This window comes from Lissotriton vulgaris, chromosome 1_1, assembly GCF_964263255.1.
Source record: "Lissotriton vulgaris chromosome 1_1, aLisVul1.2, whole genome shotgun sequence".
NCBI lineage: Eukaryota > Metazoa > Chordata > Amphibia > Caudata > Salamandridae > Lissotriton > Lissotriton vulgaris.
In genome coordinates, this window is record NC_141685.1 from 186,023,618 (window position 1) to 186,167,796 (window position 144,179).

At 46.6% G+C, this 144,179-nt stretch overlaps 2 protein-coding genes across 2 annotated transcripts; both read right to left on the minus strand.

The window, feature by feature from the left end:
- Positions 1 to 23,845: 23,845 nt before the first annotated feature.
- Positions 23,846 to 102,502, minus strand: LOC147738115 (uncharacterized). The gene is made up of 5 exons (XM_086952141.1): positions 102,317 to 102,502; positions 99,719 to 99,837; positions 82,588 to 82,657; positions 26,043 to 27,172; positions 23,846 to 25,991 (listed from the first exon to the last, which is right to left on the minus strand). The coding sequence occupies exon 5, from the start codon at positions 25,915 to 25,917 to the stop codon at positions 25,144 to 25,146; it is 774 nt and encodes a 257-aa protein (XP_086808267.1). The 5' UTR covers positions 25,918 to 25,991; positions 26,043 to 27,172; positions 82,588 to 82,657; positions 99,719 to 99,837; positions 102,317 to 102,502; the 3' UTR covers positions 23,846 to 25,143.
- A 36,907-nt stretch (positions 102,503 to 139,409) lies between these two features.
- Positions 139,410 to 142,181, minus strand: LOC147738116 (uncharacterized). The gene has a single exon (XM_086925031.1). The coding sequence runs from the start codon at positions 142,179 to 142,181 to the stop codon at positions 139,410 to 139,412; it is 2,772 nt and encodes a 923-aa protein (XP_086781157.1).
- Positions 142,182 to 144,179: the final 1,998 nt, after the last annotated feature.

Consider the following 144,179-nt stretch of genomic DNA (forward strand, 5'->3'; position numbering starts at 1 on the left):
GTTTGAGGAACAGATGGAAATCACAATGCCACCTGCCTTGGCTATGGATTGAGGGCGAGGAGACAGGGGTTCAGGGCCAGGGCCGTCCTCTGCCGTCCTTGAACGGCCTTAAACGGCCCGCTCTTTGCCCGGTCTTCGCCCCGGGCTCCGACCCGCGCACGTCCCGCGTCGCGGGTGAGTATGTGTTGTTTTTATGGGATAGTTCTAGGGGCGTGGTCTCCGGGGGAAGAGGCGCCAGCAGCAAGGTGGATTCTGGGCCTCGCAGTCCCCCGCTAGGCTGTTCAAGGAGACGCCCTTTTCAAGCACTACTACCTGGGCGCGGTCGCGCTGGGAGCAGATGGTCTACCCGCCGAATGCGGTAGCGCTCCCACCAGCCGACTCTGCCACAGGGAATGCGATGCGAGCAACAGTTCAGGAGCTATTTCCAAAGGTATGTCCAAATCCGGTTTGTGAGCGGCACCCGCGCAGCGGGTGTCGCGAAAGGTGATATATGGAGGCCAATTAGGTGGGCGTGGTCTCCGGGGGAAGAGGCGCCAGCAGCAAGGTGGATTCTGGGCCTCGCAGTCCCCTGCTAGGCTGTTCAAGGAGACGCCCTTTTCAAGCACTACTACCTGGGCGCAGTCGCGCTGGGAGCAGATGGTCTACCCGCCGAATGCGGTAGCGCTCCCACCAGCCGACTCTGCCACAGGGAATGCGATGCGAGCAACAGTTCAGGAGCTATTTCCAAAGGTATGTCCAAATCCGGTTTGTGAGCGGCACCCGCGCAGCGGGTGTCGCGAAAGGTGATATAGGGAGGCCAATTAGGTGGGCGTGGTCTCCGGGGGAAGAGGCGCCAGCAGCAAGGTGGATTCTGGGCCTCGCAGTCCCCCGCTAGGCTGTTCAAGGAGACGCCCTTTTCAAGCACTACTACTTGGGCGCGGGCGCGCTGGGAGCAGATGGTCTACCCGCCGAATGCGGTAGCGCTCCCACCAGCCGACTCTGCCACAGGGAATGCGATGCGAGCAACAGTTCAGGAGCTATTTCCAAAGGTATGTCCAAATCCGGTTTGTGAGCGGCACCCGCGCAGCGGGTGTCGCGAAAGATGATATAGGGAGGCCAATTAGGTGGGCGTGGTCTCCGGGGGAAGAGGCGCCAGCAGCAAGGTGGATTCTGGGCCTCGCAGTCCCCTGCTAGGCTGTTCAAGGAGACGCCCTTTTCAAGCACTACTACCTGGGCGCGGTCGCGCTGGGAGCAGATGGTCTACCCGCCGAATGCGGTAGCGCTCCCACCAGCCGACTCTGCCACAGGGAATGCGATGCGAGCAACAGTTCAGGAGCTATTTCCAAAGGTATGTCCAAATCCGGTTTGTGAGCGGCTCTAAACTGCTATTGTATTATTCCTTCTCAAAATCTTACTTGTGACGGTTAGTCACATGGCTCAGTTAGGCCCAGGGAGAAACGCTGCCATTTTAACATGGACACGTTCACCAAAGTTGCCTTTTCTTTCACATGATTACTTTTGACACATTTGCATCTGTGAAACTGAAGGATTAGTTTCCATGAAACTACTTTGCTTACGAATTCCACTTTGTAAGAACACTATCACTACACCTTGACCAACTAAGGTCTGAACATACATTGTACAGATGAGACGGTTTGTTATTCGTCCATGAGGCGAAGCAGCTATCAATAGATCATGAACAAGGGAGGCCTGACTAAGGTCTCGGCCTGGGAACAAGAATGCTTTTTGCTATCAATAAACAAGCATTTCTAGGTTGGGGTAGAGGAGCACTTGCTGTCATTGCAAGGTCACTTCCTGGTAAAACCTCAACTCAGCTGCTTGCCAATCACTCTACGAGGAGGGATGTCCAACCTGTGAGCAAGACGGGTGTCAGGAAGGCCCTGTAGTAGACGATGGGTTAGAGGATAAGGAGTGCCATGCCATCCGTTCATATATTTCTCCCCTCCTATATTCACAGTACCCTGTTACCAGTTGGCTGTTTTGCTGCCAGCATGAAGTGGAGAGAGGGTAATCGGCCGGAGGCCCCTTTAAGCCAGAGATGAGGACAGACTTCAGACGATTCACGATTCAAGAAGGCGTGGCGGAGAGCGTGTCAGGTTGGTCAGTAGTTGGTCCAGCTACACGCAGCAAGGGAGCGCAAGGTGGAGAAACCAGACAGAGAAGACCTAACAGCCTTCCGAGAGAGAGAACCGGAGCCTAGGGAAGGTTACAGCTTGTCTGCAAACAGAACACCCGAACCCAGCGGAGGAGGAAAAGCCGAAGAAGAAGGAGACCAGACATCAATGAAGGACGCATAGTCACTACGCCACGGCCCCGGAGTGACGTGGCTCTTCCAGGTGCGTGGGCATCTATGGGGCTTTTGGAAAGGGGCTGAGTCAGAGAGGGACAGGAGGAGAGGCGGAGGGGTGAAATGGACCCAGAGAAAAAGAAATAAGTGATACAGAAAAGAAAGACAAGAGCAGAAATCATTGGCTACTCTTTTTCTTTTTTGTTACTCCAACCTCTACCCCCTCCCTTCACATTTATGCATAGCTATTATTTATCCTTCACATCCTCCCTTGACTAAACCATAAAGCAAAAACACTTACCTGAGCCTTTTTCTTCTGTCCGAGGGACTACGGCGGCCGAGGCTCACCTAAGGGAATGAAGTGAAAGACCTTGTGGGAAAGAAGAATATAAAAGCGACAATCAATCATTGTGATTTCCTGTAATACTAATAAAAAGTGCATACCAAGAAATGATTCAATGCAGTGAGCTTCTTCTTGACCGACTCTTCTAAATACTTGTTGTAGAATGTGGGCATAATTCCATTAGTCCGAGATAATGGAAAGCCTAATACTACAACTAATTCGCGGTCAAGAAAAATTGTAATGGGCCAGAGAGACAGATGACGACGGCCAAGTGGACAGGAAAATGTTCAAGGCTTCACTCACCCAGCAGGATGAATGCATACATAAGGTTGCTGATGGTCAAACACCCTAAACCACAAGTCAACAGAGCCACCAATGGGTACATGCAGGGCACCCCAACATATCCCTCCAGAAATATCAACCGGGAGAGGACCCGGATGCCTTCCTTACGAATTTCAAAAGGGCTGCCCAAGCTGTGGATGTCCGGAGGGAAAGTGGCCTTGCTTTTTAGCACTGCTATTGACAGGGGAGGCCCAGGCTGGGTACCAGGTGGCTAACCCCACAGGAAACACTCCTTACAAGGACATTAAGGTTGTCATATTGGACCATTTGGGACAGGATCCCGAAGCATATCGGTCAAGATTCAGAAAGGAACGAGGTAAACCTGGAGGTACCCCAAAGACAATATTTTTAAAGTTAAAGGCGGCTGCGGATAAATGGGTAAGACCCCAAGAGAACAGCAAGGAACAAATATTGGTGGTCATTTATCTGGAGCAGTTTCTTGAGGCCTTACCAACACCCACCCAGAGGTGGCTATGTCAACAGCCACATCTCTCTGTAGATCAAGCTGTGGAGATGGCAACGTCCTTTGCTCGGGCCCAACCAAAGACACTAGCTTTTGAACCTGATAGGTCCTCACGGTATGCCACAGGATGCATACAAAATGAGAAGAAACCCATCAGGCCACCCCAGGAGCCTCTGAAAGGCAAGCCCTCTAGAGGGGATGACGCTCCGTTCCAGGGACCCAAATGCTACGAGTGTGAGGAGTGTGAGTATGTAGCCAGGACCTTTCCTCAAAAAAAGTCAACGGAAGAACTGATGGCTGTCAGTTGTATACCCAAAACCATCCTATATACAGAAGAAATGGGTTCTGGCTTCTACGTAAGTCTTACACTCAATGGAAAAAATGTGATAGTCTTACTGGATTCGGGTTATAGCAGTCCGTCGTACAGAGCACACTGGTGAAAGACTTTCAGATCTGCCCGGAGCGGAGCTTAATTTGTAAAATATTAGGTGCAGGTGCTCACATTTTTTTAGGAGGCCACACTCACCCCCCATCCCCGCCCTTTCCTCAGTGGCCCAACCCACTTCATTTATTAGCTCCACCCACACCCATAAGCCTCAACACATCAGAGCCGCCTCCTCACCTCTTGAGTTCCGCAAGAAGCTGAAACCCTGGCTCTTCACATAAGCACCTTGTGAGGCCTCACACCTACACACCGGACCAAGCGCCTGGATACCCTCTTGAGTGATTAATGCACTATGCAAATCAATAAAACATGGATACAAAACAACAGAGCAGAACAGGTCGAGAATGAGTGTGTAACTATGTATGCGACTGTGAAGCAAATGGATGCATGTGTGAATGAACGCTGTCGAAAGCTGAAAGCTAGAATGAATCCCATCAGACCACCCATGTGGTGGATTTCGCGTCATGTGGGAGTCTGCTGATCATTCTATCTCGCATCCGACCATGTCGTGTCGGTGCTAGGATGAATGTCAGTGCTCTCGCTATAATGATCAGCATAGAGTGTGCTAACTGTGACCCCCTTTCTCTTCCTTTGTGCTAACTGTGACCCCCTTGCACCATCAGGATTCAAGCAAACCGGGCCGAAGACGGCTGTAATGCCAGAAACCGGTCCCCGGGAGCTTGTTTCCTTCCCAGTGTAAGAATTGGCTTTTGTAGTTTGGTTTGCCCTGTTCCCATCATGCACTGGGACAGGAACAGACTAATTTGCATACAGCCAGGTTCTGAAACTGGGATGGTGCAGTGAGCTAAAAAACGGTGTTGGATCTAGCCCTGATCTCTTGACTGGGTGAGAGCTTTCTGCTTAATTCAGAGACTCTGTCCCTCACCACCCCTTGTTGTAAATATTTTTGTCCACCCTAAGCGTGGAAGGGTATTCTCAGATGTGAGACCCTTGTTCATTGCACCATCAGGATTCAAGCAAACCGGGCCGAAGACGGCTGTAATGCCAGAAACCGGTCCCCGGGAGCTTGTTTCCTTCCCAGTGTAAGAATTGGCTTTTGTAGTTTGGTTTGCCCTGTTCCCATCATGCACTGGGACAGGAACAGACTAATTTGCATACAGCCAGGTTCTGAAACTGGGATGGTGCAGTGAGCTAAAAAACGGTGTTGGATCTAGCCCTGATCTCTTGACTGGGTGAGAGCTTTCTGCTTAATTCAGAGACTCTGTCCCTCACCACCCCTTGTTGTAAATATATACCTCTGGGGGAAGAGAAGCGTATCTTCTTCCTATCAAGAAGCAGAAAATTACTTACAGCAACGTTGAATATCACACAAACAGCCACATGAAAACACTGAGACCAAACAGAGATACACACATGCATGAATGATTGACATTCTGCATTGTAAAAAAGCATAATAGCTTTATCACCTAGAGGCATTTCCTCTTAGCGATACTTACCCAGCTTTATGTGGGTAAAGACCTCACCTCACCCGGCAACCGCTCGGGAGTATGAGGCCCCGCTCTACAGTGTAGGAAGAGAAAGGGGGTCACAGTTAGCACAAAGGAAGAGAAAGGGGGTCACAGTTAGCACACTCTATGCTGATCATTATAGCGAGAGCACTGACATTCATCCTAGCACCGACACGACATGGTCGGATGCGAGATAGAATGATCAGCAGACTCCCACATGACGCGAAATCCACCACATGGGTGGTCTGATGGGATTCATTCTAGCTTTCAGCTTTCGACAGCGTTCATTCACACATGCATCCATTTGCTTCACAGTCGCATACATAGTTACACACTCATTCTCGACCTGTTCTGCTCTGTTGTTTTGTATCCAGTTATTAGGGGAGCGAGCAGTCAGGTCCTTAAATATTCCCCTTGACCCTCCACACACATATGTTATGTTAAATCAATAAAACATAACATAATATTATTATATGGGAACAAGGCTGCAGTGTGCCTGGTTCTGTGTATACCCGAAGGTTGAGTTGTGTGGGAAGATTGTTTGATGGGTAAGTGACCGCCAACCTACCGCCAAGGAGTCTTCAGCGGTGATGGAGGCTGGCGTGGCTGCCAGGATGTAAACACAAAACCTACTGTGTATCTTTCTTGAAACACGCCAACACTTAGCAAATATTAAAGCCAAGATATGGTACCAATGCTTTTATTGATGAAATATTAACTTCTATACTCAGTTTCTTAAAGATATATTTTTTTTAAGTGCTGAGTTGCGGTCTTAATGATTACAAAAAGCTAGTGATTATGATTTTGTGTGTCAAGCCAGGTGTGAAGTCACGCCTAAGTGTTTATTTATTGAAATGGCCAGAATGTCAACTTAGTTTTTGCCTAATACGCACAAACTGTACTCTGTCCTTTTCACTTTCTTTTGCCAATGCATTGTGTATTTTTTAAAGGAACATAGCTGGTAAGGTTTCAAAATAATCAACGTCTGTGAGATTAACTTTTTTTCTCTTGCCATGATTGGTCATTCTTCTGTTCTTGTGTCCAAATTACGCAGTTTGGTACTGATGCAATAGAGTTTTCCTCTACCATGTCTATACATTGCCCACAGTGTAATCAATATCTTTTGAACCTATTAACCATTGCAAACTTCAATTTTCACACATCATTGAGTAAATAGCTGATTTTGCATATCAGGCAGAAGTGCAAATGTCGGTGCAAAATGGTACAGCAGGAGAGCAAAGTGTATGAATCCTGACCATGGCAAACAGAAGTGGGACACAGAGGTTGAGTAGCTTGATCAGGGTACTATATTTTTGGAATGGGAAGCCAAGATGCTCCCACCAGACGCGGCCGCTCCTCACGCTGCTCCCCTGCTCTACCTGGTATCGTAGCGCTATACAGCCAAACTGCTGCCTGCCACCTCGCCTCACTACCACTATTGCTATCGCTAGATTGCCTGACTGTTTAAATTACCGCTAAGCATAATTATTTCATAGCGCGAGACTGTCAAAGTGCGCTGTAAGTTTGTTTTCAATAGTGCTGTGCTGCTTGAAGTTATCATTTTCGCCTGATTGTGCCGCTGCCACTGCCATTAGCATCGCGCTTATTGTGTTTGTGCCCCAATCCTGTATCAATTTTTACTTGATGCCATCTTGTATTTTGTTGTTGTTGTCGTGCCTCCCTGCCCGGATCTCCACCCCGCTCCCGCCTCCCAGCTGCTCCTCCCTCGCCCCTCCCCCCTCCACCATCCACATATGACAGATGCTTCTGCGCGCAGCGGTCGCGCCCCATGCGCGCCGAAGGTGCGCCAAAGGTAAGCCCGTCTACGCCCGTCCGCGCCTGGACCGCGCCCAGCGCCATACCCCCTGGTCCTCGCAAAACCCACCCCACCCGCATAACGTATGACGCCGCGAAGCAGTCCCCGGACACACCCACGGACCATTCGCCTGCCACTCCTGCTAGTTCACCTGCATCAGGAGCCACACCAAATCCACTTCCTCCAAACACAGCTCCGACTCTAGCCACCTGAAGTGCATCCTGCTGAACACCCGCGCGGTCCACAGACACGCCACTGAACTCTGGGACCTACTAGACACTACATCGCCGGACGTCGCCTTCCTTACAGAAACCTGGATAAACACCTCATCAACGCCCGACATCGCCATAGCCATCCCGAACGCTTACAAGATCATCCGAAAAGACCGTACCAACCAAACAGGAGGAGGCATCGCCATCGTCCATAAGAACACCATCCGAATCACGACCAGCTCCGACGATAACCTCGCGACCGCCGAACTCCTTCACTTCCAGATCCACACCGACCCCAGGACCACACTTAGAGGCACCCTCATCTACAGACCACCAGGAACCCGCACACAATTCAACGAAGACATCACAGACTTCATCAGCCCACATGCCCTCACATCCGAGAACTACATTCTACTGGGAGACCTCAACTTCCACCTGGAAAAGAAAAACGACAGCAACACCACCACCCTTCTGGACAGCCTGGCCAATCTCGGACTCAAAAAACTTGTTGACACCCCCACCCACTTAGCCGGACACACGCTGGACCCTATCTTCACCTCCAGCAAACACATCTTCTTTGATCACACCACAGCTCTCCATTGGACGGACCACAGCTGCGTTCACTTCAGCTACAAAAAGACCACGACCCACAACCCCCCACATCCTATTCCTCGAAGAAACTGGAACAAAATCACCACCGACTAACTCTTCACATCGCTTAACCAAAACCCTCCAACCATATCATCGGACCCAAACCAAGCTGCCACCAAACTTACACAATGGATCACCCACAGCGCTAACGAATTAGCACCCCTGAAAAACCACCAGATCAAACAAGGTAACAAAAAGGCCCCCTGGTTCAACGATGACCTTAAGAAATCCAAGAAGTTATGTCGTACCCTCGAGAAAACCTGGAGAAAAAACCCAACCACTGACAACCTGACCACCTTCAAGGACGCCACCCGCAAACACCACCAATTGATCCGATCCACCAAGAAATCAGAATTCAAGGATCAACTCGACAACAACGCCCACAACAGCAAGGAACTATTCAACATTGTCAAAGAATTTACCCACCCCACCGCCAGCACCAACGACATCACTCCCTCCCAAGACCTCTGCGACTATTTATCCTCTTTCTTCCACAACAAAATCGCCGACATACATAACAGCTTTGAAAACCAGGCCGAAGAACAGACCACTCCACCCACCTCCGAACCAAAACAGCACTCTCACAACCTTTACGCCTGGAACCCAATCACTACTAAAGACACCATCCGCCTGATGAACTCTATCCACTCAGGCTCACCAACCGACCCATGTCCCCACCACATCTTCAACAAAGCAGACTCCATCCTCGCACTCCATCTCCGCGATGTCATCAACTGTTCCTTCAATTCCGCCACCTTCCCGGAAAGCTGGAAACATGCCGAACTTAGCGCCCTTCTCAAGAAACCCACAGCAGACCCCTCTGAACTTAAGAACTACCGCACCATCTCACTCCTCCCATTCCCTGCCAAAGTCATTGAGAAAGCCATCAATAGTCAGCTCGCCGCCTTCCTTTAATCCAACAACTCCCTCGACCCCTCACAGTCCTGCTTCCGAGCCAAACAGCACCGAAACTGCCCTCATCGCTGCTACAGACGACATCCGAACGCTACTGGACAACGGAGAAACAGTTGCCCTCATCCTACTTGACCTCTCCGCCGCCTTTGACACAGTCTGTCAAGGCACCCTCATACAACGCCTCAGCAATGTCGGAATACAAGGAAAAGCTTTGGACTGGATCATCTCGTTCCTCGCCGGAAGAACCCAGAGAGTCCGCCTCCCCCCATTCAAATCAGAGGCCACCAAAGTCATCTGCGGCGTACCACAAGGATCATCACTCAGTCCCACCCTCTTCAACGTTTACATGAGCCCCCTCGCATCCATCGCGCGACAAGACAACCTCAACATCATCTCCTACGCAGACGACACCCAGCTGATCCTCTCCCTCACCAAAGACCCAAACACCACCAAAACCAATCTACACGAAGGAATGAAAGAAGTAGCCGAATGGATGAAGAACAGCCGTTTAAAACTAAATTCGGACAAAACGGAAGTCCTCATCCTAGGATCATCCCCCTCTGCCTGGGACGACAGCACCCATACCTACAGATCACGCACGTAACTTGGGCTTCATCCTAGACTCCTCCCTCTCGATGACCAGACAAGTCAACGCCGTCTCATCATCATGCTTCAACATCCTACGCATGCTCCAAAAAATCTTCCGTTGGATCCCCACCGAAACAAGAAAGACAGTCACCCACTCACTGGTCACAAGCCGACTGGACTAAGGAAACACCCTGTACGCCGGAACCACAGCCAAACTACAGAAAAAACTCCAACGCATCCAAAATGCCTCAGCCAGACTCATACTGGACATCCCCCGTCAAGCTCATATTTCCGGTCACCTGAAAGACCTCCACTGGCTCCCCGTCAACAAGAGAATAACGTTCCGTCTCCTCACCTACGCACACAAAGCCCTCTACGACCTAGGACCCGAATGCCTCAACACACGACTGTCCTTCTACACACCCACCCGCCAACTACGATCATCCAATCAAGCCCTCGCCGCAATTCTGCGCATCCATAGATCCACCATGGGAGGAAGATACTTCTCCTACTTAGCGGCCAAAACCTGGAATTCTCTCCCCACTCACCTCCGCCTTACACAGAACCACCTCTCCTTCAGAAAGCAGCTAAAAACCTGGCTTTTTGATAAGTAATGCACCCACCCTCCCTCAAGCCTTGAGACCCTCTGGGTGAGTAGCGCGCTATACAAATTCTTGAACTTGAACTTGTTTCAAAAGCGTAGCCAGTGTGTCATGGGCCCTAGTGCAAAGCAGAAAATGCCCCTACCCACACCCACTGCTAGCTGCTGTTTGGATTGTAAACAACAGCAGTAGGCCAACTGAATGGGCCTCAGTGCTACTGCACCTGCTGCATCAATGGAAACAACGTTCCTGGTTAATTCCAAACCAAGAAAAGTAGTCCTAAGATCAGCCCCTGCAAGTAAAACCCTAAATAAACGCTCTGTTAGGTCTTTTGATACAACTGAGACACATACATCCCTCCGTGTCACCACAACTGAATCATAACTCTGTACCAGCTCCTCGCTGAGGAGTCACTGGACCTAGGAGGTAAGAGTGTGATTGAGAGGGGTGGGCTGTGCCTGTGTGGAGCTTGTTCCAGAGTGTAACGCTGCTCTCTGTGGGATGCACATTCCTGTGGTGGCCATGGTGGTGTGTTAATAATGCTCGTCATTGCAGCATGAATGACTGGCCGTGCACTCATTGCACTGTCCTGTGAAGCCCGGGTCCTGCAGAGCCCCCGTGTGCACAGAGTATAAGCGATTGTGAAAGGCAGACTGGAGTCCTCGGCACACACGTTTGCCTCCGCCAGCGCCAAGCACCATCTCTGACAGAGGGCTCACCACATTGGGCCTGAGGGCAAACTGCCCCTTCGGAGAATGACTGGAATGACTAGCTGGCGGTGGCAGTTAGAAACGCTGGGCTTGGACTGGTCTGTGTGCGCCTTTTTCCTTTTATAAAATTCAGAAACTAATCTTTCGGGGGAACACCAGACTCTTGGAAGAAACTACTTCTTTATTAGTTAAGATCTGGCAAGAGGACTTTTTTTTATCCCTTTTGCTCAAGAAAACACACCCCCCTAGCTCCCCAGCACTCTTTCCATCCCTGCCTCTTTGCAACATTTTTTCCTAATGCGTACACAAAATATGGCATTTGACTTTCTGCTAATCACAGTTGTTTATATTCCTACCATAAATAAGCCCCAGCAGCAATCTGCACTTTTGTTAGCAAAGAAGTTTCAATGTGTCACCTTGGAAAAAACTGAAACTGTATTTAACATGGACCCTATTTTACAAGGAAGACTGATCATCAGATTTTTTTTGTTTTTAGGGTGTATCCATTTCTGGTACTAACATTACTTGACTTAAATCTCTCACCTCCAACTGATCTGACCTTTTACCCAGTGCTCTCTTGTCAGAAGTTTTTAGGGGATTCCCAACGGTTCCCTCTGCCACTTCCTCTGCTTGCTCCACGTCCTCTCATCGAACTCAACTATTCCTTCTCTTTTCCAGAGGATTCCCTCGTGTCCGGACCCGGGGGATTGGATGGGGAGAAGCAACCAGCTTTCACGCTGCCAGGAGTGCCCCGGAAGTCGATTTGTGCCTGTTCCATCTGCATTGAGGCCTGCCCTGTCCCTGAAGAGCCTTGAAGCTGCCGCCAACCACAGCCCGCCTCACCGCTTCATTACTTGCTCTGCAGCTGACCCACTCCGATCGAGCCTCAAACAATGAACGAAGCTTCACCATGAAAAAGTCATCACCTGCAACACTCCTCAGGCTTTGGAGCATACCCATGACTCTCAATTCTATAGACCCGGCCCTGAGAAATAGGTGCTTGTGCTTAGCACCTGAAAGCACCGGCACAAATTAAGCAATGGCACAGAGAAAAAGACACTCATCCGCTGCATTCATGGAGACATCAGAACCTATCCAATAACCGAAATCCCCATCAAGTTTCCCAATGACAGTACTCTACTAGTCAGGGTAGGAGTATCGGACAACCTACCCGAACAACTCAGTTTGGACACAGACTATTCAGAATTCATCTTGTTGCTCAAAAAAACACTGAGGGAGACTCCTACACCCCCTTGTACGCTGCTCACACATGCTCCTTGGCTTTCGGACCGGTCATTTCAGTATGCTCAATTCAAAGACCCCACCCGCCAGAATGCCTGGCAACAAGCGCAGAACCCAGTGATACCATCCTCAATCCCCTCATTCATCCTCAAAAACAATTTAATATACAGGATAGGAAAAGAAGACGATCCCCCACAGTTAGTGGTTCTCAAGAGATTTCGCTATCAAATATTATTTTTTGCCCAGTCACACATTCTAGTAGGTCACAGTGTACCTGAAACAACAACCCAGACTGTGTTGAGATATTTTTTATTGGCCAGGGATATTCGCCAATGTAGATAAATACTGCAGGGAGTGTGAAATATGTCAGAAGAAGGACCCCAAAAACCCCGACCAATCATCGATAACCCCTTTGAGAGGATAAGTATGGATTTACTGGGTCCTCTCCCAAAATCGAAAAAATTATATATCTATATACTGGTTATTGTGGATTACGCAACTCGATACCCAGAAGCATTTCCCCTACGAACACCAAGCACAAAAAAAACATCAGTGAAAAGTTACTAGAACTGTTTGAGGGTAGGATTTCCCACAGAGATTTTGACAGACCAGGGTACCCCCTTTGTTTATCGTTTAATGAAACAAGTCTATAAAACCTTGAAAATTACCCAAATAAGAACATCGGCTTATTACCCTCAGACAGAGGGTCTGTGCAAGCGATATAATGCCACCTTCAAGCTAACCATGAAGAAAATGCTAACCACCGAAGGGAAATAATGGGACATGTTGTTGCCACTCACCCTCTTTGTTATTTGAAGCCAGGTTTAGAGAAGCTTGGGTTGTTCTCCCTTTGTACTTCTTTATGGGAGACAGCCACAAACCTTGCTAGAAATGACAAGAAAAGACTGGGAACAAGAGAAACAAGAAGACACACAACAGCCTCTAGAATACACCCAAAGCCTAAGAAACCGCATACAGAAACGGCAAGATTTTGCTCACGACAACCTAGAAAAAGCTCAAAGAAGCTAGCAGATGTCTTGCAATAAAGGAAAGAGGTGACAGCAGTTACAAGTCCATGACTAGGTGTTCCTACTCCTACCTTCCTCTATACGCCAAAAAAGGGCAGAATTGAAGGGACCATATGTAGTTGTTGAAAGGATAAGCCTCACTACTTACCGGTTACGCCTTTCCTCAACCAAAACCCAGATATACCACATAAATCTACTAAAGAAATTGTTGGGACCCCTCCCCAAAGACACCCATTACGTTTTGTCTGACTAAAAACCCATTCCTTCAACATGGACTCAATTGCTCATAAACTAACATCTAACAGAAGAACAAAAAGTGTCTCTTCAGACTCTCTTAGAGTCCTTCTCCTCCATCTTTTCTGACCTCCCGGGAAAAACAACAATCGTCGAGCATACCATTGTTACCCCACCAAATGAAGTAATAAAACAACGCCCCTACAGAATACCATGCGCTAGGCGGGACGCGGTTCCTGCCGCAATAGAGAGCATGTTACAACTAGGAGTCATAAAACCTTCCAGCAGTAACTGGTCCTCCCCCATTGTCATAGTTCTGAAACCGGATGGTTCCATCAGTTTTTGTATAAACTTCTGATTAATCAATGCCAAGACCTACATTCCCTAGCACGGAAAGACATTTAGTTATTCTTGTTTATGTTGTTTGGAGCTCACCGGTGGGGGGAGTTCAGGGGAAGGGGGAGGGCAGGGCGGGAGCATGCGGGAGGCACTAGGTTGAGGAGTCGTTGCACCATGGGATGACATCAAATGCATATATTGAGGAAGTCCCTGATAAATAAGGTGAACAGGATGTAATATAAGGTGTCATACACTAAAGATATTGATGTAGTCTCCACTGTGGATACTGAATAATCATGCAATGTATTTTGATTTGTGCCTTCCATTGATGAACATGTGCCATGTAAAAGTGGGTGTGTATGTTGAAAATCAATAAAAATTGCTTCAAAAAAATTACTGAATCAGTGTCCTCAAAAAAGATTCAAATAAAAAAAACAGACACTGAAAAAGGAACCCTCGAAACATAAACCTGAATGAACTGACATCTATCAGCAATTACATACTACCCCCTCCCGAAGACGTCAGATGTCCAGGACCTTACTGATCATTACACTAATTCAATGACAAACATTCTATGCTCTATGGCACCCCTCCAGCTAAAAAGAGTATCCACCAAAGACTCCGAGCCTTGGTACAATGGTAGTCTAAACGCTGAAAGATGCAATCTAAGATTGAGTGAAGGGTCATGGAGATTCTCCTCCTTGCTCGAACACCTCCAGCACCTGAGATCTCTAAGAATAATTTAAAACAAACACATACATAGCTCAAAAGCAAACGTCTTCAGGAAACAGCTAAACAATGCCAGAACTCAACCTAAAAAACTGTTTGAGCTTGTTAAATTGCATACTAACAGGATACCCAACCTGCTTTCCGGGTCTAATCAGCAGCCTAACCGCTAAGAACTTGCCGCCTTCTTCATGTTCATTGTCCTTATATCGGTGACATACGGTTCCTATTTTTAGTGTGGATTTATGTATGTAGATTTACCCAAAGGGGGCTTTTTATGACTAAGATCTATGCTGGTACCCTTCTCCTTTGGTGTTTGGGTCCCTCTCTCCTTTCTTGAGAGTTCCTTAGTGTACAGCAGAGTGCAATCCTCTTGGTGCAGGCCAGGATTCCAGCAGGGCAGTCCTTCTTCTTGTACCCAACTTGTTCTGGCTATCAAAGGGGACGGAGATCTAGTGGCAGAAAAATTCAAGAAAGGACTTGTAGACATAGGAGAATGGATGAACACCAACTGCCTTAAATTAAACTCAGAAAAAACCGAGGTGCTCATTTTTGGACCCCTTCACCCAGCCTGGCCTTCAAGCTGGTGGCCAGAAGCCTTCGGCACCCCTCCCACCCCCACTGCCAAAGTCAGGAACCTCGGAATCATCTTCGATGAAGGTCTAAATTTCATGCATCATGCCAATAAAACAGTCTCCGCAGCACACCTAAAATTGAAGATGATAAGAAAAATACGTCCTTTCCTTCCGGAATCAGCCATTAAAACATTGGTCACTTCTCTTGTCCTCTCTGCTCTGGATTATTGTAACGGTCTCTTCCTTAATGCCCAATCCAGAGTAGTATCCAAACTACAGACAATCCAGAACGCAGCAGCTCGCCTGCTCTCTGGTAAAACAAAATACGAATCTATATCCAAAAGTATAAAGGAGTACCACTGGCTCACCATCCGAAACAGAATTCATTTCAAGTCCCACTGTATCGTATTCAAGGCGCTTAACAACCAAGGTCCCCACTTTCTGAAAGATCAGCTACAACGATACAGACCTAGCAGAGTTCTACGCTCAACTACCCTCAGTCAACTGGTTGTTCCTCGTACAAAAACAGTATCCTGGGGCGATCGTCGCTTTTTGGTGGCTGCCCCAAAGCTATGGAACACGCTACCCCTAAACATCAGGGAGAGTTCCTCCCTCCTCCAATTCCGCAAGCTTCTAAAAATGTGGCTCTTTAACCAATAACTGCTCCTTCCTCTTGCTAATTATCATAATTAACTGGTTTTATCAGCGCCAAGACGCCTGAGGGTATAAGTCGCGCTTTACAAATACCAAAAAATAAATAAATAAATGGGAAATACAAAAACATTGAAAGTGAAGTCTGGACAGATAACCGCCATTCTTAGAAAACCCACAGCAGAACACACTGATCTACATACCTTCCGCCCTGTCTCTAGCATCCCAACTCTTTCAAAGCTCCTCCCTCAACTCAGCTGCAAGGCTTATTACTGGATTCAAATGTAATAATCACATCACAGCTTATTAGAAATCACTAAACTGGCTCCCTTACGAGGCAAGAAAAACATTTTCAATTGCCTGCATGACACAAAAAGCCACACACTCCAACACCCGATGTACATTGCACAAACATGTTGTCTTTACTGTTGAAACCGCAGAAATTCAAGAAGAAAACGTAGCCTTCTCCGGCATTGCCCAGAGACTCTGGAATTCGCAACCATCTGAAATCCAAATTAACTCTGAACCTGCATCTTAAAAAAAAACAGAAAGTGCTACTGATGAACAAGTTCTTGCTTTAGCTCTCTTGACACTGTTGTTGCGATGGTCATTATTGTTTAATATTGCCTGTCTTACCTGTATCTCTGCGGGCAGCTCCTCCATTGGAGGGAAGGAGCGTCACCTCACTTAAATGCCCCCAGAAAAGACCCAGAGACTAAAAATACCATGATAATGAAGATAATTTCTGATAGCATATTTGAATGCATTTTACTATCCACCTGGCAATTCCAGCTTTGAAAATTGGGTTGCCTTTAAGAGGTGGTGAGAAAGCCACAAACAGTTGTTTTGTTTACCTAAAGGCTTTAGTCCTGTTTATGTAATAAAGTAAAGCTCTTTTGACATCAAGCGTGTGAAGACCTCTTTCCGCTACAGAATCAGAGTTTTGGAAAAATACTGGTAACTCTACTGATTGATTAAGATGGAATGGAGAAATCACCTTTGGAAGAAATGTTGGGTTTGTTCTAAGAACCACTTTGTTGCGTTGTATTTGTAAAAATGGTTCTCGTACAGTTAAAGCCGGAATCTCACTTACTCTCCTGAGAGAGGTGATTGCGACAAGGAAAGCTACTTTCCATGTAAGGAATTGTAATTCGTATTTGCGTAAAGGCTCAAATGTGGGACCCATGAGCCTAGTAAGAACAATGTTTAGGTTCCACACTGGAGATGGTGGCAGTCTGGTTGGAATTATTTTTTTAAGGCCTTCCATAAAGGCTTTGATAGCAGGTACCCTAAACAATGACAAATGTTGCCTGTTTTGTAAGTAATGATTCAGAAAAGGGGGTGGTGATGGACAGAGTATCTGAATTAAACAGAACACTCGTACCCAGTCAAAAGATCAGGGCTTGATCCATCACCGTTTTTTTAGCTCACTGCACCATCCCAGCTCAGAACCTGGCTACATGCAAATTAGTCTGTCCCTGGCCCAGTGCATCATGGGAACAGGGCAGACCAAACTACCAAGCCAATTCTTTTACTGGAAAGGAAACAAGCTTCCGGGGACCGGTTTCTGGCATTACAGCCGTCTTCGGCCCGGCTTGCTTGAATCCTGATGGTGCAGTGAGCAAGGGACTCACATCTGAGCATACCCTTCCACGCTTGTGGTGGACAAAACGATTCAGAAAAGGGGGTGGTGATGGACAGAGTATCTGAATTAAACAGAACACTCATACCCAGTCAAAAGATCAGGGCTTGATCCATCACCGTTTTTTAGCTCACTGCACCATCCCAGCTCAGAACCTGGCTACATGCAAATTAGTCTGTCCCTGGCCCAGTGCATCATGGGAACAGGGCAGACCAAACTACCAAGCCAATTCTTTTACTGGAAAGGAAACAAGCTTCCGGGGACCGGTTTCTGGCATTGGAAGGGTATGCTCAGACAGTCCCAGTGCTGAATCTAGGTATCCAGCACGGAGTTAGAAAAGTAACGTGAAAAGTAACTTACCATCAATTTATTGTAGAAGACCATTCATTTCAATGTACTGCTCCAAAAAGTTTCCAAGTGTGGCGTTTTGAAAACTGAAAATATTCTTTAGAACTCATGCGAATAACCAACACTTAATTACTTACCTTTTTCTAGGAAATGTATCAGTGCTGAATCTAAGTATCCAGCACTGAATTAGAAAAGTAACGTAAAAAGTAACTTCCCTGCAATTTACTGAAGAAGCCTATTCATTTCAATGTACTGTATTTGTTAAGTGTTGCATACTATTGCTCCCCTATAAATTAAACAAAGTACAATTTCTACTGCCTACTTGAACTGTGTTCATACAAGTACATTATTACTGCAAAGTATTTTTATGCTTACCTGTGCCAGGCTTGCTTAGTTCTAGAAATAAAACAATAGTATATTTATTTATACAAAAACAATTGGCCTAGAGTTCAGTTCTTGAGTGTGTGAATTCATTTGCTGACTGAGTGTGTACATTAAATGCGTAACACTGTCCTCTGATACTGCCTTACTGCTCGACCAACCTACCACTTTAGAGAGTAAGGTTCTATCTAACTTTAACCTCTGCCTACCTCTGGAGACCCTTGGACTCTATACACACTGTACCTCACTTTGGTGCAGTATACAGAGTCAGTTTCTTATAATACTCCACTATATGTCTCTCCCAATTTACATGGCATGTTGTTGTCCAGTGGAAAGAGCAAGTTACTTCTGGCAAACTTTTGCAACGCGGGGGTTACACACCCGGATGAGGGCTACATAACTCTGCTGGGGTCTGTACTTCAGGATAGCATCTTGAAGGGTCAGAGTTATCACTACATTTTTCTAACAGGGGATTTTAACACTCATAGGTGTGGGGACATCAAGCAAGGAGGAGTGAAAGCTATGGACTGTGCACGACAAGCAGGCTTACACATGGAACATACTCCCCAGGGTATTGAGCTTAACTCCATCTTGCTTGAATTTGATCTAACATCTCGTAATGAATAAGCTGCCTCCGGTGAAAACAGACATTATTCCCACCTTTATTGGGAGAGGGTGTGAGACCTTTATTGAATTTACCTTTGTATCTATCCCCTTTTACTCTCTGGTTACCGATTTTTCTGTGCAGGCGAGTGAATGCAGTGACCACAACCCCATTTGTGTCTTAACAGGCTAGACCCGAACACTCGGACACCAAGGTGGGCGGGGTGGCTGGTGTCCCCCTTAAAACAGTGGAAGCGGGAAGAAGCGTAAAGTGGGGGTGTAGTGTCCCAGAGCTACTCCACAAATCATTTTTTAACTCGGTGTTGCAGCGAGTTTTCCACCTGTCTGGATGATGAGGCAAGTGCTCCGGACATCATGGGTGCATTTGGATCCATGTCTACTGTCATAAGGGAGTTACTACGGGACCCGGGTAGTGGCCATTAGCAACCAGGTCCACGATGGTTTGACTCGGCGTGCTCCCAGGCTTCCATGAACCTGAGACAGGCTTTGGGTGTTAAGCCCCGAGACAAAGGCCTACAAAGAGCATATAAGGCTGCTCTAGCAACTCGCAAGACTGCCCTGCAGGAGGAGGCCTAGAACGATTTATTGAATGCTTGTAAACTGCATAATAGCTCAAAGTTCTGGGGCATTATTAACAGCCCATTTCTATCTGGAAATAATGCTAATTTACTGGATGCCCAAATCACAGAGGACGATTGGGTACATCATTTCGAGGGTATCTTCCAGTCAGATACCCCGCCAACTGAGGGGCAGGAAAGGGTGGAAGGCAAGCCGGAACTTATTTTCACCACGCAAGAGATGAGTGCCGGTATTCTGGGTCTATCTAAAAACAAGACCCCCGCGCCAGATGGGATCCCACCATATCTCTACATCGCCCACTTAAAAACCTGGGTGCCTGTCCTCACAGCTGTCATCAATACTGCAGTCCAGATTGGCTGCACAAATTCTAGTGCTTTATCGATCATAGTCCCGGCATTTAAAAAGGGATAACGGGACAGTACCTATTGTTATAGGCCCATTTCTCTGCTGGACTCTGTGGTGAAGGTGGTGGGCCGCATGGTACTTGACACACTTGTATCATGGGTTGATAAAAACAACTTTTTATCCGATATCCAAAACGGCATTCGCCCAAGTCATTCCACTGTGAACAGTGTTTAAACCTGTACATGGTTCTGAACAAATACACTGTGGCTCGTTCCAGCCCCATATACCTAGCCTTCATGGACCAGTTCTCAGAATTCGACTGGGTCAATAGGTCCAAGCTGTGGCAGGTGATGGACTCCATTGGCATTGACAGTCATTTTATTTCTGAGGGATCTTCACCGTGATAATAATCACTAGGGAAATCATTTACAGGGTAGCATAGTATCCCTCACAATAACTCCAGGAGTCACAGTCCACACAATGTACATGCGTTGTTCCCCCTAATTCCAACTTTACATGTACCCCCAATCAGCTACCCAAACCTCTGCCTGCTGATGCCAATGTGGTACTCAGTCAACCCGCAGACCATATTTTTGTCCCCTTTGAAATTGCCCATACAATAAAAATGCTGCAGTTGAAAATACATATCAACTACCATTTGTTGTGTTTGAAACATTTTATTGAATAATAAAACCTAATAAACATAAGCTGATTATTAAAGCAAAACAAAACATCAGTTGCCATACACATAAGAGACAAAAGTTGTACATACAAATCAACAAACTGTAACTTAGCAAAGTTATGTAGAGCACAATTCTTAATTTCGGGCAATCTTTAAAGTTCAACAATAGAAACATTCATAAAGAACAGGAAAGGAAAGAAAGAAGGTGGGATACAGTGGTTTCATTAATGTAATGCTTCCTACATATAGAAAAACAAATACTAATTATTTTTCTTAAGCAATAATGTCCTCACATTAAAATACTAAGAGAAATATATTGAACAATGAACATTTCATGTTTAATTAGAATTCAATTTGAATATTTTAACCTCCTCAGCATTATTTGACTCATGACCCGCTATTAGGGGTGATGAATGGCGCTATTCTACAGGGTCAATCTTTCTTGTTGTCCGTCCAGCACTCTACTTTATCTTGTTTTCTCCTCTTACTTTTTTTCTGATATGATTTTGTGCAACTCACTCCTTTTAAGTGTTTTGTCAAGGAACACTCTATTGTAAATTTAAAAAATGGAGAAAGGGGAAATTCCACTTGCAGGTGGAGGTGTGCACATATATACCATGACCTGAATGGTCTTATATCAAACTTTTTACGATTTCCATTAATAAGATCCTCATAACTTTATCTTGATTTCAAACAAAATGTATTTGTTTCATTTTCTTAAGTTCTTCAAAGTAAATTGAGTTAATCCGTTCTTTTATGACGGTTTATAACTTTAACATTCAACATCTACCCAATGCATTTCGGGTCAGAGTCGACCCTTCCTCGGGGGTCTGTGTAGGAAAACAAGGAATATAACGAGCTATACAGCTACTATTTCAACATTATCAAAATAATACTGTCATCATATAAGTGATTCATAATGTTGTGTCTAACACGATGTTCAATTAAAACATATTTCTCACAAAATAACTGTATTTGCGATTACCTGAATTCATATTTATTACCCCAATCTAAAACAAACCAAAGGTTTAACATACGAGAAATCAACAAACATTTGTAATGGACTTACAACCAAATGTAAAGTATTGCGCGCCGCGTTCTCTCAGCCAATCTGAATGCCGGTACTATGCTCTGGTTCACTGTCTCTAGTTTTAAGTGTTCTGATAGGTTCAAGTCGCGATCACATGACCGCTGAACGATTTATGTGAACCCTGCCCACAGTTGATGTTTATTGTATTTTGTACTTGTCGCGCGTAAAATAATTTGTTTATTATTATTTTTTTCACAGATGGGTTGTGTTCATAGATATTTGTTCATTGACCGTTTTTGTCACTCTTATATTTGACCATTTGACACGCACTTCATGTTTTAGCAAAATAAATTACTAATATATGGCAGGGTTCACATAAAACGTTCAGCGCAAAGACAGTTATTTTGTGAGAAATATGTTTTCATTCGTTGTGATGTAATCAGATAGCAGTTCACGAGCAGTTTTCCCGGTAATGTTTACCATCGAGAAGGGACGAGAATACAGTGATATGGTTTCATTATTCCTTGAATATGTAGTTTTTCACTTAAACATCGTGTTAGACACCTCCACCTGCAAGTGGAATTTCCCCTTTCTCCATTTTTTAAAGCTATTCTACAGGGTACCTTTCCGTTAGCCTGGAAAAAGGCGATAGTTAAGCCGCTACTCAAAAAGCCCATCCGGGACCCGAAAACCCTTAAAAATTTTAGACCTATCTCCTTGCTCCCTGCCCCTGCTAAAATGCTAGAATCCCACCTTAACTTACATCTTACTGCTTTCCTTGACTCCTCTGGGTTCCTGGACCAGTCCCAACATGGGTTCAGGAAGTCCCATAGCACGGAATCAGCACTTACCGTGGTGATGAATAATATTCGAACTAAGGTTGACCAGGGACAGACCACCCTGCTAGTCTTACTTGATCTGACGGCAGCCTTTGATACCCTGTCTCCCTCGACTCTAACAGCTCGTCTGAGGGAGATAGAGCTGCAGGGCCCAGCGCTGAGCCTTCTGTCCTGCTTTTTAGAACTAAGAGAGCAGAGGGTTAAGCTTGGCGAGTTCCTCTCCCCTGCCAAACCGTTGCAATGTGGGGTTCCACAAGGGTCGGCATTGAGTCCGACCCTGTTTAACATCTATGTGGCCCCACTTGCTAGGTTAGTAAAATCGCAGGGGATGGAGGTGGTATCATACGTAGATGATACACAGATTATGGTGTCCCTGGCCCATTCGGCCAGTGCCTCCGCGTTCAGCTTCAGGAACTGCATGCAAGCAGTTTCTGAATGGATGATTCAAAATTCCTTGAAGCTGAATGGCGATAAAACTGAGGTACTGGTCTTTGGTAAGGACCATGATATCTGGTCCAGTGAGTGGTGGCCCCCTTCGTTGGGAGCCTGTCCTATTCCATCGCACTCAGCCAGGAATCTCGGGGTTATTCTTGACACCTCGCTGACTATGAACCTCCAGGTAAACAGAACTGTGGCTACCTGCTGGGGAGTGATTAGGATTCTGAGGAGAATCGTTCATTATCTCTCCCCTCAGGCCCGTAAGCAGACCGTGGTCGCGTTGGTGTCCTCCCGGCTGGATTACTGCAATGCTTTGTATGCAGATATCAATAAGGGCCTTATCCAACGCCTTCAGAATGTGCAGAATGCAGTGGCTAGATTTGTTCTGGACGTCCCTAATTCCTTTTCTGCTACTCTTGCCAGGAAGAATCTCCATTGGCTCCCGATCCAGCACAGAATTCTGTTTAAAATTCTATGTCTGGCCTTTGGAGCATTATTGGCGGGACCTTCGGATGCTTTAGGCTCCCTGCTAACCTGCTATACCCCCAGCAGGAGCCTTTGTTCCTCCAATATGAATCTTCTGTGTATCCCTCGTGTAAAGAAAGTCAGATGGGGAGGTAGGGCCTTTGCCACTGTGGCCCCCCGACTGTGGAATTCCCTCCCCGTGGAGATTAAAGCGCAACCCTTGTTGTCCCTTTTCAGAAAGGCACTAAAAACATGGTGTTTTGTCAAGGCCTATCAGTAAGCATGCTCCTGGGACATCACAGGCATTTGGATTAGGCGCCTTGACGCCCTTTGGGCTAAGTTGCGCAATAACCAAATCTGATTTCATTAATTCATTCATGATTACAACCTGATTTTACAAGGACAAGGAGATACTAGGATTTCGCTTAAAGGTACATGCAGGAGTACCAATGAGGGCCACCAATAGTGAGAACAACACACCGATGTAATAAGAGGCACGGTTGGCAGGGAATGTCTTTCTATAACATATATTAGCCAGATTTAATTCCGAGAATGCAATAGGTCTAATCAGGCTTAACCTTCATGCTATTTTTATTCTTACTGACCTTCCGGGATATTGATTCTCTTTTACTTTTTGGTATTAAAATTCTATAGCCAAGGACTTTTCCACTCAGATCATCGTCCTTCACTGGAAATCTTGACTGTCTGCATTCCGCAAACTGACTTATTTCATGGTAAGCGTGAGTATGCTATACCATGGCTGTTTCTCTAACTGGTTCACATGACGGGTGGTGCATGCCTCTTCGTTGTGGTTATTACTTTTTCTATTTCTCCTTTTCTTTTTTGCACTCTGTATATAAATTTCATCTTTTCTGTTGGGGATACAAAATCTTTTTCTCCCCATTTCCCATTTCCCTTCAAACTCCAGTTTTTCTTCTCCTTTTTCTGCCCCCCCCCCTCCCCCCCCCCTTCTCCATCAATTTGGGATTATTTTTGATCCTACGTGCGTGGAAAAACTTTACATATCTCTTTCACTTTTTCATTTTTTCTATATTTCAATGTTTTTAAATGTTGATTACAGCTGAAATGCCATGTAGTATCATCGTATGGATATTCAGTATAATCTTCAAAATAAATCATTCTTTTTGTGACTTCTTTCTTATGCGGGTTAGACCTATATGTCGATGCCTTTTTATAAATGTATACATAGTAATTCACTCTTTTCAGAGCGTTTTAGAAACATGTATATTTTTTCTTTGGGTCAATGTAGAATTGTTTGTAATAGTCATGTCAGTATGTAATGAGAAAATAACTTTTCTTTTTTGGTATATGTGTCCTTTTTATGTATATTTATGTATATTTATGTATATATATGTTGTAACTCTTTCAATCCTGACGAAGTTCCCACGGCTAAAAAAGGGAACGAAACGCGTTGGCTGTGCCTTGCTTACAGAGAACATATAATTTTGAATAAAGAAGAAGAAAATTATAAAAGAACTTTTGCTCTGATTGACTTTATTTGAGTGCACCTTCCTTTTTTTGTTATTCTATTGTTGTACTTCATACATCCTTGAGCAGCGGATGTTGGAAGTGTTTGCACCATCCAATATTGTAAACATACGGGACCATTGTGCTTGACCTTTGTTTGCTGCTTTGTGCCTTTTGGATTTAATGCTTTCTGGAATGGAACCGCCTCATGGGGTTATAAATCACATCTTTTCCAAAAATAGGATTACAATGATAAACTTGAATTTCAATTCAATTTATTGATTTAGGCCTTTTTGGAGATCAACAATTTTAAACCAATTTTAAATGAAGCGCACGATTCCCAAAAAGGCATCCTGGCACTAGCGTCATTTGAAACCATTCCAAGCACTCATAAGGTTTTTCATTAGTATGGAGTCGCTTATAGTTAGTGAGGCTGTGCCTATCAAATAGGAATTTCTGGCATTCACAGCGTTGGTAATGTTTTTTCCCTGTGTGCATCTGCTCATGTAGAGTGAGATTGCGTTTAAAATTGATGCTTTTCTGGCATTTGGAGCACTGAATTATTTTTGATGGTGTATTTTCTTATGGTGCATGTAAACATCTCTACCTCTGAATCTTTTCTGACCTTTAGAGCACTGATAATTTTATTCACCAGTGTGGATTCTCACATGTGGAGTGAGATCAGATTTATGGCTGAAACATTTTTGGCATTCGGAGCACTGATAAGGTTTTTCCCCAGTGTGGGTTCTAATATGATGAATGAGAGTGCTTTTTAAACTGAAACATTTGTGGCATTCAATGCACTGATAAGGTTTTTCCCCAGTGTGGGTTCTTATATGATGAATGAGATGGTGTTTTAAACTGAAACATCTCTGGCATTCAGAGCACTGATAAGGTTTTTCCCCAGTGTGGATTCTTATATGCTGAGTGAGTCTTTTTTTGTCACTGAAACATCTCTGGCATTCAGAGCACTGAAAAGGTTTTTCCCCAGTGTGGATTCTTATATGCTGAGTGAGTCTTCTTTTGTCACTGAAACATCTCTGGCATTCAGAGCACTGAAAAGGTTTTTCCCCAGTGTGGGTTCTTATATGCTGAGTGAGACTGGGTTTGTTTATGAAACATTCCTGGCATTCAGAGCAATGATAAGGTTTTTCCCCAGTGTGCAATCGCACATGTGCAGTTAGAAGTGCTTTAACTTTGAAATATTTTGGGCATTCAGGGCACTGATAAGGTTTTTCCCCAGTGTGGGTTATTATATGCTGAGTGAGACTGAGTTTGTTTATGAAACATTTCTGACATTCAGAGCAATGATAAGGTTTTTCCCCAGTGTGGATTCTCATATGCTCAGTGAGATAAGCTTTACGGCGGAAACTTTTTTGGCATTCAGAGCACTGAGAGAGGTTTTTTCCAGTGTGCATTCTCTCAAATTCAGTGAGATGAGATTTAATGGCTGAATCTTTTTTGGCACAGGTAACTTTTTTCCCCAGCTAGGGTTATTTTGCTTTGATTGAGGCAGGTGTGAACACTGAATTTTTTCTCAAAGCCCGTGTTTTTATAAGGTGTATTCCTAGAGTTAATATCTCTACATTTAGTTTTCTCTTGCTTATATGCCACGGTAAGAGTGAACCCAATTTTAGAGTAGGGCTCGTTTAGATAATGTTCAGCATTTATCTCTAAAAGAAATTGTGTGTAATCTTCTTAACACTTGAATTGAGCAAAATATGTCTGGATGCAGCCCTGTAAAACCTGTCGAAATGTTTCTAGCAGATAACAGTCTTTGGGTTATTTTGTGACTGAAGTTTTTCTCAAATCTATTTGTATAGATTCTTAGCAATACAGTGATAAGGTGTTAGTCTGATATTTAATGAATAAACTGACAAGTACCTTTTTGCACTGGCGTAATGGCAGTAACTGAGAACATGCACAGTATTATTGTGGCTCACCAGTTGCAGAACATCAGTTCCTTTTACCCTTTGTATGTTTGGTGTAAGGTTAAGGATTGTAGTTCTGAAGACGAGGATTTATTTACATTAGCTATAGCACAACGGTGCTCATTTAATCAGTTTTTACATATCACTCATGCACAGCAGATAATGTTGTGGCGATTTACATGGAATTACAGAACAGTACACAATAGATTCAAACTTGCGTAACTGGTTAAAAACGGTTGTTGAACAAAAGTGATTTTCCAATCTTTTGGTTGTTAGCGTGTCAGCTTTGGAGTCTTCTTTCAGTGTCTTTTCTTTGATGGTTTGCAGAAGAAACCTTTTGTTATATCTTTCTTTTATGCAGTGTGTGCTTCCTCTCTGGAATTACATGATGCTTTAGATCATGCATGCTTTAGATGAATGTTATTCTGTCATGCTGCTGCAATTTGTCTTTCTGATAATATTTCAGATGAGGAGGTGGTGATTGGTCTTTCTGGCATTATTTCTGATGCTGTGTGGACATATATGACTTTGCTCTGGGTTAATGAAATGCAAAATTAGAGACTTCACTTACAGGTATAGTACTTTCCTCAGCTCCCACTTCCGCGCCACACCTAGATTTTGGAAATTGTTTAAACTTAGAATGCTGGATGTCCTTCAGTTTTTCAAAATAATCCTTCTTATGGCACTAACATTTAGTTGGCTGGTGCTAAATCTTGCTTTCTTCGTCCGTAATTTCCATTACCTATAGTATTAAAATTAAATACAGTTAATACATGTACATTTCTTTTTTTTTGTATAGAATTTTTTTTATTTGGCAAACAAGTCAGAAAAAAAAAAGAAGGGATATATGATACATATTCTTAAACATACAAGTTTTGAGTGATATCCGGGATATATCATGTATACATAAAGTACAGCAAGCACTAGACAAGGCCCAATTTAAGTTATATAGAAATAAAGAAACCGAGAAACCAAGCAAAAGAGGAGGGAGAAACAATAGAGGTTATGTACAACTTGTGTCCTTCAGAATTATACGAAATTATTCCATATTTTTTCAGTTTTTACTACAGACTTTCGGCCTCTGCCCTTAGCAAGGGCCTTTTCCATAGTATAAATTTCGTGTAGCAGGTTTAACCACTACGTCCTACCGGGTGGGTTTGTTGAAATCCAAGCTCGAGCTACCACCAATCTAGCACAAGACAGAGCTATATTAAGCCAACTAGTATTATTGTTCCCCATCGTGTGTAAAGAGAGTAAAACCATAGGTGCAGAGAGTGATGTATGAATCAATTGTTTTTGGATTAAAGTATTTTCTATTTCTTTCCAGTACTTTGCAAGTATAGGACAAGAATAAAGCATGTGAGTAAGGTCTGCTGCCACCAGATCGCATTTAGGGCATTTAGTACAGTCATTGTTTAGATTATTCTGTGACCATTTAGATATTTTTAGTGGTGTATGGTATAATTGACTGACCGTCCTGTATAGTTGTAATTTTAGACTAGAGGAGTGGACTAATTTGTTGATGTTGACGAAAGCATTTGAGATATTCTGAGGTGTCACATTGATTCCTAGTTTTAGCGTCCACTTATGTGACAATCTTGTGCAGTCATCTGCATTATACTGACTAAGAAGTTTATATCCCATACTAATTAGCGACTTCTTTTTAGTACTATATAAACAACCCAAAATGTCCGAGCTGGCAGCTTTTTTCAGCTTCATAGTCCGTATTAAGTAATCTTTGATTTGCATATATTTGTATATCATAGCACCAGGTAAATTATAAAGCAGTTATAAAGTTAAAAACTGGAGGAAACCGTCTGAGCCGTATAGATCACCATAAGTGGCCCATTCCCTCCCCATCTTATAATTAAAGATAGCAGGTAACCCAGGATTACCCCATAGTGGTAGGTCTGTGTGAAAAAAGGAAGTATCGCAGTGTTTCAAAATCAAATTAAAAATCCCTACAGCATCTTTTGCTGTCTTAAATTTCACTTGTTTAAAAAAATTTGGATCATGTACTCTTGCTAAGGATTGATTTGAGTTTGTGCCTAACATAAACTGATAAAAAAAGAAAGTTTGGTTTTTGTCTAGTAAGCTCTTGAGCCGACCTAAAAATGATGCAAAAAAGTAAGACTTAAAGTCCGGAAAGTCCAGTCGCCCCTTTTCCAATGATAATTTTAGTATGGCCATTGACCTTCTAGGTTTTTTGTAGCTCCAAATAAAACTACTGCAGATTCCATCTAATTTCTTAAAAAATATATTATTAAGCCGGAGGGGGATAGAACGAAAGAAGTATAAAAATTTGGGCAAAATATTCATTTTAATCAAATCGATTCGGCTCAAGATATTAAGTGGGATTTTATGCCATTTTTTAAGCACCGTAGTAACTTCTTTTAGTAAGGGTTCGTAGTTTAGTTTGTTAATTTCATTAATTTTAGAGGAGATTTTCACCCCTAAATACATGGCAGAGTCACAAATTCCTGTAACTGTATGATCAGCTTAGTAATTCAAAATAATTTGTGTTTTGTTAAGGTTTGACTTAGAGCCTGAAATATCGCCAAAGTTCTTTGCTTCCTCTGATATTCCAATTAGGGCATCCGTTACGTTTGTGGTATAGATAGCTAGGTCGTCTGCATATGCAGTTATTTTGAGAGTTTTATCTTCATGTATAACAGGAATTATCTTATCTTGTTTATGCAAAGCAATAATAAAAGGTTCCATTGAGAGAGCGAACAGCAGGGGTGAAAGTGGGCACCCCTGCCTAGTCCCCTAGAGATTGCGAAGGTTGGTGACAGTAGCCCTGCATAACTAATTTTGGCATTGGGATCCCTATAAATAGCCTGTACACTTGTCAGAAACCGTTCTTTAAATCCAAACTGAGCTAGCACTTTCCACAAATAGTCCCACCCCACTCGGTCAAACGCTTTTTCTGCGTCCAAGAGAATCATACCGAGTGGGGTAAGATTAGTTGCGGCTACGTCAAATGCTGTAATCGCCATGTTGACATGAGTGGTGGTGTCCCTTCCTACTACGAAGCCATGTTGTTGTTCATTGACTAAGTATGGCATATAGGGAGCCAATCGCATTGATAGTAACTTGGAATATGCTTTAGCATCAGTGTTTATTAAAGAGATTGGTCGATAAGACCCACATTCAGTCGGTGATTTATTTATTTTCAGGAAGAACATAATTTTAGCCGTTTTCCAAGATTCTAGAGCCTTTCCTGTTGTACCAATATAATTCACGACTGAGCAGAAGAGGGGTAATATTTCTTCCGCGCATATTTTATAAAGTTCAACTGGAAGTGTATCCTCCCCTGCGGCTCTGTTGGATGGGAGGGAAAACACAGCTAAACGTAGTTCTTCTATTGTATAATTCTCCTCCATATTGTCAAGGATATCCTGATCTAAATAATCTTTTACAGGGAGTTTGTCATCTAGATTCATATTCTAGAGTGTATAATTTTTCATAGTATGAAGCAAATTGTTCCATTATTTGTATAGGCTGCGAGTACAGGATATCATTAGGGCCTTTTATAGATTTAATTAGTGTTGATGCTCGGTTTTCCGCCACCTTGTATGCGAGGAGCTTTCCTACTCGACCTCCGCATTCGTATTGAGAGAGTTTATATTTAAGAATCTTACAACTATTTTTTTCCCTAAGAAAGCTCTTGGTTTTTGATCTTAACGTAAGAAGTTTATCTTCCAAAAGCATGATATCTAATCTGCTCATCAGCCGAGCACAAAGACTATCTGCTAACTGTTTCTCCATATGTAAGATATTGTCCGTCAGTATATAAGATGGCGGCTTGAGGACGCCGCCCGGTGCAGCCTGAATACGCTGCTCTCCTTACTTTACTGATAACGGATAGAGAGACGGCTTCGATCAACTTATGAGCTAAAAGGTTACTTTATTTCGAAACGGGAAATTTGAAAGCGCTCCTGCATTGCTACAAACTATGAACTCGCTATAGACTTACTTGGAATCACTTACGGAAAGCGAAGCGGCGATTGCCGAAGGTGGTGAAACGGATGCGGCTTCTGATTGCAAGAGGCTGCGGCAGCCGCGAACTGTGGGCGGAGGCTGGCTGTGCTCGCTGGGCTCGCTGGACGCTGCTGTCTTGGCTAGGCTCTGCAGGTCCGGGCTGCTCAATATTTCGTGGGTACGTGACAAGCGCCTCCAATTCCGACGCCCAGGGGGGCAATTCGACGCCGGAGTGTTTAGCAGACAAATTGATTCCTGTCAAGATTATGGCCCCGAAGAATCCACCACGTAGCACCAGGAGCACAAAGGGTGCAGCGACCACGGAGGAAAGCGATGTTCTGGGAGCCACAGCTGTCGGTAATGCCGCGGGGGAGAAGAGACTGACGGCAGAAAAACAAAAGATACCAGCCAAACCCCTCGGGAAGGAAAGAGTGGGAGCTGGACTCGAAACTGGAGTTGGCCCACAGAAACTGATTGCTTCAAGAAAAAAGGATAAGGGTGTACCAATGACTGGTAAGCTACAGCCACAGCCACCACGGCCCACTTTGCTAACTTGTGATAACTTAACTAAAGCAAAGGGAGCTAATGTAATATTAAATCCTGCTGTTTCAGCTAACCATACAAATAATTATGCTATTACGTGAACAAACAAGGAAATTAACAATAAAATGATGCAGAACACTGAGAACAACACTAAGATTACTGAATATGATGATACTATTACTGGCGGGGATTAGTTTCAGAGGTAGCAGAAAAACTAGATGAACAATCTGAAACAGACAAAGAGGTTAATCATAAGGGAAAGGATAAAATTCAGTTACATGCTCCAGCATCCGAGGGTACGGAAATAATATTGATTACGGACATGGAGCCAGACGTAACTGCTGCTGAAATTAATATTTTATCTATTCATGAAACTCTCGCTACCCAGGAAACAGATGCGCTCATTATAGCTGAAGTACACAAAGCTTAGGGACTTTCTGAAGACTGTACAGAGGGATTTAATGATAAAACTAGTTGAATCAAATGATGAATATGAGGAACTGGGCGATGAAGAGGATAACACTGGAGTGGGCCTGTCACAAGATGAGTGGAAAACTGTGTCTCGGAAAAAAGGAAGAGGGAAGGCTAAAAATAAATTGAAAAACAAGAAAAATACCAATCCTTCTACTCTCTCCTCAGTTATAACTTTAGCTAACACTAAGGGCAAACCTATTTCGCTACGTAAGTGGATCCAAGCCAAAGGAGGGGTAAAATCAATGGCTTTACATCTGTCAGGAAATAGCTCCATGGGGCTACCAACTCCAACACAAGCTGACCCAGATCTGAATAAGGCAAACTTGTTTGAACCTTTAAGTCAATCAATCCTAGATAACTCCATGGGGGCAAAGAACTCCCAAGAAGACAGTAATATCAGAGACGATATCAATCAAAAGGATTTCAATTCAAGTGATCTCGTTGTCATGTCTGCTTCAGCCAAGGAAAACGGTCATTTGGGAAAAGACAGGCTGCAGGAGGTATTACCCCCTGTGGAACCATTAGGAGAGACCCCATCTTTGGCTTTCATTGTAAACATGCTGACAGAACAACGGCAAGAAGCACAACAATATTTCCTGCAACTTAAGGAAGACAATACAAAAACTCAAAATTACTTATTGGAAGTCAATAACAAAATGAATACGGTAACACAAGATGTGGAAGAACTACAACATAGGGTCGCGCAGATAGAGGAAACTTCGACTAGAACTGAGCAGAAAAATTCCCGCCAGGATGAAGAGATTCGGGCACTACATTCTAAAGTCGAGGATATGGAAAATCGCCAAAGAAGACAAAACCTTAGACTCCTTGGGGTTCCTGAGGGGGCTGAAGGGGCATACCCCAGGGCTTACATAGTCAAGCTTTTCCAGTGTGCTTTCCCCGATCTCGCAGACTGGGACTGGGACTCTCATCTACAAAGAGTTCATAGACTACCACTGGTTAACAGAAACAAAGGAAGTAAATTTCCTCGCCCGTTTTTGATTTATTTTGGAAATTTCTTATTGAGACAGGCTGTCTCTTTAAAAGCAAAACCCAACTCCCCCATCGTCACAGAAGATGTGACTTTTTTTGTCAGGTCAGACCTTTGTAAGTCTACCATGGAGAGACGATGGAACTTACGACAATTAATTGATTCCTTTAAAGCCGCAGAGGCTCAGGTTTTCCTGCAAGAACCTGCGTGTTTAAAAGTTACCAAAGCCGGTCATACATACTTTCTTAACCAGGTTAAGGAGGCAGAAAATGTGTTAGAAAAAAATACTAATGCTTAACTAGGCTATGGAGGCAGAAAATTAGTTTGAAAAGAATCACTAATGTATAAAACACAATAATTTTGAATGCAGATTCTATGTGATCACTGTCTCAAAAGGTTTGACTAAATGACAAATTGATTATTTGTGAAAGGGGAATCGGGATGGATACACTTATTGAAGTAGGAGAGGGTGGTGCGGATGGCTGCACCCTCAAAAGGCTGCCCAACCAACGGCAGCAGGTATAAAGGGGGGGTGTTTTCCTATGGTACGGGGGGAGTAGCTTTGTTGTGGGGAGGGAAGGTATGAGGGTTGGGAGGGATGGGAGAGGAAAAATTAAAAATGGCATGACAAGTCAAAAGGAAGACAAAACGATGTTAGTAAGAAATAAAACTAAAAAGAGTGATAAGAAAAGGGCAGCGATTTTTTATTTTTACATAAATTAAGTACTGTAGCTGTCTTGCATGGAATGTATCAGGCCTGAATAATAGGACTAAAAGAAATTTAGTATATCAAGAACTGAAAATGTATGATGCACAGTTGGTCATGCTAACAGAAACACATATTTGCTATAAAGATAAAAAACTTTTGAATCAATTGGGATATGAATTGGTGGTCTGCACAACATTAAATGCACCAATCAGAGGGGTTGCAATATTAAAGAAAAGACAATTGCGGGGGGAAGTCACTAGGACGGCAGCGGACAAGGGGGGGCGATGGACAATAATGCAAATGCGGATAGAAGACAATATGTATGTTTTCTGTGCTATATACGGGCCAAACAAAGACGAGCCTCGCTTATTTGACTGGTTGAACATCGAATTATTATCATGGGAGGGCGAGCTTCTCATGATGGGAGACTTTAATTGTGTTTTAAATTATCAACAGGATGCAACGAAGATAGGGTTAACTTTATGTATGTGCAAAACAAGAGCAGCAATACTAGAACTAGCTAAAATTATAAATGTGTAAATGTATGTGTAATGTAAAAGACATATGGCGCTGTCTACATCCAGATGTACCAGGATATACATATTATTCGTTCCGCCACAAACTTTGTTCTAGGATAGATCTGGAGTGGGCTTCGGTGGAACTAATGAGCTCAGGACATATGCAGATTATGCCAAAAATCTCCTCTGACCATAATCCGATTATATTCACTTTTGGAGTAGCTCCTAGGGCAAAAGAGAGACGTCCTTTCACTTTCCCAAGATATTTATTATCAGACGAGATATTTGTAACATCTCTCAAAAAACACATAAAGGAGTTTATTACATATAATTTGGATACGGCTAGTATTCTTTCTGTGTTGGATGCTTGCAAGGCTTCTATTAGAGGAGTAACACAACAATATATTCTTAAACAAAATGTAACAAAAAATACATGTACATTTCACCCAAAAATTATTTACAAGCCATATCAATGCAGAATTTTGAAAATGTTGAGCTGTTCTTCAGACAGAGCAGAGTGTAGAATGGTAGCCTGAGAGTACTTGAATGTAGGAGTGAGGATGTGTAGAGTTTCTAACATTTTATTAAGCTCAGAAAGGATACCTGTACCTTATGGACTTGTAACATAGAATCCCAAAAGCAGAAATTAAAGTCATATGCACTGGCACCAAACAGATATTTAAAATAGAATACTATTAATTAATTTTAATGTAAATTTCTGGGACAGGAATTTCCCCTCCATGGACAACAGGCGTTTTCCCCTGCCCTGAGTTACCACCTACTTGTATCAGGTATCCTGACTTTTGAGCTCTGGCCTCTGACACACGTAAATCTATTGTGTGCTGCGAGGACTATGCCTAGACCTATCCCTCAACTATGGTCCAGAGTATGAATCAAGGGCAATGAAATTAAGGAGTACTTTCATGTGTTCATTTTATTCCACCTGATTAACAGTTGTTAGGCTTTTCTGCGCCTGGATTTACCGGGTGCAGAAAAACAGGACACCATTTTTTTTCCAGACAGAAAAATTAGACTAAAAAGACCCACAAGACTCTGAGTGCAGCAGAAGCAGCCAAGACTTATGCTGGTTTTTTACTAACTGGGGGAAACATACAACTCTTCTCTCTGTTAGAAAATGCTTTCCTCTTCCCTCCCCTGCTTCACCCATCTCCCCCAACCAACCACATGCATTTATCTACCACCTGCTTAAAACAAGTGGTAAATAAAAACAGAAAAACACTATGAAATAGTGAATGGCATGTGGTTTGACAGGCAGAAGAATATGTTCCTCGTGGCAACTCCCCAGTCCATGGCGTCAAACTTGTAACTGCACGTTACTGGGATAAATCTACCACAAAACAATTACATGAGATTTTTCTGCCACCCCAGTACTGTGCAACCTCGAACAAGGGACTATGAGAGGTCTTGGACCGGTCCTGTGACCTGGAGGGTCACACCAAGCGTGCCCTTATTTAAGGCAGAGGACTGTCATGGGTTTAACAGCTAGAGCGGTGATGGCAATGCACCCTGTTGTAAGGATCAATAGCATCATGGTCAGTGGAGTGGCTTTCACACCCATGTAATGCTCCATTTCTATACCTGTGCCCAGACTTTGCGCTAACATCAAGTGCGTGTTTAGGGTATTGGTGTGCGTAGCATAAATGCAATGTGAGAGTGCGACAGAGTAAACCGCACCTCCTGCCTGCCAGTTGTGTATACAAGTGGGACCATTTATCGCTCTTTTATACCCCAGTTCAAAGTCCTCTGTTACCAAGGAATAATGTGCTCTACAAAGTACTCAGGTGCCTGCTGTACCACCAGGGATGGTGTCAGCCTGACAGTCTATCTAAGTTGAAGGGACATCACCTGCAGGCTGAATTACTTAATGGAGAAACTGTGTACCTGTCCTGAAGAGCCTAGAAGTATGCCTAGAAGCCTGCCTGTCTGGAAAGAAAGGGAACGGAGTTTGACTATCCAGCAGGATGACAAGGCTGTCCTGGAAGAAGCAAGGTCCGACACATCCCCGTTATCTGTAGGGCGGACAGAAAGCCATCCAGCAGGACCAGCTAGTCTGAGGGATGCCAAGACTCTCCCAACAGTTCAAGGCAGAAAATAAAACTCTACAACAACATAATTGTTGAGGCCCAGTAGGACAATTGTGTGCTGCCAATAGGCCCGTTCAAGGTTGCATTTGCCAAATTCCTAACACAACAGAGTCTGAATCTGCTAACTTCCTGAAAAGCCTGTGTTGGGCTTTTAGCTGCTGAATTTCTGACTACTCTGTGTCAGATGCCCATGAGGGACTACAACTACTCCAGTGTCGAACACCCTGTCTGAGCTTACGCCTGTGGTCCAGCCGGCCACAGTGTGGGCTCAATTGCTGACGGTCGGGCCCCCAGAGGGGGCCGCACTTACAGACAGGCCAGGTATGACTGCTATCTTGGGACTGCTGATCTTCAGGCAACTGCAAAGAAAAGACAGAGTGGGTGCCCTACAGAATGCAGCACTATATGCAGGACAAAAGCGCTCCACAAAAGCCAGCTGGTGGGTCACTGCTCTCTCGAGTCTTCTGGCGTGCCATTCAAGTGTCGGGAAACAGGAAAGAGACCCAGACAAGACTGACTCATCCTGTTAAAGGGTAAGACACTTACAACAGAGCATACATGCATTGGGGTGACTGGAGTGACAGAGCTGACCCTATACTATATTCATGATACTTCTAAATGCCCCTAGAGGGGAAGAGGGTATCAGAACCGGAGCACCTGTCTGCAACACATGGTAGTCTGGCATGCCTGCACTATCTTTTCAGCCAGACTGTCCATAAAGAATGTAAGAAGGGGCGATCCCAGAGGGCCAGGTTATGCTCACCCGACCACCCCGTGACTCACCTCTCCCACAAGTAATGCCGAGTCTTAACGTGAGGTCCTCACCGGGGAGGACTTAGAGTCTAGGATCGTACACACTGAGCTCACACCACACTTACGAACGGACACCACACCGTAGGTTTTCAGTAACAAGTTCTTTATGAACAGTAAAAAGGAATTGGCACTCTTATTTACAAGCGATCGAGGATCATAAAGTCTCAGGAATTCAGGAAGGGGGAAGTGGGACAGTCTCAGTCTTTAGGCCAGTACGAAGCGTACCCTGCGCACAGCTCTCAATCCTCGAGCCGGGGGATACGAAAAGGTGATAATCGTATTGGCTGCTTCACTCACTTCAGGTCGGCTCAGGTCTTGTTGGTAGCGTCGATGGTCCAGCCGGACCAGAGTACTCCTCGAGCCGCGACGAGGTCAGCAGGGTTCGATCCGGAGGTTAGTTCTTGAGGAGCCGCGACCACGTCTGCAGGGCTCAGGATGTTCCGTGAAGGTCTCTTAAGAGTTAAAGATCGGGCCGCGACGAGGTCAGCAGGGCTCCGAGGTTCTAGTTCCGTTCTTATGAGGATGAGCCGTGACAGCGCCAGCAGGGCTCCGATGTTTCAGTTCCGTCGTTACGAGGAAGAGCTGCGACAGCGTCAGCAGGGTTCGAAGAGTTCGAAGGTTCAGTTTTCCCCAAGGGTCAGCCGGGATCAGATCAGCAGGGCTTTCTTGTCCAGGATACAACTACCCGCTAGTTGTTGGGCGAGCCTTGATATAGTCCAGTGGCCCTTTGATGTCCGGACTCTCGCAGGCAGAGGTCTCATGCCTTGGGGGCTGGTCGTTGGAGAGGTCCGTTGGTTGGCCCTTTGATCCCTTTGAAGATGCGTCCGGCAGGGTCTGGAGCCAGCTCTCGGGGAATACCAGAGGTGCGATCGAAACCGGCCCCCAAGGGAAGGCCAGAGGTGTGATAGAAACCAGTCTCTCAGGGGAGGCCGGAGGTGCCATCGAAACTCCCTGTCTTATCTCACTCGGGGAGCCCTTTACACCCCAGCCGGGACTGGCGCGTCCGGAGCCTAGGTTTCGCTGGGGCCGGGGTGATGCAAGGCCCATGGAGTCAGGGACCTCAGGAAGGGAAAATGGCTGCTGGGGCCCTGTGGGGTGATGCAGGTTCGGGGGTGCCCGGGGCCGGGAAGGAGGACGGGGATGCGGGGCTGGTCGCCGGCTGGTGGGGTCGTGTAGGGAGTTTGGGTGTACAGAGACAGGACGACCAGGGGTTTCTGGGTGCAGGGCTAGGCTAACGGGTTGCTGAGGAACGGGGGGAACCACGCCACAAGGCCAGGTCCAACAAAGATGATTTTAGAGCAGCTACGCACATAGCAGGGGGAATCTCAGACCATTCGCTGGTGGAGGTGCAACTCGATGGTCCGGTTGTGGACTTCCTCCTACCCTCAAGGGTTGATCAGTGATATTTAAAAGACGTTCAAAGCTCGTATGTGAGATGGAGCAGACTTCTATTTTAAGGAGAACCGGCGGCCTGTTGAATCAGCTTGCGTGCTATAGGATGAATTCAAAACAGTGATCCTTGAGGACACTGACAACAAGGGGACAGAAATAATGGGAGAGGCTTCCTGAAAGACCTGACCCTGCCAATGCTAACGAATGAGGACCGAGACGCACTAGACCAAGACCTGACAGTAGACTAAATATATAAGACAATAAGAACCTTGCAAAGAGGGCACGCGACGGGGCCTAATGAGCTCCCCATAGAATTATATAAAAGCATGATGGATAAAATCAGGGAGTGCCTCCAGAGGAGGTTTCAGACTGCCTGAAAATAAGGGTGTCTCCCAGAGGACCAAAGAATGTCTGAGGTGGTGGTCATCCCAAAAAAGGACGAACCAGCAACTGAGTGTGGGTCTTATAGACCTCTCTCCCTGCTTAATTTTGAGACTAAGGTCCTTGCGTAAGCCCTGGCGATCTGCCTGCAGACAGTAATTGCAACAGTGGATCATCCTGATCAATCTGGCTTTATGCCACACCAGGGAACGCGCTTATGTCTCCGACACCTTAATGGAGTACTACACGCAACAGGGGATTCCTTTGCTGAACCAGTGGCGCTGCTGTCATGCTCTTGTATGTGGACCCTCTAGCGCGCATGCGCGTCAATAATACAGTCTCCCGAGTCTTTGCCTTCCGACAGGGATGTTCCTTGTCTTCTATGCTCTTCACACGTGCGTAGGTTCGCCAGGACCTCTCATATGGGGTATTCCAGTTGATCGGAAGTGGGATGAGAGAATCTCACTCTACGCTGATGTTTTGCTGTAGGACACGTAATCAGCCTTCTCGAGTGAACGAATCCTACACATTTTTCACATATTTAGAGATTATTCAGGATATAAGATCAACTGGAAGAAGCCCTTAACATTCCTGCTGGTGGCAGGGACCCTGCGGCTGCACTCTAGGTGCACAGTTTGGGTGGCACTACATGGCTTTAAATATTTGGGCGAGTTTATTACAAGAGAGCCATAGGCAGGAACATATTTCCGAAATTAGACCGGCTTTGCTGGGATGCTCCACACTTGCGGGCACTCCCGCTTTCCTTACTGGGCCGGGTGGTCCTATATAAAGTGGTGACCCTTCAGGGCCTCCTGTACATCGTGCAAAAACGTCCTTTAAGATCCCACCAGACATATTTTTTCAAAAGGTAGACTGAGAATTATGGCTCCCGTTGTGGGATGGTGGCGCTTCGCGGCGAGTAAGGTGCAGAGGGAATTTTATTAAGGTGGACTGGCGGCCCGGAGCATTCTCAAGTATTACTGGGCCACGCAGCTGGTGGCAGTCAACAAATGGGTTTTTGCGGACCATGGGGATCCTGCTTACCGGGTAGATAGATTGGCCATGGGCAAGAGAGGTTACCCCCCCCCAATGCTGTATTGAAGATAGTATGAGTGCGCTCCACCTACTCATACCCAAACAGTGCTAAGGGTGTGGAGAGAGGCTACCAAGTGTTTAGGCTGCCCAGGTTCGCGGACTGAATGGACTCCACTGTATGATGGTGATCTCCTAAGTGCAGTGGGAGGATTGCAGGGCTTCACAAAATGGGGATTGATTAGCTTAGAGCGATGTGTGGAGGGGACAGGCGTTTGTGTCCTTCACGATCCTACAACAAAAGTCTGAATTAGGTGACTAAAAACGGTTCTGACATTTGCAGGTGGGTCACGCTCTGCATGGTCACATCTGGTAAGGATGGAAGTTGCCTGATGCATCCCCACTGGAGGACCAGCTGCTAACTAATCCCCTGACCGAAAAACAAATCTCAACCATCTATATGAAGTTGATCTACACTTCTCTGGATCCCTTGGGGATGTTTTAGGCGGCCATTCACCAACTTTTGTGTTTTTCAAAAACAAGGTTCCAAAGCTGGAGTTTGTTTTTAAATACCAATAACTAATCACCCTCACAATATTGGAACTTTCTCCCTGATTAATTTACTCACAGGAAGTGGGATTCATTTAAAAACAAATTCTCATCATGACTGCCAGGTATTCCCTGGTGGTCCTGAATAAGAGAAAAATACATCAGACTGCTTGATCTAAAAAGGAATGGTCGTCCGATGTATTTACAGGCAGACCATCCGTTTGTTGGACAGGGTACTCCACCACGCTTGTGAAGGAGTACCCTGCTCACCAAACTCTAAATCAAGACCTTTATCTTGTCTGTGCTATGCATGTATCTCAAGGTCCGCTTCATTATGTCCATCAGTCTTTCTATGATGTACCTGGTATTGAGGCGTGTGTGTTTAGTACAGGTTAAATCTCACGGTGTGTGTGGGTTTATTTGAACCCTGAGGTTTAATCTGCACTTGTTGCTTATGCCGTGTTATGTGGTGTTGTCACACCCTTGTAATTATAACAAGCATTTGCAATGCAATAGGTCTCGCATTAGGAAAGTTTGAGCTATTGGTATTGTAAATGACGCATTTTTTATTTATTTGTTGATTTGGAAAATAGCGAAATTAATAGCTTTGTCATTTACAATGCCAATAGTTGTAACTTTCGCAAATGTGACACCTATAGCATTTGTAATGCAATATGTGTTGTATTTACGTGACTTAGATGTATTGATATTACAAATAACAATGGCTTTAAATTTTTATAATAATTAATGCTTAAATAAAAGTTATTGTAATTTATAATGGCAATTGCTTAAACTTTTGTAAATAACTTTTGTGAAGATTATGTTCAGTGTATTTTATTGTGACAAAAATCCAAGAACAGAAGTGAAATATTAACATCTTTTTGTGGCATTTGTAATAAAGCTTGAAACATTGAGAGAACATATTTGAACTAGTTGTTGTTGATTTGTTGCACAGATTGCTGCTGTGGTGGCGCTGAGTGATGTTTTGGTGACGCAGTGATGCTGTGGCGTTCAGTCATGCTGTGGTAGCTCATAGTGATGTTGTGGTGCCCCTGAGTGATGCTGTGGTGGTGCTGAGTGATGCTGTGCTGATGCGATAGATAATGTGCAATAGATAGATAGAGTGAATGCGATAGATAGATAGAGTGAGGGCGATAGATAGATAGAGGGAGGGCGATAGATAGAGGTAGGGTGATAGATAGAGGGAGGGCGATAAATAGATAGAGGGCGATAAATAGATAGAGGGCGATATTTAAATAGATAGAGTGAGGGCGATAGATAGACAGATAGAGTGAGGGTGATAAGATAGATAGATAGAGTGAGGGCGATAGATAGAGTGAGGGCGATAGATAGAGTGAGGGCGATAGATAGATGAAGTGAGGGCAATAGATAGAGTGAGGGCGATAGATAGATGGAGTGAGGGCAATAGATAGAGTGAGGGCGATAGATAGATAGAGGGCGATAGATAGATGGAGTGAGGGCAATAGATAGAGTGAGGGCGATAGAGAGAGTGATGGTGATAGATAGATAGAGGGCGATAGATAGATAGAGTGAGGGCGATAGATAGATAGAGGGCGATAGATAGATAGAGGGCGATAGATAGATAGATAGAGGGCGATAGATAGATAGAGGGGATAGATAGAGTGAGGGCGATAGAGTGAGGGCAATAGATAGATTGTGTGAGGGCAAAAGATAGAGTGAGGGCAAAAGATAGATAGAGTGAGGGCGAAAGATAGAGTGAGGGCGAAAGATAGAGTGAGGGAGATAGTGTGAGGGCGATAGATAGAGTGAGGGTGATAGATAGATAGAGTGAGGGTGATAGATAGATAGAGTGAGGGCGACAGATAGATAGAGTGACGGCGAATAGATAGAGTGAGGGCGATAGATAGAGTGACGGTTGATAGATAGATAGAGTGAGGGTGATAGATAGAGTGAGGGTGATAGAGTGAGGGCGATAGATAGATAGAGTGAGGGCAATAGATAGAGTGAGGGCGATAAGATAGATAGAGTGAGGGTGATAGAGAGATAGAGTGAGGGCAATAGATAGATAGATAGATAGAGTGAGGGCGATAGACAGATAGAGTGAGGCAATCTTTCATGCACTTCCACACACACATGCGTAATACCTGTAGATACCCAATGTACATGACACAATTCTGTGGGAAGTACCCCGATTCTCCAGAATATGGGCCCCATGGAAGGTGGAGCACAGGGAGGCCCCTGTAGTCAAACAGTCATCAAGTGGAACTACCTACAAACAACCTACTTGGCATGCTTCCTCCGAACATTCAGCAGAAGCACGACAAGCCGATATCATCAAGTAGATATCAATCACCACTATCCCCATTTGTCATTTTGTTTTAAATATCCAGCTATATATAAAGAATACATTATAGGTTTATCAAAAGTGATTTTTAATTGCAACTCCATGATGCCTTATCTCATGAGTAAGTGGGATTCACACTCTAATAACTAAGCACTCCCTGCTTTATCTGGGAGCTCATCAATCCCCCAGACTACTGTCAGGTGAATGAGACAACGCAATGAAGTATGCCAACTAGGTTAGGTGAGTGAGGGTTCATATTTTTCTTTATATGACTCCATTTGAGACACAACTGACGTAGGAGAGTCACCTTATCAAGGTAATTCCTTGTGACACTCTCATCCCTTGAAAGTCATTTTATTTGTCTTAGAGTGAAGGGTAGCTAACCTGAGCAGGCTACAGTCTTGGAAACTTGTCCAAAGTATTCACTAGAAGTCCTCCATATGTTCTATTATAGTGATCACTTCTTCAGATAACCACAGCTCCCCAAAACTGCTCCTTTTGTGATCGCTGTTGCCGTGAACCACTGAAGCTATACAATGTGAGTTGTTCACAGTAATACTATGAACTTCCAAAACAGCCTCCATCGGATTCGACTTCAGAATAAATACCTAATAATAATGGCACCTCAGCACCGGTGGTGTTAATGCTCGTAGGATATTTTTAACTGCTGTACATTCTATTGGATACTCTATTTTGCCAGCTCACTGCAACATTAAAACTGGTTGGTTTAAGTCAAACAAAAAATATGATAAAGCTGCGCGTGCCTTTTCTTTTTTCAATGTGATGCAGAGGAAAAGTATCCATGACCAATAGGACCCTATCAGCACTGCAAACCGAAGTAACAAATATGTCAGTCCGTTCAAAACGAAGACCACAGTTACAAACGGCAGCACCATTCTCAACTTCAAGCTGGTGACTATCAAGTTTGGTTCTTTGTTTCAACTAGAAAGCCAAAGTGAGAAAAATGAAACGTATTCTTCTATTAGTGACAGTGGCTGGGGCAGAGTCGAAAAATAAAGAGTGTAGTGTAATCTATGGAAAAAACGAAGGATTTTGCATGTATAAGAATGAAAACACTTGCCATCTTGCATTATAATCATTAATAAAGAGGGGCAGAACACAACTGTTTTTGTCCTCTTGTATTGAAATAAACATTGTAAAAGGATGTAAGTCTTGCGGTAAGTTACACAAACTTGATTCAGGTTTGCTTTGCTGAACTAGTGTGGTGAGGGAAGGCTAGGCCTGTTGCTTTTGGTGCTGTAATGTGATGTGCAAAAATATTAGTACCATTTAGAACAAGGCTTAATGAATCAATTCAATTCAATTCAATATCAACTTTATTCGGTAGTTTTGAAAAAACACCATAAAAGTTCAGATAGAATAAAAACACAGTTACAATTGTATGAGAAAAGGGTTAAAAAGATTATTAAATGTACATTTTGTTTAAAAAAAAAAATACATGGAAGTAAGAAGTGCATCACAATTTCATTAGGGCAAATTTTTCCCACATGTGCAAAGACGTACAGTTTTTCTGTTATCTCAGTCCCTTCGTTAATATGTATAAGCGATGTTGTTCGAGGTTATAAATTTGTGCGGTGGCGTATACAGAATTTAAGGTAAGATACAATCGCTTTCGCATAGTTTTCATTTTCCAGGAATTGTAGTGCCAAATACGCTGGGCGACATTGACGGAGACCCCAGAACTTCAAGATAGGGAGTATCCAGCGCTTCCGGGGCTCGCTATAGAATTTGCAGAATAGCATTGTGTGTATCGTTGATTGTGGCGATGCCAAATCACAAGGGCACATAGAGGTAGTAGAAGTCCTGACATTTTGCTCAGGAAATGCAACTAGTAGATGGAACAAATCAAGTCTGAAGCGGGTAAGCAGCATTCTTTCAAACTGTGTTATTTTGAAATTTAGGTAAGGTTCAGCAGAGAACGCAGTCTGGACTAGCAGGGAATGTTGGACTGATGGCTTGTGGACCTCGGATAATAAGCGTAGCTGACGTAGATGAGTTAAACACTCCCTTTTTAAGGTCTTTTTAGGGATTTCCTCTATCAGCGATGGGTGGTCAAAGTATTTCCTATATCCAAGATCTGTCAATAACGCTTTGACGTACGACAGCCATTTGATTTTCTTAGCGTGGTCTAGCGTTAAAATATCTTGTATAATCGTCCTGGTCAAGTGGCATTGTTCGGTAACCCATATTCTGCGCCACAGCATTATTGGTTGTAGTTTTATGATGTCAGTGATGTAGTCAATGCCCAGCTCAGAGTGGCAGGCATAGGTGGAGCAGGTTTTGGGCACCGCCAGCAAATATCTAAGGAAGGAGTTCTCTATTGTTTGTATTGAGTCCACGTTTTTAAAACCCCAAATCCCCGCTCCGTATGTTGCAGTGCTTACACATTTTGCATTATATATTTGCACTAGTTCTTTAATTGGTCTCTGCCCCAATCTCTGCGAGAAGGTTTTTAGTGATGATGTCTCTCGGAGGAAAATCTATTTTCTTGTATTAATGGCTGGGGTCCATTTGAATTTTTCGTCAATGACAATCCCTAAGTAGGGGTAGGTTTTAGTCCTGTCCAGGTGTTCGCCCTGCGCCATTAGCTTCCTGTGTCTTACGTTTCTTTTCTCCCCTGCGTGCATTGTGTACGTTTTTTTTGCGTTTAGTTTCAGGTTTAAACTTGCCATAAAATCACAGTATCTGTTCAGGGCCATTTGTAATTCGTTTGATGTTCTTGCTAGGATAACAGCATCGTCGGCATATAGAAGTGCTGGTATCTGCCGACGAGCTGTTGCCGGGAGGGCGACGAGCTGTTGCCGGGAGGACATAAATATTAGTACCATTTAGAACAAGGCTTAATGAATCATTAACAAAAAAGGAGCATGTAAAAATAAAATAGCTCCTATGCAACCTGTTCCTATCTAATAGCTTAAAGACTATTAAAACATGCTCCCTAATTGCAAACAGAATCATTGAAATACTAGGACTAATCAATAAAGAAACCTGGAGCACGTTCTATACAAGATGGACAGATTGTGGCTGGATATTTCTTAAAGGGAGTGGGCAGACATTTCCTTTCCAAACAGCTTTGCGCGGCCCATATGTCCAAAGAAATAAAACAAAGATAAGACCGGCAGATTGTACCAGCGCTGGTGGGATTCGAAGGCAGTGGCACAGATGCTGCTGATATGCTTTTAATTTATAAAGTAAAGCTTTATTTTTGTAAAAATGATTAAAAATGCCAGTGATAATGGGATGAGCTGGATGAGACTACATTTGTTCTGTCGGGGAGGAGAAGTTGGGAATTAGGGAGTGCGCTGACAAATCTTTATCAGCTACAATAGCAAGCAGGAAGTGGGATAAGGGAGGGGGTGGCAAATGGTGAGCACTTTCGCAGCGGCTTTGATGTTCTCAGTGGCCACGGGGCTCACTGAGAACATCAAAGCGGCCGCGAAAGTGCTCCTAAAGGCTGCAGGCTGACAAATGGTGCACGCGCCCGGCGCACATGCACTGTACCTGATCTGCCTGCAGACTTTGGGAGCACTTTTGAAAGCCACTTCTAAACTCTTGCAGATCAACGCATGCGCGTTGGCTCAACGAGACCTAAAAAGTATGTTACAGGCGACCAGGTGTCTCTTGCCCGTGACTTCTGAGGAAGTAATGGTGCACAGTTAAGAGCAGCAATATTGCAAAGTGTCAAGAGCCTGATTTAGAGTTCGCTGGCCGGGTTACTCAGACACAAACGTGACGGATATCCGGCCGCCGTATTACAAGCACAACTGAATATAATATATGGGAGCCTCATTTCTTTCTTTCGTACTTTCTATTTCCCTTGGTTTTTTTAAAATCTTTATGTTACTCTTTTTTTTCTCTTTCTTATTTCTTTTTCTGTTTCTCTCTATTCCTGGCTTATCTTTCATTCATTTCTTAGTTTAAGAATGCTTGGCCTCCTAAAGCATTTTATTCATTCATTTCCATTTCTTCTTTCCTGTCACGGGGATGACTGCACAGATATCCTTACTCGTAGGATCTTCTGCATTCTGCATGAACCTATTTACTAATGGTCCTAATTGAAGGTGTCATTTAGCAGTTAAATATATGTTTCTGATGTGAGGTAGGGTGGGTATATGTGAGAATGTGTGTGAGAGAGAGAGTGTGTGTGTCTGTCTGTCTATGTCTGAGTGTGAGTACTTGAGTGTAGGAGGCCGGCTCTCAATATACTATACCATAGTGTGCAGAGAGTCCAGTGCATCCACAGAGGTTTTACAGAGGCTAAAGTAGATAATACTAATGCTCTTTTGTGGTAGTGTAGGGGAGCAGTTAGACGTATCCGAGGGTAGTGTTAACCTCTTCGCCGCTAATGACAAGGGTAACTCGTCATGGAGTTTCCATTGATTTCAATGGAAATTACATTGAAGAGCCAAGAGCAGTATAGCATCCAAGTGGTTAAGCATTTGTTGTACACACAGTGGCAATAAATGACACACACTGTTGTACACACAGTGGCAATAATGACACACACTCAATGAATAAATCTGAGACCAATTTATAAAAAATTATACTTAGTTAGATTTATTTTGCGGAACCAAAGAATTTCTTCTTGAGTAAATACGTTTTGCGATAGAAATACTGTTCAATATAAAAAGTGGACAATTAGTGCAATTTTCAGACTTTGCAATATTAACCTATGGGGTGAAAAAAACATTCAACATACGTATAGGCAACATCTACTTACAAGACCATTCTTCAGAAGTTAAGGTTAGTATTGGACAAAGTTCACTTCAGAACCAACAGTGCATCACCAGCGGCACAGGGGCGCCCAGGTGCAAGTTCAAGGTTGGAAACCCAATACAAATTAAAGGAGACTGGGGCAATCGGACAGAAGCTGCTTACAGGTAAGTAACAGCGGCTTGGGGGAACTAGGTGGTCAGGAACTGAAGTTCATGGACTGGGGATGCCACCTAAAAACTAGATTTAAGGGCGTTACAAGGGAGTGACAGGTAGTGTCAAATGGGTCCTTTGCCTGGGTGTCTAGGCCCTCTAACATGCCCACCTTCTGTGAGAGGAGGACACAGTCCTAGCCCTAACTGAACAAGTCCCACCATCTTCAAGATGGTGAGCACTGAAAAGTGTACTTGACCTAGCCTCCAGCACCCGAGGGGTGGAGTTGGCAGAGGGGGGGGCACATCTCCTATTCTATCAAAGGTTTCCAACCTGTCCTGCCACCAAAAAAGGGGGTGAGGACAGGATGGAGGCCCGCTCCTTCGAACAAGAGAGGCTGGGGTCGCATTACAAAGAACGCAAGACCTCTGAAGCTCCCCTCCACGGATGGCTCTTCCTGTCAGTGGGAGATGGGAACACCTCCACCCAGGAAAGGCATTGTTCTCAGCCTCAGAGTGCGCAGGCACTCTCCCCTGAGGTCAGAACACAGTCTGGTGGTAACAAGCTTGCTTAGGCCAGTCAATGACCACACTAAGGATTGGTAGGTTTCAGGGGACCCCTCTAAGGGCCTCTATGTGTGCATTTTTAGTAAAATCGACACTGGAATCAGCACAAGTTTATTATGTTGAGATGCTTGGTGCGAAACATGACATATTTCAGTGATGCCATCATGGAGCTGGCGAACTCATAATGACGAGTGTCCAGCCTATGTACTTACTATGACTTCCCTGGTCACTTACAATATCCAGGAATCGACTAGGATATAGCAGGGGCATCAGGGGCATTTTATGCAGATATGCCCTCATAGGGGGAGAGGATGTGGTGCAGCAGCCAGCGCTGCCGACTCAGGAACTGGGGATCCGGTTTCGAGTCTCTGCTTCAGCGCAACATCCTGTGATTCTGGGAAAATCGCATTATCACCCCGTGACCATAGACAGCGTCTGGAAACCATCACGGGTGATGAGCCGCACAATATAAATCTGTGAACTCTAACTCACTGCCTGAGATATGGGTAAGACACCCCTCTAGCAGTGTTCATGGGTATGGCACACAGATTGGCTCTTCAGTTTTGTCCGCACCAAGACACTCAGGCCGCTGTGGCAGTGTGCATGTGCTAGGTGAGGGGCCCCTTAGGGTGGCATAATTTGTGCTGCAGCCCTTAGGGACCCTCTTTAACCACAAGGCCCTTGGTACCAGGGGTACCTTTTACTAGGAACTTATATGTGAGCCAAAGGGGTGCCAATTGTGGAATTGACGGGAACAGTTTATGGAATGAGATCTGGCACAAGGGAACTGGTTGGCAGGGGACTCTGTGCACTTCCAGTCGAAACCACAATATTTTCCAGGCAACAAGTGGGGGCTAACAATGTCCAAAAGAGGCACGTGTATTCATGACACCCTCCCCCCACAAATGAAAGAGGATGAGACTAACCTTCCTCTACAGAGTCTTCATCATCCACTTGGTGGACAATATGAGTAAGGCAGGGATACAGGGCCTTGCCCTTAAGTGGCTTACGTCTTTCCAAGAGGATCGCACTCAAGCTGTACGCTGTGCCCAATTCTCTACCTCTAAAGTCAAATTGACGTGTGGGGTGCCGCAGAGCTCCTCCATGTCACTGCACCTTTTTAATCTGTATCTGTATCCTCTAATTCAATCCTTAGGCTAAAGAAAGGTATGCACTTTCAACTACGCTGACGATCATCAACTGATCTTGGAAATCGACAAGTCTGCAGCCTCCGTTAGTAACTTTCAAACTACCATGTGACATATTGGTAGCTGGATGAACAGTAACCACCTGAATTTAAACCCCAACAAAACTGAAATGATCCTAATTGGTGGGCCCTGGAACTCTAATTTTTGGCCGACTGAGTTGGGAACCCACCCCTACCATCTAGATCAACTAAAAGCCTTGGCATCACAATTGACTGCGATCGGTCTGTGAAATCCCAGATTGGGATGGTGGTCTCTACCTGCTTTTTTCAGCTCCGGAAGATCAGGAAGATGAACATAAGTTACTTACCTGTAAACTGTGGTTCTCCAGTATTGGTATCTTTGATAGATTCACATGCTTGAATCATTCGTCGAAGTGGGATTCCCACGGTACACAGAATAAATAGCAATATAGCAATAGCATAGCAAAAGCATAGCTAAAAGACCAATGGGAAGTATTGTAACATAGAAGTTAACAGGAAAAAACGTGTCACTTTATTAACTTGTCCAAGTCATTAGATATGGTCCAAACTCCAGCCAATCAGGCGACAGCACCCTCTGGAACCTTCTCTTCAGAGGATCAGGCTGTTATGTTATGTTATGTTATTTTTATACTCCTATAGCGCACGGCCACTCCACGGAGTATCCCGGCGCTTTTTCGAAGGAAACCCAACCGAAGAAGGGAGAACATAACACTGAAAGGACGTGCAGACACAGGAAGCAACATCAAATTAAGGGAAAAGCCATGTCTTAAGGGCCTTTCGGAAGGACAGAAGGCTAGAGGTCTGTCTCAGAGAGATTGGGAGGTCATTCCAAGCATGAGGAGCTAAGTAGCGAAAAGACCATCCTCCTGCTCTAGCACGCTTGATAATGGGAACACTCATTTTTGATAGGGACGAAGATCTGAGAGATCTGGGGGGGGTTATACCAGGACAATCGTTTGGAAATATATTTGGGGCCTATGCCATGTAGGGCCTTGAAAGTCGTGGTCAAAGTTTTAAACAGAATCCTTTTAGCAATAGGAAGCCAGTGTAGTGTTGAGAGAAGATCAGTGGCTCTGGCTTTTCTTGGAAGACCAAAGATGACTCGGGCTGCAGAATTCTGGGCGATTTGCAGACGCCTAACCAAATATTTGGGAAGTCCCAGAAACAAAACATTTGCATAATCCAGCCTAGAGCCAATCAGTGCCTGGACAATGATTTTCCTCTGCTGGATGGAGACTAGAGGGAGGAATTTACGAAGCATCCGAAGGATGCCGAAACATTTCCCAGTAAGAGATGAAATATGCGGTCCGAAAGATAACTCATTGTCAATCATAACTCCCAAATTTTTGGCTTTCAAAGACGAACTAGTGGGAGGAAACATATCTTGCGGCCACCAGGGTTTCCAATCAGGCTCAGAGGTACAACCAAAGAAGAGCAACTCCGACTTGTCGGAGTTGCACTTCAGCCCATGACGTCCAAACCACTCAAAAACAGCGCTCAAACAGCCCCTGACCTGGGCATCGTCAAACAGGCCATCCTTGTTGCTTACAAAGAGGAGCTGGGTGTCGTCAGCATAGGTGACAATCCGGGCGCCGAAAGACTCCGCCGTCACCGCCAGGGGGGCCATAAAGATGTTAAAAAGGAGGGGGCTCAGGATGGAACCTTGGGGAACCCCCACTTCTAGCGGTGACATTTCGGCGGAGTAGGGAGGCGCCCAGATTGTCTGTCGGCGGTCGGCTAAGAAGGATTTAAGCCAATTCCACACCGTTCCCCGCAGACCAAAGTCCCAGAGTCTGGAAAGAAGAAGTGCGTGGGGAACGGTGTCGAAAGCCGCCGACAGGTCTAGCATAATCAGTACCACTTTTCTTCCAGCATCCAACTCCTCCCTGATGGCATCTGTGACTTCAAGGAGCGCAGTCTCCGTGCTGAAATTTGCACGGAAGCCAGATTGAGTGCTATGCAACAGACCCTTTTCCTCGATGAAATTAGAAATAGATCTGTGAACAAACCTCTCAGTCACTTTCGCCAGAGCAGGGAGTAGGGAGATGGGTCTGTAATTGGCATGGACTGAAGGGTCGAGCGCTGGTTTTTTAATGAGTGGCAGGATCATGGCACTCTTCCAAGCCTTAGGAACTACCCCGGAAGAGAGCGACAGATTCAGGATGGGATTAACCAGGTCCTTTAGAACAGGTGCCATATTTGCTAGACACTTGGCAGGGCAAGGATCCTGTGGAGATCCGGATTTAAGACTTGCCAAGATGTCAAGAGAACTCTCATGATCTAATGGGGGAAAATCACACAGGAAGGGACCATGGTCTGGCAAGGGACACCCCAGACTCATCGCATGCTGCTGAAAAGTGGCCTGGAGAGATTCTTGAATAGTGGTAATTTTCTGTACAAAATAGACAGCCAATTCCTTCAGCCAAGCTTCAGAGTGAGCATGGGTCGGAGTATAAGCAGAAGGAGAGGTGAAATCTTTTACCACCCTGAAAATTTCCTTGCAAGAATGCTCCCCCTTATTTATTCTAAATTCCAAATAGGCTCTCAGATTTTTTAGCACAAGTGTGGCATAAGAGCCAAGGAGAAGAGGGGAGCCTCTGAGCGGAGGATGGTGGATCGCATGTGAATCTATGAAAGATACCAATACCGGAGAAGCACAGTTTACAGGTAAGTAACTCATGTTCCTCTCCAGTATTGGGATATCTTTCATAGATTCACATGCTTGAATCAGAGTAGACAGCAGTAATTCTAGAATTGTGCATAGTAAGCCATAAGTGCATTGTAAACAGAGTACGAGAGAATACATATACGTATATTAGAGTATAGCAGTAAACATGGGCACATCTGCAAAAGCAGAAATATATACATATATACAATGTGTGCAGGAGGAGGTAAGAAACAGAGGCTCACCTTACTTAAAAAGATTACGTAGCATTGCTTGCCCCACAGCTGAGTCAGCATTGTTGGCAGCTTCCAAACAGTAGTGCTTGGTCGCAGCTCTGCAAATCTGATGAAGAGGCACACCAGCAAAGAGAGAAGTAGAAGAGGAGACTGCTCTAGTAGAGTGCGCTTTAATCGTTGCATGAAGTGTCTTGCCTGCTTGCTGATTGCAAAAGGAAATTGCTCTAGATATCCAACGTGCAATAGTCTGTTTAGCAACTGGAGGTCCTTTACGCATCCTGCCGTGGGCTATGAAGAGCTGATCAGTTTTACGGATACTGGTTGTTCTTTGCAAATAAAATGTCAAACATTCCGTAACATCTAGAGAATGTAAAGTCTTTTCTGCTGGCGACTGTGGATTAGGGGAAAAAGTCTTTCAGATGACAGGCTCATTCAGGTGGAAATCAGATGGAACTCTAGGAATTAAGGCCGGATTAGTGCGGAGCACCACAGCGTCTTTGGTGAATTGAAGAAAAGGTGGTTTGATAGTAAAAGCTTGTATCTAGCTGACTTGAAGTAAGAGCTAAAAGCAGCGATGTCTTCAAGGAGATTAATTTAAGATCAGCAATACGAATGGGCTCAAATGGGGACTTCATGAGTTGTGCCAACACAATGTTCAGATGCCAAGGAGGAGGCGGGCGTCAAATTGGAGGGAACATCTGAAATAAGCCTTTGAAAAATTGGAGAATAATTCTTGAAGAATAAAGAGAATTGGAGCCATCCTGCCGGAATCTGGAAACTGCAGCCAGAAAAACCTTCAGGGTAGAGTGAGAGAGGACGGATTTTGCTGACTGTAAGAAAAAAGGCAGAAGCTGCTCTGGCGTAGAGTGAACAGGGTAATCATTTATTTATTTATTTAAGTTAGCAACTGACACCCTACGGGTAACCTGGCGCTGTGATACAGGTGACTAGCTTAGGGCCGAGAGACTGTGTCCCCTGCCAGGAAGGAGTTAGCAGGATGCCAAGGAGCCTACTCGAGGGTAGAGCCAGATTTTTAACCTTTTTCTAAACTGCAGCATGTTGTCTATTTGTCTCGTATCAAATGGAAGAGTATTCTAAAGGCGGGACGCTGCCGCACTGAGGGACCTACCTCCGGATTTGACTTTCCTAACTCTAGGCACCCTCACCAGATTAGGCGATGAGGAGCGCAGTGCTCGTGGAGGGACATACCATGTCAGTTTCTCCTGCAGAGATTTGGGCCCTTGACCATGTGGAGCCTTAAATACTATACATAATGCCTTAAATCGTATCCTCTGCGAGACTGGCAGCCAGTGTAAATCTGAGAGTGCCCGGGAGGCGGAGGAGTGGCGTGGTTGCACTAGTTCCAGTTTGGCCACCATGTTCTGTACTCTCTGCAATCTCTCAATCAGATATTGCGGGGATTCTAGTAACAGGGCATTACAATAGTTCAGCTTACTGAGGATGGTGCTCCGGACCATCATCGCTCTGTTCTGTTGAGAGAACATCGGAAGGATTTTCCGAAATGCTATGATCAGAGTAAAACAACTTCCAGCTGTTTTGTTGACAGTTTTCCAATGTCAATTTGTTGTCAACCATGACTCCCAGATTACGTACCACGCTACTGGGAGCCAATGGAGTAGCAGGGGATGTTGGCCAAAACTCAAGCGGAAGTTTAGGAGGCATTCTACCTACTGCACAGTGTAGAATCTCTGTCTTCTAAGAGTTAAACTGAAGAATTTGAAGCTTCACACCAAAGATAGAACCGTTTCCACTTGAGTGTGTAGGTTTTGATAGTGGAGGGTCCTCTAGCGTTATTGAGGACCTCCCTGAAGTCCGGAGTAATAATCAAATTAGCAAACTCCTAGTGCTCAGTCGCCAGTTGGATCCGGATGGCAGATCAGGCCGTGGTTCATAGTAAGAAGATTAGAAATTGGGCGCAGCCAAATTGGATTGCACTCCGACAGAAGGAGGAGCTCCGTAAACCAGAACTGGCGAGGCCATCTGGGGCTATGAGAAGAATGCTGCAGGGTTCTTTCTGCAGTTTCCAAAGTACCCTTGCGACTAGAGGAATCGGTAGAAAAGCGTGAGCATATATTTTTAACCAGTTCATCAAAAACGCATTTCTGCACGATTCTGAGTGGGGAAGCCAACTTGCATAGAATGGGCTCTCTGCCAGCCACTCTGAAGCGCAGGCATTGTCTGTGTCTGGGTAGAATAGGGACATGAAAATAGGCATCTTGAAGGTCCAGTGTTGGCTTGTAATCCCCTTAAGACAAGTAATTGAAGCACTTCTAGGAGAGACAACATCTGGAAAGTTTGCTTCTTGAGGAACATTTTGAGGGAACAAAGATCCAGAAGGGGGCTCCACTCTCCCGATTTTTTCTTGATTAGGAAGAATCTTGAATAGAAGCCTGCACCCCTTTAAAGATTCGGGACACTTTGATCGCTCCTTTCCTTAACCTGTGATTGATTTGCCATAAACGTTCCTTCAGAAGGGCAGGAGTAGGACCTCTGGGGGAGAATTTGGAGGGAATTTCACAAATTCCAGAGTGTGGCCTCTGGACACCATGTCCAAAACCCATGGATCTGTAGTTATTGCGGACCAATTGGAGAAAAAATGGGAGATCCGCCCTCCAACTTTGGTCGGATTGATGGGAAGAGCGGTTGACAGTTGGCATTTGTCACTGCTTTTTTGAGGAATCTCTACCTCAGCAGGAGGATTTCCCTCTGTACTGCTTGTAAGAGGCAGCCTGCGGCTGTCGAAACGACTGCTGTTGCAGGGAGGAGGAGTAACGCAGTTGGCCCTGATAGGGATGGTACTGCTGATATTGGTTGTAACATCCCCGAAAGGAAGAGGAGGAGCCACGACCCCTCGCACCCCCGAAGGGCTGCATTTTAAACAGTACAGTAGACACTACACACTACACACTACACAAGGACCTGATAGGCCTGGAATTTAGACTTTGACATTCCAATGGAAGATCCAGACTGGCAGCGGTCCTGTGAACTAACATGCATGGTTTCTAGTAATGCCCATTTTCAACCGATACATTATAATTTTCTGCGAAGAACCTACTTAACGCCACAAGACCTTTATCAAATGGTCGGGTCTTGCCCAGATATATGCTTGCGCTGCAACACTGTGGGGTCTGATTTCTTACATTAACCATGGTCCTGCGATGCAATATACTCCTTCTGGCAACTAGATGTCGAAGAAATGGTGCATGCCACACAACTAAGTATTGAGCTAACACCCAAATGCTGTTTATTAGGCCTCTTTAGATGCCAGAAGGGCGCAAGATAACCTATAAATTTGGTCAGTCACCTATGGTACTGGCATGACATAGAATTGCAATCACATGGCTGTCCCAGCATGCCCCAACGATTGCCCTCTGGCATAGAGATGCGCTCGACTGGGCCCTAGCTGAGGAGACACATATGCGCCTTAACAGAAAGGATGACATATTTGAGGATACACTAAACACTTGCTGTGCTTATACAGATAACTCCTAGCTCCTGCTTCCCGAGTGACAACAGACACAGACTCTGGCTCTGAAACTGACGAGGCAGAACACTACGACACTGGGGACGAGCAGGGAGGTGTCTCCACATGATAATTATAAGGTACATTCCCAATTAGGGAAATAGGACACTTATTGATCACCTGGAGAATGGGAAAGCAGATTAGTGCATGTGTAATTATTGACTGCTTCTTGATTAACCTACTTACGTAGAACATATTGGTATGATATGCCTATGTATACTCTGACTGCCAGGTTGTATGTTGACAAAAGTATAGTAAAATTCTAATAAAACAAAGCCATTACATTGTGGGTGGTAGAGGGTAGTGAACCAGTAATTCACTCCACACTCCTTCGACATGTGTTTCAAGTAGCCAGACAAGTTGGTACCTCTGTATGACAACACCTCCGTAGGGAAGCCCCCCCTGGTAAAGATGCTAATGAGGGCCCTAGCTACTGCAGGGGCAGTGGGAGTCCTGAGGGGAATAGCCTCAGAATACCTGGAGGCATGATCTACTACCAGCAGAACTGTTCCCTGATGCTGTAGGGGGTCAAGGGGACCAACAATGTCAATCTTTGCCCTTTCAAAGGGAACACCAACAACTGGAAGCGGAATTAAGAGGGCCTTTGGGTGCCCACCTGTCGTGCCACTGGCTTGACAGATGGGACAGGAGTTACAAATCTCCTTCACCTTCTGGTGCATCCCTGGCCTTTAGTTCTGGTCTGGTCAAGGTGTCCAGCTACGGGGATGCCATAACCAGGTCCTCTAGGAAAGATACAAACAAGTTTGCTTCACTGAAGGGAAGATGGCTTAACAGGAGCTTCTGAGAGTTACTTACCTTCAAGACTCTCATCCAGATATGCTTCATGGCTGTTTTCACTGATCTTAAAGCAGATGTGGCTGCACAGACGCCAAACAATACGTCAAATACAACTCTGACCCGAAGTTCTATCATAGAAAACCGAGAAGCACAGTCCATTCTTAGAGTCCGGACAGAATAAGTCGTATATGTAGTTGCTTATAATGCACAAATGGAGGCGCAGGAACGCCCCAAACGTTCCTTGTTTTTACAGCCAGAGTCTCAAGGTCAGTGCCCAAGTGACCTACAGCCAAGGCACCAAGCCCATCTAAGGATCCCAGTTCTTACCCTGGTACCCACACTTTGGCTGTCAAGAGTCTCTGGGCCCCCTCTCTTGAACAGGTTTTTGAGGGCCTGAAGTAGAATCTTTCTTTTTCGGTTACCCCATTTCCCTAGGGTCGCTTTCTGACCTCTTTCTTTTAGTCTCCCCCACCAGCAGGAGTCTTGGTCACCCTTGTTTTGACCCAGTGGTCTGCCTTCTCCCCCAACTCTTGAGGAGAGAGTGGACCAAGGTCCACCAGGAATTGATGTAGCTTCCCTTGGTAACAATTACTTAAAAGATGCTCCTTCATTATCAAATGATAAAGCCCTTCAAAGGCATGCACATTCTTACCAACTAACCAACCTCCTACTGATTTCAGCGAATAGTCTATAAAATCTACCCAGGCCTGGCTCTGAGTTTTTCGAGCATCTCTGAAACTCGTGCTATACTCCGTACTGAATCCAAAGCCCTCACTTAGGGTACCCTTCATAAGGTCATAGGATTCAGCCTCTTTCTCACTGAGTGTCAGGAGTCTATCCCTGCACTTTTCTGAGAACATTTCCCACAGGATAGCACTCCACAGCTTCCTGTGGACCTGCCTGCTAAGACAGGCCTGCTCAAAAGCAATGAACCACTTGGTGATATTATCACATACATAATCCCTTTGGGGTTTTTAGGGTTAAATGAATCTACTTTCTCCTTATTTATGATTGTGACGCCACCACAGATGGGTCCTTGGCCAATCTCCTTTCTCTCTCTTCTGTAGCTAGGAGTTGGGTTTCTAGAGCTGCCCTCCTGGCTAGTCTTTGCAGAGCAAGCTCTTCGTCTGAAGAGGCTTCTTTGTCTTGGGGTGTCACACTGTAACTCCTAGTGTCAGTATTTTGATCTGTAAGATCAGAGTTATCCTCTGGATGCTCTTTGTCATATTCTGCCAAAAGATCCTGGAGCTTTGCTTTGGTAGCGTTTGACCCAGTCCTGAGCCTATCGGTTTTACCCAAGCCTCTGAGCTATGTTATATTTAAAGACATAAGGTGTGAGGTCGATTTCCTCCACCTGTATCAGCTCTTCCGGGAGACTACTTCTAGCACTCATTGTCTTTACAAAGTTGGGAACCTTTTTGGAAAGGAAAAAACCCTAATACTGGTTTCCTAACTACAGCAAGAGTTTGACTTTTGAAACAGCTGTACTCAAGGGGACCGAACCAGGGCACTGACCTATTTCAAAATTTGGAAAAATAGTCAATTTGCAAAACTACAATTTAACGAAAGGCAATTTCTGAATTGAATCTTGTTGTCACTTATTGTCAGAGTGGACCAGCAAACGCAAAGTCGTGTACCCTACCGCTGCGACACCAGTGTAGGAAGCTGGCTCTCTATATACTATACCAAAAAGAGGTAGAGTGTGTCGTGTACCCAACCGCTGCGCCACCAGTGTAGGAAGCTGGCTCTCTATATACTATACCAAAAAGAGGTAGAGTGTGTCGTGTACCCTCCCGCTGCGCCACCAGTGTAGGAAGCTGGCTCTCTATATACTATACTAAAAAGAGGTAGAGTGTGTCGTGTACCCTCCCGCTGCGCCACCAGTGTAGGAAGCTGGCTCTCTATATACTATACTAAAAAGAGGTAGAGTGTGTCGTGTACCCTCCCGCTGCGCCACCAGTGTAGGAAGCTGGCTCTCTATATACTATACCAAAAAGAGGTAGAGTGTGTCGTGTACCCTCCCGCTGCGCCACCAGTGTAGGAAGCTGGCTCTCTATATACTATACCAAAAAGAGGTAGAGTGTGTCGTGTACCCTTCCGCTGCGCCACCAGTGTAGGAAGCTGGCTCTCTATATACTATACTAAAAAGAGGTAGAGTGTGTTGTGTACCCTCCCGCTGCGCCACCAGTGTAGGAAGCTGGCTCTCTATATACTATACCAAAAAGAGGTAGAGCGTGTCGTGTACCCTACCGCTGCGCCACCAGTGTAGGAAGCTGGCTCTCTATATACTATACCAGAAAGAGGTAGAGTGTGCCGTGTACCCTACCGCTGCGCCACCAGTGTAGGAAGCTGGCTCTCTATATACTATACCAAAAAGAGGTAGAGTGTGTCGTGTACCCCACCGCTGTGCCACCAGTGTAGGAAGCTGGCTCTCTATATACTATACCAAAAAAGAGGTAGAGTGTGTCGTGTACCCTACCGCTGCGCCACCAGTGTAGGAAGCTGGCTCTCTATATACTATACCAAAAAGAGGTAGAGTGTGTTGTGTACCCTACCGCTGCGCCACCAGTGTAGGAAGCTGGCTCTCTATATACCATACCAAAAAGAGGTAGAGTGTGCCGTGTACCCTACCGCTGCGCCACCAGTGTAGGAAACTGGCTCTCTATGTACTATACCAAAACGAGGTAGAGTGTGCCGTGTACCCTACTGCTGCGCCACCAGTGTAGGAAGCTGGCTCTCTATCAACTATACCAAAAAGAGGTAGAGTGTGTCGTGTACCCTACCGCTGCGCCACCAGTGAGGGAAGCTGGCTCTCTATATACTATACCAAAAAGAGGTAAAGCGTGCCGTGTACCCTACCGCTGCCCCACCAGTGTAGGAAGCTGGCTCTCTATATACTATACCAAAAAGAGGTAGAGTGTGTCGTGTACCCTACCGCTGCGCCACCAGTGTAGGAAGCTGGCTCTCTATGTACTATACCAAAAAGAGGTAGAGTGTGCTGTGTACCCTCCCGCTGCGCCACCAGTGTAGGAAGCTGGCTCTCTATATACTATACCAAAAAGAGGTAGAGTGTGTTGTGTACCCTACCGCTGCGCCACCAGTGTAGGAAGCTGGCTCTCTATATACTATACCAAAAAGAGGTAGAGTGTGTCATGTACCCTACCGCTGCGCCACCCGTGTAGGAAGCTGTCTCTCTATATACTATACCAAAAAGAGGTCGAGTGTGTCGTGTACCCTCCCGCTGCGCCACCAGTGTAGGAAGCTGGCTCTCTTTATACTATACCAAAAACAGGTAGAGTGTGTCGTGTACCCTCCCGCTGCGCCACCAGTGTAGGAAGCTGGCTCTCTGTATACCATACCAAAAAGAGGTAGAGTGTGTCGTGTACCCTCCCGCTGCACCACCAGTGTAGGAAGCTGGCTCTCTATATACCATACCAAAAAGAGGTAGAGTGTGTCGTGTACCCTCCCGCTGCGCCACCAGTGTAGGAAGCTGGCTCTCTATATACCATACCAAAAAGAGGTAGAGTGTGTTGTGTACCCTCCCGCTGCGCCACCAGTGTAGGAAGCTGGCTCTCTATGTACTATACCAAAAAGAGGTAGAGTGTGTTGTGTACCTTACCGCTGCGACACCAGTGTAGGAAGCTGGCTCTCTATATACTATAACAAAAAGAGGTACAGTGTGTTGCGTACCCTATGCTGCGCCACCAGTGTAGGAAGCTGGCTCTCTATATACTATACCAAAAAGAGGTAGAGTGTGTCGTGTACCCTCCCACTGCGCCACCAGTGTAGGAAGCTGGCTCTCTATATACTATACCAAAAAGAGGTAGAGTGTGTCGTGTACCCTACCGCTGCGCCACCGGTGTAGGAAGCTGGCTCTCTATATACTATACCAAAAAGAGGTAGAGTGTGTCGTGTACCCTCCCGCTGCGCCACCAGTGTAGGAAGCTGGCTCTCTATATACTATACCAAAAAGAGGTAGAGTGTGTTGTGTACCCTACCGCTGCGCCACCAGTGTAGGAAGCTGGCTCTCTATATACTATACCAAAAAGAGGTAGAGTGTGTCGTGTACCCTCCCGCTGCGCCACCAGTGTAGGAAGCTGGCTCTCTATATACTATACCAAAAAGAGGTAGAGTGTGTCGTGTACCCTACCGCTGCGCCACCAGTGTAGGAAGCTGGCTCTCTATATACTATACCAAAAAGAGGTAGAGTGTGTCGTGTACCCTACCGCTGCGCCACCAGTGTAGGAAGCTGGCTCTCTATATACTATACCAAAAAGAGGTAGAGTGTGTCGTGTACCCTCCCGCTGCGCCACCAGTGTAGGAAGCTGGCTCTCTATATACTACACCAAAAAGAGGTAGAGTGTGCCGTGTACCCTACCGCTGCGCCACCAGTGTAGGAAGCTGGCTCTCTATATACTATACCAAAAAGAGGTAGAGTGTGTCGCCTACTCTCCCGCTGCCCCACCAGTGTAGGAAGCTGGCTCTCTATATACTATACCAAAAAGAGATACTGTGTGTCGCCTACCCTCCCGCTGCCCCACCAGTGTAGGAAGCTGGCTCTCTATCAACTATACCAAAAAGAGGTAGAGTGTGTCGTGTACCCTACCGCTGCGCCACCAGTGAGGGAAGATGGCTCTCTATATACTATACCAAAAAGAGGTAAAGCGTGCCGTGTACCCTACCGCTGCCCCACCAGTGTAGGAAGCTGGCTCTCTATATACTATACCAAAAAGAGGTAAAGTGTGTCGTGTACCCTACCGCTGCGCCACCAGTGTAGGAAGCTGGCTCTCTATGTACTATACCAAAAAGAGGTAGAGTGTGCTGTGTACCCTCCCGCTGCGCCACCAGTGTAGGAAGCTGGCTCTCTATATACTATACCAAAAAGAGGTAGAGTGTGTTGTGTACCCTACCGCTGCGCCACCAGTGTAGGAAGCTGGCTCTCTATATACTATACCAAAAAGAGGTAGAGTGTGTCATGTACCCTACCGCTGCGCCACCCGTGTAGGAAGCTGGCTCTCTATATACTATACCAAAAAGAGGTCGAGTGTGTCGTGTACCCTCCCGCTGCGCCACCAGTGTAGGAAGCTGGCTCTCTTTATACTATACCAAAAACAGGTAGAGTGTGTCGTGTACCCTCCCGCTGCGCCACCAGTGTAGGAAGCTGGCTCTCTGTATACCATACCAAAAAGAGGTAGAGTGTGTCGTGTACCCTCCCGCTGCACCACCAGTGTAGGAAGCTGGCTCTCTATATACCATACCAAAAAGAGGTAGAGTGTGTCGTGTACCCTCCCGCTGCGCCACCAGTGTAGGAAGCTGGCTCTCTATATACCATACCAAAAAGAGGTAGAGTGTGTCGTGTACCCTCCCGCTGCGCCACCAGTGTAGGAAGCTGGCTCTCTATGTACTATACCAAAAAGAGGTAGAGTGTGTTGTGTACCCTACCGCTGCGACACCAGTGTAGGAAGCTGGCTCTCTATATACTATAACAAAAAGAGGTACAGTGTGTTGCGTACCCTACCGCTGCGCCACCAGTGTAGGAAGCTGGCTCTCTATATACTATACCAAAAAGAGGTAGAGTGTGTCGTGTACCCTCCCACTGCGCCACCAGTGTAGGAAGCTGGCTCTCTATATACTATACCAAAAAGAGGTAGAGTGTGTCGTGTACCCTACCGCTGCGCCACCAGTGTAGGAAGCTGGCTCTCTATATACTATACCAAAAAGAGGTAGAGTGTGTCGTGTACCCTACCGCTGCGCCACCAGTGTAGGAAGCTGGCTCTCTATATACTATACCAAAAAGAGGTAGAGTGTGTCGTGTACCCTCCCGCTGCGCCACCAGTGTAGGAAGCTGGCTCTCTATATACTACACCAAAAAGAGGTAGAGTGTGCCGTGTACCCTACCGCTGCGCCACCAGTGTAGGAAGCTGGCTCTCTATATACTATACCAAAAAGAGGTAGAGTGTGTCGCCTACTCTCCCGCTGCCCCACCAGTGTAGGAAGCTGGCTCTCTATATACTATACCAAAAAGAGATACTGTGTGTCGCCTACCCTCCCGCTGCCCCACCAGTGTAGGAAGCTGGCTCTCTATATACTATACCAAAAAGAGGTAGAGTGTGTCGTGTACCCTACCGCTGCGCCACCAGTGTAGGAAGCTGGCTCTCTATATACTATACCAAAAAGAGGTAGATTGTGTGTCGTGGACCCTACCGCTGCGCCACCAGTGTAGGAAGCTGGCTCTCTATATACTATACCAAAAAGAGGTAGAGTGTGTCGTGTACCCTACCGCTGCGACACCGGTGTAGGAAGCTGGCTCTCTATATACTATACCAAAAAGAGGTAGAGTGTGTCGTGTACCCTACCGCTGCGCCCCCAGTGTAGGAAGCTGGCTCTCTATATACTATACCAAAAAGAGGTAGAGTGTGTGTTGTGTACCCTACCGCTACGCCACCAGTGTAGGAAGCTGGCTCTCTATATACTTTACCAAAAAGAGGTAGAGTGTGTCGTGCACCCTCCCGCTGCGCCACCAGTGTAGGAAGCTGGCTCTCTATATACTATACCAAAAAGAGGTAGAGTGTGTCATGTACCCTACCGCTGCGCCACCAGTGTAGGAAGCTGGCTCTCTATATACTATACCAAAAAGAGGTAGAGTGTGTCGTGTACCCTCCCGCTGCGCCACCAGTGTAGTAAGCTGGCTCTCTATATACTTTACCAAAAAGAGGTAGAGTGTGTCGTGCACCCTACCGCTGCGCCACCAGTGTAGGAAGCTGGCTCTCTATATACTACACCAAAAAGAGGTAGAGCATGTCGTGTACCCTACCGCTGCGACACCGGTGTAGGAAGCTGGCTCTCTATATACTATACCAAAAAGAGGTAGAGTGTGTCGTGTACCCTACCGCTGCGACACAGGTGTAGGAAGCTGGCTCTCTATATACTATACCAAAAAGAGGTAGAGTGTGTCGTGTACCCTACCGCTGCGCCCCCAGTGTAGCAAGCTGGCTCTCTATATACTATACCAAAAAGAGGTAGAGTGTGTCGTGTACCCTCCCGCTGCGCCACCAGTGTAGGAAGCTGGCTCTCTATAAACTATACCAAAAAGAGGTAGAGTGTGTCGTGTACCCCACCGCTGCGCCACCAGTGTAGGAAGCTGGCTCTCTATATACTATACCAAAAAGAGGTAGAGTGTGTCGTGTACCCTACCGCTGCGCCACCAGTGTCGGAAGCTGGCTCTCTATATACTATACCAAAAAGAAGTAGAGTGTGTCGTGTACCCTACCGCTGCGCCACCAGTGTAGGAAGCTGGCTCTCTATATACCATACCAAAAAGAGGTAGAGTCTGCGGTGTACCCTACCGCTGCGCCACCAGTGTAGGAAGCTAGCTCTCTATATACTATACCAAAAAGAGGTAGAGTGTGTTGTGTACCCCACCGCTGCGCCACCAGTGTAGGAAGCTGGCTCTCTATATACTATACCAAAAAGAGGTAGAGTGTGCTGTGTACCCTACCGCTGCCCACCAGTGTAGGAAGATGGCTCTCTATATAATATACCAAAAAGAGGTAGAGTGTGTCGTGTACCCCACCGCTGCGCCACCAGTGTAGGAAGCTGGCTCTCTATATACCATACCAAAAAGAGGTAGAGTGTGTCGTGTACCCTACCGCTGCGCCACCAGTGTAGGAAGCTGGCTCTCTACATACCATACCAAAAAGAGGTAGAGTGTGCCGTGTACCCTACCGCTGCGCCACCAGTGAGGGAAGCTGGCTCTCTATATACTATACCAAAAAGAGGTAGAGTGTGTCGTGTACCCTACCGCTGCGCCACCAGTGTAGGAAGCTGGCTCTCTATATACTATACCAAAAAGAGGTAGAGTGTGCCGTGTACCCTACCGCTGCCCCACCAGTGTAGGAAGCTGGCTCTCTATATACTATACCAAAAAGAGGTAGAGTGTGTCGTGTACCCTACCGCTGCGCCACCAGTGTCGGAAGCTGGCTGTCTATATACTATACCAAAAAGAGGTAGAGTGTGTCGTGTACCCTACCGCTGCGCCACCAGTGTAGGAAGCTGGCTCTTTATATACTATACCAAAAAGAGGTAGAGTGTGCTGTGTACCCTCCCGCTGCGCCACCAATGTAGGAAGCTGGCTCTCTATATACTATACCAAAAAGAGATACTGTGTGTCGCCTACCCTCCCGCTGCCCCACCAGTGTAGGAAGCTGGCTCTCTATATACTATACCAAAAAGAGGTAGAGTGTGTCGTGTACCCTACCGCTGCGCCACCAGTGTAGGAAGCTGGCTCTCTATATACTATACCAAAAAGAGGTAGATTGTGTGTCGTGGACCCTACCGCTGCGCCACCAGTGTAGGAAGCTGGCTCTCTATATACTATATCAAAAAGAGGTAGAGTGTGTCGTGTACCCTACCGCTGCGACACCGGTGTAGGAAGCTGGCTCTCTATATACTATACCAAAAAGAGGTAGAGTGTGTCGTGTACCCTACCGCTGCGCCCCCAGTGTAGGAAGCTGGCTCTCTATATACTATACCAAAAAGAGGTAGAGTGTGTGTTGTGTACCCTACCGCTGCGCCACCAGTGTAGGAAGCTGGCTCTCTATATACTTTACCAAAAAGAGGTAGAGTGTGTCGTGCACCCTCCCGCTGCGCCACCAGTGTAGGAAGCTGGCTCTCTATATACTATACCAAAAAGAGGTAGAGTGTGTCATGTACCCTACCGCTGCGCCACCAGTGTAGGAAGCTGGCTCTCTATATACCATACCAAAAAGAGGTAGAGTGTGTCGTGTACCCTCCCGCTGCGCCACCAGTGTAGGAAGCTGGCTCTCTATATACTTTACCAAAAAGAGGTAGAGTGTGTCGTGCACCCTACCGCTGCGCCACCAGTGTAGGAAGCTGGCTCTCTATATACTACACCAAAAAGAGGTAGAGCATGTCGTGTACCCTACCGCTGCGACACCGGTGTAGGAAGCTGGCTCTCTATATACTATACCAAAAAGAGGTAGAGTGTGTCGTGTACCCTACCGCTGCGACACAGGTGTAGGAAGCTGGCTCTCTATATACTATACCAAAAAGAGGTAGAGTGTGTCGTGTACCCTACCGCTGCACCCCCAGTGTAGCAAGCTGGCTCTCTATATACTATACCAAAAAGAGGTAGAGTGTGTCGTGTACCCTCCCGCTGCGCCACCAGTGTAGGAAGCTGGCTCTCTATAAACTATACCAAAAAGAGGTAGAGTGTGTCGTGTACCCCACCGCTGCGCCACCAGTGTAGGAAGCTGGCTCTCTATATACTATACCAAAAAGAGGTAGAGTGTGTCGTGTACCCTACCGCTGCGCCACCAGTGTCGGAAGCTGGCTCTCTATATACTATACCAAAAAGAGGTAGAGTGTGTCGTGTACCCTACTGCTGCGCCACCAGTGTAGGAAGCTGGCTCTCTATATACCATACCAAAAAGAGGTAGAGTCTGCGGTGTACCCTACCGCTGCGCCACCAGTGTAGGAAGCTAGCTCTCTATATACTATACCAAAAAGAGGTAGAGTGTGTTGTGTACCCCACCGCTGCGCCACCAGTGTAGGAAGCTGGCTCTCTATATACTATACCAAAAAGAGGTAGAGTGTGCTGTGTACCCTACCGCTGCCCACCAGTGTAGGAAGATGGCTCTCTATATACTATACCAAAAAGAGGTAGAGTGTGTCGTGTACCCCACTGCTGCGCCACCAGTGTAGGAAGCTGGCTCTCTATATACCATACCAAAAAGAGGTAGAGTGTGTCGTGTACCCTACCGCTGCGCCACCAGTGTAGGAAGCTGGCTCTCTATATACCATACCAAAAAGAGGTAGAGTGTGCCGTGTACCCTACCGCTGCGCCACCAGTGAGGGAAGCTGGCTCTCTATATACTATACCAAAAAGAGGTAGAGTGTGTCGTGTACCCTACCGCTGCGCCACCAGTGTAGGAAGCTGGCTCTCTATATACTATACCAAAAAGAGGTAGAGTGTGCCGTGTACCCTACCGCTGCCCCACCAGTGTAGGAAGCTGGCTCTCTATATACTATACCAAAAAGAGGTAGAGTGTGTCGTGTACCCTACCGCTGCGCCACCAGTGTCGGAAGCTGGCTGTCTATATACTATACCAAAAAGAGGTAGAGTGTGTCGTGTACCCTACCGCTGCGCCACCAGTGTAGGAAGCTGGCTCTTTATATACTATACCAAAAAGAGGTAGAGTGTGCTGTGTACCCTCCCGCTGCGCCACCAATGTAGGAAGCTGGCTCTCTATATACTATACCAAAAAGAGGTAGAGTGTGTCGTGTACCCTCCCGCTGCGCCACCAGTGTAGGAAGCTGGCTCTCTATATACTATACCAAAAAGAGGTAGAGTGTGTCGTGTACCCCACCGCTGGGCCACCAGTGTAGGAAGCTGGCTCTCTATATACTATACCAAAAAGAGGTAGAGTGTGTCGTGTACCCTCCCGCTGCGCCACCAGTGTAGGAAGCTGGCTCTCTATATACTTTACCAAAAAGAGGTAGAGTGTGTCGTGCACCCTACCGCTGCGCCACCAGTGTAGGAAGCTGGCTCTCTATATACTACACCAAAAAGAGGTAGAGCATGTCGTGTACCCTACCGCTGCGACACCGGTGTAGGAAGCTGGCTCTCTATATACTATACCAAAAAGAGGTAGAGTGTGTCGTGTACCCTACCGCTGCGACACAGGTGTAGGAAGCTGGCTCTCTATATACTATACCAAAAAGAGGTAGAGTGTGTCGTGTACCCTACCGCTGCACCCCCAGTGTAGCAAGCTGGCTCTCTATATACTATACCAAAAAGAGGTAGAGTGTGTCGTGTACCCTCCCGCTGCGCCACCAGTGTAGGAAGCTGGCTCTCTATAAACTATACCAAAAAGAGGTAGAGTGTGTCGTGTACCCCACCGCTGCGCCACCAGTGTAGGAAGCTGGCTCTCTATATACTATACCAAAAAGAGGTAGAGTGTGTCGTGTACCCTACCGCTGCGCCACCAGTGTCGGAAGCTGGCTCTCTATATACTATACCAAAAAGAGGTAGAGTGTGTCGTGTACCCTACCGCTGCGCCACCAGTGTAGGAAGCTGGCTCTCTATATACCATACCAAAAAGAGGTAGAGTCTGCGGTGTACCCTACCGCTGCGCCACCAGTGTAGGAAGCTAGCTCTCTATATACTATACCAAAAAGAGGTAGAGTGTGTTGTGTACCCCACCGCTGCGCCACCAGTGTAGGAAGCTGGCTCTCTATATACTATACCAAAAAGAGGTAGAGTGTGCTGTGTACCCTACCGCTGCCCACCAGTGTAGGAAGATGGCTCTCTATATACTATACCAAAAAGAGGTAGAGTGTGTCGTGTACCCCACCGCTGCGCCACCAGTGTAGGAAGCTGGCTCTCTATATACCATACCAAAAAGAGGTAGAGTGTGTCGTGTACCCTACCGCTGCGCCACCAGTGTAGGAAGCTGGCTCTCTATATACCATACCAAAAAGAGGTAGAGTGTGCCGTGTACCCTACCGCTGCGCCACCAGTGAGGGAAGCTGGCTCTCTATATACTATACCAAAAAGAGGTAGAGTGTGTCGTGTACCCTACCGCTGCGCCACCAGTGTAGGAAGCTGGCTCTCTATATACTATACCAAAAAGAGGTAGAGTGTGCCGTGTACCCTACCGCTGCCCCACCAGTGTAGGAAGCTGGCTCTCTATATACTATACCAAAAAGAGGTAGAGTGTGTCGTGTACCCTACCGCTGCGCCACCAGTGTCGGAAGCTGGCTGTCTATATACTATACCAAAAAGAGGTAGAGTGTGTCGTGTACCCTACCGCTGCGCCACCAGTGTAGGAAGCTGGCTCTTTATATACTATACCAAAAAGAGGTAGAGTGTGCTGTGTACCCTCCCGCTGCGCCACCAATGTAGGAAGCTGGCTCTCTATATACTATACCAAAAAGAGGTAGAGTGTGTCGTGTACCCTCCCGCTGCGCCACCAGTGTAGGAAGCTGGCTCTCTATATACTATACCAAAAAGAGGTAGAGTGTGTCGTGTACCCCACCGCTGCGCCACCAGTGTAGGAAGCTGGCTCTCTATATACTATACCAAAAAGAGGTAGAGTGTGTCGTGTACCCTACCGCTGCGCCACCAGTGTAGGAAGCTGGCTCTTTATATACTATACCAAAAAGAGGTAGAGTGTGTCGTGTACCCTACCGCTGCGCCACCAGTGTAGGAAGCTGGCTCTTTATATACTTTACCAAAAAGAGGTAGAGTGTGTCGTGTACCCTCCCGCTGCGCCACCAGTGTAGGAAGCTGGCTCTCTATATACTATACCACAAAGAGGTAGAGTGTGTCGTGTACCCTACCGCTGCGCCACCAGTGTAGGAAGCTGGCTCTCTATATACTATACCAAAAAGAGGTAGAGTGTGCCGTGTACCCTCCCGCGGCGCCCCTAGTGTAGGAAGCTGGCTCTCTATAAACTATACCAAAAAGAGGTAGAGTGAGCAGAGAGTCCAGTGGATCCCCAAAGGCTTTACAGAGGCTCAAGTAGATATTACTAATGCTCTCTTTTGTGGTAGTGTGAAAGAGCAGTTAGGCTTATCCGAGGGTAGTCGTAAGCATTTGTTGTACACACCGTGGCAATAAAAGAGACACACACGCAAGGATTAAATCTGAGACCAATTCATAAAAATGACACTTGGTTGGATTTATTTTGCAGAACCACAGAACTTTGTCTTAGGTAAATACTTTTCGCAATAGAAATACATTTTCAATATAAAAAGTGGACACACTGCAATTTTCAGACTTTGCAATGTTAACAATGGTAGGAAAAAAGCATTAAACATACGTATACGCAACATTGATGTACAAGACTAGTCTTCAGAAATTAAGGTCAGTACAGGGCAAGGTTCAGTTGAGCACCAACATTGCACCACAAGCGACAAAGGGGTGGGCAGGTACACGGTGCAAGTTCAAGGTCAGTCACCGAATACAAATTAAAGGGGACTGGGGCAATCAGACAGAGGGTGCTTACAGGTAAGAAGCAGCGGCCTGGAGGAACAGTCCCCAGGGCTGAGGCTAACACTGAGCAGGGGCGAAGGCAGCACCAACACTACAATACTAGCGAAACAGGGGCGGCTGGATGCACGATGCCAACACAGCATCGGGTGCCCAAGGAAAAGCAATAGAGGCAGGCCAAATCTGAAAAGGGCTGCTGGCTCCAGCAGGAGGCCGGTCGAAAGAAACTAACAGCCATTGAGGTAAGTTATGATGCTCAGGGACGTAGGGACACCTTTTGTCCTCTTCACCAAGGCCCAGGATGGACGGGTGAAGGGGTGTCTTTTGGTGTCAGAAATGGCTAACCAGTGCACGTCGCGGTTGAGGGGTCTTCTTGCAGAAGCTGCAGGCAACTTCTAGGAGTCCAGGAGAGGTCAGCTCATGGTGGAGTTGGGCTCTTGAGAGCAGAGGAACCTTGCTGAACCGGTGGGCCACTTGGACTCGGGCTGGTGGCATCAGGTGCAGAGGTAAAACCGGGGGGCAGTCTGCGCAGTTCTTCAGGTCACAGAGCCTTTACTTTGAAGAGGGTTGCTTTGTGAATAGGTCTGCTTTTCTCTTGAGACCTCGGTCTTTATCGAAGTCAGGCAGTCCTCACAAGGTTCTGGAGGTCGCTGGGTTGCAAGACGAGTTGCCTTTTGGGTCAGGATAATCCAGGGATGCAGGCAGGCCAGTAGGGCTGGGACCATGTCCGGCTTTCGAGATGGGTACTCGACAGAATCAGCGCTGCTTCTTGCCACTGAATCCATCAGGCAATTTGTGGATGCAGGTCAAACGGCGGCCTTGATCCTGTTGGATCTGAGTGCTGCCTGTACACTGTAGCCCATCACACGTTGCTACAGTGTCTGAGGAAGGGTGGGGTGTCTGGCAATGCCCTGAATGGCTAAATTCTTTCCTGTCGGGTCGCTGCTTCCAGGTGAGACAGGGCGAACACTACTCTAGGGTCATCAAGCTGAACCAGGGAGTGCTGCAGCCTGACCCTGAGCCCGACCCTGTTTAATCTCTATGTAGCTCCCGTTGCGGAGATTGCTGAGGGGTTCGGGACCTATGCCGATGAAACGCAGCTGGTGGTCTCCCTGACCCAGGCACCGGAGTTGGCTGCCTCCAACTTCATGGCATGCATGCCAGAATTGGCTGCATGGATGGCTAACAACTGCCTGAAGTTGAATGGCAACAAGATAGAGGTGCTTGTGGTGGGTAAGGCCCCGACTGTGTGGTCATCGGCATGGTGGCCCCAGGACTTGGGGGTGTGGGGGGGGAAACACCTACGCCCTGTGTGCAGGCAAAGAACTTGGGAGTTTGGTTAGATCCCAGTCTTTCCTTCGACTATCAAACCAGACTGGTGGCAGGCGCCTGTTTTGGGATCCTGAAGGTCCTGCGTAAAACCTTGGACCTACTCCCTGTGGCGGCTAGGAAGACTCTGGTTTATGACCTGGTGACGTCGCGCCTGGTCTATGGTAACATCCTTTATCTAGGCGCGACAACTAAGTGTATGCTCCATCTGCAGGGAGTGCAGAATGCGGCAGCCTGCCTTATTTTGAGGCGTCCAAGAAGGGCATCGGCTAGGGAAACCCTGGCCGCGTTACACTGGCTCCCAGTCTTTCCTTCGACTATCAAATCAGACGGATGGCAGGCACCTGTTTTGGGATCCTGAAGGTCCTGCGTAAAACCTTGGACCTACTCCCTGTGGCGGCTCGGAAGACTCTGGTTCATGACCTGGTGACGTCGCGCCTGGTCTATGGTAACATCCTTTATCTAGGCGCGACAACTAAGTGTATGCTCCATCTGCAGGGAGTGCAGAATGCGGCAGCCTGCCTTATTTTGAGGCGACAAGAAGGGCATCGGCTAGGGAAACCCTGGCCGCGTTACACTGGCTCCCAGTCTTTCCTTCGACTATCAAATCAGACGGATGGCAGGCACCTGTTTTGGGATCCTGAAGGTCCTGCGTAAAACCTTGGACCTACTCCCTGTGGCGGCTAGGAAGACCCTGGTTCATGCCCTGGTGACGTCGCGCCTGGTCTATGGTAACATCCTTTATCTAGGCGCGACAACTAAGTGTATGCTCCGTCTGCAGGGAGTGCAGAATGTGGCAGCCCGCCTTATTTTGAGGCGTCCGAGAAGGGCATCGGCTAGGGAAGCCCTGGCCGCGTTACACTGGCTCCCGATTAAAGAAACAGTCACTTTCAAGGCACTTTGTGTCTGTCATCGGATCCTGCAGGGAAGGACCCCTCCGTATCGGTCGGATCTCCTGACCCCCTATGTCCCCACATGTCAGCTGAGGTCAGGTGGGGTAGGATTGGTGTGCGTACCCGCCATTAAGAAAGCCAGGATGGCAGGTCGGTCCGTCCGCCTATTGGCGGCCAATCAATGGAATGCTCTCCTGATGGAGTTCCGGATGGAGGCCCAGGAGAGATGCTTCAGGAAAAAACTAAAAACGTTTCTCTTTCCCTAAGTTTAGTAGGGTGAGGGTAGTGGGCATCTGATTACTGGCTAACTCTACCGCAGCGCGGGGACACACTGGCATAAGTGTAACCATTGCGCTTTATAAGTGGACTCATTATTATTATTATAGTTCTCTACAGAGCCTCACCAGCAGAGAAGGCTGCTGTGCCCGGCTCTTCTTAGGTCTCCAGGAACTGAAATTCAGGGTCTGAGGATTCCACCTAAAATCTTGATTTAAGGGTGTTACAAGGGAGTAAAAGGTAGTGGCCAATGGGCCACTTTCCCGGGGTGTCTACACCCTCTTATCATGCCCACCTCCTGTGGGAAGGGGACATAGTCCTAGCCCTGATTGAATAAGTTTCACCATCTTCAAGATGGTGGGCACTACAAAGTGTACTTCACCTCGCCTCCTGCACCTGAGGGGTGGAGTTGGCAGAGGGGACGGGGGCACACCTCCTATTCTATCTAAGGTTTTCCACCTGTCCTCGGCCAAAAAGGGGGTGAGGACAGGAAGATCGCTTGCTCCCTCTAACAGGAGAGGCTGGGGTCGCATTACAAAGTCTTTGAAAATCCCTGCCACAGATAGCTCTTCCTGACCAGGGGAGGAGTGAACACCTCCAGCCAGGAAATTGTTTTTTCCCGACCTCAGAGTGCACAGGCACTCTCCCCATGAGGACAGAACACGGTCTGGTGGTAGCAGGCTGACTCAGGCCAGTCGATGATCACACTAAGGATTGGTAGATCTTAGGGGCCCCTCTAAGGGGCACTCTGTGTGCAATTTTTAATAAATCGGCCACTGCAATTGGCACAGGTTTATTATGCTGAGATGTTTGGTACTAAATATCCCATATTTCAGTGAAACCTTCATGGAGCTGTGGAACTCGTAATGACAAGTGTGCAGCCAATGTACTTACTATAGAGCTTCCCTGGTCACTTGCAATATCCCGGAATAGACAAGGATATTGCAATATCCCGGAATAGACAAGGATATTGCAGGGGCATATCTGCTCATGCAGATATGCCCTCACAGGAGATATCCCTAAAGTAGCCTGTACTATAAGGCCTGCTTGAGGGGTGTCTTACCTATATCTCAGACAGTCCCTATGGGCATCGCATACGGGGATGAGTGCCATGTCGACTCTTCAGTTTTGTCTGCACCAAGACACACAGCTGCAGTGGCAATATGACCCCTCACCAAGCACATACATACATATGTATGTGCTTGGTGAGGGGTCCCTTAGGATGGCATAATGTGTGCTGCAGCCTTTAGAGACCCTCTTTAACAACAAGGCCCTTGGTACCAGAGGTATCTTTTACAAGGGACTTATAAGTGAGATAATGCAGTGCCAACCGTGGAAACGACAGGTACACTTTAGGGAAGGAGATCGGGCTCAGGAGACCTGGTTGGCAGGGACCCTGTGCACTTCCAGTAAATACTATATCATTTTCCAGGTAAAAAGTGAAGGCTAACCATGTCCAAAACAGACCCTTTCCTACATTGAGACATTTTTCCTAGGACTGCGAAAACTCTACAGCAGGTCTTGTTCCTAGTCCTTATACTGTGACTGCCACTACTGAACATTAATCTTGAACTGTTAAAGCAGGGCCAGGATCTGGACAGGAGCCAATGAACAGGAGGGCAACTCACCCGATAATAGAAGTCTTCTGTCTTCACACTCACTCAGAGAGAACAATGCCATCCCATGTATTGCATGACAAAGAGGCCACAACCCTCAGTGAAACACTCACCTCTCAGATGTGATTCATTAATAAGAATCAAATTAACATAACGGGTCCCTGGGGACCCCACAGATACACGGTTCCTCCCAGTACTATAAATGCTTGGGGTCCCGCAGGTAAACCTGACAGTGCTACAAAGGCTTAAGGGCCCTACAGGTAAACCTTTCCTAACCCAGTGCTACAAATACTATGTGCTCACTGCAGCAGGACTGGGAGCTCTAGGGCAGCAATTAAGTTACTTGGCATTTATCTACCCTTAGCAAAGCCACGTGATAAAGGCAGTAGATCAGGATCATTCTCCTCCATCAGAAGTAGCTCTCACTATCAAAAAGGTGGAGACCCTGGTATAACACAAACACAGACTTGCGGTTAGGCTCTACCAGGACATGTAGTAAACTATTAATGTATGTATCTGTAGGATTAGATTGCATTGCAAGTTAATTCTTATGTCACTATTTTCCGCACACAACATACAGCATAGGTTGGGGGCGTGGGTACGGCGCGGAGCGGAATGGCTGCCATGTAAGGGAGCTCCGTGCGTCGGAATCCTACACTGGGCAAATACCATCCTTTAACACTGCTAAAAAACCTTCCTGTGCTCCCCGGGAGGACCCTGGCATGATTTAACGCGGTGCGGGAGGCTGAGGTCTCGAGCATTACCCCCGAACTCTGTGAGGCAGCGGACTGCGAGGGCGCTCAGAAAATGGCGGCGGCCTCTCGAGAGAACGGAACGATCTCAGTCTGAACTAGAGCTCTGAGGACTGGCCTGGCGCTGGGAGCGCACTCTCTGGCGGAGGCGTAGCAGCGGCTAGCGCCTTGAGGACACAGCGAAGGCCCGACGGGGCGGAGTTGGCGGAACATCAGAAAAGCGCCCGTGCAGACGGCGTTCCCTCTCCACTGAGTGACTCGGCTTCGCGATTGCTGGTGTGGGCCCGCTCGACGTCAGTAACGGCCAAGAGAAGAGCAGTCTGGCCTCCAGGCATTGAAGGCGGCCGTAAAGGGGCACGTGGACTCTGGCGAGGTAAGTGAGGGGCCACGGAAGGCCTGATCTCCGGGGGTGCGTGGTGGGGGGGCTGGCGGGGTGGTGCGCCCCCTAGGTGCGGCGGCGCCCTGCGGGTCCTGCGCGGCGGGGCCTCGGAGTGCCAGGGCTGGAGCGGTACCTCGCAGCGTGTCGGACCGTGTCCCGGGTCGACTCTCGGGCCGGAGGGGTGCTCCCTGTCGGCTATTTTGTCTAGCCCTCCGGTCGGTCGGATCGAGGGCGGGCAGGGTGCTGCGGGGGGGCCCTGAGGTGGCCGGGATTGGCCGTACGACCCACAGCTGTCTGTAGCCGGCCATGCAGCTGGATGCGTAAGAACAACGCCGCACTGCTATACCCTGTTGGCAATGTCTTGTGCACCATTTTGCTGTGAAAGCTGTCGCTAGGCCTATCGAGTCGCCCTGGGTGGCGGAGTATCTGTCGGATTGAGGTGTGGCGGAGGTAACCTGGTGGCACTCCTCGGACTGGTCTATCAGTGCGCTCTGGTAGCTGGGCCCGACTGGCTGACTAAAATGGGCAAGTCGGAGCCTAAGCAAGTGAAGCTGACCTTCGAAAATAAGAGGTCGACGCGTAATGCAGAAGGTTCGGATGACCAGAGTGACCCACGTGGCGCCCCGAGTCACCACGACGATGCAGAAGATGATACCAGGACGATACTTCTGGAACTGCGCGCAGGGATGAAATCTATCGACAGCAAAATGAATGCCTTAGCAACAGGCTTGGAAATTGTCAAAAAGAAAGTTGACAAGCACGAACACCGTCTAGATGTCCTCGAGAACCGAGTGTCGGATGGACATGACTCGCAGGCGGAGGCGGGCACGCAAATCCTACAAATGGAGAAGATACTAGAAGTGATAAGTGCAAAGAATGAGGACTTAGAAGCAAGGTCTAGGCGGAACAACGTCCGCATCATTGGCCTATCGGAGACCACACCAATATCAAAAATGGAGCCTTTCATTGACGGAATGCTGCGTGAGCTCTTTGGGCCTGCTCTCTCCAGTGTCATGACAGTAGAGAGTGTAGAACAGTGAAGGTTTTGGATCCAACGTCTGCCCAGCCCGGATCTCAACAACAAGGAAAACAGAACAAGGTGGCTGGACAGGGAAGTTTAACAAAAACAAATTTCAGTCACGTAGTCAATATTGTAACAGTACCATGATAGAAACATCTGACACCCACTCTGTATATCTTTTACAGAATCACAGTCCCCAGTCCCTGTCCTGAAGAGAACCTGTAATAACGCTGGTTCGAAACGCGTCGACACTTCCACCCTGTGGCAAACCCCAAGGGTGCCCCTAGGATAGAATTTTATCAATCACTCTGGATCCTAGTTGTGCAAACCCGCTATAAACAATTAACCACAGGATTGGTTGACAGGCAGGCATTTCATTCCATCTCCTCCGCCTGTCCGACTGGTCACATATTTGCTTTACACTTGAAAGTTTTTTGTTATCATGAATTCACTGTCGTAACAGTTGTTTTGTTTGTGCCCGTGCCTTTGAATTCTGAACTTGAGTCAAAGAAAATAAATTTACTTTGGGATTCTTACCCGGTGGTCACGTGGTATATATTGACTACGTGACTGAAATTTGTTTTTGTTAAACTTCCCTGTCCATGACAGTAGAGAGAGCGCACAGATTCTTGGGGCCCAGGCCCAAGCCTGGAGCGCCGCCGCGCCCGATCATTGCACGACTATTGAATTATGCCGACAGAGACACTATCCTCAGAGAGGCGAGGGTGAAGGAACCAGTGGTGTATAAGGGAGATACGCTGTCCTTTTTTCCGGACTACACGCCAAATGTGCAAACGGCCCAGAGGGAGTTTGTGCCGGTAAAAAAGTTGCTGAAGGAGGCGGCGGTGCCCTACGCCATGTTGTATCCTGCGAAATTGAAGATCACGCATGAGGAACAGTCCCATTTCTTTACAGACGCGAAGTCGGCTCTAAAGTTTACAAAACACATTTGCAAGACTAAGCAGAACCGGAGGCGAGTGGAAGACGAACAGGCGGCATCGGGACTTGTGATGCGGACTGAACCTTAGACAAAATGGATGACTACTGGAGTACCTTCTAGCGAACATGCTATCCCTGCACTGTTGGCATTGGTATTGTTGAGACTGCATTGTTTTGTACTGAATATAGGTACAGGGGGTGGAATGGCGGGACTGATAGCCCTACAGGATGTCCTTCTGGGGTTGGCGGGAGGAGCTGAGTTATGTTGATTACAAGGTTCATGTTCGGTGCCCAGCGGGGAAGACATTGACAAGTTCCGGCGGCTGCACTTCGGTGCGTGTATGCGCTGCTGTACCTCTTCCCCAGGAGGGTATCGCCCTTAAGATCGAAGCACTACGTATGGGGGGTAGGTCTGGATCTCGACCTGATTGGGAGGTTAGAGTGGGAGGTGGGTGGGGGTAGGCCGGTGTTTTTGTGGTTTATTTGTGTCTTATGTGTTTCCAGCATTGAATTCAGTCAGATTTGCGAGTCAGGTACTGTTGCAGTTGCTGTGCCAGAGCTGTGCTGTTGCTGCGTATGTAATGCATCCTTAGGTTCAGGGTCATAAGCTGCAAGAAGAGGGATTTCTAATGTATGATGACAGATAAATGTGTGATGCTGACATGGAATGTCCGCGGCCTCAACTCTCCTAAAAAAGTGAGGCAAACGATAGCATATCTCAATAGACATGAAACACAACTGGTGTTACTGCAGGAAACGCACTTAGCACCACATGCGACGTGTGGGGCCCTGAACAGGTGGGCGTCGTTTTCTTCATATGCCAGAGGTGTGATGATACTGGTCAAGAAAGGCACAGATTTTCAAGCATTGCATACTTATGTGGATGGTGATGGAAGGTGCGCAATGGTGTGTGGGAAGCTACAGGGCCACTTGATCATAATTGTTAACATGTATGGGCCCATAGCTGATGACCCATTGTGTGTGGATTGTATTTGCAAACGACTGAGAGAGTGGCCGGCTGCCTCTGTCATTTAGGGTGGGGACTTCAACACGTATCTGAACGCTAAGCTTGACAAGTCAAATCCAGTGACGCATCGTACACCGAGAGTCGCTGGGAGAGTGCTAAGGGATACAGAAGAATTTGGGTTAAGAGATGTCTGCAGGCAGCGGAACCCGCAAAAGCGAGAGGGGAGGCATGCGACACCCATGCATGGAAGATGGTCAAGGCTTGACTATTGGCTGATTGACGTTGAGTTGGTTGACTGGGCCGATGAAGTGGTGGTGCTTGCACGTACGCTTTCCGATCACAACCCGGTGAAATTGATTCTTAGGAAGCCGAAGGGTGTTTACCGTCCCTTCACATGGCGGTTTAGGTATGAGGCACTTCTGGACCCTGTGTATGAAAAAGCCGTACATGAGGCCATAGTTCAGTACTTTGCGTTAAATAAAGGTACAGTAGACCAAGCAGGAACGCTGTGGGAGGCCTTCAAGGTCACTATTAGAGGAGTGTGTATCAGGACAGCTGCTGGCATACTGCGCGATATACGAACGCAGTTACAGAGGATAGAGAGTGAACTGAGAAGCTTGAAGCACGAATATGAGAGACAGCCTGCGGCGACCACACTGGCTCGGATACGAGAGCTGATAGGGGAATACGACTCTTTTGCGGAGACAGAGGTGAAATATCCGACCCGTAGACATACAGCCAGGCGATATGGAGAGGCAGGCAGACCAAGTCGCACGCTTGCATTCAAAATAAAAGAATGGTTTGAACAGCAGAGGGTGGATAGGATAGTAGATGATGAGGGTGGAGAGCACTGTACTCCGGAGGCCATCACTGAGCAATTCCGTGCCTTCTACAAAGATCTGTATAGCACAAGAGGGTCGCCGCCAGCGGAGGATTTTGACGCATTTTTGGAAGATATCGCCTGTGCCTGGTTGTCAGACGCGCAGCGTAAGTATCTATGTCTCCCCATAGATGAGCAGGACATAAAGCTGGCGATAGCGGCACTCTCCAATGGCAAGGCGCCCGGCCCTGATGGGCTGACGAACGAATTTTATAAGAAATATGCTGACCTGATTGCACCGCACCTATTAGAAGTCTACGCTGAAGGGTATGACTCGGGGCTGCTCCCTCCATCCCTAAGAGAGGCACTCATTGTCACCTTGCTTAAGAAAGACAAACCGGCGGACCGCTGTGAGTCGTACCGCCTGCTGTCATTAATCAATATCGATGCTAAAATCCTGGCGAAGGTCCTTGCCACTAAGTTACAGCCATTGCTACAGGGGTTGATACTGCCTGATCAGTCGGGGTTCGTGCCGGAGCGGTCCACCTCGCATAACCTCCACACGCTATTCTCTATGTTCCACGTCTTGGAACCTGATCTGGAGGCAGTGGCGGTGTTGCTGGACGCCGCCAAAGCGTTCGACTCAGTGGAATGGCATTATATGCATCGGGTTCTGCGGCGCATGGGCTTCCCTACAATGTTCCTCCAGTGGATAACGGTGCTTTACACGGATCCGTCGGCAAGAGTGCGGGTGGGCAGAATGACTTCGGAGGCACTGCAAATTGAAAGAGGGACTCAACAGGGCTGCCCTCTCTCGCCTTTTTAATTTGCGATCATCCTTGAGACGCTGGCCTGTGTTATTCGACAGCGTCACAGGGAGACAGCCTTGAATTTTACACACCGACCGGTATCAATTTCACTATATGCTGATGACATGGTCCTGTTTGTACGAGAGCCGTCCAGATACCTGGCGCAGCTGTTGCGGGAGTATGTGCGCTTCGGGCTCATTTTGGGCTTTCACATTAACTGGGAGAAGTCCTTTGTAATCCCACTCACAGCTGGCACACCTCGGCCCAGTCTGGAATACCCGCTACTATGGTCAACTGACCCCGTCAAGTATCTGGGTGTTTGGGTGCATCGCGACCCTGCGGTGGTGATTCGTGAGAATTACGGATGGGCATGCTGAAACTGGAGACCATGGTTGAGACTTGGATTTTATTGCCATTGTCGCTGGCAGACCGTATCGCTCTCATCAAGATGGTGGTGTTACCTAGATTCTTATATTTGTTTGTAAATGTTCCAATAGTGCTCAATATGGAATTTTTTAGGACACTCCGTGGCCACTTAATCAGAATGGTCTGGGCGGGTAAGACTGCGCGAGTGCAGTGGTCGCTCCTCACCAAGGAATACGAGAGGGGAGGATTTGCGGCACCGGATTTCTACGCATCTTACCTCAGTGCGCAGACGCAGTAATGCACAGTGTGATTACACATATCTCGCGGGGCACCCCGTGATCGGAAATAAATACAGTTGATACCACGGTCTCGGCGTGGCAGAGGATCGGGAAGCTAGCACAGAAGCTGCCGTTATACGCACCGGAAATGCGACTAGAGCATCATGCGCGAATGTCTGTCACGTATGAGGCACCATCTATGAGGGTGCTTAGGGAGGCAGGCATTTCCCATATGAGATATGTTTACCCCAACGGCACTTTTGTCACACAAGAGGGTTTACAGCACATCACAAACCAGTCGCTTCTCTTTCGGTTTGCGATCCATAGACTGCGACACGCGACTAGAGCACATTATCCCAATTTTCCGAGTGAACCGCCAGTGCTGCTTTCTCTACAGATGGTCCTCACCACGCCTAATAGTAGAAAGCTAATCTCTAGATTGTACACCCTTATTAAAAGTGAAACGGTGGGTGTGGCGGATAGGAGCTGGGAGAGATGGAATGAGTGTCTGCCTGAGCCTATATCTGAAGATAACTGGAAGCATGTTTGCGGACTAACGGGGAAGCTCTGTATGAATGGTAATTTAAAGATAATTCACTTTAAATATATACACCAGGTGTACTACACTCCAGCTCGATTGTGCGGGTATGGACTGAGGGAGTCGGCGTGCTGTGATAGGTGCGGACAGGACGATGCAGACTTCATGCATTTGGCGTGGAGTTGCGGGGCGGTGGCGAAGTTCTGGGTGCCGGATTGCTTGCGGAGGATGGTTGCTGTGGATCTACCTTGCAACCCTCTGGTGTGCCTCCTGTGTTGTGTGCCACATGTGAGGGGGATAAATGGCAACTTTGTACGACTGGCGTTGCTGATGGCTGCGCGCAGGGTGGCGGTCACATGGGGGAGGGGGCGCCGGCCCGTCCTCAAAGAATGACTGAATGATCTGGTGCACTGTCGGGATAACCTAAATGTATATGCGGAAGAACTACCACTTAGATCAAGGCCAAGAGATGTATGGGAGCCGCTAAGACAATATCTGTTAAATATGACTGAGTAAGCGGTGGTTGAATGTGGATACCCATGGGGGGCATGGGCTTGCTAGTGATGACGCGGTTTGGAGGCTACAGCTTAATAGGCGACCAGCGGGGCGTCAAGGATCTGCAATGGACGCGAACTTATGACTGATAATGCACAATTTGTCCTGGGTATAATTTACATTTCCCTTTTTTCTTTCTTTTCTGTATGTGGTTATTGTTAATTTTTGGGTTTAGGTACGTTCGGTTAGATCGCTTAATGGATAAGAGGCTATAATCACGGCGTGTGGAACTACTATCAGAATCCAGAGACGGCCATTATAAAGAACTGTATCATTTGTAAAATGTATGTGTATGAGCCGCACTGCTGACGTAGATGTACCTTGTCTTTTTATTATGTCTTGTAATTTGGAGAAAATGTAATAAAAAATAAACCATACAACATAGGTTCCTCACATTCGTCCCCTGATGAAGGGAGAACCCCCAAAATGAATTGGGCAGACTGAATTTAAATTTACTTGCGGAACAGTGGATTTTGAAAGTGATTCTATGAGAATAAATATGCTTAAACTGGAATACAAGTGGATTTGCTTCCAAGGGAAGGAGACATTGATGCACTTTTACGGGTACAAGCTGTGGAGCAGGAGACACAGACCAGATCTAGTCTGGCGCTATATAAACAACTGTAGCCACACACATCTCCCTTCTGGCACGCGATGAGTGGATTACATAAACACTACAATAATGAATGAAAAATACACGGCATGCATAGACAAGGTCTGCTATGTAACATCTGGACTCCTGTAAACCTAAACAAACACCAGTAATCAGACACTAGGGACATCACCTGAAGCTCGTAAGATTTTCCTTTTGTTTAGTATCTTGTTTTTGGGAGGTGGGTTTTTAGGATAAGCTATTTTTGGGTGCGTCTGGGGTTGGGGTGTGTCAGGTAGCCCCTGTGGTAGACGATGGGATAGAGGATAAGGAGTGCCATGCCATCCCTTCATATATTTCTCCCCTCCTATATTCACAGTCCCCTTTTACCAGTTGTCCGCTTTGCTGTCATCAAGAAGTGGAAAGAGGGGAATCGGCAGGCGGCCCCTTTAACTCTTCTGACGCTATTGACGGAACCGTTCCGTCACGCCCCTTGGGTGGGCTGTGCTCATGACGGAACGGTTCCGTCACGGCCCGCTCGCCGCGGCTGCGCGGCGCTGATTTAGCGCCTGTGTGGCGCGTTTCATTAAGCGGGCGGGGCCGTGACAAAACCATTCCGTCACAAGCACAGCTCACCCGCGAGCCGTGACAGAACGGTTCTGTCACCCGCGGAGGTGAGCCGCGCGCCCCCCGCGACCGTTAGCGCTGCGGCGGAATAGCCGCCGCAGCAAAGGTGTTAAGCCGGAGCTGAGGACGGACATCAGAGGATACACACTTGAAGAAGGCGGGGGCGGAGAGCACGTCAGGTTGGTCAGTAGTTGGTACAGCTACACGCTGAATGGGAACGCGAGGCGGAGACACCAGCGGGGGAAGACCGGAAAAGCAGAGAAGGACTAACAGCCTTACGAGAGAGAGAACCGGAGCCCAGGGGAGGTCACAGCTTGTCGGCGAGCAGAACACCCGAACCTGGCGGAGGAGGGAAAGCCGAAGCAGATGACCAGACCTCACTGAAGGACGCGGAGTCACCCGCCATGGCCCCGGAGGGACGTGGCTCTTCCAGGTGCGTGGGCGTCTAAGGGTTTTTTGGAAAGGGGCTGAGTAAGAGAGGGTCGGGAGGGGAGGCTGAGGGGTGAAAGGGACCCAGGGAAAAGGAAATAAGTGAGACGGAAACAAAGACAAGAGCAGAAATCATCGGCTACTCTTTTTCATTTGGTTGCTCCAACCTCTACACCCTCCCTTCACATTTATTCATAGCTATTATTTATCCCTCACATCCTCCCTTGACTAAACCATAAAGCAAAAACACTTACCTGAGTCTTTACCTTCTGTCCGAGGGACGGCGGCAGCCGAGGCTCACCTAAGGGACTGAAGTGGAAGACCCTGTGAGAAAGAAGAATATAACAGAGACAATCAATCATTGTGATTTCCTGTAATACTAATAAAAAGTGCATACCAAGAAATTATTCAATGCAGTGTGCTCCTTCTTGACCAACTCGTCTACAACGGGGAGCTACATACTTTCCCTACAGGGAATGGGAGAGAGAAACACAGAGACCAACAGACACACACAGACACACACACACGGGAAAGCATAGTAGGAAAATGCTATATACAGTTTTTATATGCCTGTACATTGTTTTAGAAAGATGGTGGAACTATTTATTCTGTTCAATGTGCTATTTTGCTAATTACTTTTATCTGCTTCTATAATCATTGCAGTTCGGACTGGACTGTTCCCATGAGGCACAGGGTCAGGACTGATTTGCATATGGCCAGGTCTAAACTGGGGTGGCATGGTGAGCAGAATAATGATGGATTTAACCCAGATCTCTTGACTGGGGGTGAATGTTTTGATTTGTTCTGCATTCCGTCCATTAATTGTGTGTCTTTTGCTCTATTGTCATTGCAGCACATAAATTCTATACAAGAATTAGGATGGTTACATTAATAATGAAAATGCTAATGATATGTTATTTTAATTTGATATTGCACATGAATTACCACTAAGCAGAAACTACTTTAAGGAGAAATTTAGGATTGGTACGTAGAACCACTCAATCTTTGTGAAGTTGAAAGAAAGGCTCTTGTATAGTTAATGCCTGAAGTTCATCAACTCTCCTTCGTGAGTTTATCGTTATGAGGAAAGCAACTTTCCATGATAGGAATTGTAACGGACATTTGTGCATTGGTTCAAAAGGTGGGCCCATTAGTCTTGGAAGAACTATGTTTAAGTTCCACTCTGGAGCAGGGGAAATACTTGGCGCTATAACCCTTTTTAATCCTTCCATGAAGACTTTAATCACTGGTACTCTGAAGAGAGATAGGTGTTGTCTATTTTGCAAGTGTGCAGCTACGACTGCCAGGTGTAAACAAATGGATGTGTAAGTGAATCCACATTGCTGTAAATGCAACAGATAACAAATGATGTTCTGCACAAACGCATCAAGATGATTGCTATTGTTGTTGTTACAATAGGCAACAAAATGTTTCCATTTGCTGCATAACATGCTCTAGTAGTAGGCTTTCTAGCTTCCTTGAAAATATTCATACAGTCTGGTTGTAGTTGTAAATAACCAAACTATGACTTCAGGAGCCAAATAGCTAGGTTGAGTTCTCTGGGAATTGGATGTCTGATTTCTCCATGGCTCGGAGTGAGGAGACAAGATGTGATATAGTTCAAGTTCAAGTTCGGAAATTTGTATAGCGCACTACTCACCCATAGGGTCTCAAGGTGCTTGGGGGGGGGGGAGGGGGGAGGGAGGGGTGGGTACTTTACTTATCGAATATCCAGGTTTTAAGTTGCTTTCTGAAGGAAAGGTGGTTCTGTACAAGGCAGAGGTGGGTGGGGAGAGAATTCCAGATTTTGGCCGCTAAGTAGGAGAAGGTTCTTCCCCCCATGGTGGATCAATGGATGCGCGGAATTGCGGCGAGGGCTTGATTGGATGATCGTAGTTGGTGGGTGGGGGTGTAGAAGGACAGTCGCGTGTTGAGGCATTCGGGTCCTAGGTCGTAAAGGGCTTTGTGTGCGTGGGTGAGGAGACGGAACGTTATTCTCTTGTTGACGGGGAGCCAGTGGAGGTCTTTCAGGTGACCGGAGATGTGAGCTTGACGGTGGATGTCCAGTATGAGTCTGGCTGAGGCGTTTTGGATGCGTTGGAGTTTTTTCTGTAGTTTGGCTGTGGTTCCGGCGTAGAGGGTGTTTCCGTAGTCCAGTCGGCTTGTGACCAGTGCGTGAGAGACTGTCTTTCTTGTTTCGGTGGGGATCCAGCGGAAGATTTTTTTGAGCATGCGAAAGATGTTGAAGCATGAGGATGAGACGGTGTTGACTTGTTTGGTCATCGAGAGGGAGGAGTCCAGGATGAAGCACAGGTTACGTGCGTGGTCCGTAGGTATGGGTGAGGTTCCCAGGGTTGGTGGCCACCATGAGTCGTCCCAGGCGGAGGGGGATGATCCTAAGATGAGGACTTCCGTTTTGTCCGAGTTTAGTTTAAGGCGGCTGTTCTTCATCCACTCGGCTACTTCTTTCATTCCTTCGTGTAAGTTGGTTTTGGCGGTGTAAGGGTCTTTGGTGGAGGAGAGGATCAGCTGGGTGTCGTCTGCGAGGGAGATGATGTTGATGTTGAGCTTTTGATGTGGAACCACTGAGAGTTCTAAGGAGGAGAGTACCAAGGTTGACGAGAACATGTGGGGGCCATTAAGATCAGTGAGGGACATTTGTCTGAGCTTCCGAACTATAAATGGAATTAGCAGGAGAGGCGGAAAAGCGTAAGTAAAAGCGTTTTCTCCATGTTAATTTCCATAGGAAATTTTGCGACAAGCTACAGCCCGAACTGCTGAACGGAATTACCTGAAATTTGGAAAAAAAGGTAGAGCTTGGTTCAGAACGCGACCTTTTTTAAAATGGTGTAAATCCCTTCAGTAGTTTTTGAGAAAATCAAAAAATAAGAGTAAAAAAATCAATTTCCCATAGGAAAATTTGTGCAGGGCTACAGCCGAAACTACTGAACGGAATTACCCCAAATTTGGCAAAAAGGTAGTGCTTCAGTCAGAAAGCGACCTTTTTAGGTTTCACCTGAGCCAGCGCATGCCCTGCACTGGCGAGACTTTAAGTAAGTGGGCTTCAGAAAATTCTACCACTGTGGCCTAGAGCTTGCGGTTACGTGCTCGGGCGAGCGCTCACGAGCAGAGGAGCTATCTGGCTTTCCTCTCTCCTCATGGGTCATCAGCTTTCAAAATACGAGAGCTTTCTTTCACATTCCTGAAGTTGATAGCTTCTTTTTCATTTGCCTATATATCCCTACCTCTCTTCTACCCCTCTACCTCTACTCTACCTCTCTTCTACCCCTCTACCTCTCTTCTACCCCTCTACTTCTCTTCTACCGCTCTACCTCTCTTCATTCCTCTACCTCTCTTCTATCCCGCTACCTCTCCTCTACCCCTCTACCTCTCTTCTACCCCTCTACCTCTACTCTACCTCTCTTCTACCCCTCTACCTCTCTTCTATCCCTCCACCTCTCCTCTACCCCTTTACCTCTCTTCTACTCTTCTATCGCTCTACCTCTCTTCTAGCCATCTACCTCTCCTCTACTCCTCTACCTCTCCTCTACCCTTCTACCTCTACTCTACCTTTCTTCTACCCCTCTAACAATGTGTTTGTGGTGCGGGCTTAAACCTCGATAAATATTGTGCAAAATACGCATCATAGTAGCTTTTAAGATTGGGAAGTGCTAAACCACCCTGATCCAAGTCTTCATATAAAGTGCAAGGCGTGGGACTTTCTTGTCCCATATAAAGGCTGTAAACATTGACTCAACCTGAGAAAAGAAGGAATTTGATAAAGTGCATGGAATTGAGGCAAACAAAAAATTAAATAGCGGTAAAAGAGACATCTTAATCAGAGCCACTCGTCCCATAATAGACAAAGGAAGTAAATTCCATCAGGAGAACAGCCCTTTAACTCTCTTTATCAGGGGATCTAAGTTTAATTTATATAGATCATCAATTAGATTTGAGAAAAATATTCCCAAATATCTCTTTGGATTCGAGTTAACAGAGCCCCGGATAACAATGTGTAGATTTATAGCGTCACTCCCACACTGAATAACTGCCGTCTTGCCCTTATTAATGCGGTATCCCCCTAAAGCTTCAAAGTCCTCAAACAAGTTGAAGACCTTGGATTGCACCTCAACTGTGGGCTTAATTAAGAGCATGATGTCATCAGCATACAGCTTTATTTTGGGCATTGCTGTAATTGGAGGACAACTATCGACACAGTTACGAATAGCTGTTGCTAAGGGTTCAATAAAGAACGCGAATAGCACCGATGATAAAGGGCAACCTTGCCTCGTGCCTCCTTAATTTTAATAGATCCTACCACTTCCAAATTGACGATTATATTGGCCATCGCGTTCTCATATAGGGTCTGAATTAAAAGTATCAATGACCTTGGGATATTAAAAGAGTGTAAAATTAAAAATGATGTCTCCCAAACCACAAGGTCAAAGGCCTTTTCTGCATCTAATAATAAGATGAGAGACGGAATCTTCTGACCCTCTAGGAATCCAGGGCTTCTGCGAGAAAGTGAGTGTTAGTAGACAATTGTCTACCAGCTAGAAACCCGTTCTGGTCAGGGTGGATCAACTGTGCTGCAAATGTATTGAACCTACAAGGTAAAAGTTTTGTAACAATTTTGTAGTCCGAGTTCAGCAGCGTGATCGGACGATAAGAGCTAGGATCCATCTTATCCTAACCTTTCTTTGGGAAACTTACAATGTTCCCCTGCCTAAAAGATTCCGGAACTGGCCCTCCTTCTAATAAAGAATTAATCAGGAATAGAAAAAAATCTGAAAGTGCTCCAAAAAAGACCTTAAAAAATTCTGCGGGTAGTACATCTGGACCACAGGCCTTGCCATTCGCCAAACTTTTTACGACTTCCTCCAGTTCTGACAAAGAGAAAGGGCTCGCCATAGATTGATTATCTATTTCAGACAGGGTTGAGGATGGATTTTCTTGAAGGAATTTAGCAAGCAGTTGGCCATCAACCCTTTGTGATTTACCATAGATAGAGTCGTAGTGGGCCATCATAATGTCCCCTATTATCCCTGGGTCTTCTGTGCGAGCTGCTGTCAGGGGGCATTTTAATGCTTTAATTTGATTTGCCGCGACCTGCTCTTTGGCCTTCCACGCCAATATCAGACACCGCCAGGCATATTAGGATGTCTGCATTTCTATGCTTTTCCACAGTGGCTTTTCCGCCGTGGAAAAGCATACGGACCTTCACTTCGGGGGCCCGTTGCGGGCCCCCTGGGTGAAGGGGTGGTGTGAGTGCACATGGGGGTACCTATGGTACCCCCCTGCATTTGCGTGCAGAGAGTAGCAGGCACCGCGCGGTGCCTGCCGCTTTGTGCACGCAAATGCCGTGCATGCATTTTTAACATTGCAGCGGGTGCAGCTTGAAGCTGCACCCGCCACAATGTTAAAGATAGAGGATAGAGGATGTGACCGCCACCCTGGCGGTCACATCCTAATCTGCACAGAGGGAACGCCGCATCTGCGCTGTAACCGGTGGGAGTATCGAACACCACCCAGTATGAGTAAGGGGAAGGTGATTCCTGGGGTAGGTGGCGGGGTTAAGGGGACCCTTGATGCATTTCTTCAAAGAGCAGAATCACTGTTAGTCAACAAAAGTCAGCTCACAGAAAAAAAATTGACGCTAGATACACTGCTCGAACATAAGCGATCATCAATGGGCCCCATAGCAAGGTCTAAAACACCAAGTAAAAGTATCCTCCAAGGTCCATCAAAGCAGGATAGAGGCAGCATCACTAGTGCTATGGCTCATGTCCCCATAGGACACAGGAGGGTGGCTCCATAGCAAGGTCTAAAACACCAAGTAAAAGTATCCTCCAAGGTCAATCAAAGCAGGATAGAGGCAGCATCACTAGTGCTATGGCTCATGGTCCCCATATGACACAGGAGGGTGGCTCCATAGCAAGGTCTAAAACACCAAGTAAAAGTATCCTCCAAGGTCCATCAAAGCAGGATAGAGGCAGCATCACTAGTGCTATGGTTCATGGTCCCCATATGACACAGGAGGGTGGCTCCATAGCAAGGTCTAAAACACCAAGTAAAAGTATCCTCCAAGGTCCATCAAAGCAGGATAGAGGCAGCATCACTAGTGCTATGGCTCATGTTCCCCATATGACACAGGAGGGTGGCTCCATAGCAAGGTCTAAAACACCAAGTAAAAGTATCCTCCAAGGTCCATCAAAGCAGGATAGAGGCAGCATCACTAGTGCTATGGTTCATGTTCCCCATATGACACAGGAGGGTGGCTCCATAGCAAGGCCTAAAACACCAAGTAAAAGTATCCTCCAAGGTCAATCAAAGCAAGATAGAGGCAGCATCACTAGTGCTATGGCTCATGGTCCCCATATGACACGGGAGGGTGGCTCACTTATGTACCCTGATGACCCAGTTATAACGGATTCTGACCCTGACCCGTCTCACATTAGTATTGAAGAGGTGGAGAAGAATTTCAGCGCGTCCACTCCAGTGATTGACAGGCCAGAACAAGGGCCATCAGAGTTGGTAGCCTCTAGGGCCAACTCAGGTATAGGAACCATAGTAAGGGGGGCGGAGACGTGATCACAAGATCAAAAGGTGCAATAAAATACACATCTACTACGCAGTTGGTATCACCTCTAGCTGACGCAAGGACCCGGGGCACACGATCGGGGGGGGAGAGGGCGATTGTTTGAAAGCCAAAATCAAAACAGAAGGGTGCCGTAAAGATCAGCAGAGTGAACACTGCTGTGTGACCCATTTGTAGCAGCAATGTTCAAACTGTGGGAAGATGGGGAGCGGACAAGGAATGGAAGATCTATTAAGGTCAAACTTGGAGCTCCTTTTTTCCACCCATTTGGGACCGGTGCTGGAGAGAATTAGGGTTATTGAGGAAAAACTATCTCGGCTATGCGATCAGGGGAATAGGGTGCCAGGTAGAATTAGGGGACCGGAGGAGGGGGGAGCAGAAGCCTCATCATACTCAAAGCCCACAACTAGTTATGAGGGTCAAGGAGGGGGGCACCGCGAAGGCGGGCAGTTGGGCAAAGACAGTGAGGGCACCAGCAAGGGTGCCTTGGCGGGTAAAACGAACGGGACTACCCTAAGCATAAAAAGAATGGGGCCAACTTATACGATTTGTCCTGACACAGCCCAGAGGGGCTCGGAGGGAAGAAGGGCAATAGTTAGTGATGAGGAGTTAACAATAGCGCACGCTGTGCAGAGCACTAGGGGTTTACTGACATTGGATCTCCCCCCAGCCTCCAGCCCCTACACAGTGGTCCTTGTAGGGGTTCCTACTAACGGGGATGAGAGGCAGGAATCCCCGCGCACTATAATTAACAAGACAGCACATTGGCAAGTCAAAAACACGGGTTTCAATATCACACAACACAGACATATTCTGATGGCAAGGAGGGTGGCTTGGTTCGGATGTAGCAGAAAGAGCTTTGCGGGTGATTGTGTGATTTTGAATTTCAGGTATCCAGAGTTAGTCAATGAGCTCCTCCATAGTCAATCCAGGGGTCAATTCCAAGGGGATGGAGGGTCCAGTATCAGACTGCTCCCCTTGGCTTTTTTCTATAGAGATATGGCCCATAGGAATATGCAAGGTGACCATAGGAAGAAAAGGATTGCATCAGACGGGGGGACCAGCTAGTTTCACTCATTAACAGATTTGCACCTCTCCACTGTGCTTCAGCCCTAAATGAAATAGATTGACTGGTGGGGGGGTTGAAAGACGAGAATAGTGCGAGGGGGGAGGGGTCTCCCATAATAGGAGACAATGAAGGTCCAGGGCGCACACAGTCAGATGATTCCAATGCCAATGTGAGAGTTATAGAGCCCGGTGGAAGAAATGTGGAGAAAAATGCTGGAATTTGGGTGAAGTTCCTGTAATGCCCACGGTATTGCACCGCTACAACGCAACTTTTACAACGCACTACCATTACATCGCAACTTTTACAACGCAAATACCATTACAATGCATGCCATTACAACGCATGTCATTACATAGCAGATACTATTACAACGCATGCCATTACATCAGAAGTATAGGTAAGTATATTATTTTTATTTAATTTTATTTTACATTATTTTATTATTTTAATTATTTGAAAAATAAAATAAATATATTAATTTAAGTAATTTTGGGGTATTTTTAGGTTTTAGGGCTGGGTTTGGTTTTTGGGGTACAGGGGTATTTTTAGGTTTATGGGCTGGGTTTGGTTTTTGGGGTAGAGGGGTATTTTTAGGTTTTAGGGCTGGGTTTGGTTTTTGCGTACAGGGGTATTTTTAGGTTTTAGGGCTGGGTTTGGTTTTTGGGGTACAGGGGTATTTTTAGGTTTTAGGGCTGGGTTTGGTTTTTGGGGTACAGGGGTATTTTTAGGTTTTAGGGTTGGGTTTGGTTTTTGGGGTACAGGGGTATTTTTAGGTTTTAGGGCTGGGTTTGGTTTTTGGGTACAGGGGTATTTTTAGGTTTTAGGGCTGGGTTTGGTTTTTGGGGTACAGGGGTATTTTTAGGTTTTAGGGCTGGGTTTGGTTTTTGGGGTACAGGGGTATTTTTAGGTTTTAGGGCTGGGTTTGGTTTTTGGGGTACAGGGGTATTTTTAGGTTTTAGGGCTGGGTTTGGTTTTTGGGGTACAGGGGTATTTTTAGGTTTTAGGGCTGGGTTTGGTTTTTGGGGTACAGGGGTATTTTTAGGTTTTAGGGCTGGGTTTGGTTTTTGGGGTACAGGGGTATTTTTAGGTGTTAGGGCTAGGTTTGGTTTTTGGGGTACAGGGGTATTACGACTTTAAATAAATTAAATTAATTAAATTAATTTAATAAAATTTAATTAAATTAATTAAAATTTTTACAATTTAAAAATTAATTGAATTACATTACTTAAATTAAATTAATTACTTTTTTATTTATTTAATTTATTATAATTAAATAATATTATTTACAATTTTTAAATTAATTACATTTCTTTAATTATATTAAATTAAATTATATTAAGTATTATTTTAATTTTATTTGAATTATATTTATTGTAATAAATTACATTATATTATTTACTATTTATAAATTTATTATATTTCATTAATTATATTAAATACATTAAATTAATTACAATTTTAATATTAATTAAATTACTATAATTAAATTAAATTAAATTAATTACTGTTTTAACAATTTTTAAATTATATTTATTATTTTAAATTAATTAAATTAACTTTATTACATTTTTTCAAAAAAAGATATACTTACCAATACTTACGTTGTAATGGAATGCATTGTAATGGTACCTGCGTTGTAAAAACTGCGTTGTAACGGTCTGCGTTGTAAAATAACGCGTTGTAACGTCATAGATCCAATGCCCACTAACCCTACAACTGTCACTGCAGGCAGTCAAATAGTGTGAGAGATTAAGATCATATCCTGGAATGTAGCGGGCTTAGCCTCAAAAATCAAAAATCACAACTGGCTAACGTATATTAAGAAACATCAAATAATCCTCCTACAAGAAACATGGGAGGTACATAGTAACACCCAGGCAATAGAAGGCTACAAAATGTTTTTCGTCCCAGCACGTAAGTCAGCGCCGGGGAGGGCAAGGGGGGACTGCACACTGGGACTCACATATCATAATAAGTGTTTTAATTTAACTGTTGTAAATTTCTAAAATGCCATTACTCCACGACAAACTCTCCGAAGCCTAAATGAATTAGGGGCTCGGCTGGCAGGCATGGAGGAGGAAGGGGCACTGTGCTCCCAGCTAGTATTAGCAGGGGAGTTCAATTGTCACCCATGCCCCTTCCTAAAAATGAATGAGGGGAACTGGTCGGCTTGCCTGATTGTAGAGGGGTGGCGCCTGAATCACACAAGGGAAGGAGGAGCGCTGAATAAGATCCTGGGCAGGCATGCCCTAACATATACCATGGATTTTAATGGTGGGGAGGGAAATAGCACGGTCACCCCTACTTTCAAAGGTAGGGCGAAGGGCACTATAATTGATTTTATTTTCGTTACACCCATGTTAAATTGTTAGGTTACAAAGTTTGAGATAGAGGTTAGCATTTTCAGCGACCATAACCCGCTTCTCCTGTGCATCATAGATGCGGTACTTCTATCACAACGTAGGGGGGCCGGAGGTTTGATTAAAGCCACTGACCAAGGTAGGAGACTAAGGTGGGTCAGCACGGACAGTGAGGCATTTTACAGAATCTTACTGACACAGGCTGAGTCCAATGTTTGAAAGTGTTTGGACTTGGAGGTTGAGGGGGCAGACCTGATCAAGGCATTTGAGGGAGCGGCTAAACAAATAGATGGCTTACTTAGTAGCAGGTAGATCAACAAGGAACACAGTGCACCAAGGTGGTTCGATCATGACTGCACCCTCGCCTTGAGGGATCTGAACTCGGCTCTGAAATGCGTACCTAGGGACAGAGGGAAGGTATCAAGCTGCAGGGCTAGGTACAATAAAACACTAAGATGCTGCAGAACCGTATTGTAGAACCAGGCATGGGAAAACTTGAGAGAAGCGGCCAAGACAAAGGACTTGACTGCTTTTTGGAGAGTTGTTAATGAACCATGCTTTCAGGATTCAAATAAACCCAAGCTGGCCTGCCACATCCTCCCAGAAACCTGGCTTGAGCATTACAAGGGCCTGTATAACCATGGTAGCATTGAGAACTGGAAAGTGTGAACCCACCCCAGATTACCTTTTCCTTGGGAGAAATAAAGGCGGGGATTGAGGGGCTAACCCGTAATAAGGTGCCAGGACCTGATGGGATTCCACCAGATCTCCTCTTAAGCCAGAAAGAACTCTGGGTGCCCATACTCACCACAGTAATAAATACCGCGGTGCAAACAATGATGCCAATATCCTGGTCTACGGCCACAATAGTCCCCATATTTAAACAAGCATTTGCAATGCAATAGGTCTCGCATTAGGAAAGTTTGAGCTATTGGTATTGTAAATGACAATTATTTTATTTATGAGTTAGTTTTGAAAATAGCGAAATTAATAGCTTTGTCATTTACAATGCCAATAGTTTTTTCTTTCGTAAATGTGACAATTATAGTATTTATAATGCAATATGTGTTGGTACTGGTGGTGACGGTGGCGGCGGCGGCTTGTTTAATCACGTCATATGGTGTTGAATATATCTTTTTCTGTTATTTCAAACCAAAACGTGGCAAGAAATTAGCTTTAATGCTCGCTAATTTTATTGTATTCAATTCAACTAAAATTGTAATATTTTTTCTTTTCTTTATATTGTGTATGCTATGCTTATTCATGTTATGAGAGGTATGCAGTGATATTTTAATGAATACTATTTTTGTATAGCATTATGTAGGTTTGAGTTTTGCACAGCTCGCACATAGTCTGTATCGTTCAGCTTCATCGTCCCTAGGAGAAGCGTTGATTGGTTGTGTAAAAAAAAAAAAGAAATAATGAGAAAGCCAATAGATCTCCTATATGTGAAACCTCTTGGCTTTGACAATGTTGTGCATTTCAGTGTTCACTGACCTCTTGCATAGGCCAAACCAAGAGTAGCATTAGGGCTCCTGAGTATGATCATTCTCCATACCACACCACACTTTGTGACCAGAAACTGGTTTTTTCTGATTTAATGGGGAAATGAGCCCGAAGGAAAAAAATGTTTACCCCCATCAGGAACATCACAAGTAACTCCGGGCTGCGACCCCATATTTCTGGGCACTGTCTCGGGTTTTTGTATCCTTCACTCGACTACAGCTATATTTGCAGTTCAGGGATGAAATTGGAAAACATCACCGAGAAAGGTCCAGCCACGAGGCTACTCCTTATAAATGACTCATTGAGACAAGACGTGGCCTTCCTCCAACTGCGGTAATTGCCAGTGTGGGCTCTCTATTTGTCCTGCCACCCCCAAGTGAGATATAGATTACCTATTCTAGAGTCCAGATAGGGGCTGGCAAACAGTGCAAAATACAGTAAAATGTAGTGAGATATGTTGGACATGAGTGCTAGAATTCAGGCGAGTCCTCTGGGTGTGGGACCCTAGTATAGGATCTCCATGTACCGAGCAGCGGGGCAAGGTCAGGTAAAGTAGCATTAATTGGGCGAGAAAAAGCAAGGATGGTGGTTTGCTGTTCTTAAGCAGGCCACCACTCTTACATTAATTGTCATTCACTGAAAGGGGTTGGGGCACTGCCAGAGTATATGCATCACAGTCCAGCTGTGTACGCCGCCAGCAGCCACAACAGGGAAGTAGCCCACCTTTATGGAGTTTCAAGGTGGACCAGTTAGGTAAAACTTTAAAATGAGAATCTGAAGGCTTGTTCTGTCTGTTTGGAGGACGTGACCTATCAATACGCTGTATATACCTCTCAACACACCTTCAAAGGACCCCCGTTTAAAGAAGCATTCTTTAATTGGTGATCCAGGCAACGACACTGAGTCAGGGCCTAAGGTGCTAGTTGCCTATCTGTTCAGGCGCAGCCACCCAAACTTCATGCAGGGTCATGAAAGGCCTTAGGTCCGACATTCTAAAACAGTTGTTCCAGACACAAAATAGCGTTCTTGCCGCAGCACTTTCAAAGGAGTATACAGCCTCCTCCTATGCATGTGTCTGCATTACACCATACTGTCGTGCCACATGATATTAGCAGGCTGACTCCCAGTAGCTTGTGCGCACAGTTCCACTGAATAGGAATGGTTCTCGGTATTGAGTTAGACAAGAGGAGTGTCCCTATGTATGCGTGCCCCGCAAAATGACACCGTCTTGGAAGAAAATACACCACTTGCGGCGGATACTTAGCCAAGTAATAACCGCACATATGAGGCTGCTGCAGTGATCCATAGGTGGTGTGGCGGACCTAACCTCAGGTCGGAGCCTCCCCAGACAAATCATTTAATACTGTTGCCTCTCTGCGTCAAGTTGTTTGTGAGTGAGCAGGAGGAACATCCCGAACAACAGATACGTGAAAAGTGGCAACCCTGGCATCTTAATCATTAGAACCCGAACCCATAAGGAAAAGCAAAGAAGAGGCCAGCAGGAGAAATCGTGGCACGTACAGGATATCAGTGGGTTGAGGTCGTCTTAACCCAGGGCACAAGTCCTGAAAAAAGAAGTGGGGGGACGCTGTCACCGGAAGTGACGTCACGACAGGAAGTGACGTCACGAAAGGTGCCGAGCTCCTCGTCCCAGAGAGGCCAAAGAGTTAAGTCCAGCTGTTTGGCATGGAGGATGACATCCCCCCGGTAAAATAAGTGGGGGGACGCCGTCCACCCGCGTGGTACCCCGACTCGAGCCCTGTCTTAACCACACCGCCAATCCTCTATTCAACGAGACACCCTAGGATTTCAGAGCCCTGGAAATCCAGCACATACGATAGCCGCACAGACTATCCATCTCAGTGGCACCGGTCATGGGTACTGCGTCACATTTGTACTTATTGATTTTATACCAAAAGACCTGGGAAAAGGAGTGGATCGCTGTCATCATATTAGGCATCAAAGTGTGCACGTTAGTAAGGGTCAACAATATGGCATCATGAAGGATTTTACCTGCCCAGCAGCTGTGTTTATTTCCTGAATGTACCGATATCTGCTGGGAACCGAATATCTGCTGAAAAGGGTTCCAATGATAAAAGGAAGAGTTGGAGGGACAATAGACACCCTTGATTGTGTAACGGTCCGGTTAGAAATCCCACATAGCTGACCTGTGCCACAGGTGTGTCATAAAACTACCCGACTTTCAATATAAAGGCAGTGCTGAGACCTGCTCTGCACAGGACCCCAGCTTCCATCCAATCTCTTGATGACTAGATCTCTGGCCTGGATAGAGTACAAAGCCACGCTGCCTTCTGGGTAGGTCTGGTGATACAAATACCAGGTCCATATTTCCATGCACACACATATAAAGGGAGGACTGGAAAATGGGTCTACACAAACGTATGCACGTCCAGCTCGGAGCCCATGTGCACACAGCCGAGAACCAACCACGGAGAAACAGAAGTAACTCGGAAATGACACATACCATTTGCTAGGCTTTGGGGGCGAGGCGGATAAACTAAGTGCGTGTTACTTAAGTCACTACAAATTCACTGAAAGACTGAACCTGCAAATCACGCTTAAGCGCAGGGCAGGTTTCTGCTGTGCCCCAGCCCGAGGATATAAGGAGGTGTTGTATAACACAGTGACAGCATTTTGCTTACACAGCGAGAAATGTGAAGGGTAGACTGAAAACACGAGCAATCAAACGCCCCCTGCATCCGTAGCTGCCTCTGGTGCGGTTCTCGATTAAAGGCTGATCTGACGCTCAGTCGCGCTACGTCCTTCCAAGCCGGGCCCAGATTATCTGTTCCTGGCAGGGGACGGGTGGCATTTCAGCGGATGTGTCTGGTTTCCATACATGCCAACATTTCAGGAGAGCAAAGTGGGAGAGTTAAAAAAAACTAGCAGGGACGCATGGTATGGTCACAATGTCCACATGAGACAGCCATGCTTGTTAAACTCACCGATCTCGAAGCGTGCGCTGGGAAAGCACTGCAAGGCGCCGATCTGTCGGTCAGAGTCCCGTACACTCAGGCTTGAAAGAGTCACCGTATTTTGTACGGAACGGGGGCATAACGTCTTTGGAAGAAGGTGGTTGATAAGAAAGAGAGCGCCACAGAAATTGCTGCGAGGCCGCGTTAGTAGCTGGCCAAACTAAATGCACGTGCGCAGAAGAGACGCAAGAGGGCAGGAGCGTGACGCCGTGAGCGTGCACGTCGGCGCTCCCTGCGGCTCGTGACAGTGGCGGCGCCTGCAGTCTTGGAGTGCTGTGAGGCTGTGGGACGGGGAAGAGTATAGCAGACCCGGTGAGGGGGGGCCTCGGGGCACATTGCCGGTGCCGCCCCCCCCCCCTCTCCCCCCCCCCAATGATAGAAGCCATGCGTGTGCCCGGTGAGCGGGGTTGGGAGTATGTGTGTGTGCGTATGTAGGCGGGGGGTGGGGGGGTGGCGGCGGGCGGGGGGGGGTGCGCTTGTATGTGCCTGCATGTGTTGTACCTGTGTGTGTGCCTGCGTGTACATGTGCCTGTGTGCAGGGGTGTGGGGGCTGGCTGTGTGAGCACGGGAATGTAAGGCACGAGAGGGGCACGGTGACGTGCGCGCTCACGAGGTCAAATCTGAGCAAATCTGCGCTCGTGCACCCTCTCGTGTCCACATTCCCAAATACGGGCCACATTAGGTCTGAAGCAGACACCATCAATGCTCACGCATTGAGGGTAGGTCTGCTCGACCTAAAAAGGGGACAGAAATAGCCCTCAATGCTATAGGCCTATTTCATTCATTGATGTTACCGTGAAAGTGCTAGGTAGGGCCATTCTTAACCGATTGATTGATTGGGGGGAGGAACATGAGATCATTACGGATACCCAGTATGGGTTTAGGTAGGGCCGCTCCACCACAGATCAATGCCTTAATTTATTTCTCCTGGCAGCCAAGTACACCGTAGCCAGTGAGGGGACGGTGTACATGGCTTTCATGGACCTCACCGCGGCATTTGATCGAGTAAATCGGAAGAAATTGTGGGGACTATTGGGGACTTTGGGAGTTGACCCTGGTCTGGTAAATATATTACGGACACTGCATCAGAATACTTCTGCCCAGGTCAGATATGATAAGGAGGGAAAAGTCACAGACCACGTCCCATGCTCAAGGGGAGTGAGGCAGGGATGTATTTTGGCACCCTTCCTCTTTACTTTATATATAAATGGTTTGACCCAGGCGCTGGTAGCTCTAGGGGTGGACTGCCCGCAGATAAGTAGGAGAGGGATACCGGTGTTACTGTATGCAGATGACGTGGTACTCTTGGCCCGCACTGCGCGTGAACTGCAGCGCCTCATAGATGGCTTTGTCCATTTTATGGATAGCTTACATTTGTCACCGAACCGCACCAAATCATATGTTATGGAGGTAGAGAAAGGACGATCCAGCAAAACTAAGTATACAATAGACACACAGGGACTGGAAAAGGTCAAGTCATTTTCATATCTGGGGATCATGTTCGACAGTCGCCTTAGTTTTAAAGCCCTTGTGGAGGAGAAATGCAATAAACTAATTAACTCAACAGGGGCAACTATGAATTTTGCAAAGAGGCTAGGGCGATGGTCTCCGGAACAAATCCTGAACCTCTACAGTTCTGTAAGCTGTGCAAAGTTTTATATGGGAGTGAGGTCTGGGGCTTTATAGACCCGCTTAAGTTACAAATAGAAGGAAACAAATATTTGAGGCGGGTACTGAAAGTCCCACAAAGCATTTCCTCCAACATAGTTCATGAGGAACTGGGTATAAACCGTCTGTGCGATAGGCTGCAATGGAAGCCCCTCGCCTGCTGGATTAAGGTATAGACAAACCCAGAGGCGGCGTTAAGTCAACAAACAATATCAGACTGCATTGCACGAGCACGGGGTTACAATATTCCTTGGATTAGACACATCAAGGAAAACCTGTTAGCCATGGGATGTGTTGAATATTTTACCCACCCGACCAAATTGCTATCTAAGGATAAGGGCCGTATTTATTCAGAATGTTTAAACAGAGCCAAGTCAAATAGGGAAGCAAGAGAGCTGACTAAGCCATCAGTAAGAACTCATCAGTTAACAAAGTCGTGCCTGGGCATGGAACCTTATTTGTGTCTTATTTACAATCCTCAAGACAGATTTCTCATGACCCGTTTCAGGCTAGATTTGTTACACCATACTTTGGCGGTTCCAGCAGGGTATACAAAGCATTTGGAGAGTAAGTGCTCCAGTGGCTGCGACCAACGGTCTCCACCGTACGCTCCATTTGGTCCTACTATGCCCATTTTACGCTTACCCATGGCGACTATTTTTAAAAGGTATTTTAAGGAAGGCCAAGTTCAAACAAGTTACGGTCGTCCTACTGTTTCTGAAATTGTCATTAGAACCTTTAAAAACTTTTCTGTGTAGTACATTTTCTAAGATTAGCGATGAAACTCAGAACCAGTAGAGGCGAGGAATAATGGTCCTGTGTGTTCAATATTTGCTCTGATTTGCACTATACTATGGATGAAACATTTTTAACCGGGTACCTCCTTGTCATTTCTATAAGATGATCCCCGTGCCGAATCATTTATCTTTTATGTATTGATGTTAAACAGGTTTTTAGTATGGTTTTTATAATGTATGAGATATTGTTTTTAAACACTGTACTTTTATGGTATTGCTTTATGCCGAATAAAGTATATTTTGAATTGACTTGATTGTGTTTTATTTTAACAAATGTACAAAGCAGATATTGGTGCTTGCTTGTTTCACAAAAATGATCGGATACCTGCCTCGGAGCGCACTTCTTACAGACGAGTATGGGGGTATCATGTTGCTGCTACAAGCTCCTTACCTGTGTGAGTTATCGGGAATGATGCAGGGGGCAGACCCAAACCAGCCACTCGTGGAGATCAATGTCAAATACTGAAGAATGAACAGAGCTTCCAAGCTGGTGACCATTACTTAATTGACCTTGAAAATAAAAGACACAGTTTTAGTATCCTGGTGACTCATGACCATAAAAAACAAAGATTATAACTTCAATGTTGTGTCAAATACTTAACAAATGGAACTGGATGTGCTGAATCCGATGTTGTCCTAGGTTATGCGTGACACCTTCCACCACTATTGCTTATGGGACTTGTAGTTTTGTTTCCCTCATTAAAAGGATGGTCTCTAAAGTCCCCGTGTTCTAAATGATGTTGGTTAAAATCAGAGACCTGAGTGAGGGTGAAGCATGACATGGCTCTGCTTAGCAGTGAGATGACTGACAGTTCCCCAGCCCTTCCATTCTTTGACAGACAAAGGCTCGTCAGCCGTTCATATTTTTTTGCAACGACAAAGAAACTTTTATTGTAGCTTCTGTCAACTGAAGAGATAAAACCCCTGGGCATGTTTAATTAACTACTGACAAACATGAACAATCAAGAACATGAGTTTCTGGAAAACTATCAAGCACCCAATCAGAATCAGCCGCCCTTCACACCCAGGAATTCTTGAGGCTTGGCTTTGGGGAGGATGAATTGCACGTGGTATAAGCAGTGGCGGTTGGTGCATAGGGGCGAATGGGGCGTTGCCCCACTAGCCTCGGGAGTCGGGACGGGGAGGAAGACAAGAGAGACACGTACCACACGCACGCAATGCAGCGGCGTCAAATCAATGAACTGCTCACTTCCCCGTGTGTCACAAATTAAATTCAGTCAGTCTGACTCTGACTGTTTTGTTATTTTTCGTCAAGGGACGGACGATGACGAGGGCACAGCAGGTCAGAGACCTCCTGCGCATGTGCTGGCCGGGGCGAGGAACATTGCTCACCCTGGAAGCACATGCAGAAAGAGTGATGTCACCATGAAGGGAGTGGCATAATATCGGGGAAAATGCCTGGTTTCAAATGGGTACAAAAGGGGGTGGTGATGGACGGAGCATCTGAACCAATCAAACACTCACACCCAGTCAACAGATCTCGGTTTAATCCATCACCGTTCTTTAGCCCACTCTGCCACCCCAGTTCAGACATGGCCATATGCAAATCGGTCTGACCCTGTGCCTCATGGGAACAGTCCAGCCCGAACTGCCAAGCCATACCTTCCCTGGACCGGAAACAAGCTTCCTAGGACCGGTTTCTGGCATTTCAGCTAAACAAAGCGGTCCATTACTACCCCCTTTTGTAAGACGGCTGAAATGCCAGAAACCGGTCCTAGAAGCTTGTATCTGGAGCGGAGACACCCGCGAGGAGCAGGTTAACAGCAGCCACATGTGCGCACTTCTCTTCTGCTGCACTGTTTTCCTGCCCCGAGGAAAGGGATGGCTTACTTAATTTAACTACAGTAGATGCGGCTTCATTTTGCATACGTTATGCCCTTGATTGGTAAAAGAAAGAAATGAAATACCGCAAATTTTGGTAGGTGTAGCTGTGACGTTAAATGGGAGCTGTGTTGATGTGTCTGACTGTTTTTGTATCAATACATCTGTCTCCCATTCCATGTTTGCATTGAGTAAAAGACAGCCTGTTTCCGGTAACAAATCTATGTACAAGCCATTGTACAAGCATTTGTAATGCAATAGGTCTTGCATTTACACAAGTTTAAGGTATTGGTATTGTAAATGACAATGCTTTTTATTTACGTTTTAAAAACGAATCAAAAATAAAAGGCATTGTTATTTGTAATGTCAATAGCTCAAACTTGTGTAAATGCGAGACCTATTGCATTGCAAATGATTGTTTTGTAAAAGCGCCCCATACTGCTCTTTCACTTTAATGGCGACCCACCCCTTTCTTTAGACACGGCTCGTCTAAGAAAAGGGGCCCGGACAACATTAAAGTTAATGCGCTGCATGGGCGTTTTTACAAACAGGCATTTGCAATGCAATAGGTGTCGCATTTACGAAACTCTGGTAAATGCGAGACCTATTGCATTGCAAAAGCTAGTATCAATTTACCATGAGCAATATCGACCTTTTTAAAACAAACTCTTTTCCATGTGCACCTTTTGCATTTTCGTGCTAAAGCAAAACATATATTTTTGATAAAACAAAGAGGGTGGCACATAACTCAGCAGGCCACAGGTTGGTCATTTAGACTCAAATGTGCAAATGGCAGGTCAATACACGTGTCCAGCGCTTACAAATCCAAGGGCGTGAACACACATCTTTCTGGGGGTTGGGGCAATGCACCAGTGAGAAAAGACCAGGTAGAATGTACTACTTTTCACAGTTCTCCCATTAGAATCTAAATAATGTTGATAACTCTGCAGTGTAAACATCTTGTAGAGTTAAGCACTTAAAGGAAATAGGCCCCAGAGCTGTGAACACCTTCACAACTAATGTGCTTGCACCATTTGCTTTGTGGAAACATCAAGCTGTAAGAAATAACACTAGAATCAGTTCCTATTGTAAACATTTTGTTACATTGAGCAGAAAAAATGAGAAGACAGAATGCACTCAACTATACCTCGAAGAAGAAGCCAGGTGCTTTGAAATTCCGTTTAACTGTATCCACTCTTCAAACACCCGCCATGGGGCCCCCTGAGGAACTAGAAACTGAGACACCTTGTGCCAGACCCACCTGGACACCCAGTGACCTGTCAATGGCGCCTGTACCAAACAACCTATCAGCGCGAGTTAGAGGCTTTGCATTAACTGCGCATGCGCTGAGGATGGGCTTTCCTAAATTTGCATATTGATTAACAACTGCGCATGTGCGGAGGACTGACCACTCCTGAAGATTGCCTAGTGATTAACAACTGCGCATGCGCTGGGGACAGACACAGCTGAAGATTGCCTATCGATTAACAACTGCGCCTGCGTGCAGGACTGAGACTACATTCCCACTGCGCAGCACCCGAGCAAGGGTTACGGGGGGCGGGGGGACCAACTCAGACATTCCTATATTTTGAACAACGAGAAGCTCTAAACATATTTTGAAAATAATGGGAACGACTGAAATGAAAGGTCACTAACCTACAACCTCTTGCTAATATAACTTCATTTTTAAACTAATGGCGGCAAAGAAGACACAAGAGAAGGAAGTTTGATGGGGCTGTGAGACTCTTGCTTAGCTTGACAAGACCTCTCTCATGGATCAACACTGTGCAGCAGACAAAAAGGAAGTTTTAGAGGCCAGTGCGTCAAGAAATATAGATGGGCCAGTTACTCTGAATCACTTTTGCAAATGTGCGCTCTGTACAATTATACAAATCTCAGCTGCACGGAGAGTGTTATTATTGGTGCAGAAAAGAGTGATGCTTCATTTCAACCGCGCTATTCTAAAACACAAACTCTTATTTCGTCTGCAAACGACGTAATAATTAATTGCCTGCATCCGGACCAGCCTCGCACCAGCACCCGCTAAGTCTAACACCAGCAGCACCCACCTCAAGTGCATCCTGCTCAACACCCGCTCCGTCCACAGACACGCCATCGAACTCTGGAACCTTCTAGACGCCACAGCCCCTGACGTTGCCTTCCTCACGGAGACCTGGATGAACGCCTCTTCAGCTCCCGACATCGCCATCGCTATCCCAGAGGGCTACAAGATCGTCCGGAGGGACCGAAACGCCAACCAGATGGGAGGAGGCATCGCCATCATCCACAGGAACACCATCCGTCTCACGACCAGCACCGACAACACCCTGACCAGCGCCGAACACCTGCATTTCCAGATCCACACCAACCCGAACACCACCCTCAGAGGCACCCTGATCTACCGACCCCCTGGACCACGCACACAATTCAGCGAGGACATCGCCGACTTCGTCAGCCCGCATGCCCTCCCCTCCGCCGACTACATCCTCCTGGGAGACCTCAACTTCCATCTGGAGAACAACAACGACCACAAGACCAGCACCCTGCTCGACAACCTCGCCAACCTGGGACTGAAGCAACTGGTGTCCACCCCCACCCACCTCGCCGGACACACACTCGACGCAGTCTTCTCTTCCAGCACAGACATCGACTTCAGCCACGCCACAGAGCTTCAATGGACGGACCACAGCTGCGTCCACTTCACCTTCAAGAGAACGACGACCCACCACCACCAGCAACAGGCCGCCCGCAGAAGCTGGAGCAAGATCACAGCAGACCAGCTCGCCACCTCCCTGAGCCAGCACCCTCCTGCCAGCTCAGCGGACCCCAGCCAGGCCGCTGACAACCTCACAAAGTGGATCAGCAACTGCGCGGACGAACTCACCCCACTGAGGACCCCGCCAAGCAGACCCGGCAGCAAGAAGGCTCCATGGTTCACCGACGAACTCAAGAGCTCCAAGAAGAACTGCCGAGCCCCCGAGAAAGTCTGGAGAAGGGAACCGACACCGGACAACAGGACCTCCTTCAAGCTGGCCACCCGGAAACACCACCAGCTGATCCGCGCCGCCAAGAAAACAGCATTCAAGGACAGGTTGGACAACAACGCACACAGCTGCAAGGAACTCTTCAACATCGTGAAAGAGCTTTCCAACCCCAGCGCAGGAAACAACGACATCACCCCGTCGTAAGACCTCTGCAACTCCCTGGCTTCATACTTCCACAACAAGATCGCGGACATACACAACAGCTTCAACAACCAACCAACGCACACCATGACCGAACAACCACCCCCCACCACCACCCTCCACGCCTGGACCCCGATCAGCACCGAAGACACCATCCGCACGATGAACTCCATCCATTCCGGATCACCGACCGACCCCTGCCCGCACCACGTCTTCAACAAGGCCGACGCTGTCATCGCACCCCACCTGCGAGACATCATCAACACATCCTTCGACACCACCATCTTCCCTGAGAGCTGGAAACACGCCGAACTCAGCGCTCTACTCAAGAAACCAACAGCGGACCCCACCGACCTCAAGAACTACCGCCCCATCTCACTCCTCCCGTTTCCAGCCAAAGTCATCGAGAAGACCGTCAACAAGCAGATGGCCGCCTTCCTCGAGACGAACGGATCCCTCGACCCCTCACAGTCCGGCTTCCGAGCCAATCACAGCACCGAGACCGCCCTCATCGCCGCCACCGATGACATCCGAGCCCTGATGGACAATGGAGAAACAGCGGCCCTCATCCTCCTAGACCTCTCCGCGGCATTCGACACGGTCTGCCACCGCACCCTAGTACGGCGCCTCAGCAACATCGGAATCCAGGACAAGGCGCTGGAATGGATCATCTCCTTCCTGAACGGAAGAACACAGAGAGTCCGCCTACCACCGTACAAGTCAGAGGCCTCCGAAGTCATCTGTGGCGTCCCTCAAGGATCATCTCTGAGCCCCACCCTCTTCAACGTCTACATGAGCCCCCTCGCGGCCATCGTACGCAAACACAACCTCAGCATAATCTCCTACGCCGACGACACCCAGCTGATCCTCTCCCTGACCAACGACCCCACCGCCGCCAGAGCCAACCTGCACGAAGGGATGAAAGAGGTAGCCGAGTGGATGACGACCAGCCGCCTGAAACTGAACTCGGACAAGACGGAGGTCCTCATCCTGGGCCCCTCACCCTCCGCCTGGGACGACTCCTGGTGGCCTCCCGCCCTGGGCACCGCACCCAAACCGACAGACCATGCACGCAACCTGGGCTTCATCCTGGACTCCTCCCTCTCCATGACCAGGCAAGTCAACAACGTCTCCTCGGCGTGCTTCAACATCCTACGCATGCTACGGAAGATCTTCTGGTGGATCCCCACCGAGACCAGGAAGATCGTCACCCAGGCCCTCGTCACCAGCCGACTGGACTACGGCAACGCCCTCTACGCCGGTACCACCGCCAAGCTCCAGAAGAGACTCCAGCGGATCCAGAACGCCTCAGCCAGACTCATCCTCGACATCCCACGAACCAGTCACATCTCCGGACATCTGAGAGACCTTCACTGGCTCCCTGTCAACAAAAGAATCACCTTCCGCCTCCTCACCCACGCACACAAAGCCCTACACGACCAAGGCCCGAGCTACCTCAACAGCCGAGTCAACTTCTACGCCCCCAAACGCCACCTCCGATCAGCCAACCACGCCCTCGCCGCCGTCCCCCGCATCCGAAGAGCGACTACAGGAGGAAGGTCCTTCTCCTACCTGGCTGCCAAGACCTGGAACTCCCTGCCGACCGACCTGCGCCAGACCCAGGACCACCTCTCCTTCAGGAAGAAGCTGAAGACCTGGCTGTTCGAGCAGTAGCGGCACCCCCCCCCCCCCAGCGCCTTGAGACCCTACGGGTATGTAGCGCGCTTTACAAATGTCATTGATTGAATTGTCAAGGTACGAAATTGTGGCTAACATGAGGCTTTTCCAAAAATGATATTGCCATGAAGTATAGGCTAAGTAAGGTCAGGTGGGCTGAGGAATTTCCTAACGCTTTAAATCACAGACGGGCAAACTGGAGAAGTGTGGCTCAATGGTTAGAGTGGCAGACCTTGATGCAGAGCTCTGGCCCGGGACCAGGGTTCGATTCCCACCTCGGCGGGTCTCGGGCTCAAAAATTCCTCGGACCTGATATTCTCGCCTCAGTGCCTAGTCTAATCATGGGTCCCACGCTGCAACTCTGGGCAATAGCTTGCTTAATCTCCACAACGGCCCCAACAGCGCTAAAATGCCTGGCTTCACCCTGGGGGTACCCAGGAGTGGACACTTCACAGGGAAAGCCAGGAAGGGTTCCACAGCGGTATGAGTAATAGCGCCACGAAACCGCTTGGTAGCAGTGCGCTCTACAAATACTTTACATTTACATTTACATTTACATTTACATTTAGTTTATGCGATTGTTATTTACGAGTGGGAGGCCAAGGGGGGGGGGGGGGGGGGGGGTGGGAGTCGAAAGCGCCTCTGCTGTGTGACTGTGTGTAAGTGTCTAAGTAGAGTAAGTGAGGACGGAGCGTGCTGGATGCAGAGGGCCGGGCGGCAGCGTTTAAACAGCAATCACGTAACTACCTCCAGATGCTATTGTTTGTGAAATAATTTTTTCTGTTGATGATCAGACAGACTCGTGCCGCTCCGCAGCTGTACTGACACAAAAGTACAATAATAAACTGACTGCACAGTTCTAAGTCAGTCACGGCTCTGCCGGACGCGTAGCACTTTGCCCGTTGGGCTGATGTAACTTAAGTAACACTTACTTGGACTAGACAAGTTCAGACTGCTGTCTCTTCCCGGTCCGTGACCGTCTGGTCAGCAGTGTACCCAGACTAGTTATGCCACATGATGCACATGATGGACAGGTTGCCGATGAGGCCCACGGCGAAGATGATCGATGAGAGCAGTATCACGGCATAAGCGCTATACGAGTTCTCCGTCATGGGGTAGAGTGGGTTCTAGACTTGCGCGTGCTTCTGGTCGGTCGTGGTTCGGTTCCCCAGGGTTCCGGCTCTCAACCCTGTCTGTCTTGAGGCCCCGCCATGCCTGACTTTGGACGGGTCTGTGATTGATGTGAGCAGTGGCTTGGTAGGCCTCAGGTGGCTCATAGTGCTGCACGGCCTTACATCTGAAGTCCCAGGTCTTTACAGGTATAAATGCTTGTTTGTGTGAAATGTATTCACTGCTGGAGGCGGCGGTTCCGTCAGTGGCCACTAGAGGGTGCTCCTCGCCTGCTGATGAAACCCACTGAGCTGCACATTGGATGAAAGGGAGAAGGCCTGCTCATCCGGGTCAGCGGCGGCAGAGACAACACCAGCAGCGGTGCTGACATCACTCCCGGCCTCTCCTGGTGTGTTCAGCCTGCTGCAGAGGAGGAAGGAGCCGTGTCTGGTGAGCAGTTACCTTCATCTTTCGACCCTCACAGACTCCCCCCCAAGACACCAGATCTGCCCAGCCCCAGGGAGAGGAGAGAACCTGGACATATCTGTGCAGGTCTCTGCTCAGGTAGGAGATTGTCTGCACCTTGTAAATGTACATTGATGCTTGTATATGTTATGTTATGTTATGTTATCCGGATTTGTAGAGCGCACAGATGCACCAGCAAAGGGGCGTCCTGGCGCTAACAGGACAGAAAACCGGACCAAAGCAATACCAGGGACAAAAACACAACAACACTAGGAATCCAAAGGAAAGAGGAAAGTTTTAACAGCCTTCCTGAAAGCCAAGAGTCCGTCAATCGCACGGATATGGACGGGAAGAGAGTTCCATAGCCTAGCAGCAAGCACTCAATTTCAATTTCAAAGTTTCTATATTCGGCTGAAGGTAAGTTCAGTCATAAAAGTACAGAAAAAAACACATGTATAAACAATTCATCAGTTAAAAAGATTAGATATAAGACAGTAGAATGGTAGCCTATCACAGCTCGTGCAAATGTGAAAGTGCAGTTTATCAGACACTTGTTAACCTTCCATACTTTTTCTAAATCTCAGGGCTGTTTTTAGAAAATTGCATACATATAAAGTGCTTTCACTGTGCAGCATTTTAAGATAAATTAGTGCGGGCCTTATTTGCACAAAATTCAATTTTTTAAAAAGAGGTTTTAAAAACATTTTTCGTGGTAACGTGTAATAGGAGCATATAAATAAAAAGTGCGCCAGGTCTTGCGGAGACTTATTGTCGCAGCCGCAAGCTGGCAACACTTGTCCCTTGTGGGCTCCACTGGGCACGGCTAGCAACAGGTGGAATAAATCAAAACGAAATCTAGTCAATAAAAAGCGCTCATATCTGGAGATGGGCCAGGATAGATATGGTTCTATTTGAATACATGATTTAGTTAAAGTATGACTCATCACGCTGCCCTTCTTCAATTCGGCCTCTTCCCTGACCATCTGGCGAGTCATTAAAAAGGTGTCCTTTACAAAAATTACATCTCGCTTTGTTACTAATAGTGGTGTTAAGAAGAGGTCCATCCTGCCCAAATCTTGAAGACAGTTTCGAATATACTTTATCCAGGGTATCTTGAATTTCCCTTCCCAGTGAAGTGCTTCCGATAAAATGTTCTGGGTGAAAGGTATTTCATTGTTCATCCAGCAATTTAGCCAGCACAGGAGGGGGTTTACCGCAATTTTGTCCTCTAAATAAGGCATGCCCAGTTCCTCGTGGGTAGAGTAGTTGGCCGTGCTCTTTGGTAAACATAAAACTTGTTTTAAAAAACTGTTTTCATTGGTTGCTAGGTCGGCCACAGGTAAGAAGCCCCAAAGGTCACTCCCATAGCAGGCAACTGATATGCTTTTGGCTTGGTATAGTTTCATCAGCGCAACCACTGGTGTATTACCCATTTTACGTGCAAAGTCAGTTATTGCAGCGTTGGTCCTTATTAGGTCTCCTCTCTTTTTCTTTAATGCGGGTCCCCATGTAAGTTTACTGTCAAACAATACGCCAAGGTATGAGAAGGTTGTTGTAGTAGGCATTTTTTCCCCATTGACAGAAAGTGGGAAAGACTTTTTGGACCCAGATCCTACCTTCATGACGTATGACTTGGCGTTGTTAATGCTCAGGCCTCGTGAGTTCATAAAATGAAAAAAGGAGTCCAGTAGAGTTTGAAGGCCAAGTGCAGTTCTGGAGATAAGGACGGCGTCGTCAGCATAGAGCAGGACAGGAAGGCCCCGTTTCCCTATGTATGGGTAGTCCGTGTTTGTTTTTAAAAGATGCTCCTCTAGATCGTTAATATAAAGGTTAAAAAGAAAGGGCGCTAAAATACAGCCCTGTCTAACCCCTCGATTTATTTTGAAGTCTCTGGTTACTTTTAAGTCTTTGGTGTACCGCACATTTGCTTGTGTGTCGCTGTGGAGGTCGGCCAGAAAGTTGATTAAGTTTTTTTCAACCCCCATTTTCAGCAGGACATCCCAAAGTTTACTTCTGTCAACGCAATCGAAGGCCGATGAAAGGTCCATAAAGGCCATATTTAGTGTGCCGTTTCTGGCCAAAGTATATTTGCCACTAATTAGGTATAGATTCAGGCATTGTGTTATTGTAGAATGTCCTGGTCTAAAGCCATATTGTACTGGTGACATAACTTTATTGTTTTTGGCCCAAACGGACAACCTATTTAGGATGATCCCACCAACAACCTTAGCGACTGAGTTGATCAGGGAGATTGGCCTATAGCAGGCTGCATTGCTTCTGTCTCCTTTCTTGTACACAGGTACAATGGTTGAGGCTCCCCAAGACTTAGGAGCCCCGGTAGCGGCTCCAGCGTTAACCACCGCCGTAAGAATTGGAGCCCAGAAGGGGACGTTAGATTTGAATAAGTCTGGGGGAAGACCATCTGGGCCCGGGGCTTTGTTACTAGTTAGACAGCGAATCCCCCTTTCCACTTTCTTGTCCGTGAACAACAGCGGCGTTTCTACGGGAAGTGTCGGAGCTTGTGTTTGCCGAGTATCTTCGCTCTTAAAAATTGCGCTATAATGGGAGACCCACTCATCTTCAGGTATGCCAGTACCGATGGTGGCAGCGTCAGGATCATCGAACATCGGTTTGTTGATTATGCTCCAAAACTTGGAGCTGTTGCCCAGGATAGATGGATCAAGTAGAGATTCCCATATGTTTGCCTTTATAACCTTTTTACGGGATGCCAAAGCAGATTTATATTCGGAGCGCAAGATTTTAATTAATGTCGGATCCCTTGGTTTATTCTTAAGAGCCATTTTTAGTTGTCGACTGGCTCTTGAGCAGGTGTGATCAAACCATCTTGGCTGTTGTTCGTTTAGTCCCTTTGATGGTACTGAGAGTAGTTGATCGACTCTTCGAGTCAGCACAGCAAAGGCAGATATGAGATCCGGAGGTGTGGTATTAGAGGTGCAAAGGGTGAGTTCTTGATCACAACTCAGTTTAACGGATTCAAGTAGGGCATCACTGTTTATTGAGGACCACTTTAGTCGACGGTTACCATTAATTAGTTTTAGGACACCCGGGTCTTTACGGTTTTTACGGAGTTCAAACAGTCCATTTTTAACTTCCACAGAGATCGGGTTATGGTCACTGTGAATACTTTCATGGATATTAAAATTTATAGCTGAAATTGCCATGTCGACGGATAGGAGTATATGGTAAATAAAAGATCCTTGCTCTGAGCCTTTATAAGTTGGAGTTTCGTAAATAAAGGAGTCCTCTTTCAGGGACATTGCAATTCTCAGGTCCAGACCGTCAATTAGATTGTTCATGTTAGAGCCTCGTGGGCAGTGCACAAAGTGAAGGCCTGACCTGTTAGCACAACCAAGAGAGCCCAAAGTTGACGATGTCGGGTGTCCACAGATATGCACGTTAAAGTCGTCAACAATTATTTTGTTCCATTTCTGAATCATGGTGCACAATAAAATGTAGGAACCGAAGGGCATCTTTAGGTATAGCATTCATTAAGGTTTGACCAGGCTTGAAACTAGAGTTCCTGAACTTTTGGACATTTAAATGTCGTATTTTAAAAGAGTTCAAACAGACCCAGCACGAGCACCGCGAAAAATAGAAGATGAGTGAATTGTACTTAGAGAAAATGTGCTGATTAGTAATCTATTGATGTAAACTACAGTGGTCAGGCAATGCTTGTGGATCTAATCTATTCAGATTTTAACTCCATAGTGTGTTCAATAAATTGACAAGGCAATATCAGTTCTATTACAGTTTTATTTGCAATAACACTAAAAGAGATCAATGAAAAATAGATTTTAAAAGCCATGGGTAGAATTGATCCTTGGTCTAAATCTAGATTATTGTCTGCAATAGAAACCAGTACAACAGATCAAATCTAAAAGGATTGAATATGTTTATTATAGTGGTTTAGAGTAAACCCAGAAGATACACATTGGTCCTAAAACTCAGAAAATGTATCTAAAGATTATGATTACATCCAATTTATGTCCAGAGACCGCGTTAGATGCTTTCCTGTTTAAGTGACAACATTTGCAAATATACTTAACAAAACATTAAAGCTGGATGTCAGAAATTCTGTCTTTAAGTATTGTGTAAGAGTTACGTGTGATGATTTTTATTTGATCTGAAGCAACACTATCACAAAATAGGTATGTGCACCGGTTATCATTCAACTAACATTATTAGCAAACTTAATTTGGAGGGAATTGAGAAAAATTGCCTCATGTACCAAGGGTTTTATTGTTCAAAAATCCACTGGTTCGGTAACTCACAGAGTTTGCAAATGCTAACCCCCTTTTTGAAATGTACTAAGCCCATTTAACAATTCAGAATTTGGAAGGGGATTGTTAATAGTGTCCCTTCTGAATATATAATACATCCTTAAGGTATGTATTAAGCTTTGAAACCATATGTGGGCTGAAAAACAGTAACAGGAGGTAGTAACCCAAGGGAACATTTGTGAACCTGAAAGTAAAATGGGGTGCATTAAAAATGCCTTATTTAAAAGCAATCGCAGACACAGTAGTGTGCTGACTCCACAAGCAACCACTTTGGCCAAATGGATTATTAATACATAAACCTCAGTATTTCCTATATTGCTGAAATGTAGTCTCTAATATTTTTGTCATGTGGTGTAAATATTTGTTTCTGTTATTTTATTTCCCATTTCAATATAGTCATGAAATGTACCTATTCTTTTTGCCAAACATAATGAAATATCTTTATTACAATTTTTGGGGCATTCTAAAAAATGTGTTCACTCTCTAACTTAAAGCTTCCTGAGAACAATACTGACGCCAGTTCCTGGTTTCTCCTAGATCATTTAGCTTTCTCACTAAACCAAGCACAATATTGATTTGAGAGAGGTGGGTATGGAGTCATATGCACTGGGGTTAGTTTAGAAAAGACAAATATTGACCTTCCTTTATCTTTAGAAATAATACTTGCAAACATTTATATTAATTAATTTCAGATAATTTACTGATAAAGATATCAGATAAAGATCCCCTAATTTATTATACCTTGTGGTATCAAAAGCCTGCTAAAATTAACAAACTTCTCTTCTAGATAAATCCAGGTATGAGAAGGTATTAAATGAGAGTATCAACTTTCTGTTATTTTAACACATTTTCTCAGTGCACAGAGTATTTTTCCTACATTGATCACAACATTTCAAGCAATGGTCTGTGCTTAAACGTACAATGAAGGGGTAAAAATGTATTTCTACCACAATCAAGAAACCCTTGGGTCTCTGAGGATTACTGTTGCAAATGAAGACCTAGCTAAAATGAAATATCCCTTTAAAAGGAAGATTTCCCTCACCCACCATAGTTGGCATGCCTCCTCATTCGGAAACTCCTCGCACAGTTATACCTAGTCACAGTACAGCCCCCTCACTGAGAGGGAGGAGTTCAGGCATGGTTTGTTATAGAGAAAGCTATACTAAATACCACAATAATGAGATCAGGGTAGTGGGGGCAGCCGAGTGAAAGTTAAAACTTGCTAAAGGGTATGTGGTTTCCATTATTTGTACTCCCATGGGCCACGATTAAAAACAGCAAAAACAACAAGTGATGGACCGAATGTGGATCAATGTCACGCATTCCCCCAGTCAAAAGATCTGGGCCCGAATCCATCGTTTTTTGCACTCCACACCACCCTGGGTTAGACAATGGCGATATGCAAATCATCTCTGACCCTGTTGCCCCATGGGAACAGTCCAGTCCGAACTACAAAAGCCATGTCCTTCCCAGAACGGAATCAAGCATCCGAGGACCGGACCGGTTTCGAGGTAACACCTCTCATCAGCCCGGCTAGCTTGACTCCAAGTGGTGTGGAGTGCCTGGGACCCACGTCTGGGCATCCCCAGCGCACTTAGGGCGGCAATTGCAAAAACAACAAGTGATGGACCGAATGTGGATCAATGTCACACATTCCCCTAGTCAAAAGATCTAGGCCAGAATCAATCGTTTTTTTGCACTCCACACCACCCTTCGGTCCATCACTTGTTGTTTTTGCAATTGCTGCCCTAAGTGCGCTGGTGATGCCCAGACGTGGGTCCCAGGCACTCCACACCACTTGGAGTCAAGCTAGCCGGGCTGATGAGAGGTGTTACCTCGAAACCGGTCCGGTCCTCGGATGCTTGATTCCGTTCTGGGAAGGACATGGCTTTTGTAGTTCGGACTGGACTGTTCCCATGGGGCAACAGGGTCAGAGCTGATTTGCATATCGCCATTGTCTAACCCAGGGTGGTGTGGAGTGCAAAAAAGCGATGGATTTGGGCCCAGATCTTTTGACTGGGGGAATGTGTGACATTGATCCACATTCGGTCCATCACTTGTTGTTTTTGCAATTGCCGCCCTAAGTGCGCTGGGGATGCCCAGACGTGGGTCCCAGGCACTCCACACCACTTGGAGTCAAGCTAGCCGGGCTGATGAGAGGTGTTACCTCTAAACCGGTCCGGTCCTCGGATGCTTGATTCCGTTCTGGGAAGGACATGGCTTTTGTAGTTCGGACTGGACTGTTCCCATGGGGCAACAGGGTCAGAGCTGATTTGCATATCGCCATTGTCTAACCCAGGGTGGTGTGGAGTGCAAAAAAACGATGGATTTGGGCCCAGATCTTTTGACTGGGGGAATGTGTGACATTGATCCACATTCGGTCCATCACTTGTTGTTTTTGCAATTGCCGCCCTAAGTGCGTTGGGGATGCCCAGACGTGGGTCCCAGGCACTCCACACCACTTGGAGTCAAGCTAGCCGGGCTGATGAGAGGTGTTACCTCGAAACCGGTCCGGTCCTCGGATGCTTGATTCCGTTCTGGGAAGGACATGGCTTTTGTAGTTCGGACTGGACTGTTCCCATGGGGCAACAGGGTCAGAGCTGATTTGCATATCGCCATTGTCTAACCCAGGGTGGTGTGGAGTGCAAAAAAACGATGGATTTGGGCCCAGATCTTTTGACTGGGGGAATGTGTGACATTGATCCACATTCGGTCCATCACTTGTTGTTTTTGCAATTGCCGCCCTAAGTGCGCTGGGGATGCCCAGACGTGGGTCCCAGGCACTCCACACCACTTGGAGTCAAGCTAGCCGGGCTGATGAGAGGTGTTACCTCGAAACTGGTCCGGTCCTCGGATGCTTGATTCCGTTCTGGGAAGGACATGGCTTTTGTAGTTCGGACTGGACTGTTCCCATGGGGCAACAGGGTCGGAGCTGATTTGCATATCGCCATTGTCTAACCCAGGGTGGTGTGGAGTGCAAAAAAACGATGGATTTGGGCCCAGATCTTTTGACTGGGGGAATGTGTGACATTGATCCACATTCGGTCCATCACTTGTTGTTTTTGCAATTGCCGCCCTAAGTGCGCTGGGGATGCCCAGACGTGGGTCCCAGGCACTCCACACCACTTGGAGTCAAGCTAGCCGGGCTGATGAGAGGTGTTACCTCGAAACCGGTCCGGTCCTCGGATGCTTGATTCCGTTCTGGGAAGGACATGGCTTTTGTAGTTCGGACTGGACTGTTCCCATGGGGCAACAGGGTCAGAGCTGATTTGCATATCGCCATTGTCTAACCCAGGGTGGTGTAGAGTGCAAAAAAACGATGGATTTGGGCCCAGATCTTTTGTCTGGGGGAATGTGTGACATTGATCCACATTCGGTCCATCACTTGTTGTTTTTGCAATTGCCGCCCTAAGTGCGCTGGGGATGCCCAGACTTGGGTCCCAGGCACTCCACACCACTTGGAGTCAAGCTAGCCGGGCTGATGAGAGGTGTTACCTCGAAACCGGTCCGGTCCTCGGATGCTTGATTCCGTTCTGGGAAGGACATGGCTTTTGTAGTTCGGACTGGACTGTTCCCATGGGGCAACAGGGTCAGAGCTGATTTGCATATCGCCATTGTCTAACCCAGTGTGGTGTGGAGTGCAAAAAAACAATGGATTTGGGCCCAGATCTTTTGACTGGGGGAATGTGTGACATTGATCCACAATCGGTCCATCACTTGTTGTTTTTGCAATTGCCGCCCTAAGTGCGCTGGGGATGCCCAGACGTGGGTCCCAGGCACTCCACACCACTTGGAGTCAAGCTAGCCGGGCTGATGAGAGGTGTTACCTCGAAACCGGTCCGGTCCTCGGATGCTTGATTCCGTTCTGGGAAGGACATGGTTTTGTAGTTCGGACTGGACTGTTCCCATGGGGCAACAGGGTCAGAGCTGATTTGCATATCGCCATTGTCTAACCCAGGGTGGTGTGGAGTGCAAAAAAACGATGGATTTGGGCCCCGATCTTTTGACTGGGGGAATGTGTGACATTGATCCACATTCGGTCCATCACTTGTTGTTTTTGCAATTGCCGCCCTAAGTGCGCTGGGGATGCCCAGACGTGGGTCCCAGGCACTCCACACCACTTAGAGTTAAGCTAGCCGGGCTGATGAGAGGTGTTACCTCGAAACCGGTCCGGTCCTCGGATGCTTGATTCCGTTCTGGGAAGGACATGGCTTTTGTAGTTCGGACTGGACTGTTCCCATGGGGCAACAGGGTCAGAGCTGATTTGCATATCGCCATTGTCTAACCCAGGGTGGTGTGGAGTGCAAAAAAACGATGGATTTGGGCCCAGATCTTTTGACTGGGGGAATGTGTGACATTGATCCACATTCGGTCCATCACTTGTTGTTTTTGCAATTGCCGCCCTAAGTGCGCTGGGGATGCCCAGACGTGGGTCCCAGGCACTCCACACCACTTGGAGTCAAGCTAGCCGGGCTGATGAGAGGTGTTACCTCGAAACCGGTCCGGTCCTCGGATGCTTGATTCCGTTCTGGGAAGGACATGGCTTTTGTAGTTTCGACTGGACTGTTCCCATGGGGCAACAGGGTCAGAGCTGATTTGCATATCGCCATTGTCTAACCCAGGGTGGTGTGGAGTGCAAAAAAGCGATGGATTTGGGCCCAGATCTTTTGACTGGGGGAATGTGTGACATTGATCCACATTCGGTCCATCACTTGTTGTTTTTGCAATTGCCGCCCTAAGTGCGCTGGGGATGCCCAGACGTGGGTCCCAGGCACTCCACACCACTTGGAGTCAAGCTAGCCGGGCTGATGAGAGGTGTTACCTCGAAACCGGTCCGGTCCTCGGATGCTTGATTCCGTTCTGGGAAGGACATGGCTTTTGTAGTTTGGACTGGACTGTTCCCATGGGGCAACAGGGTCAGAGCTGATTTGCATATCGCCATTGTCTAACCCAGGGTGGTGTGGAGTGCAAAAAAGCGATGGATTTGGGCCCAGATCTTTTGACTGGGGGAATGTGTGACATTGATCCACATTCGGTCCATCACTTGTTGTTTTTGCAATTGCCGCCCTAAGTGCGCTGGGGATGCCCAGACGTGGGTCCCAGGCACTCCACACCACTTGGAGTCAAGCTAGCCGGGCTGATGAGAGGTGTTACCTCGAAACCGGTCCGGTCCTCGGATGCTTGATTCCGTTCTGGGAAGGACATGGCTTTTGTAGTTCGGACTGGACTGTTCCCATGGGGCAACAGGGTCAGAGCTGATTTGCATATCGCCATTGTCTAACCCAGGGTGGTGTGGAGTGCAAAAAAACGATGGATTTGGGCCCAGATCTTTTGACTGGGGGAATGTGTGACATTGATCCACATTCGGTCCATCACTTGTTGTTTTTGCAATTGCCGCCCTAAGTGCGCTGGGGATGCCCAGACGTGGGTCCCAGGCACTCCACACCACTTGGAGTCAAGCTAGCCGGGCTGATGAGAGGTGTTACCTCGAAACCGGTCCGGTCCTCGGATGTTTGATTCCGTTCTGGGAAGGACATGGCTTTTGTAGTTCGGACTGGACTGTTCCCATGGGGCAACAGGGTCAGAGCTGATTTGCATATCGCCATTGTCGAACCCAGGGTGGTGTGGAGTGCAATAAAAACGATGGATTTGGGCCCAGATCTTTTGACTGGGGGAATGTGTGACATTGATCCACATTCGGTCCATCACTTGTTGTTTTTGCAATTGCCGCCCTAAGTGCGCTGGGGATGCCCAGACGTGGGTCCCAGGCACTCCACACCACTTGGAGTCAAGCTAGCCGGGCTGATGAGAGGTGTTACCTCTAAACCGGTCCGGTCCTCGGATGCTTGATTCCGTTCTGGGAAGGACATGGCTTTTGTAGTTCGGACTGGACTGTTCCCATGGGGCAACAGGGTCAGAGCTGATTTGCATATCGCCATTGTCTAACCCAGGGTGGTGTGGAGTGCAAAAAAACGATGGATTTGGGCCCAGATCTTTTGACTGGGGGAATGTGTGACATTGATCCACATTCGGTCCATCACTTGTTGTTTTTGCAATTGCCGCCCTAAGTGCGCTGGGGATGCCCAGACGTGGGTCCCAGGCACTCCACACCACTTGGAGTCAAGCTAGCCGGGCTGATGAGAGGTGTTACCTCGAAACCGGTCCGGTCCTCGGATGCTTGATTCCGTTCTGGGAAGGACATGGCTTTTGTAGTTCGGACTGGACTGTTCCCATGGGGCAACAGGGTCAGAGCTGATTTGCATATCGCCATTGTCTAACCCAGGGTGGTGTGGAGTGCAAAAAAACGATGGATTTGGGCCCAGATCTTTTGACTGGGGGAATGTGTGACATTGATCCACATTCGGTCCATCACTTGTTGTTTTTGCAATTGCCGCCCTAAGTGCGCTGGGGATGCCCAGACGTGGGTCCCAGGCACTCCACACCACTTGGAGTCAAGCTAGCCGGGCTGATGAGAGGTGTTACCTCGAAACCGGTCCGGTCCTCGGATGCTTGATTCCGTTCTGGGAAGGACATGGCTTTTGTAGTTCGGACTGGACTGTTCCCATGGGGCAACAGGGTCAGAGCTGATTTGCATATCGCCATTGTCTAACCCAGGGTGGTGTGGAGTGCAAAAAAACGATGGATTTGGGCCCAGATCTTTTGACTGGGGGAATGTGTGACATTGATCCACATTCGGTCCATCACTTGTTGTTTTTGCAATTGCCGCCCTAAGTGCGCTGGGGATGCCCAGACGTGGGTCCCAGGCACTCCACACCACTTGGAGTCAAGCTAGCCGGGCTGATGAGAGGTGTTACCTCGAAAATGGTCCGGTCCTCGGATGCTTGATTCCGTTCTGAGAAGGACATGGCTTTTGTAGTTCGGACTGGACTGTTCCCATGGGGCAACAGGGTCAGAGCTGATTTGCATATCGCCATTGTCTAACCCAGGGTGGTGTGGAGTGCAAAAAAACGATGGATTTGGGCCCAGATCTTTTGACTGGGGGAATGTGTGACATTGATCCACATTCGGTCCATCACTTGTTGTTTTTGCAATTGCCGCCCTAAGTGCGCTGGGGATGCCCAGACGTGGGTCCCAGGCACTCCACACCACTTGGAGTCAAGCTAGCCGGGCTGATGAGAGGTGTTACCTCTAAACCGGTCCGGTCCTCGGATGCTTGATTCCGTTCTGGGAAGGACATGGCTTTTGTAGTTCGGACTGGACTGTTCCCATGGGGCAACAGGGTCAGAGCTGATTTGCATATCGCCATTGTCTAACCCAGGGTGGTGTGGAGTGCAAAAAAACGATGGATTTGGGCCCAGATCTTTTGACTGGGGGAATGTGTGACATTGATCCACATTCGGTCCATCACTTGTTGTTTTTGCAATTGCCGCCCTAAGTGCGCTGGGGATGCCCAGACGTGGGTCCCAGGCACTCCACACCACTTGGAGTCAAGCTAGCCGGGCTGATGAGGTGTTACCTCGAAACCGGTCCGGTCCTCGGATGCTTGATTCCGTTCTGGGAAGGACATGGCTTTTGTAGTTCGGACTGGACTGTTCCCATGGGGCAACAGGGTCAGAGCTGATTTGCATATCGCCATTGTCTAACCCAGGGTGGTGTGGAGTGCAAAAAAACAATGGATTTGGGCCCAGATCTTTTGACTGGGGGAATGTGTGACATTGATCCACATTCGGTCCATCACTTGTTGTTTTTGCAATTGCCGCCCTAAGTGCGCTGGGGATGCCCAGACGTGGGTCCCAGGCACTCCACACCACTTGGAGTCAAGCTAGCCGGGCTGATGAGAGGTGTTACCTCGAAACCGGTCCGGTCCTCGGATACTTGATTCCGTTCTGGGAAGGACATGGCTTTTGTAGTTCGGACTGGACTGTTCCCATGGGGCAACAGGGTCAGAGCTGATTTGCATATCGCCATTGTCTAACCCAGGGTGGTGTGGAGTGCAAAAAAACGATGGATTTGGGCCCAGATCTTTTGACTGGGGGAATGTGTGACATTGATCCACATTCGGTCCATCACTTGTTGTTTTTGCAATTGCCGCCCTAAGTGCGCTGGGGATGCCCAGACGTGGGTCCCAGGCACTCCACACCACTTGGAGTCAAGCTAGCCGGGCTGATGAGAGGTGTTACCTCGAAACCGGTCCGGTCCTCGGATGCTTGATTCCGTTCTGGGAAGGACATGGCTTTTGTAGTTCTGACTGGACTGTTCCCATGGGGCAACAGGGTCAGAGCTGATTTGCATATCGCCATTGTCTAACCCAGGGTGGTGTGGAGTGCAAAAAAACGATGGATTTGGGCCCAGATCTTTTGACTGGGGGGAATGTGTGACATTGATCCACATTCGGTCCATCACTTGTTGTTTTTGCAATTGCCGCCCTAAGTGCGCTGGGGATGCCCAGACGTGGGTCCCAGGCACTCCACACCACTTGGAGTCAAGCTAGCCGGGCTGATGAGAGGTGTTACCTCTAAACCGGTCCGGTCCTCGGATGCTTGATTCCGTTCTGGGAAGGACATGGCTTTTGTAGTTCGGACTGGACTGTTCCCATGGGGCAACAGGGTCAGAGCTGATTTGCATATCGCCATTGTCTAACCCAGGGTGGTGTGGAGTGCAAAAAAACGATGGATTTGGGCCCAGATCTTTTGACTGGGGGAATGTGTGACATTGATCCACATTCGGTCAATCACTTGTTGTTTTTGCAATTGCCGCCCTAAGTGCGCTGGGGATGCCCAGACGTGGGTCCCAGGCACTCCACACCACTTGGAGTCAAGCTAGCCGGGCTGATGAGAGGTGTTACCTCGAAACCGGTCCGGTCCTCGGATGCTTGATTCCGTTCTGGGAAGGACATGGCTTTTGTAGTTCGGACTGGACTGTTCCCATGGGGCAACAGGGTCAGAGCTGATTTGCATATCGCCATTGTCTAACCCAGGGTGGTGTGGAGTGCAAAAAAACGATGGATTTGGGCCCAGATCTTTTGACTGGGGGAATGTGTGACATTGATCCACATTCGGTCCATCACTTGTTGTTTTTACGATTAAAAACAGGGCACTGTGGTAGAAAAATATATGCACTGTTAGAGTCAATAAGAGGTCAACATGTTTCAGCCTATTAATCCTTCAAAGAAGTGTTTGCGGCTTTCTTCAGGACCTAATCAAAAGTGCTGCTGCTCATTGTACTCAATCAATAACAAGCATTGGCATAGCAAATAGGTCTCGCCTTTGGGACCTTATAAGTGTTTAGCAATGCAGATCCAGTAACAATGTGAAATATATTCTATTAAAAAAAAAAGAAGACTATAAACTAACTAAGCTAGACGTGACTTTATAACTGGTTAATCAAACATTTCTGGATGTTTAGTATATAACAACTCCTTTTTTATATGGTGTGTCATATAAAATTGATGCTCTGGTAAGAGTACACAATGTCAACAAATTCAATACTGCTTTTATATCAATTTACTTTTGAAAGCTTGAAGTGAAAGACAATTCTAAATGTCATTTGCTTATGAATAGGCGCTAATAACTATTTCCGGATGACAATGTAGTTAGCATTTTTTTGTATAAGATGTGTTAGAAGTATGGGTAGGGAAAATTCCTATTTTGGCCAAAGGCTCCCCTTTTTTTATTCATGCTAGTTTTAATTTGTACACAGAATCACATTTTTTTTTAAGTGGTACACTGTAATGTTAGATGAATCTGTTTTACCCTTTTGATAAGCAAGAGATGACAATGAACCTTTTTTCATCCCTGGTTTTAAACTGATTCAGGTTGGAACAATCAAGGTGTTTGCTGACTTTGCCTCAGAAATGGTTGTTTCCCGCTTGCTGCTTTCATGCAACTTAAATCCGTTCAGTGGAAGAGGTGGCTGCATGACTGCAGAAATGGCCAGATCAGTACTTGGCTGTTTCGGTTCACCAGTGGGGCTAGAATAGAAGCTGTTACGGGCAGAGGCTTAGCTTCCCATTGGTGCAGCAGGTGCAGTGGCACCAGGTCCCAGATGCCTTAAAGAAGCACTTAACTCTGAAAGCTGCTGTTTGTCACAGTTCAGAGATCTGAGGGACCCACAGAACAATGACTATTGCTGTTTTCCACAGTCCAAACAGAGGGCATGTGTCACATTTCCCTTCTTGCCTTAGGGCCCAGGGCACACCAACTAGGCCACTGGTTAAGGATGCAGTGGGGAAGAGGTGGGGAGACAGGTGGATATTTAAACAGCTCGACGATGACTGCATGCCTGGGTATTAAAGTATTCATTGAAATTAAGGACTGAAGCAGGAATAGATCTCATAATGTAGGGAGGCCTATGTACTAATGCAGCTCGATTAGCGGCTGCCTTTAAAATCTCACTTATCACCTCTCCGAATGTACTGTTTTATTTTAGATGCAGACTTAAATCGTGACCTATGAATATGTTTATCTATCTTTAGGTTCCAAATGACCCATCTTTTCCATATGCAAGTATCATATAGGTCGGGAACACCCAATGGCTTTTAACTTCATAAATCCACATTAATCACTTGTCTTGAAATGCAAATGGCAGCATTCGGAACTCAGAGGTGTAGTCTAAGTATTCCCATTATGTTCAGGGTACGGGGGTGTTGAGGGCATAAAACACTTTGACAAAAACATTGCTGCCACCGTAGAAATTCAATCGTCCTTATCCTACCTTAGTACCACATTCTTTGTATACCGGAATTAAATAGGCACACAAAATAGTACCGTATTTAAAGGCCCAGTTCAAAATTACAGGGAAGGTGCACTGTCCCAGACTACACAACGGTGCAGTCTTCAGTGGGTGCTGTCATGTCACACAGAGGGAGTACACCAGATTATGCTGGAAAAAGCATGTGGTGCCCTAACGTAGGCACAGTTATAAACCACCAGTCTGCTTACAAAGTAAAGCGTCTGGCAGCTAGAAATGAGGTGGCACATGTCCCCTGCAGGTGGTTGGGGTCTGTCACCATCCTGTCAGGTGGGGGTATACAATCAGTGCGCCTCCTGACTGCTTGTTTGCCCTTTCGCTCGTGTCAGTAATACAGTGCAGTCGCAAGACAAAAGGTTTTCCCACATTTGAATGTGGCCATGCCCAATACAAAGGAAAGAATGCCCGCTGAGAATCTCTCCTACGTGATCCAAGCTGCATAAAGGGCTATGTAAGTGCCTGCAGCCTCTTCTGTAGAACAAAAGCCAAAATGCCCATGGGACGCAGAAAGAGGGTGCACTCTGATGCTTCATCATGTACGAAGCCTTTGGCGTTCGTCTGTACTAAGCTAGTGACAGAGTGGAGTGATTATTGCCCTCTATGTCACTCTACTTCCAAGCACCTACTACAGCTTGTACAGTGGTTACTGTCATCTGTACACCTACATTATGCTTAATATAAATAGTGCATAATTTCGGCGTTTGTGTCTGCCTACAATGTGGACATGATACAAACAACAGTACCTACAAGGTGGATGTTACAATTCAACAAGAGTCTAAAATACTTCAGCACCACTGACTTTGCATCAATATTACAGGGCATCAGTCTTGATGGCAAGCCAACTTTGTATACATTATTATCAGAGACTATACTTGCCTCTTGGATACAACTTTACAGCAGAATTTTATAAATTTTCGTACAGTTGTATTTATATAATAAAACAACCTACCCACAATAATTGATCTATCTATTCATCTTTTTGGGTTCTGGAGTAGCATGCTACTCGCTGAAAAGCGCTTCAACACTTCATCAGGGGTAGTAAGCGCTATATAAATGCAAAACCTTCCCACTTCTATCCCTCCACTCTCTTTTTCAACCGAACTAACAGACCAACATGTCCAGCTCTCAAATTAATTTTATATTTACCTACACTAATTCACCACTAATCATTTTTGGATTCTGGAGTAGCGTACTACTCGCCGAAAAAGCGTCTCAATGTTCGTCAGGGGCAGTAAGCGTTATATAAATGCAAATACATTACAATTACTATTTACATCGGGCTGCACTGACACAAGGATAGAAGTAGAATGGAGCTTAGAGTTGATCTACCCAGAATGAAGCATACTACAGAAAGTCTGTGAACAGTCTATATGTTATGAGCCTGGCAGAGAAAAACACAGCAAACAATATCTATCGAAGAGTCTATTGGCTGAGTCAAGGCTTGTATTTTTAATACAATTCATGTTCGCAAGCACAAGGATAGGAAAAAAGCTTTCTAAATATACAAAATAAAATTGGATGATTTAGAAAAACGTTCCGGCCCACATCCATCTCCCATGTGGCAGGAAGGATACACTGTGAATGCGATATCCTCTGTGGAAATGCGTGCCTCTACAGGAGTTACATTTGAATTATCAAAAACATACCTCCTCCCAAAAAGAAAATGTTACTGGGCAGACTGGAAAGTAAATGTAAAGGAATAAATAGACACTATATCAATACTGAAGGCATTTTGGACAAACCGGGGTAAAATGTTTCAGAAGGCAACAATTCGATGAACCCGGCTACCAAAGCACAGGAATGCAACGGGAGCCTCCATCTCTGGGTCGGATTTCTGGAATGATGCACATGCCGCAGGGAACAGATGCAATGGGGTACGCAGCGTTCTCGTTAACTACCTTGACATATATGGTGCAAAAATCTAGGCGCTTTCATTATTTTGTATTAAAACGCATAGATATAGAAGACAGACCCACGCTCCAGACCTCAAAAGAAGGGATTCTTAGGAATTCTGAATTTTTGTGTGCAAGGGAGGATTTAAAATTAACCATGTCGCCTGCAAAAGGTCAGAGGGCATGGCGTGCATGATTTGGTTCCCATAACTCCTTGCAAGAAGGAGCTCGTGAATTTGAGTCTCCACAGAGCTGCTATGGGATCTCTGACTGGTCAGTTCATCTTTCCAAGCTATCATGCAATACATTTCTCCTTGGTTAATGCTTAGAAACCGGCAGACAAGGTCAATTTTTCAGGGGTTTGTCGTACTCCAATCTGCCACAGCTTCCAGGCACAGGGTGATAAAAAAAACGCTTTATTAAAAGTACAAAGGTCGGTCAGCAGGTTTTACAGCTTTTTGTTAAACATTGAAAAGGTCCCAAAGCAAGAGAGGGAAAGGCAGAAAAGGGGAAGGTGATAAACAGAGACAGCAAGGATAAATAAGCACACACACATGTGTTCAGAGTTTAAAGCCCTTACTAAAAGCCTCGCTGAACAACGCATGCGGCCTGGCTCAGGCAAAACCTAAAAATGGTGTACGAACCAATATAAGTATAAAGAAGGGTTTTGATATACAAAACCATCCAGTGATCATATTGATCTACATAGAGTGGTGAATTCACTGGTGGTACCTAAAAGAATACATACATAGGAAATATAAGAATGGTTTGAAAAAATCTAGGTCAGACATTTGAACAACTGTGCTAGCGTTACATTTCAAAGCTATTCAGTCCAGGACATACAAACCCGTTCAAACAGGACACAACCATATACTGTATAGTCAATGTCTGTTATTCTTAGTATAGGTGGGAAATAAAATAATTTATAGACAACAAGATTCACTACAATAATAATATACTGTAGAAAGGTTAATCTGCTGATGTCGGGAAATGTGCCTCAACTCACCGTGGCATGCGGCCTTGGGTGACTCTCCGCCCTAATAAAGAATTATTGGAAGGTGAGCATGGTAAGAAAATAAGTCTTCTGGAAGGCTGTAACAGTTCTAGGCATTTTAGAACAATTGTAAAGAAAAAGTGTGCCCATGTAGATTAAAAACTGTCCATATACTCATAGGCGGTGTCTGCAATAGTGACTGAGGTGGGGGGAGGAGCCAAGATGGCGACCGGAGCAGACGTGTAGTCACCCGGCTCCACCGGCCCTTGAGCTCCGCAACGGTATCCTGTTCTCCATCCTGATCGACCCCGGTGGCGGAACGTGTGTGAGGATGAGCTGAATACTTCGGTCTTTTCCCGACGTTTCAGCCTGCCCGGATGCCGGAGATAATCGAAGTAATGTCCTCCGCCCCGGACCCTCGCCTGCAATGCCGTTCGTCATCGGCTCTTGGAGGCTCGGTAATGGCCGGAACAGTAGCATAGCGCCGAGGACTTAGATGCGGCGCCGTTCCATGTGAGGCGATCGCCACCGCGCTGATACCGATGTCCATTGCAGGCTGCGCCTGGGACGAGACGGCTGAGTGGGGAAGCCCAGAGGAAGCGGATTCTCTGCTCTGAGTGGGAAGTGAGCGGCGTAGGGTGCCCAGCGGGCCGGCTCAGCGCAGGCTGACGATTTTCTCATCCGGTGCCCAGCCTGATGCGAGGCGGTTTTATGGGAGGTGCGCCCGTCTGCTTTCGACTATGGTAGTGTCGGAGTCTTGAAGCGGTGCTTGCCTATGCTAAACCCTCCCCAGCTCCACTACCGCATTACCGGAATCATGGCCCCGTTTGACCACCCGCGGCTGGGGGGAGCTCACCCATCCCTGCCCGTGGACTGCCTTGCCCTGCCTGCGCGGTGCACCGGCTTGCGAGCACCGGCTCTGGAACCTGGTTCGAGGGAATTGCAGCCTCCACTATCTTGTGGACCCATCCTGGCCGCCCTGCGTGACTTCCACTCGGAGATGTGTGATGGCCTCCGAGCACTGGGTGAGCGATTTGATAGAATGATGTCTGATGAGGCTCGCGAACGCAACGTCTGCCTCCAGCGAGGTGTGGGTCTGCCTCTGCCGATCTATGGAGATACAATGTTTCCCTGTGCCTATGATGATTGTGTACTTGCTGCTGCCTCTACCTGAGCCGACGGCTGGCAGCCCTCCAGTTCCGTGTCTGATACATTGTCTCCCCTTCCCTCGGGGCTTGACTCATTGTTGCCTGTACCATCGCGTTTGTCTATGGATCCAGCTGCGCAACTTTTGTCTTGCTTGTTGACTTTTAATTGGTGGCCTTCACCCTTCCCCCTGTGGAGTCTCTATTTTCCAGATGCCCTTATGGAACTATGTATGGTGGACAAAGGACCTTTTAACGATAGTCGGCGGCCATTTTGGGATCCTGCTTTGTCTTCTTCTTTCAAGCGGCCACACTGCCCTATTGTGCACAGGGGGGAGGGCTCTCATGGGGAAGTATGCTCAAAGTTACATCCACGATCGGGTCAGGGCTAGGCTGTTTTTTTGTCACTAACTGTTTTGCTGGCTGACGGGGATGGGGTTGGAACTGATTTACATATTTCATGGGCACGCATCACACGATGACTTTCTCCAACTGCATTGCAATAGCTGATTGATTTTGTACCGACGCTTTAGTAATGGACGATATCTATGATGTGGGAGTCTGTGGAGGGCCGGGATCTCCGGGTGACCTGATATCGAGTGGGCTCCTCCCCACCTTCTTCTCTTTGGGAGTTTGGGTTGATTTATTCTTTCTCACTCCCTATATTACAGGTGTTAATGTTATTCTTCTTTCTTCATTCTCTTCCTTCTTCTTTCTTGTCTATATTTCGGGTTCTTTAAAGGGCGACAGGCACTCTGTGGGGGGGGGGGGGTAGGCCGTAGCCTCCACAATGATGCAGGGTGGGCGGGGTAATTTGGTATTTTTTTAGTTCTATGGGCCTTCTTTTTTCTATTCTCTGCGCTTTCTTAATCTGGTTCGATTCTGGGTCTGGGCTGGGGTTGGCAGGGAGGGGGTGGCGCTGATTGGGGTGCGTAAATGCTGGATGACGACTTGCCGTTGTTTTGCACCGCCATATTGTACTTGATGTTAACTTCCACTGTTGTTTTCAGCTACAACGCCGCTTACCCATGTCGTGAAGCCATTGTGCGGACTCGAATCTTCTTAGTTTTTATTCTTCACTGACTTATCTTATGATGAAAACGCAAAAAAAACTTAAAAAAATTAACCTTCAATTCTCCTCTCCCCCGGCGACATGATTCTTCCCAGTGTAACGCTCATTGATTGTTGAACTTTTAACTATTGCTGCTGGGGAACTGTAATGCTTGCACCTGTGCTGACGAAGTATCGTGGCCGGCCTGACGGTTGTAGGCCCGTATTTGTTCTTTTATTCATGCACAATAAAGGTTTTCAAAAATTAAAAAAAAAAAAAATAGTGACTGAGGGATTTTGTATGGCTGTGAAGTCCCTAATACGTTCCCCGAGCATGTATTCAAATGTCACTAAGGTTTATCGAGACAAGCGGGCAGCGTAATGGTGTTAAATACTAGGGGGAGACACGCCAAGACTGTGGAGGCAGTCGTGTGTCTGCCTTGAAGTTTGTGTATCAATGTTTTTGATGGCTCGTGCCTCATAGCAGCATGGTGTTGTGGCAGCACAGGGTGAACAAAGGCAGAACCTAGTGCAGTAACTTCAAAAGGAAACATGTGGTGTTATGGGGAAAAAAAGACTCTTAGAGCTAGTTGGCCTAACACCAAGTACAGCGTGCTTAGATTTCAGAAGCAACTGGCCCATTAAAATATGCAGCAGTAAGGCACATGATAACACTGCCTAGTTTAAACATAGATGCAGCATTCTTCAAGTTGAAAACTGTAGACGTGTTAGATGTGCACTGCAATAACAAAGCTGCGATGCAGTGGAGGAAATGGACTTAAAATAGTTGACCTCTGCATGGGGGCAGCGTGCTTTGTTTTCAAGACACAACGCCTGCCACATGTGCACTGAGAACTTTCCTACGACATGAGAGAGTGTGCTTGGACACTTCCATATCTTTAACATGAATGCAGCATTCTTTACTTTTTCATAACAAGAAAAAAAAAAAAGACGGGCTCAATGCACGAAAGATTCAAGTTAAACAAAAAGGTAGGTTCAGGGACCCATTGCTGTATATAGGGAACACGCTGCCTCTGTGCAGAAAAAATTACAGATATAACAAACGGCGGGTCAGAGACCCATAACTGTATACAGGGAGCCGGCAATCCGTTATACCACAGCAGATGGAAGACGGTGTCCAGAGTAATCGCAGTTGCTCGAATAGGGGATCCGGAGCTAGCTAAAGCTGAATTTGGTGTGTGGCAAAATGTAAATGTAAATGTGGGTGTACTTGTAAAGCACACTGTGACTCCATGGAGTATCCTGGCGCTGAAGACCGCTGGGGAACCCGTCCTGGTTTTCCCTGTGAGATGGTCTCGTTCTGGGTATCTCCAAGGTGAAACCAGGCATCCCCGGCGTCTGTGGGCAGCCGTTGTAGAGATGAGGCAAGCTTAATGCCCAGAGTTGCCGAGTGTGTTCCCTGGTTAGAGTAGGCACCGAGGCGAGACTTATTGAGTCCGTTGACCCTGGTCCACGAACCTGCCGCGTCGGGAATTGAACCCTGGTCCCGGGCCGTTCTCTGCTTACGGGTCTGCCGCCTCTAACCAGTGAGCCACACCACTCCACTAAGGTTACTCACTCAGGTTGTATAATCGCATTACTCTGATGCAGTCACGTGACCACGAGTACTTGGGAAATGTATTCCCATGCCGGCAGCATCAATCTGAATGAACGCGCACTAAATGCTGCAGGCTTTCTTGCCTCTGTCACACACAGCCGCTTTTTCACGTGGAGTAGAATCACTAAAGACGTGTTTCCATCGAAGTTAAATGCAAATACCACGATGTACTGGCATGTGTTTTTAAAGGGTCAGCGCTGTATACCCAAGGGCGAAAGAATCATTAGAAAAATCAGCACACCCGAAAGTAGAAATGAGTGATGGGTGTGTAAACCATGTCCCTTGTACTACACATGTATCCTGTTGCAAGTGGTCAGCCCCATATGTCTAAGGGTATAGAGAGGTCAGTGCACCTGAATCAGAGTGCCCAATCTTGTATGTATAAGTGTAGGATCTTTGGGCCATGTCCAATGGACAGTGTCACAGGTATCTGGTGGAGGTAATCTTCTGAGCTTATGAGAGTACAATAAAAAAAACATATATATGAAAATATAGAAAAGAACAGGCAGTGTCCCTCGCACATATTCTAAGGCACCTGGTTATCAGGAGCCATAGTTCAATATGGTTAGCCATACGTATTCTCTTCTATGTTAGGTGGCCGGTGACACTTATTTATTTATTTATTTTAAACATTTATAAAGCGCGGCTGACACCTTGCAGGTTTCCTGGCGCTGGTGAATACTCTTAACTCAGGGGAACAGATAGCGAGGAGCAGGAAGAAGGGGTCGTTTCTAAGGGAACAACCATGTCTTGATGCGTTTCCTGAAAGGGAGGAGCTGTGAGATTTGACGGATATCAGGAGACAGACTGTTCCACAGTTTAGCCGCTGCGACTCTGAAAGATCTGCCCCCGTCCTGACTTTGTTATATTTAGGAACAATCACCTTACACTTCACCACACACTCTGAAAAATCGCTCATGTGGAAATGGTCAAGTCTAATGGGGCCCCTTCCGTCATAGAAGGGACAACTCCCCTGTTCCTATTGCAACCAATGGAGATTTGGGACTATCCTACATGGACAAGGGAGAATGGTGTTCAGGCCCGGTCCGATCCAAGTCACTGCTTTGGTTCCCATGGTTTGTCTGTGCCAATTGGGATTGCAGTTATATGTGTGTATCAACGATATTTTGATCATCTGGCGAGGTGAAGATCAATCTATCACTACCTTCGGGAAATCGATCTGCAAGAACTAAGAGTGTGGCATGCCAATGACTGCTTCCACAACAACTTCAAGAAAATATTGTACTACCTTGTAGTCCCTATTAAAGTCCACAAACTGAATTTTCATGAAGTAAACCATTGGTTTAATAAAGAATTCAGACTTTCACGTAGATATCCTTCACAAAGGACATCTCAGAAATCAGTCTGGATGGAGAGAAGTACAAAAGGGCCCAGGCTCGGGCTAAGAAAGAATGGCAGGAACTCAAATTGACTTGCTCTTTTAAGAACTTCACCAGGTAATGGGCACTTGTAAAGTGGAGGGGAGAGAGGTCTCTGCTTCACCTCTGCAAAAAAACATTTCTCCCCAGACCTGGGATGATCATTTCTCAAATCTTTATTCAGTAACTCCTTTTAATGAGCCGGACACTATGCTGGGGACTGTGTAAACAGACAACTCTATAGCTGTACCTGGCCCTTTCCTTGACCTGGCCGACATCCTCAGCTCTGGATGCAATAACCAGCGGTAGAGCTTCAGGATTAGACAGCATTCCAACTTATATCCTTCTGCTAGAAAGAGATAAATTGTCTTGGTATAACCTTTTCTTAACTAATGCCATTATCAGTGGTGCCCCAGTACCTGAATCTTGGAAGGGAGCGGTCGTCGTCCCAATATATAAGAAGGGTGATAGATTCCATCCAGCCAATTACAGGCTGATCAGCTTAATCAACTGTGTTAAGAGCATTTCTCCCCAATTGGTCTTGAGCAGGATTGAGGAATGGACAGCAGCTAAAGCCATTGTATCCCCCTTTCAGACAGGCTTTAGGAAGAAGATATCCACGATTCATCAGGTTTCCGCTTCCTTTTACTCTATTAGAAGATCGTTGTGGTCGGCAGGGAAACTTGTATGTTGCCTTCATCGACCTTAAATCTGCTTTTGTCATGGTTCCACGAAGCAGGCTATGGAAGGTCTGGGGTGATATGGGCCATCCTAGGAGGCTCTTGAGCCTAGTGATAAGCCTACATGAGGGTAATTATGCCCAGGTTCGCTGGAGAACCCAGGGCCTGGTGACTGAACGATTAACTATCAATTAAGGTGTTCACCAGGGCTGTGCACAGGCGCCCACCCAGTTTTCTTTCTATATTAATGTTGTTCATTATCTGCCCTCTTTCTCAATTGATGCACCATCCCTGGTAGGCACAAAACAAACAAGTTACTTACCTTTGGTAACGATGTATCTGTAAGACATATATTAGTTATAGATTCCTTAGCTTAGAATTACCCCCAGGCGTCAGACTGGATGCGAAGAAATGTTTACTTAGCAGTCCCCCTACGTGTCGGTAGGTGGCATCGGTCAACTCAGCGTCTGTCATGGGCATCATGGTCGCCGGGATGACGCAGTGGTGTCTATTTAGACTCTGCTCCTGCGCACTAATGTCAGTTCTGATACGACGTTCCATGCCAGAAGCGCAGAGCCATGCAAGACACTGACCCCTGGTGCACAAAACTAGGGCCCTGTAAGGGAGTCCCTGTCCCTAGAAGTCTGTGTGCAGAATGGGGAGGATGGGTGGGGAGGTAGGGAATCTATAACTAATATATGTCTCTTACAGATACATCGTTACCGAAGGTAAGTAAATTGTTCATCTGAAATAGACTATTAGTTATAGATTCCTTACCTTAGAATAGATACCCCAGCAATACCAGCCCCGGAGGAGGGTCTGCGAATTAAGTTCATACCAGGAAGTCGTGGAGAACAGAACAGCCAAAAAAGCTAGTTCTCCGGATTTGGCTGTCCAGGCAGTAATGCTTAGTTAACGTGTGCAGGGATGCCCACGTGGCTGTGTGACAGATGTCAATCAGTGGAACTCGACGGCCCAAAGCAGTAGTGGCTGCCGTCGCCCTGGTGGAGTGGGTGCACAGTCCTACTGGAAGTTCCTTTTAGTCAAAGAATAACAGATCTTAATGCATAGAACGACCCATCAAGAGATGGTACCTTTGTGCATTGCCCGACCTTTCTTGGTGCCCACATAATCTGCAATGAGTTGATCGTCCACCCGGAAGTCTTTAGTGCGGTCAAGGTAGAAAGACAGCACACATTTTGGGTCCAGACAATGGAATCTACCCTCCTCTTTGGAAGGGTTTAGAGGCGGGAAGAAGGTGGGCAATGTGAGGGTCTGACCTATGTGGAAAGAGGTAATCACTTTGGGCAGAAAGAGGGCTTAGTACGGAGCACTACTTTCTCTGGATGGACAGCAAGAAAGGGAGGTCACGAAGATAAGCCTGACGCTCACTCACCCTGCGAGCAGAGGGGATGGCAAGCAAAAAAGCAGTTTTCAAAGGAGGCGAAGAGGACAATTATGTAGGGCTCAATGGAAGCACACATAAGATAAGTGAGGACAAGATTCAAGTCCCACTGGGGCATTACGAAAGGAGCAGCAGGAAAGAGATGAGTAATGCACTTCAGAAATCTGTTAATAATAGGATTGATGGACATGCTCAAGAGCTCGTGGTACCAGACTCTTCGTGCCCAGTCCGGAGCCACAAGAATGACTTGGGACCGGTCGTGTTTGATCTTCTTCAGCAATTTTGGCAGAAGTGGTACAGGCAGAAAGGCGTACAGGAGGCTGAAACTCCACTCGTGACGAAAAGCGTTGCCGAGGGAGAGCCGCCTTGAAAACTCCAACACGCAGAACTGCTGACATTGCGCGTTCTCTTTGGTGGCGAATAGATTTAACCAAGGCTCTCCCCACTGCTAAAAGAGACCTTGCACCACCTTCGAGTGAAGACGCCATTCGTGATCCATCACGCACCGGCAGCTGAGTTTTTCCGCCCTGGCTTTCAGGGAACCTGTTAGGTGTTGAACCACCAGAGGTATGCCCTGATGTTCCAGCCATGTCCAAGGAGAAGAGCCTCTTGACATCGGTTCACGACCCTACCCTGTTTGTTGCAGCATCACATGGCAGTGGTGTTGTCCGTGAACACTTGCACCACTCTTCCTTTGACAGAAAGAAGGAATGCCTTCAATGCAAGACGAATCGCTCGGAGCTCCAGAAGGTTGATGTGGTGCCTGGCCTCCGCCAGAGACCAGAGGCCTTTGATCTCCGCCATTCCCATATGGCTGCCCCAAACCAGGAGTGACGCATCCGTCACTACTGTGAACTCAGGTTGGGGAAGGGAGAGGGATCTGCAGTTGACTCAATCCTGGTTCGTGAACCACTACTGCAACTGACTTGGAGGCCCCTCCGAAATCTGAACGTCATCGGAAAGATTCCCCTGGTGCTGCGCCCACTGGGACTTCAAGTTCCACTGCAGAGCATGTATATACCATCTGGCATGATGCACCAGCAGGATGCAGGAGGCCATGAGGCCCAGCAGCCTCATTCTCACCGAACACCGGGATGGAGGCTGAAACATCGGTATCATAGCCCGAATATCCTGCACTTGCTGCTAGGGAGGATAGACCCAAAACTGTGCTGTGTCCAGAACCGCTCAGATGAAAAGGAGCTTATGGGAGGGAATCAGTTGTGACTTCAGCACGTTAACTGTGAACCCCAGCAAATGCAGGAAGTCAGTCTTAGTCTGGAGGAGGGAGACGACAGCCTGGGCGACCTCGCCTTCAACAGCCAGTCGTCGAGATAGGGGAAGACTGGAACCCCTGATCTGCGCAGATGAGCTGCGACAACCGCCATCACTTTCGTGAACACCCGGGGGAGGGCTGGTAAGGCCAAAGGGGAGCATGGTAAACTGAAAATGCGTGTGGCCTACCGTGAACCGAGGTAATGACGGTGGGCAGGCAAGACGGGGATGTGAAAGTAAGTGTCCTGCAAGTCCAATGCTACCATCAAATCTCCAGGCTCGAAGGCAGACAAGACCTGAGCCAAGTCTAACATCTTGAATTTCTCTTTTAGGAGGAAGCGGTTGATGTCCCTGAGGACTAAGATAGGATGCAGGCCTTTGTCCTTCTTGGGTACCAAGAAGTAGTGGGAGTAGCAACCCTGGCCTACTTCTGGCACAGGGACGCGTTTGACAAAGAGATCCATAACTTCCTGGAAGAGAAGGGCCAAATGATCCTCCGACATGGGATGAAATCACCACAAACGGCATGACCCTTTCGCATTCCGCTGCTTGCGGAACTCCGCGTAGACAGCCAAAGTTTTTTTTATCACATAGGCTTAATCTTATCATGAAAAAATAGATATCAGTCATATGTTAAGAAACAAGGGTGAGTAGAAACCTTTTGGGTGGAGTAAAATTTAAGACATTATTGGGATTTTTAGGGCAATTAGTTGATTTTTGCAAGCACTAAAACGTCTCTGTGTAAAGTAAAGACCTTGAGAGTTTTGTAACTTTCAGATACTCAAATTATGGATTCTGTTGCAATTAAAAATATTTCCAGGCCTGACATTTCTTTGGAGGTTGCATGCGGGCAGCCTAAGTTATCCTGTAAGAGTTTCTTGATGAACTCTATTGCAACTACAATATGTGCTCTCTCATGTAAAGTCAAGTTGTTAGAAGCTTTTCTACAACTCAAGATATACCTTACTTTTCACCTCATGTGCATGCATTTCTCATGTTTAGTGAGATCTCCTTTCTGAGTAAAACGTTTCTGGCTTTCCCCTCCTGTATAATGCTTTAGTCCAGTATGAATTCTCTCATGTGAAATGACATTGTATTCAAGACTAAACCTTATCTGACATTCAGAACACACATAAATGATGTTCACTCTTCTAGTGAGCACCTTGCACCAGTCCAAACAACCCTTATGGTGATGGTTGTAAACTCAACCTTTGTAGCAGGGATTCTGTACCTATACAGAACTGTGCATAGAAACCCAGAACCTCAGTGAATGAGGGTGTGCCAAAAACTCACCTCAGTATCCAAAATCCCCTACCAGACTAGCAATCAATGTCTTATTGGTTCTTTCTCATCCCCAATGATTAGACAACCCAGAACATGAACTCAGAACACCTCAGGTAAAGTGGAATAAATGAACACTCTTTCGTCATACACACATCAGTCCAGAACAAGGAGTAAATAAAGACACGTACAATTTTGAAATGTTTATTTCTAATGCAGTGTTCTCGAGCGCAGTGTCTTAGATAATACAAGGAAACATATTATCAAGAACAAGGTTATCAGCATTGTTACTATTCCATAAAATACAAAAGGAGAAAGCATATCGAAATGCTAATAGTAAAAGGTTACATTAAACGTAAGTTTACCCTTCTTAGCCAGTATATTATATTATATCTAAAGAAGGTCTCTTTTGGGTTTAGAAGGGCAGACCCATACCTCTTGGTCTTAGCAGAAACGGATCACATCATCTCCTGCACCAACACTCAGCATACGAATCTCCATCAAGTGTGTTTAACTTCTCTGTGCAGTGCATTATTAAACCCGCTCAAACCCAAAGTTGGCCACAGCTGCATATGTGTTATGTCTAGACCGTGCCCTGATCAACTCGAACAACAAGCACTGTGTTGGAAAACCTTGAAGGCCTCGGCACTCACTGTACAGACATAGATTATCAAGCAAACCTTGTTATTCTCAAGTCAAGCAAAATATGCAACTGGGCGAAAAGCTGTAATAACATAATGTGCCGTGTGCAGAGGCAGCAGAGAAGGAAAATGGTGTTTAAACTTGTAAAAAGCTCATGCTAACTTAACACAGTGTGAAGGTATAATTACAAACACGTGACACCTTATAGACCAGCTATCCTAGGGGTAGCATGGACAGAGCAGTCTTAGGCCATAACTCTAGAGGGCGTGTAAAGCCAGCTGTTTTACCATATGTAACCCCATGAATACCAAATGAAAGGACACCACACAGGATATATATAAAATATATATGTATTTATTCACTAACCCACTCCTCTGAACTCTTTATGAGGACAGAGGCAAAAGCACAAAACAAGTTACACTTCGAAATACTTTAAATAGCACAATTTACAGTTAGGCCCTAGGGGCGCGTAAAACCATATACTAAGTAAGTGGTTTAAGAACCACGACTGGTGAAAAGGAGAAAGCCTAGGGAATCGCTGGGGCTACACTATCTGACCCTTAGGTTAGGAGTAGGAGGCCCACAGGCGGCGCGTGCAGAGTCGGAACACTCACGCGGGAGTCAATAGAAAGTCTATGGGAACTTAAAAGGTAAGTAATTATAGTTTTAGGACACTTCCGGTTTAGATAGGAGGAAACTACAAGCAAATCTGGACACTAGGATAGTCAATCCCTACAGGAGCACCGAAGTACTCGCGTTACCTCACCCACGGGCTGCGGGTGCATAGGTGTCAAAGTGTGTCTGGTTTCGCCGTCGAATGGAGCCCTGAAGAAAGATGCTGCAGGCGACCAGGAGGAAGATGTCCGGGTGGATCCAAGGGTGGATCGAAGTTGAACAAGGACCTGAAAGCAGAGGGGACAGAGTCTAGGTCACTAGCCAGTGACCGGGTGGAATCAGGAAGGAACCAGACGTCGTCGAGGAGCAATCAGGTGCTGTCGTGAAGCTGGTCTCTGCAGCCACGCGGACCAGGAGGTGTCGAGGACGACCAGGCGCTGGAGAGGAGCTGTCCCACGAAGGTTTTCGCAGAAGGAGGGGTCGACTTCAAGATCGGAGCCAACAAGCCTAAGCAAAGGCAACCCACGCAGGATACACAAAAGGCTTCTGGTGCAGACCAGGAGGGTCTGAGGTACTTCACCTTTTCAGGGAAGCAAGTGCCAGTCTGGAGCAACCAGACCAGCGATGGATTTCTTAAAGGATCATCGTCACAGGGCTACTAGCCAACTGGCCAGCAACCGGGACAACGCGTCGAGTAGAACACAAGCAGAAGGGCCCCAGGCAGAACACGTGGAGTGTGGAGGGCTGATCTTCGGTGCAGGTGGTGCTCATTGTCGGGGTGTCTCTCGGTCCCCAGTGCACAGCTTCGAGGATGCCTCAGGAGCTGCGCTGGTAGCAAGAAGAAGGACTTTTCAAGATGTCCGGTCCACGAGGTCCAACGCCGTCCAGGTGCTCATCTGTGCTGGAGTCGTGCAGTGGGGTCAGAGGGCTTAGGGAGTCAGGATCTTGTCAGGCTATGAGCTCGGGTTCCGGCGGGAACGGGGGCAAAGCAAGCCGTCGAGTTGCTGGATGGTGCCTGGTTGCCCAGGGTGGTCACTCCTTGGCCACAAGGGAGATTCTTCAGTCTTCAGCTTAGGTGAATGTCGAAGGGTCCAGAGTTTCGTCTTCAGTTCGATTCCAGGATTAATCTAAAGTCTCCTGTGTCAGCTCCTATCTTTATACAACTAAAGTGGGCTGGTTTACCTACTCGGTTCCTCCTATGGGTGGGAACAGGAAGGTGGGTGGTTACACCCCCTTTCCTTTGTCCAGTTTCGCGCCAGAGCTGGGGCAGGGGTGCCCCAGCAACCGGTTTGAACTGGGGTATGCATGGAGCACCTAGAGTGCTCCAGGCAGTGTGTTTCTTTTCAACCCTCCCTGTCCTAATACACAAACTCCTGTCTGGGGCGGTGCTTGCACCTCTCCAGGCAGGAAACCTATTGTCCAGGCCTCCCTCGCTGGAAGGACTCCCAGGAGCAGAAGGTCAGACTTGTGTCTGGGGCAGCAGCGTCCATTTTGTAACGCTGGGGCTCTGGTTAACTTTAACCGTGATCGTCAGAACTAACATGTCTTCTCCCTCTAGAAGGGCGGAATGCTACCCCGTCGCCAGAATTGGCAAGGGGGTAGTATTCCAAAGTGTATGACACCTTACACGACATGTTTCGATAAAGCCAAACTAACGTTCGCAATAACCGCGAGGATTATAATGCACTTAAGAGTATATGGTTTGGCAATATCATAGAACAGCTATAAGGAAGTAGTTCCGAACGCTGCAGACAGGCTCAGCTCATGCTAGAGCACCATCTCACATATAACCAAGCACTCTGCCTTCAGGATTGTTAAGGCCTGCCATAGGAGTGACTTATAGGTTACTATGTGTCTATATGTATGTAGGTATAGGAATACTACACCTAAGCAAGGGGTGATTACACAACCATGCCCCAGCTGAGTGAACAGCCAGTTGTGTCTATTTGGGTGGCCAGCCAGGTGTGGCATAAAACATGCTGCAGCCCCTGGTAGGCCTTGGTTGCACCTATGCCCTGAGTACCTAGGGTACACTATACAGGGACTCATAAGGTGAACCAATATCCAATTGTGTATGTACCTAAGGTACATGGAGTCCGTTTTAAGGAGAGAGCCGATAGTTGGCCTGGGATCCTGCTATTCAGGGCCCAGGCTAAGTCGAAAACCAGCTAAACACTAGGCAAAAAGTTGGGGGTAACCATAGTCAGATATCCACCTTCCTACAGTGTGTTTTCTTATGGCGCTTGTAACCATCTCTACCTCTGAATCTTTTCAACCATTTAGAGCACTGATAATTCACCAATGTGGATTCTCACATGTTCAGTAAGATGAGATTTTTGGCTGAAACATTTTTGGCATTCGGAGCACTGATAAGGTTTTTACCCAGTGTGGGTTTTTATATACAGCGTGAGATGACTTTTTTCACTGAAACATTTCTGGCATTCAATGCACTGATAAGGTTTTTACCCAGTGTGGGTTCTTGTATGCAGAGTGAGACTACTTTTTATACTGAAACATTTCTGTAAATGTAAATGTGCTGAACTTGTAAAGCGCACAGCTGCCCATAAGCGTCCCGGCGCTTGCTTAGGGAACCCGTCCTGGTATTCCCCTGTGAGAAACCACAGCAGGGTGTCCACAAGGTGAAAGCCAGGCATCCCGTCGCGAGGGGCCGTAGTGGAGATTAAGCAAGCTATTGCCCAGAGTCGCAGAGTGTGACCCCGTGAGTTGAGTAGGCACCAGAGCGAGAATTGTCGAGTCCGTGGAATTTTGAGCCCGAGACCCCCCGAGGCGGGGAATCGAACCCTGGTCCACGGTCGATCTCAGCTTCCGGGTCTGCCGCCTCTAACCACTGAGCCACGCTTCTGGCATTCAGAGCACTGATAAGGTTTTTCCCCAGTGTGGATTCTTATGTGCCGTGTGAGACTACTTTTTAAACTGAAGCATGTCTGGCATTCAGAGCACTGATAAGGTTTTTCCCCAGTGTGGAATCTCACATGTTCAGTTATATGTGATTTAAGTTTGAACTCTTTTGGGCATTCAGGGCACTGATAAGGTTTTTCCCCAGTGTGGGTTCTTATGTGCCGTGTGAGACAGCTTTTTTGAATGAAACATTTCTGGCATTCAGAGCACTGATAAGGTTTTTCCCCAGTGTGGGTTCTTATATGCTGAGTGAGACGGATTTTGACTCTGAAACATTTCTGGCATTCAGAGCACTGATAAGGTTTTTCCCCAGTGTGGGTTCTTATATGCTGAGTGAGACTGCTTTTTTCACTGAAACATTTGTCACATTCAGTGCACCGATAACGTTTTACCAAAGAGTGGGTCCTTGTATGTATAGTGAGTCTCATTTTGTCACTGAAACATCTCTGGCATTCGGAGCACTGATAAGGTTTTTCCCCAGTGTGGAATCTCATATGCTCAGTGAGATGACATTTTTGGTTGAAACTTTTTGGGCATTCAGCGCACTGGTAAGGTTGTTCCACAGAGTGGGTTAATGCATGTCGAGATAGACTCGGTTTGTTACAAAACCTTTTCTGGCATTCAGCGCACTGGTAAGGTTTTTCCATAGAGTGGGTTAATGCATGTTGATATAGACTCGCTTTGACTCTAAAGCTTTTCTGGCATTCAGAGCACTGATAAGGTTTTTCCCCAGAGTGGATTCTTATATGCCGTGTGAGACTACTTTTTAAACTGAAGCATGTCTGGCATTCAGAGCACTGATAAGGTTTTTCCCCAGTGTGGATTCTCACATGTTCAGTTATATGTGATTTAAGTTTGAAATCTTTTGGGCATTCAGGGCACTGATAAGGTTTTTCCCCAGTGTGGGTTCTTATGTGCCGTGTGAGACTGCTTTTTTGAATGAAACATTTCTGGCATTCAGAGCACTGATAAGGTTTTTCCCCAGTGTGGGTTCTTATGTGCTGAGTGAGACTGCTTTTTTCACTGAAACATTTGTCACATTCAGTGCACCGATAACGTTTTACCCAAGTGTGGGTCCTTGTATGTTTAGTGAGTCTCATTTTGTCACTGAAATATCTCTGGCATTCAGAGCACTGATAAGGTTTTTCCCCAGTGTGGGATCTCACATGTGCAGTTAGAAGGGATTTAAGTTTGAAATCTTTTGGGCATTCAGAGCACTGATACGGTTTTTCCCCAGTGTGGGTTCTTATATGCAGCGTGAGATGTCTTTTTTCATTGAAACATTTCTGGCATTCAGAGCACTGATAAGGTTTTTCCCTAGTGTGGGTTCTTATATGCACTGTGAGATAGCGTTTTTCATTGAAACATTTCTGGCATTCAGAGCACTGATAAGGTTGCTCCACAGAATGGGTCATTGCATGATGAGAAAGACTTTGTTTGTTACAAAACCTTTTCTGGCATTCAGAGCACTGATATGGTTTTTCCCCAGTGTGTATTCTTGCATGTTCAGTGAGTCTGCTTTTGCAACTGAAACATTTCTGGCATTCCGTGCACTGATATGGTTTCTCTCCAGTGTGGGTTATTGTATGCTGAGTGAGATTGTTTTTGTTAATGAAACATTTCTGGCATTCTGTGCACTGATGAGGTTTTTCCCCGGTGTGGGTTCTTGTATGCCGAGTGAGAGTGCTTTTGTCTTTGAAACATTTTTGACAATCCGGGCACTGATAAGGTTTGTCCACAGAGTGGGTTATTGCATGTCGAGATAGATTTGGTTTGTTACAAAAAATGTTCTGGCATTCAGAGCGCTGATAAGGGTTTTCCCCAGAGTGGATTCTCATATGTTCAGTGAGATTAGATTTGTGGCTGAAACATTTTTGGCATTCGGAGCACTGATAAGGTTTTTCCCCAGTGTGGGTTCTTATATGCTGAATGAGACTGCTTTTTCGAATGAAACATATCTGGCATTCAGAGCACTGATAAGGTTTTTCCCCAGTGTGGCTTCTTATATGCTGAGTGAGATTGCTTTTTTGGTTGAAACATTTGTGGCATTCAGAGCACTGATAAGGTTTTTCCCCAGTGTGGGTTCTTATATGCTGAGTGAGACTGCTTTTTTCACTAAAACATTTGTCACATTCAGTGCACCGATAACGTTTTACCCAAGTGTGGGTCCTTGTATGTTTAGTGAGTCTCATTTTGTCACTGAAACATCTCTGGCATTCAGAGCACTGATAAGGTTTTTCCCCAGTGTGGAATCTCACATGTGCAGTTAGAAGTGATTTAAGTTTGAAATCTTTTGGGCATTCAGAGCACTGGTAAGGTTTTTCCCCAGAGTGGATTCTCATATGTTCAGTGAGATAACATTTTTGGTTGAACCTTTTCTGACATCCAGTGCACTGGTAAGGTTTTTCCATAGAGTGGGTTAATGCATGTTGATATAGACTCGCTTTGACTCTAAAGCTTTTCTGGCATTCAGAGCACTGAAAAGGTTTTTCCCCAGTGTGGATTCTCATATGCTCAGTGAGATAAGATTTACGCCTGAAACTTTTTTTGCATACTTTACACGGAGAGTGTTTTCCCCCAGTGTGGATTCTCATATGCTCAGTGAGATAAGATTTACGCCTGAAACTTTTTTGGCATACATTGCACTGAAAGTGGTTTCCCCCTGTGTGCATTCTGTCAAATTCTGTGAGATATGATTTATGGCTGTATCTTTTTGGGCACAGGTAACTTTTGTCCCCAACTTCGGTTATTTTGCCTCGATTTTAGAGTTGTGCTTGTTTAGATAATGTTTAGTACTTATCTCTAAAAGAAATTGTGTGTAATCTTCTCAACACTTGAATTGAGCAAAAAATGTCTGGAAGCAGCCCTATAACACCTGTTGAAATTGTTCTAGCAGATAATAGTCTTTAGGCAATAGCCTCTCCGGCAGCAACTTCATTTGTGACTGACGTTTTTCTCAAGTCTATTTGTATAGGTTCTTAGCAATGCAGTAATAAGGTGTTAGTCTGATATTTAATGATTAAACTGATAAGTACCTTTTTGCACTAATGTAATGGCAGTAACTGAGGGCGTTAGAAGGCACAGTACTATTGTGGATCACCAGTCGCAGAACATCAGTTCCTTTTACCCTTTCTATGTTTGGTGTAAGGTTAAGGATTGTAGTTTTGAAGATGAGGATTTATTTACATTACCTATAGTGCAACGGTGATCCTTTAACCCATTTTTATATTTAACAGTTGTACATATCACTCTTGCACAACAGATAATGTTGAGGCGATTTACATAGAATTGCAGAACAGTATACAATAAAAAGGAAACAATCTGAGATGGTCATGAACACAATAAAGTGGTGAATTTTTAAGGTTTTCGCAAGAGTGAGCAGAGTGGGTCAAGGTGTTATATCCCGAGGCAGATAGTCTCAAACTTGCGTAACTGTAAAAACGGTTGTTGAACAAAGGTGATTTTCCAATCTTTTAGTTGTTAACGTGTCAGCTTCGGAGACTTCTTTCAGTGTCTTTTCTTTGATGGTATCCAGAAGAAACCTTTAGTTGTAACTTTCTTTTATGCAGTGTGTGTTTCCTCTCTGGAATTACATGATGCTTTAGATGAACGTTATTCTGTCATGCTGAGACAATGTGTCTTTCTGATAATATTTCAGATGAGGATGCTGAAGCGGTCTTTCTACATTATTTCTGATGCTGTGTGCACAGATATGGCTTTGCTCTGGGTTAATGAAATGCAAAATTAGAGACTTCACTTACAGGTATAGTACTTTCCTCGCCACACTTAGATTTTTGGAAATTGTTTAAACGTAGAATGCTGGATGTCCTTCAGTTTTTCAAAATAATCCTTCTTATGGCACTAACATTCATTTGCTTAGTGCTAAATCTTGCTTTCTTCGTCCGTAATTTCAATCACCTATAGTATTAAAATTAAATAGTTAATACATGTGCATTTCCAAAAATATAATTTACAAGCCAAATCAATGCAGAATTTTGAAAATGCTGAGCTGTTTTTCAGACAGAGCAGAGTGTAGAATGGTAGCAAGAGAGTACTTGGATGTAGGAGTGAGGATTTGTAGAATTTGTAACATTTTATTAAGCTCACAAAGGATACATGTACCCTATAAAGTTGCAACATAGAATCCCAAAGGCAGATATGAAAGTCATATGGACTGGCACCAAACAGATATTAAAAAATATATACTATTAATTAATTTGTAATGCAGATTTCTGGGACGGGAATGGCTCCTCTACGGACAACAGGCGTATTCCCCTGCCCTGAGTTACCACCTACTTGTATCTGGCTTCCTGACTTTTGAGTTTTGGCCTCTGCCTCAAGCAAATCTATTGTGTGCTGCAAGGACTATGCCTAGACCTATCCCTCAACTATGGTCCAGAGTGTGAATGAAGGGCAATGAAATTAAGGCGTACTTTCAAGTGTTCATTTTATTCCACTTGATTATCAGTTGTTAGGTTTTTCTGCACCTGGATTTACTGGGTGCAGAAAACCAGGACACAATCTATTCCAGACAGAAAAATTAGACTGAAAAGACGCACAAGACTCTGGGTGCAGCAGAAGCAGCCAATGCTTATGCTGGGTTTTTTTCACTAACTGGGGGAAACACACAATTCTTCCCTCTGTTGGTGTTCACAGTTGTTGTCGGCCTG

Bases quoted from the DNA above. Each gene is read 5' to 3' on its own strand.
- LOC147738115 (XM_086952141.1), bottom strand. From the start codon at position 25,917: ATGCACACTGGAAAAAACCTCTCTCAGTGCTCTGAATGCCAAAAAAGT.
- LOC147738116 (XM_086925031.1), bottom strand. From the start codon at position 142,181: ATGCACACAGGGGGAAACCACTTTCAGTGCAATGTATGCCAAAAAAGT.